The following is a 125,839-nucleotide window of genomic DNA, read 5'->3' as shown; positions in this document are numbered from 1 at the left end:
AGTGTGGTGCTGATAACACCAAGGCCACGGGTTCAGATCCCTATATAGGGATGGCCAGTTAGCTCACTTGGGAGAGGGTGATGCTGACAACACCAAGTCAAGGGTTAAGATCCCCTTACTAGTCATCTTTTTTAAAAAATAAATAAAATAAAATAAAAGACAGTTGCCTGCGCTTTCCCATATTGGGGCTCCTCAAGTGAGGTCCTGGCACGCCACCACATACCAGGCTCAACAGCTATCTAAACTCCCAGAATCACCAAAAACGGAGATAAGGGGGCATCAGGCCTTATCGGTGGGCACTGATGTGCTGTGGATATGGTTTACAGAAGGCCCAGGATAGGCAAAGTGTACATGGTCTACATAAAACCAGAACTTAATTTGGCCTAAAATAAAAATGCTGACCACTGTAAATAGGAAATAAATTTTAAACTAGCAATGATTTTGTTTGCTTTTTCATAAGTTAGAGGTATTTGGGGAAAATTATTTTAAAAGTCCAGATCTCTCCTGAAACAGGCACCCCCACAACAATGGTTGAATCAATGCCCTCCTTTTAGCTCCCATACACTTTCTATCGGAATTGGAGGCTGTGGGAGGCAGCTCACTGGTCTTAGAAATGAATGGGAAAAATGGGGGTGGGGGCAGCTGCTGAATGTGGGTCAGAGGGTGACGTGGCTGTGGCAGAAGCTCACCCTCTGCAAAGCACATCAGCGAGCAAGGGTCGCAGGAGGCAAGGCACAGACACAGCGGCCCTGGAGTCCATCAGAACTGGGCTCAATCGCCATGCCACTTAACAGCCATGGACCTTGGGAAGGTCCACCAAACGTGTCTGAACTTCTGTTTCCTCATCTCTGAAATGGGTATAGTAATCACCCTTACCTTGCAGGGCAGCTGTGAGGACTGACTAAGATAATACATGGGAAGGTAAGATATGTTCAGCGCTGAGAAGTGGGCGCTCTTGGCAGCGTGTCCGCCAGGTGTGGGAGTTGGGCTAGGGGCATTTTGCTCATGCAGTCACCACTCTTCACACTTCGCTGAGATGGATTTCTCAAAAGGACTTTCCTGACGATGCAGCTGGTGCGACTTGACTGCGCCCCACCTCCTGTGGGCCTGTTGGAGGCAGGCCACGAGGCAGAGGGCGCAGAGTGGAGCGCACGTGGGGACGAGGTGGAGCAGGGGCTGCTTTGGTTAATGATGGTCCGCAGAGGTTGTGCTGGCCAACCTGGGTTGGTTGGGCTGGGGTGTGCAGAGGGGCCAGAGCTGCTCCAGCAGTCACTGTGTGCAAGACACGCTGGCCTTGAGAAAGGAGGTCAGGGCAGCAGAAACTGTGCAGCCTTGTCCCTCCCTTGTGTAGACTTCTCCCGTCAGCATTCTGTAACTCACAGCCATCAGGAAAGAATCGAGCTTCTCCGCTCCAGCAGAGCTGGTGCTAGAGCATGTCAGGAAGTGTGTGGAAACTGATGTGGTCTGTCCCTCTGCTTTGGAGAGAAATCTAGAGAGTCCAGAAAGGCTTGATGGGAGGCTCTTCTGGGGCTCCCGGAACAAAGCACCACAAATTTGGTGGCTTAAAACAACATTAGTTTTTTGTCTCACAATTCTAGAGGCTAGGAGTCCAAAAGTATGGTGACAAGAGGATTGTGGTCCCTCTGAGGACTCTAGGGGAGGATTTTTCTTGCCTCTTCCAGCTTCTGATAGCCCCAAGTGTTCCATGGCTTGTGTGCACATCGCTGCAAGATCTGCCTCCATCTTCACACGGCCTTCTGCTCTCTTATGTGTCTCTGTGATTTCTCCCCTTCTTATAGGAACACCAGTCTTTAGATGTAGGGTTCACTCTAAATCCAGGATGATTTCATCTCAAGATCCTTAGCTAATTATATCTGCTAAGACCCTATTTCCAAATAAGGTCACATTCTGAGGTTCTGGGTGGACATGGATTTTGGGGAGGGAGGGGGGAAACACTATTCAACCCACTACACACTCCTAACAGAATTCTGTGCCAATGTGGGAATTTCAGAAATGACCTTTATTAGATATTATTTATGAGGATATTGTTGATTGAGAAAAATGTGCTAAGAAGTGGCTTCCATTGTCACCAAATTCCCCTCCAAAGGGGTAACCGCAGAAACACCCTCCTGCTCACTGCTATCCCCCAAAGGATGCCAAGTCTATAGTAGGTGCTCAATAAACAGTTGCTGGATGAATAAATATAATGAACTCCATTTAATAGCCAAATGGACTTGCCCTTAGGCTGAGAGAAACTGACCATGGACACAAAGTCCTGGGTTTTCCTAAGTTTTTACAGGAAGAGTGCAAACCATCTTTCAGGCCAATCTGATAAGTGTAAAAGCAGTCCAAACTGAGCTTCCCTGGTCTGTCTTGCCCACCCTCTGGGCAGTCCTGGGGCACTTCCTGGGGCACCATTGAACCCTGGAGCTTTAGGGAGCTGAGCCCTATTGGAGGTCAGCAATCAAAAGCAAGTGAAATTTGCAACAACTAGATACATCACCTACAGCACCAAAGCATTGACAGCCATCCCTAAAGTGAACTCTGGAAGATGAAACAACTTTTTATCCAACCTACCACGCATTTACTGAAAGTCAGCCCACACCGTGTATTCTTTTTTTTGTCTTTTTCGTGACCGGCACTCAGCCAGTGAGTGCACCGGCCATTCCTATATAGGATCCAAACCCGCGGCGGGAGCGTCGCTGCGCTCCCAGCGCCACACTCTCCCGAGTGCGCCAGGGGCTCGGCCCCAACACCGTGTATTCTAATAGAGAAGGCAATTGTTACCTTGTGAGCCCGAGCTGGGAAAGTGAAAATGGGTTAAGAGTGAGGAAGTAACCTTCCCATGAAAGGGATCCCATTGTTTTCAGGATGCATATTTTCCTTTCTTTGCTTTACAAAAGGGAAGCACAGTACTAAAAAAAGGTATTTTTTATAACTGCAAAGAGAAAAGCAAAGCCAAAAAAGCATCGTCTGTCTTTAGTTGGACCAAATTGAGGGGCTGGACTGCCAGGGTGAGCATTCTGAAACAGATCATGCCTCACTCCAGCTTACCAGCTGGTAGCAGTTCCCCATGACCTTCAGGATAGTCTAGACTCTTTCACAGCCATGACTGCCTTCTGCTTTACGGTTAAGGATTGAATTGTGCCTCCCCAAAAGATGTTGAAGTGCTAACCCCAGTACCTGTGAATGTGACCTTATTTGAAAATAGAGTCTTTTTCAGATTATCAAGTTAAGATGAGGTCATGAGGGTGGACCCTAATCCAGTAGGACTGGTGCCCTCATAAAAAAGGAGAAATTTAAACATAGAGACAGACACCCACATAGAGAGACCTCCATGTGAAGACAGGTGTGCTGCCACAAGCCAAAGAACTACCAGAAGCCAGGAGAGAGGCCCGGAACAGATCCTATGCCTTGCGACTTCGGAGGGAGCATGGCCCTGCCAACATCTTGATCTTGGACTTCCAGCCTCCAGAGCTATGAGAGGATGAAATTGTGTTGCTTAAGCCACCCAGATTGTGGTACTTTGTTACGGCAGCCCTAGCACACTAAGGCACTCGCCTTCCATTCTAATTCCTCTTCTCACTTCCAATCCTACACTCTAGCTGCTCTGTTCCCTGAACGCTTCCTGCACACTCACCATTGTGTGCTTTTGCTAGATCACACGTCTGGGTTTATTGGGCACAGCCCCAGCTATTGTCCCAGCATATCAGTGAATAGTGCCTGCTTTCCAAGGCATCCTGTTTTGCGCCATATATTCTGTGGCCACCTTAGCTTTTGTCTTTGCTAACTTCAGCTTAGACAGGTCCTCCTCTCCTTTTTTACCTGGTAAACTTCTACTCATCGGTCAAAGCCCATTCCAAACATCGCTGCTACTATGAAACATACCCTACCTCACCCGAGATTTTACCAGTTCATCCTCTGAGTTCCCATGGCAATTTATACATCTCCAGTCTACCATGTTACTATATATCATGTCAATACAAATGTACCTTTCCCAGGGATGTCCCCTGACTTCCTGACTAGCCAAGGGACCTGGTCACTACTGTCACAGCACCCTGAACTCTCCTCCCTTCATAGCCTGTAGCCCAGGCTGTAATGAGCTATTCATGTGAGTTTGTATCCAATACAGTAATCCATTACTTGCTCCTAACCAGCGGCAACAGGGACCATGTCTGTGTCCTGGTATGTAATTAAAAACTTGCCAGATTTGAATAAAGAAACATCATAGGCATTTGTTTAAGTGGCTTGTCCTCCCTGTAAAGATGTCATCTCTTGCCTATCTTGATCATGTCTTAATATTCTCTGTGTATGTCCCCTTTAGCACCTAATACTGTGTCTGTAATGTCAGAGGTACTCAATGCCTGTTTGAGATAGTGTTGTTTAATTTAATTTAGGAATGTAACTCAGTACCTGGACAATAAATACTATGAGTCAAAAAAGGAGACTGAATTTACCTCCCTTCCTGAAGGAATACCATGTGATATTGGGGTCTTTCTGGACAGTAGACACAACTGGGACAATAACAGGTCTCAGGGTGACTGTTGCAGCTGGACAGAGAAGTGATATAGTTACAGTAGTCCACTGCCCAGCAATAGCTGCAGTATAGAGGAAGGTGTGGGAAATGGTCCATTTCCACCTCTGATCCAGATGATTTCAGGCAAGAGTTGTTATAAAATGCATGACTAATAACTCATGTGTATTTAGCCCTTGACAGTTTATAAAAGGTCTGCACTTAAATGAGCTACATTGAGACTCACAACATCTCTGTGAACTAGCTAGGGTGGGGAAAGGAGCCTCAACAGCTACTTTTAAGAGTTAAATAGCATATCTTCAAAATCATACCTTTTTAAAGATTTTTGTTTTGTTAATTGTTTTGGCCAATATCTCTCCAAACATCCAGCTCCCAGCTCCTGGTAACCACCATTCTATTCTTTGCCTCTATGAGTTCAACATTTTTAGATTCTACATGTAAGTGAGATCATTCGGTATTTGTCTTTCTATGCCTAGCTTATTTCACTTAACACGATGTCCTCCAGATTCATCCACGTTGTCACAAAAGACCGTATTTCCTTCTTTTTTAAGGTTGAATAGTATTCCATTGTGTACATAGGTTCACAAAATCATACTTTTTAAATAGAGAAGTGTGCTGTCCAGGAGGAAGCTTGGATTTATAGTTGAAAACTGGGTTTCTGGTCTCAGCTCCACCACCTACCAGCACAGTTACCTGAGACTTGGTTTCCTCATCTATAAAAGAGGGATAATCCACCCTATTTATTTGTTTTCTAAGGCAGGCAGATAAGACCAGATAAGAAGGATTGAGAGTGCTTGAAGAACTTGAAAGCACTGGGTATATTAGGGGCCACTCAAAGTGGTCTTCTCAATGAACCTGGAGAGAAACAAGAAAGAAATGTGGTACTGGCATTAGGATAGACATGCAAAATTAGTGGAATAGGGTTGAGAGTCTGAAAATAAACCCGCACATTTATGATCAAATGTTGACAAAGGTGCCAAGACAATTTTTTTCAACAAGTGGTGCTGAAACGACTGGATATCCACATGCAGAAGTATGAAGTTAAATACCTACCTCATGCCACACACAAAAATTAACTCAAAGTGACTTATAGGCCTACATCTAAGAGCTAACTGAAACTATAAACTCCTAGTTTTATAGTTTATGGTATAGAGAATGCAGTGGTAAATCTTCATGACCTTAGGCTTGACAATGGTTTCTTAGATATGGCACCAAAAGCACAGAAGCCATCCAGAAAGTAAAAATACAACCCACAGAATGGGAGAAGATGTCTGCAAATTACATGTCTGATCATGGTCTTGTATCCAAAATACGAGGGTGCTTCAAAAAATTCATGGAAAAATAGAATGAAAATATAATACAAATATTTCCATGAATTTTTTGAAGTATCCTCATATATAAAGAATTCTGACAATTTAGTAATACAAAGACAAATTACTTGGTTTTATTCCTTAGGTTGCCTTTTCACTCTGTTGATTATTTCCTTTGATGCACAGAAGTTTTTAATTATGAAATAGTCCAATTTATTTATTTTTACTTTTGTTGGTACACTTTTGGTGTCATAGCCAAGAAATTATTACCAAATCATATGTCAAGCAGCTTTTCTTCTAGAAGTTTTATAGTTTTGGCTCTTACATTTAGGTCTTTGATCCATTTTGAGTTAATTTTTGTATATGGTATAAAGAAAGTGTCCAACTTCATTCTTTTGCATGTGGATATCTAGTTTTCCCAACAGCATTTGCTGAAAAGGTGCCCTTCATTGAACAATCTTGGCACTCTTGTCTAAAATTATTTCATCATATATTAGAGAGTTTATTCTGGGCTCCCTATTCTATCCCATTGGTATATATGTTCAGCCTTTACAGTATAGCTTTGCAATAAGTTTTGAAATCAGAAAGTGTGAGACCTCCAACTTTGTTCTTTTTCGAGATTGTTTTGGCTAGTCGGGGTCCCTTGATTTTCATATGAATTTCATGATAGATTTTTCTATTTCTGAAAAAAACCTGCCATTGGGATTTTGATAGCAATTGCTTTGAATCTGTAGGTCACTTTCAGTATTACTGACATCTTAGCAATATCAAGTCTTCTAATCCATGAGCATGGATGTCTTTCCATTTATTTGTATCTTCAATTTCTTTCAGCAACATTTTGTAGTAGTTTTCAGTGTGCAAGTCTTTCACCTCTTTGGTTAAATGTATTCCTGATTATTTCATTATTTTTGATTAATTAATCATAAATAACAATTTCATTCAGATTCAGCTAATGTTTGCTGACATTCAGGTTTTTCATCTTTTATTTTTCCCTTTCTCCTATATTTTAATTTGATTCTAATCTTGGGTCTCCAAATCTTTCTGTTTGTGAAGTAGCATACTACTTATCTCAGCAGGAATCAGGCCAGCCCCTTCAAATAAAAATGAGATAGGAGATGCTCAGTTCCCCTGGGTTAGGGTTTCAGGACACATCTCTGGGTTTCTGACCAATTGCCTAAGTTCTCCCCTAGGCCCTCCCCTAGAGAAGAGTTACTGTTGCTTGTTAGACCTATTTTCAGCACCATCATGGGAGGATTGAGACCACAAGGGGCGGACTTATGCAAATCCAGTAGCTGAGCATGCTCAGTAAAAGGAACTTGTAACAGCTTATATGACCCCAATGACTGAGCATGCTCAGTGGAAGGGAGTTTATCCTTTGAATGACCCTCCACTACAGGCGCTAAAGAGCAGGGGATATTGTTGAATATGTTCAGTGCATGCCATAGGATTTGACCAATAAACATGCTCCAAAAAGAAACGAGCTGAGCATGTGCAAAACTGTGTTATTTAATAGGGAACCACCCCTAATTGAATATTCATTAGACATCATGAATATGTATTAGACAGCGGAACTATAAAAGCCGAGTTCTAACAGAGGGCGGGGCTGCTGCTCACCCTCCCTGGGACCAGTCTGTCCTCTGTGCAGTTTATAGTTCTTTCTTTTTGTATCAAACTTAACTTTGAGCAAGTGGCTGCTTACTCTCTTGAGCCAGCCTGCAGTCTGCACTAAACTTTAAGTGCGTATTTCTTAGTTTTGTATTAAACTTGGTGTGGGCCCTGCTTGGTTTCTGGAACTAGGCTTCACTTTCTTTGTGAAGTCTGTATTTCTTATCTGTTACATTAAATCTGTTTTCCTCTTCTACTATGACTCTGCTCTTTTTAAAAATCTGTTTTGAGTAAAACACATTTAACTATATCATGAAACACTTTCTCATAGGGCTTACTTCTTCAAAAAACTTAGTGTTAAGAGACTGAGATTTTTTTAAAACTTATAACTGGGGGCAGAGGGAGGGGATTTTGTAAGTTGGGCTTTCTTCCAAGTGGGTGTGGTTTGATTTGTGATCTGACTGGGGCCTGGAGCAATTTTTTTCACTGTGCTGCTGTGGACTAGACCTCAAAGTCCTCTACGAACACCCTACCTTTGCCTAACAATGAGGGAAGCAAACAGGGCTGGCCTTTGGAAACATTGTGATGTCATAATAATAAGCTCTGTGTCTGGCCCCTGTGTCCAAGAAGTCCTGGGGCAAGAACCTGGGTTTTCTGTGTGTGTGTTTTGAGTAATGTCCCATTACTTGGCTCAAACTTTCATCCAGCAACAGGAAAAATAGAACCTGCTGACCAGAAGAGCCCCCCACCCAAGGAGGCCCCAACTCAACACTGTGTTCTGTGAGAACATTGGAAGCACAACAGCAAGAAGCAATAGCGCTCTCATCTGCACCTGAGCACAGAGTCCAGGTTGACCTCACAGCAGCTCTCAAAGAGAAGATGGGGGAAGCTTCCGGTTCCTTGGGGGCCCACAAGGGTAATGTTCCCTGTGACCTGACACAGCGCTCAGGCCTCGTCTATCCAGGTCAGCCACCCCTGTCCCACCCCCACGGGGTTGGGCCCTGTCTTCTCCTGGCGAGTGCTTTTCCCTACCCCGCCCGAGCTCTTGTGGTGAGTGTAGGGCAAGCTTCACCACCCTCCCCCTTCAAGGTCTCAGGCCTCTTGGAAAACAACCAACCAAACAAACAAACAAAAAGAGAACTGACAGTGCTGGGCAGCCTCAGGAGCCTTAACTGAGGCTACTCACCTCTCCCCTTTAAACCTCAGCTTTTTTGATGTATAATTTATGTACAATAACATTTACCCATCTCATGTTTATAGTTTAATGAGTTTGGGCAATGGTATACAGTTGTGTAATCACCACCACAATCAAAATATAGAACATTTTCATCACCCCTAAAACGTCCCTCTTGCTTGTTTGGAGTCAATTTCCTCCTACACCTCTGAGTTGACCTCTGGCCCCAGTAAACCACAAGTCTGCTTTGTATCCCTATAGTTTTACCTTTTTCAAAATGTAATATAAATGGAATCATACAATGTATGATATTTTGTGTATAGTTTATTTCTCTTCGCATGATATTTTTGAGATTCATCCATGTTGTAGTATATATCAACAGTTCTTTTTGATTGCTGAGTAATATTTAATTGTATGCATATATCACCATTTGTTTAGCCATTCACTAGTTGATGGGAATTTGAGTTGTTTATCTTTTTGACTATTATTTTTAAAAGGCTGCTATGAGTATTTGCATATAAGTCCTTTTGTGAACATAAGTTTCCATGTCTTGTGGATAAATACCTAGGAGTGATATTACTGGGTCGTGTGTATGTTTAACTTTATAATTCACTGCCCAACTGCTTTCCAAAGTGGCTGCACCATTCTGCTTAGGCTGCTTTTTAAACACAGGGCAGGGGTGGAGAGAAGAAGGTAGGTAGAGCTGCTTTGCAGTTCTCCTTGAAGGAGAAGTTAGGCCTAGGCATTCTTCACAACAAGCTTATGAAGTAGATACTAATACACCCATTTCACAGATGAGGAAATCGAGGTTTGGAGAGATGAACTTTCCCAAAGTCACACATCTAACAAATGGAAGAGCTAGGATTTGAACCCTGGAGCCTTCATTTCAACCCCCTGCCCTCTTCCACCTATTTCCCCAGTGACCATCCTGGCAGCTTGAGAACACTGCTGCCTTGACACTCTATACACCATGCTAACACCTATCCTTGCTATGTGAGGCTGCAACAACCCTGGGAGGTAGCATTTGAACCCTTTTTTGCAGAGGAAGCAGCTATTGATCAGAGAGGTGAAGTGACTTTGAACTCTTTTTTGCAGAGGAAACAGCTGTTGATCAGAGAGGTGAAGTGACTTTCCCAAGGCCCATAGCTAGCCTATAGAATTGCTGGGACCTGAATTGTTTTCCTCATTCCAAGTGCTTTTTCCTAGAGCATGGTGCCCAACAGCTACATTTAAATTTTTCATTTTCGATCACCTCTTTCTTCAGCCTTCTCTTTCCGTTCCTTAAGGATGCCATTCCTTTCCTCCACCCTCCCCAACCCCGGACCCAAAACAGTGAACCTGGTAGATCAAGCCCAGGCTGGAGTGGGGACTGGGAGATCAGAGCACAGGGGCTCAGGTAGTGAGTGGGTAGAAGGTGCCTTTAGCCTGTGCCTTAGCTAAAGCAGGAGGACTTTGGGGCCATAGATGTAGGATGTGCAATTCAGAAATGTCAAAGAAGCAGTCTCCTGTCACACTTTTTGCTGCCTGCTCCATATTGTCCAGCAGCCCCAAACTGGGAGGCCAGCCGTCTCCCCTCATGCCCTGTACATCTGGATTGTGTGTGTATGTGTGTGTATATAAAGGAAGCTTGAAGAGCCCCTCATCCTCGGCCTAAAATGGAGTATCTATCCTGTGTTTGTGTTGGGGTAGAAAAACGAAAAGCAAACAAACATCATGGATTTCAAAGAATGTACTGTCTTTTTAAAATCAAGCAATACTATAGCATACAACAAAGAAACAAAATAGCAGGCACAGAATGTGCTCATAGAAAATAAAGCATACCACAGAAACCAGGTAAAGGGCAAAGTCAAGCCAAAATACAAAGGCAGTTCATAGACAAGTATTTTAAACAAAGTAAGTATTCGTATACCCTAAAGAACTATTAGATTGCCCAGGGGTCAATTCCACTGCACATGCTGGAGATTTTAGACACACACACACACACACACACACACACACACACACACACACACACACACACACACACACACACACACACACACACACACACACACACACACACACACACACACACACACACACACACACACACACACACTTTGAACTATGAGATGTAGCCCCAGACTGGAGGAGTGAGGACTTGGTCAAGAATACAGCGACCTTGTCAAGGGCAAGGCGGTAACTCCTCCATGGTGCACAATCTTTACAGTTTTCAAAGTGCTTCCACAGCTGTTCCCTCATTTGTTCTCCGCATCTTCACTGTGAGGTAGGCATGGCAGGGGTCACTGTCCCTGTTTCACAGGCCAAAGGCTAGTCTTCTCTACTTACCCTTTCTGGTTAGACTATGTCTTTCTAGAGGTGAGGCTGGGCTGGGGCTGGACCCTGGAGTAATCTTCTCCAGGATCTGTCTTCTTTCGGATGAGGACTGTCTCTGCTCTCTACCACCCTCCCCCCTCCTCCGCCCCAGCTTGAGCAAAGGCCTTCAGCCTCATCCTTGGATACTTAATTCATGCCTACTGTATGCAAGGTCTCCCACCCAGCTGCTGCCCTCACTCCACTCATCCACATTTTCCTCTATCCCTCTGCCCGAAGATTCACACTTATTAGGAATCTAGGGTTATTCAGCAGCCCACCAGGGATCCTCTCTGGCATGCGAATTTATTGACCACACTTTGTAAATCCAGCACAAAAGTTAATGGTTCAAAGGAGTTCACAGTCTGGGGAAGGGAGGTGGCAAGGCAGATGTAAGCAAATGATGACATCAGGACAGATGAGAAGGGCTCTGGGGGAGGGAGCTTCTAATTCTGCCTGGCCCAAGAGCGAGTGCTATTCTGCTTCCTGTCCAGGAGTTTGGCCAATCCAGGAGAAAGGAACCAGTGGAAAGGGCTGGAGTAAAGAAAGAACCTGGAGCATCCAGAGAATAAAAAGTTCCCTATGACTAGACCAGAGCTTGGCATGAAGGAAGAGGAGAGGCACAGTAGGAGAAGTGGCTAAAGAGTGGGTTAGGTTGGATTCTGAAGGGTCTTGTTACTCATTTAAAAAGTATGGACTCCGGCCGAGCCCGTGGCGCACTTGGTAGAGTGCTGCGCTGGGAGCGCGGCGACGCTCCCGCCGCGGGTTCGGATCCTATATAGGACTGACCGGTGCACTCACTGGCTGAGTGCCGGTCACGAAAAAACGACAAAAAAATAAAATAAAATAAAAAAATAAATAAAAAGTACGGACCCTTCAATATAGTGTGTGTATATATATGTATAATGGTATATACATATGTAAGACTCTGTCTCTATATATACTGATATGAAGTAAAACATACATATAGTGAGTATACACACACATACACACCAGTATCAGGTTAAACAGCTGTTTTTCAGATGCTGGAGAACTAACAAATATGAGAAAAAACGGTCATGATAACGTAACTCTATTTACTCGAACTGCTCATGTATAATTATTATGCAGCACAAGGAATATTATGGACATTCTTCTATGTGCCAGATTAAGTTTGTTTTATTTCATTACAAAGTAAATTCTCAAAGTTTGTCTTTTTTCTTTTTTTTCCTTTCCCTTTCTTTTTACTGTCGTCTGACTCAAACCTCGAAGAGTAGAAGGAATTTCCTGAAATGCTTCCTTTCACTAAGTCTCAGTAGCGTGTTTGCAAAGGTGTTGGTACAGCATGAGGGACACCCCAGCTGTTAGTCGATTTTGTGAAGTGCAGATCCTGCACCAAAGTCGGTGAAATTTCTATTTCCCTTGTAATATCTCAACTTCCTGCAGCCAACCCTATGTTCCCAATAATAGCTCAATTTAGTGACAGCCGCTAAAGTTTTAATCTAAAGAAGTTTCCCTCTGGATTTCCCCTTTATTGGGAAAAAAACCAGTGAGACCCACACAGAAGTCCTGGGACTACGCTCCCCAGCGGCCTCCGCTTGGCGCAGACTCCAATTCCCTTAAAGGGGTGGCCCCTAGCATCTTGGCCCTGCCCATTCCCGGCAGCATTTTGCAAACTACAACTCCCAGTTGCCTTCACGCGCCGCACCCGTCAAAGAAGATTTCCCAGCAGCCTCGAGGGCTAAGAGCCCCGCCCCCTCAGAGCGGCTCTGCCGGCCCACCCGGCGCCCTCCGCCCGCCCCCGCCTAGGTCACGTGACACAGGCCCACCAACCGGGGCGCGGAGGAGGGCGGCGGGCGGTGGCCGGGGGCGGGGAGACCGCGGGAGGGGGGCCGGGCCCCTGAAGGGGCGGAGCAGGGCCCGGGAGCCGAGCAGCCTGGCAACCGCGGTGGCGCCCGGAGCCCGAGGTGGGTGCGCGCTCACGGCTGGCCTGGCTCCGAGCCGGGCGCTGCTGGGATCCGTGGTGCGGGGGCCAGGAGGAGGAAGTCGGGACTCCCTGGGCCGGCGGGTCGCGCGGGGCTTGGCCGCACCCGCGAGGGTGGGTGGGTGGGGTTCCCCGAGCACCTTCGCTTGTCCCCGAGGAGCAGGGTTGAGGCCGGGGAGCAGCAGGCAGGTGCCTCCGGCTTCTCTCTGTTCTCCCCACCCAAGGTCCCCGGCTGGCGGCGGGCGAAGGTCGGGACGGGCATCGAGGCTGGCGGGCTGGGGGGGGGGGCGGGGGGCGGCCGTCGCAGCCGCTGCCCGGACTTTGCTTCCCCGTCCCGGGGCGGCGAGAGGGCCGGGCGGCCGCCCTGCCTCCCCGACGACGCGCCGCGGCTGGTCCTCGCCTTGGCCCTCCGCGCAGGGTGGGCGCCCGCCGCATCCCCCGTGGGCCCTGCGGAGCGGCCGCAGCCCGGCACTGGCCGTGAAGCCTCTATCGTCGCTTTCGGCCAGTGTTTCTGTCACGCATGGGAGGTTTATCTGCTTTTGCAACAGTTGAGGGAAGATCTTAGAGGAACGGTTAGTTCCCTGATACGCAGTCGGAAGTGTGCACAGGCACGAGCGAGAGCCCTTGGCCCAGTTGCCTCCCTTAACTGTCTTTTGCTGCGCTCAGGAAATGAAAACTAATTTTAGTATTTGCCTAAGCAAGTCTGAAGTGAATCTGCTGCAAAAATTACATTATGGGCTTTATAGACGCATAGATGATATGAGGCGTAGTGGGTTGTGATTGGTTTTTACATGGACACACCAGGTCTTCACAAGAATGGAATCATGGCATTTTAGAATTGGCTGGGACCTTGAAGTCCACTTTTGTTCATTTGTTCCCTGGGTGGGGGAACTGAGGCCCAGAGAGGGTAACTAATATGACCCAGGCTTCGGGACAACTTAATGACAAAGCTAATATCACAAGCCAGGTCTCTGGGGGTATCTTGGTGTCTGTCTATTCTGGGTTCGTTTTACCACAGTTCAGTTCTACTCCTTGCGAAGTATCCACCTTAGAGTCTTGAGACTGAGCCAACTGTGTCTCAAACTATGGTTTGCTATAGTTCAAACCATTTTGGATTTCCTTCAAAACCAGTTTATTAGCCAAATAAGACAATCAGGTGTCTTACTTTATAAACACGTTTTGCTTTCATCCAACGTATATGTTGGGCATGATCACAGATTCACCAGATTTGACTCTGAATGACTTTTGGCTGTTTCACAAAATCAAATCTACCCTTAAGAGATTCCACACTTAATGGAGCTTTGAACTCCTACATGTGCCTGCAGCACCGCTGTATAGCAGCCTCCCAAGGTGCTTGAAGGTGGATAACATTCATGGGACTTATAGATTCTAGTATGGCTATTAAACGATTGTTTTCCTTACCTTAAAGTTCTAACTTATATTTTTCAAGTTGTCAGTGGTTTTCATTCATTCATTCAACAGGAGTGCCCAGGTGTGCCCACAGTGTACTAAGCAGTGGGAAGACAGCAGAGAGCACCACTGACAATATCCCTGCCTTAGGGAGTTTATGTGTGGGGAGGCAGATAATAATAATAATTAAAAAAAAAAAAAAAACAATGATAAGTTTTCTGGAGGAGGTGAGCACTATGAAAAAAAGCTTTGAAACTGTACAATGACAATAAAACAGGCTGGCACAATTGAAAGTGACTTGGGCATTACTTTGAATTGCTAGTTTTAGATTGTCAGCTGTTGCTCCATTAAAGCGAATAAATCCAAAAGTAAATCTGTCTGAATCAAGAAGATTCTATGGGGTTATCATTTCTTCAACGAGTGCCTCTTGGATGGTAAGTTCATCACAGCCTCATTTTGATGTGCATTGTTTTTCCCTTACATGCAAACAGTAAATTATTTCAAACATCTAGGGAGGTGTTTTTCATATCCCTTGCTGTTTCCGTAGTTAGATAGCTCACTCCAGCTACAGAAAGCTCTGCTGAGGTCAGTATTGGTTGTTGATTTCATGCCAGTGTCTGCTGGACTCTTAGGCTACCTTACACCAGGGTTTCTCTTCCTGTGCACTGGGCTGTACTGTGAACCTGTTATCTGAAATGATTGCCAGTCTTTGTATTGTGTGTTTTGTAAAGAAACTAGTTCATTTTGAAATAGCTCTAGAGTAAAGAAGCACTCAACTTCTTAGGAACAAGAGCACTCACAAATAAAATGGCGTTAATGATGGCTTATTGTAAAAGTTCATCTGTTTAATACCTTCTCAGTTCTCTCATATTCTGTATGTTCAGTGGCTTCGAAGCAAATTTTTAAATTTTTACAGATCTGAAAAATGATTAAAGTTACAAAAAATACTTTAATGTTCTTTGCTCCAAAATGAGAGGAGTGTTAACAAAATGTAGTTTCTTTAGAAACTACTGAAAACACGTGGCTCTTGTTCTTATTGAAGGCTCCAAAATAAAAAGTGGAGATTCTTCAAGGATTAGTAGGCAACATTTTTAACCAGTGGCCAGAGTTTCTAGTTATTTCTAAAGTTAGTTCGATTTTATAACGGAATAAATACATTGTTTTTATTATTCTTCAGTAATTTTCCTTGCCTGCTTCTTACCTCTTTGAAGTTCTGCTTTCTTTATCTTCTAGTTTCTCAGTTCATTATTTCTTTTTGGCAGATGGGGGGACGGGGACTGTTATTTGCCTACAGGATGTTGACTCTGGATTGAACCATCTGCCTGGATTTGAATTCTGAAGCTAATATTACCTGTGTAACCTTGGGCAAGTTACTTATCTGTGTGCCTCGGTTTCCTTAACTGTAAAAGGAAAACACTAATAGTATTTACCTCAAAGCGTTGTTGGGAAGACCATGTGAATAATCTGTTAAGTGCTCAGAATAGTGTCTTGCACATAGTAGGCACTCAAGAAAAGTTAACTGTTATTGACTTGAACTATATGAAAGTCCTTTCTTTTCAAGGAAAAAATGATCCTCTGTCCTAGTAAACTTTTGGAAATCCAGTAGGCTTGATTTTCTAGCCATTTCTTGGCATTTCAATGTTAGCAGTAACTTTTAGTTTCAGGTGACTTAGAAGTTACTCGAGGCCATATTTTGTTTGTTGCTACAAACAATAATAGAGCAAGAGAGGCCTTCTTCTAATTCCTTTGATTTGAAAGCAAGAGTGTACAAGGAGACCCAGTAGGAATTAGTTGAGTTAGGTCCAGTTGCCATCCTGTAGTGGAGGATTGTTTTTCATTCGAAGTGTTTGCAGTCTATCTTTCCAAGATGAGTACCATGGCTATCTCATTTTTTTCTTTTTTAAGAATGTGGAGGCATCTCTTTAGAAAATTGGCATCATACCCTAGTGCTTTCTTTCTGTTTCTACTACCAGAGGAACAATGAGTGGTTGAGGAGCCTTTTGTCTGTGGGAGGTGACAGAAAGCTTCCTGAACTTGGATTCCAGAAGCTGGGTTCAAGTCCCAGTTTTCCCCCTTAACTCAGTGACTCTGGACAAGTCATTTCATCTTGCCGTTGGTGCCTCTTCCATTTGTGAGCTAGAGCTAATGAAACCTGTCCTTCCAAGTTTCCAGAGTTCTTCAGGGAATCAAATGCTCAGCAGAGCCCTTTGTGAAGTGTGCAGCATTATTAGTATTGCATTAATGTGTTATATAAGCCATTGCTATTTGGAGAACTGGTGTAAGAGGGCAGCCATCCTCTCTGTTCTTGGCCCATCTCCCCCATAGCTGTAGGTGTGGCCTCTCTGCCTCAGTCTCCCCCTTCTGTCAACAAAAATATGCAGGTGTTTTATTGCCTCTCTCAAATGGGCCTGAAGCCATTTACACCTTACAAGCTTTCATTTTGTTTATTCCTAAAATGGTAGTTCTATATAACAGCAATCACAGAGCCACAGCACAGTGATCCCTGCATCAGGGAATATTGCCTGCCTCTTTCCAAGGTGTCCCAGAATGGAAGTCTTTCTCTTTTCCAATCAAGACCTGACTGCAGCTCCTCAGTCCAGCTTGAGGCCCTGCTGTGTTCCTCAGCTCATACTAGACTGGATGCTTGTGCTCCTGTGGTTAGGATGAAAAGTGATCCAGGCTCTGGAGAAGCATCCAAGGACTTTATTGCTTTCAAGTTCTACGCCATCTTTCTTGCTCCAACAGAATGGTGCCTGAGTGTCCTCTTGTTATTTGACTTTGTTTCTCCATATCTTGAGATGACTCCATAAGGAGGTTTTTACAATTTCACGTACTTATATTAGTTTAGTATTGCTGTTCCTTGACTGTGTTTTGATAGGTAACTCCTGCATATTTCAGTATTAACTTTTTTCATCTTCCAAATTTGTAATAAAGAGCACTGAGGTTGGAGACATTTTTCTGGGTGTGTGAAGCCTAACATGGCTTTATGCACACAGTAGACATTTAATAAACATTCTTAGACTTGAACTATTTGAGGGGGGACAGTTTAGGATTGTTTGGACATGTTCATTTTAACCAATTCTGTTGCATGTCTAGAGGTCATGCTCCCTATCTGCAAGGTGAAATGAAGCTCATGCTTAGCCTTACTTGCCGTGGTCAAATAGCAAATAAAAAAGAAAGTTCTCTGAATCCAGTGATTGCTTTGCCACCCTTTACTAATCAGCTTTTTGATTTTTGGACTCTTGTCATGAGCAGTTTGAGCACAGGTTAGTTTTTGCTTTGCTTGCTGTTATGTTTGGGGTGGGAAGGGGTAAGGGAAGTTGAAGGGGAATAATTGAAACTAAACATAAAAGTAACTTGTTTGTAACTCTTTCCTCGTCTTCTTGCCTGCAAACCTTGCCTACAAACAGTGATGCCCTTTCTTTAGCATGTGATAATTGTTATATTTTGCTATCATGTCCTTGAACTTTTTGTGAGAAAGAAGCACTCTTTGTTTTCCTGAGCCTCTTAAACTGGAATGGCTGCTCGATCGGAGGTCATCCTTTCCCTTTCGTGGGAACTATATTTTGAGCAGCGGTGGGTTATAAAGGAGATTCTTAGCATTGGGTGGTGGCACTTTAAATTCCTTTATATGACATTTCAATTACTTTATGGCCCGGAGATTACTTAGGTGGGGATTTAGGAGAATAGGGACTGTGCTTAATTCTAGCAGGGCTGGAATTGGCCTCAACTGTTTTACTGAAATAAGAAATGTGCCTACACGGCAGTGACCCCTGGCCATGATGTGAAATGTACCGGCTGACAGTACTGTTTGTAGGTAACAGTGACAAGGAAAGTTGGCAGTTGGTTTCAGTGAGACCCCAGGAAGGTCGCTGCTGTTGACACTAGCAGGGCATAAGAAACCCCAGCCAATATTCACTTTGAGTTTCCTAGTCTGAGGTGTTCCTGCACATGTCGGTGGCCATGGATCTGGGAGAGAATGTGCGCGTCCCTACCACCCTCACAGAGGGAGGACTGTTGGAGCTGGCCCCCACTTCTTTGGATCCCTCACTGCGAGAGAACTAATTTTTTAAAAATTGAGGCTGAGTCTAGCCCTGCTGAACATTTCCTTTATCAACCCTAGTCACTTTCCCAGAGGTTCCCATCACTTGTGTGTCATGAAACAGTTTTTTTTTGTTGTTGTTGGTAAAGATTAGTCTAGGTGCCCTAGCTCCTCAGCAGCCGCTCCTGGGAGCTTGTGAGAAAGGCAGTATCTCAATCCCCATCCCGTACCCACTGAGAGCCACCGCAGGCTACTCAATCAGTATCTGCATTTTAATGAGACCCCAGGTGATTTGTATGTAAATTAAAGTTTGAGAAAGCTGTCTAAGTTCCAATTCACATCTTGGTTTCCAGATCCTTTGAGACAGCGCTAGCCAATAGAAAGAGAATGCGAGCCACGTGTGTAACTTAAAGCGTTTTAGAAGCCACATTAAAAAAGTAAAGAAACAGGTGAAATAAATTTTAATATATTTTATTTAACCCAGCATATGCCAAATATTATCATTTCAACATGTAATCAACATAATAGATTTGTTTTCCTTTTTTTTGCATTAAATTGTAGAAATCTGGTGTGTGTTTTACTTTTAGAGCACATCTCAATTTTTTCTATTGAAACATAATTGATTGTGCATATCTGTTGGGTACAGTGTTGAATACCAATACCTGCGTGCAGTTGAGCACATCTCAGTTTGGACTAACCACAGTTTAGTTGTTCCAGAGCTACGTGTACTAGTCACTGCAGTGTTGGACAGTGCAGCTTTGAGAGAGAGATTTTGGCTTTGATTTGCTGATGATTTCATCAGATTTGCTGTCAATGCCCAAACAGCCACCTCAGTGATAACTTACATTCATGCTACGTGTGATCTATGCCAAGGCTTTGGCCTTGTTTTTATGTAATGTCTCATTTAAATCCTCACAACATCTCTTTGAGGTAGGGAACTATTGACGTCCCCACTGAGTTTCAGAGAGCTAGGTGAAAAGTGAGGGGTTTAGGAAGCAGCGGCACTGGGACCTGAACCCAGGCAAGTCTGACTTCAGGGTTTGCAGCCCTGCTGCAGCTTCCTACAGCTCTCATGACTCCAGTGTCTTTTCTCAGTTTCGGTTTTGTAAGCTGTGTTAAGAAGGCACCTTTGGTATATGTGTGAAATGCAAGCCTCTTTCTTGGGGGGAATTTCAAAGAACTTGAGGACTACCTCCTTTGGCTTTTCAGAGAGGGCTCCGAGTCCCTAAATAGCAGTTTCTGCCTCATGGGAATACTACAGACCAGTGGATTGCCACGCTGGCTGCTCACTAGAATCACCTGGGGAGTTTTACATACCTTCCGCCGGGCCCCACCCACATTCAGATTTAATTGATCTGGGAAGAGACTCTGATATCTGCATTTTTTAAGGCGTTCCCGTGCAGCTCAGGCTGAGAACGGCCGCTACTGGAGCGCTTCTGCAACCTCATCGTGGTATGAATCACCTAGACTAAGGGTTGAAACGCAGATTCTGACTCGGTGGGTCTGGGAGAGCCTGGGAGCTCTCCTCATTTCTGTCAAGCTCCCCGGTAATGCCGACGCTGCTGCTTTGTGGCTCACACTTTGGGTAGCAAGCGGCATCAGAATCACCCGAGGGGCTTTTGCAACACTACAGGTTCCCTGGCATCGCACTCGGATTTCTGATTCAGTAGGTTTGGGGTGGGGCCAGGATCCGTATTTCAGAAGGTGTGTGTTTTCAGTGTTTCACCATAAAGTATCATGTTGTCTTTAGATTTTGTGTAGACACACTTCTAGTGAACGTTTTTGGGGTCATAAATGGATGCTGAATTTTATCAAACCCCTTTTCTGTCGTTATATAAATATGTTTTTCCCTCCTTGAATTTGTTAATGTGGCAGGCTATTTTAAGGGATTTTCTAATATAACTTTATATTAACCAAATTTGCTGGATGAACCTAGCGTGGTCATGATCTTTCTTACTGCTGGATTGGACTGGTAATATTTTCTTCAGAATTTTTACATCTATATTCGTGAGATTTGGCTTAAATTTTCCTGTACTTTGTCTAGTTTAGTATTGTGATTATGCTAGCCTTGTACAGTGAGTTGGGGTATTCCCTTTTTTCTGTTCTCTGGAAATTTGTGTAAGATCGGAGTTATGTGTTTCTTGAATGTTGGTAGAACTTGCTCGTTGAACCACCTGGGCCTGGAAGATATGATACTATCACTTAACTGTTGTGTCTGTCTTTTCATTCCTGCATCCTCCCGTTGTTTATTTGTGCCTTCTCTCAACTGTGATTATGGCACCGACTTGATAATATAACTGTGTTCTTTGTTTCCATTTCTTATTTATGTATTTTTTTTGGCAGCTGGCTGGTACAGGGATCCAAACCCTTGACCTTGATGTTGCAAGGCCGCACTCTAACCAACTGAGCTAACCAGGAAGCTCTTGTTTCCATTCTTCAGAGATTTTTTTCTTTTTGACTCATTTTTGAGTGAAAACTTTATATGATTTTAAAGTCAAATTTATATCAACTTATATTCAGAAAACTCTTGCTTCCTGTCTCTGGCCAGCATGCTGTTCACCACCCCTCTCTCTCCCCCCATACTTAATGGGTTTTATTAGTTCATCCTTTTATGTTTCTTCTTTTGCAAATTTGAGCAAGCACATACTCAAATACACAATGCATGTTTGCATTTCCCCCTTTTCCTACACACAAAAAAGCGTACATCATACACTATTCAGCCTCTTACTTTTTTTCACTTAAAATATATTCCAGAAATCACTCTTTTCATTTTCTTCTTCATTCTTTGGATTTATTCTGCTGTTCAGATGTTTCAAAACATAGTATTTTCAGTATTATTTAGTTCTAGTATATCCTAATTTCCATTGTGACTATTTCATTCACCTCTGAGCTCTTTAGAAGTATATTTTTAAACTTACAAATGTGTTTTCTAGGTGTTTTCAAAACTGATTTCTAACTTAATTGCTTATGGCTGGAGAATGTGGTATGAATGCTAGTAGTTCTTTGAAACTTGTACAGAATAGGCTTATGTGCTAGTTTGTGCTTGGCTTCTTTCACTTACCATAATGCTTTTTATATTCATTTTTGTGTTATTGCATGTATCAGCAGTTCCTGACTTTCTACTGCTGAGTAGTATTTCATAGTATAGATATAATGTAATCTGTCCATTTACTAGTTCATGAGCCTGTGAGTTGATTCAGTTTTTGGCCATTATGAATAAAGCTGCCATGGACATTCACTTACAAGTCTTTGTGTGGACTCGTGTTTTCATTTGCCTTGTGCGAAGTACTTAGGCGTGGCATTATTGGGCCATATGCTTAGTGTATGTTTAACTTTACAAGAAACTGTAAAGCTGTTTTCCAAAGTGGTCATGCCATTGTACCGTTTTGCGTTCCCATCAGCAAAGTATGAAAGTTCCTGCTGAGGTGTTGTCTTCATCAACACCTGCTGTCATCTGTCTTTTTAAATGTTAGCCCTCTGAGTGGGTGTGTAGTGGTATCATTGTGGGTTTTACTTGCGTGTTCTTAATGACTAGTGATGGCGAGCAGGTCTTTAATGTGCTTAATGGTTGTTAAGCTTATCATCTTTGGTGAAGTGTCTGCTCAAATATTTTGCCTATTACTTGTCAAATTGGATTAGTCTGTCTTATTAAGTTTTGAGAGTTCTTTATATGTTCTGGATACAAGTCCTTTATCAGATAGGTGATTTGCAAACATTTTCTCTCAAACTGAGGTTTTCCCTTTCATTTTCTTAACCATGACCTTGCAAGAGGAAAGATTTTCAGTTTTGATGAAGTCCTATTGGTTTTTTTCTTATGATTTGTGCTTTTAGTGTCCTGTGAAATCTTTGCCTACCTGAAGTTCAAAAAATTGAACTGTGTTCCCCTCTAGAACTTTTTTGTTTTAGCTCTTATGTGTAGATCTATAGAGGCAGACAGACCCTAGGGTGGCTCCCCTGATTTCTGACTACTGGTGTTCACACCCTGTGTCATTCCCTTGCCTTGAGTGTGTGGGGGTCCTGCATTTGCTTCTAACCAATAGAATATGGATAAACTGAAGGGATTCTGTGGTTGTAATTAAGATCACAATCAGTTGATTTTGAGTTAATCAAAGGGGAGATTACCTTGGGTGGGCCTGAATTAATCAGAAGAAAACCCTTAAAAGAGGTTCTGGGTCCTCCCTGAGGTGGGAGATTCTCCTTGCTGATTTGTTGAAGTGAGCAGCCATGTTGATAAAGCCCGTATAGAAAGGAGCTGCAGGTAGTCTCTAGAAGCTGCCAGCAGCCTTCAGCCCACGGCTAGCAAAAAGCTAGGGCCCTCAACCATGCAGCCTCAAGGAAATGTGTTCTGCCAGCAATCTGAATGAGCTGTGAAGCAGATTTTCCCCGACTGATCCTCCAGATGAGAATGCAGCCTGGCCATCACTATGATTGCAGCCTTGTGAGACCCTGAGCAGAGGACCTGGCTAAGCTGTGCCTTGACTCCTGACCCACAGAAACTAAGAGAATAAATGTGTGTTGTTTACAGCTACTAAGTTTGTTATATAGCAATATAAAACTAATTTATGCCCATTTCAAGTTAATTTTGTTTATTGTGAGAAGGGTCAAGGTTCACTTATTCTTCAATATGGATATCAAATTGTTCCAGCATCATTTGTGGAAAAGACTATGATTTTTCCCGTTGAGTCACCTTGGTACCTTTGTTGAAAATCAATTGACCATTACTAGGACCTCCAAAAGACAGGCCTAAATACGAACTCTATTCTGTTCCATTGCTCTGTGTGTCTATCTTTATGTCAGTACTACATTGTCTTGATTACTGAGGCATTATAGTAAGTGTGGAAATCAGGTAGTGGAAATACTCCAACTTTGTTTTTTGGTTTTTTTTTCTCAGGATTGTTTTGACTATTCTTGGTCCTTTGCCTTTCCATATAGATTTTAGAATTATTTTGTCAATTCTACAACAAAGCCCTTTGGGATTTTGATAGGGATTTCATTGACTTTATAGATTAATATTAACATCATGACAATAATGAGTCTTCTGATCTTTGGGCACGATATATCTCTCCATGTATTTAGGTCCTCTTTAATTTCTCTTGAGAGTGTTTTGTAGTTTTCAGTGTATGATTCTTGTACATATTCTGTTAAATGTATCCCCTAAATATTTCATTTTTCTGTTTCTGCAAGTGACATTTTTATATTTCAATGTCCATCAGTTCATTGACAGCAACACAAATACAATTAATTTTTATATTGACCTTGTATAGCGTGTAACCTTACTAAATTATTCTAGTAGCTTTTCTGTAGTATTCTTAGGATTTTTTATATACACGATCATGTTGTCTGCAAATACAGTTTTACTTCTTCCAATATGTTATCCCCCGCTTTTTTTTCTGACTTATTGACCTTGCCGGGATCCCTAAAAGGTGTTAAATGCCAATGTTAAGAGTGACCATCCTTGCCTTGTTGCCATGCTTAGTTAGAAAGCATTTTGCCTTTCACTGGTGTGATGTCAGCTATAGGTTTTTAATAGATGCTTTTGACTATTCCCACTTTTGCTGAGAGTTTTTCAAAAGCATGATTAGATGTTGCATTATGTTTGCAGAAGCCATGTCTCAGGTACAATCTTCAGAAGGATAATACAAGAGGTCTTCGAAAAATTCGTGGAAGGATTTGTATTATCTTTTTGTTTGTTTTTTCTTTGTTGGCTGGCCTGTACAGAGGTTGGAGGGCAGAACCCTTGACCTTGGTGTTATTGATGGCTCTAACCTTCTGAGCTAACTGGCTAGCATATCGTATTAGCTTTTTTTTATTTTTTTAATAGATGACTGGTAAGGGGATCTTAACCCTTGACTGGGTGTTGTCAGCACCACGCTCACCCAGTGAGCTAACCAGCCATCCCTATATGGGATCTGAACCCGTGGCCTTGGTGTTATCAGCACCGCACTCTCCCGAGTGAGCCATGGGCTGGCCCCTCGTATTATCTTTTAATCCAATTTTTCCACAAGCTTTTTTGAGTACCCTTGTATACCTCATGAATAGCCCTATTGACTATACATTATCACCACATTCATACCTATTCTCAACCACCACTACCCAGATTTCCTCTTAGTGTTGGTAACAGAATTTCCATCTGGATCTTGGCAATTCTTTTTATTCTGTGGCGCAGCATGTACTGTTCCTTCAAAAGCATGCAAATTCTGTCAGATTCATGTGTATCATTGTTTTAGAACTGGAATTTCTCCATCCTCTCTTTATGATTCTTTTAGCACTAGTTTTGGTTCTTCTTCATCTTCTTGCCTTTTATTTCTACCTTTTCTTTAGATTATTTTTTCCACATCTGTGAAAACTCTGCCCATAGTGCCAAGTTCTAGAAATGTGTGAGTTTGGTCCTTTCACCTTCTTCTGTAACAGAGATGGGTGATCATTTGTATTTATGGCTGCAATAATAGGTAACTGCCCCCAGTAGGAAGATAACATGTTGTCCATACTAGGTCATTTCAAGTCTTTCTCTTTCTGAATCTCCCAGGATCCTAATTGAGCCAGTCTTCGGGGATTCCCTTTGGACACTACTCCTCTACTGTGGCAAACTGCCTGTTGGGCAGGCTACTGCTCCTACTGCTGGTGTCTACTAACCTTCAAGGCCAACCTGCTTTTGTAAATTAGCACTAATTAAGATGTATCAAGCCCAGCATTTTCAGCAATTAAAAGACCCTAGGCAGCATTCCAAAACCCCATGTATAAGGGTAATTCATAAAGTTTGTGGAAAAATAGAATTAAAAGCTAATACAAAACTTTCAATGAACTTTTTGAGGTACCCTTGTGGAGAAGGATCAGGAAACTCCAAATCAAAATTACTTAGCCCATTTTTGGAAATCTTTGGAATTGCCTTCAGAGATTATGGTGCCTTTAAAAAAAAAATCTGAAATGGTGTCAATCTTTGAGGATTCAACATTTGGCTCTAGACCAAAATCATTGTGAGACACATCTATTAAATATACAAAGTGGGCACTGGTGCTATGAGGAGCATTATTTTTGGTTTAAATATTGAGATATGGTTAAAATTCATGAGAATGGTGTCTTATGTAGCTTTAAACTCTGAAGTCTGTTTCAAAAGAAGACTTCAGAGAATCTTTGAGCAGTGACAGCATTGCACAATGATTGTACACCATCTAAGGGGACTACTTTGTACTATAACTCATTTAGTTACATATGCTCTGAAAGGCTTTCTAACAAATGCCTTATTACGCCATAGTTGCAGCTTATAGGGTATTTATTCTGTTTTTGTCCACTAGTAATAAAAATTTTCCTTCTTTTAATGTCATTTTAATAAAGACTTCTATGATACAAAGTAATATTGCAGTGGACAAACAAAGGGATGTAGTGTTTCAGTGTCTCACAGACATGGATTTGGGGGGAAAAGTCTTTTTGTTTACACATCTTTAGAATGAAGGCTGGACCAGAGGTGGGAAAAAGGGAAGGGGAGGGGGCTTAGCAACAAATTGGTAAAGGGCCACAAAAAATGATTACATTGTGTAATGTTGAATATACTAATTATCCTGATTTAAGCATCACATATTGCCCATAGGTATTGATATTCAACACTGTCTCACTCAGATAGGTGCAATCAGTTATGTTTCAATAAAAAAGTAAAGGAAAAGAATGAAGGCTAGGGTTCTTCTTTGTGATCATCAGATTTTATTGCATAGATGAAATTTAAGAAAACCTTCTTTATTCAACTGTATAAGCAGGACTCATAATATCTTCATTTTTATTTGACCATCTACTAGAGAATTAGAATGACAGACATCTGTTAGTGAGTAAAAGGGCAAGATTGCCTGGGTTTCAATTCCAACTTTGGCAGTTATTAGCAGTCAAGTTGTTTAAACTTCCTGTTCCTTGTGTTTGTCAGTTGTCGTATGAGGATGGTACTACTAGTTGCCTTATATGTTTGTTGGGGGAATTAAATTACTTAATCTGTGCTTAGAACAGCGCCTGGCATATAGTAGACAATCAGCAAATGGAAGCAGTGATCATTATCCATAAGCAGATGTTCTGTTTTGCTTTAATCATATTGCATCACTGCTATTATTGTCTTTATTACTATTTAACTTTTCTTATACTTATTCATTTCTTTATTGCTGTCTAACTTGTCTTATATTTGTTCATCATCTCCCAACTTGGTTATTAGTTCCTTGAAGACCTATCTCAATTTTATTTGGAATCTCCCATGTGGTTCAGAGGGGTTGCCCAGTATATGTTTATTGACTGATTTTGAACTGTTTGGAAACAGGATTAAATAATTACATATGCTGAGTAAGGAGTGTCTCAGAAATGATTGGCCTGTTGTCATTTTATTACTTCTTTTAAGCAGCCATATTAATATTTTAGTACTGGTTAATTAAATATTTGTTCATTGAATGCTTATAGATGGATTGACAAGCTAAATTGTTCTGAATGTAACCATATGTTGACATGACCATTTTGTAGATTGCTAATTTATGTAGCTAACCTCCTGCTTGTTATGGGTTGAATTGTGTCTCCCCAAAAGATATGTTGAAGTCCTAACCCTTAGAAACTCAGAATGTGACCTTATTTGAGAGTAATGCCATTGCAGATGTAGTTAGTTAAGATGAGGTCATACTGGAGTAAGGTGGGCCCTTAATCCAATATGACTGGTGTCCTTATGAGAGAGGAGAACACGACATGAAAACAGAGACACACAGGGAGAAGGCCATGTGACAACAAAGGCAGAGATTGGAGTGATGCAGCTGCAAGCCAAGGAATGCCAACTATTGCCAGCAACCACCAGAATCTGGGAAGAAACCAGGAAGCATCCTCCCTAGGGGCTCCAGAGGGCATATAGCCTAGCTGACACCTTGATTTTGGACTTCTGGCCTCCAGAACTGTGAGAGTACATTTCTGTTGTTTTAAGCTATCCAGTTTGTAATATTTTGTTACAATAGCCCTAGGAAACTAATACACTGCCTGTCTAAGTCAGTTTGTGCTGCTGTAACAGAATACCACAGACTGGGTAATTTATAATGAACAGAAATTTATTGGCTCACAGTTCTGGAGGCTGGGAAATCCAAGATTGTGGGGCCAGCATCTCATGAGGGCCTTCTTGCTGCTGCATCCCCTGGCAGAAGGGGAAGGGCAAGAGAGAGAGGGCAAGAGGGGACCAAACTTGCCTTTTGATAAGGACACCAATCCCACCCATGAGGGTAGAGCTCTCATAGGTTAATCAACTCTTAAAAGTTCTACCTCTTAATACTGTTACAATGGCAATTAAATTTCAACATGAGTTTTAGAGGAGACAGACATTCAAGCCATAGCACTACCCATCTGCTTGAATTAGAGTGTTGATAAGTCTGGATTTCATTTCATTTCAAATGGTGGATTTGCCTGTGTTTTCATCCATTATATATCTTCTCCAGATACTTTGGATATTTTTAAAACATATATTTGCTGCTAGATCAGACAAAGCTATAGGAAAATCTGGCACAAAAATACCACTACAGTTCTTACACATGTATGCCAGGAACAGGAGACATTTCCAAGAATGCGTATAACAGCACTGTTTGTAATACTGAAACCTGGAAACAGCTCAGATCACCACTGAGAGGAGGCTAGGAAAAGCAAGTGTGGAGCAGTGTACTACTCTGCAGCAGTGAAAGTGAGTGGAGCACAACCACACGCATCTGCACTTCTGACTGTCACAGCAACACTGTGTGAGAAAAGAAAGGGGCAGAAGGATGTGTAATGATTCCATTTACATAGAAGTTCAGAAACACACAAAATCAACATATTATTTAGTGCTGTAACATATGCAGAAAATTTCAAAGATATGCAAGAGAATTATAAACCTACAAATCAGCCAAAGGGAGGTAGGATAGAGTACCTTTAATGGCTGAAGACTCACTCCTCCAATGTCCTGAAAGGTTTTGAGGGTAATACTGTACTCATTTCTTCACCAGACCCTGAGTGCCCAAACTGTGCATGGTGCTGGTGCCCCAGTGGAAAATACAGCCCTTGCCCTTAGGAAGCTCTAGAAATCTAACAGAGATGAAACACAAAATGTCAATGAATAGGTACAGTACAGCATGAGAATGGAAACATTAGAAATATGTACAGTGTGCAGAAAAGTGAAGTGTGTGCATGCACGTGCTCAGGGAGGTAGGGAAGAGCTTCCTGTGTCTTGGAGGTAAGTAAAGACCCAGTGCCAGCAAAGCTCCTGCTTCTACTTTCCAGTGAAGGTACCTGGGGGGATTAGTTCAAATGGCAGGTTACCATCTCTAGTCCTCCTCTCCTTACTTTTCTAGTAATTGTGAACATCCATTCCAGAGTTCCATTCTCTTCACTCTCCCTCCACCACTCATTCCAGCTTGAGGAATCTTTATCAGTAATGCCCAGTTCCTGGGCTTTTCTTCGGAGTCCCTTAGACCAGAGCTGAAAGGTTCTTAGAAAGTAAGGAGGTATTTTGAGCTGGCACCTTCATTACTATAATAGTTCCAACTGTTTACATGTTTTTATTCTTATCTTCAACAATTACTGTTTTAACTTTTGCTTAAGAAGGTACCTTTCAATAATAAATTTAAAATGTACTTTTTGGGAATAGTTCTCACAGGGTAAAATAGTTCAACAAAATACCATTATTTTTTTTTTCGTGGAGCAGATCAGCAGGGTTCATGAGTTTTGAAATTGGCAGGTGGATGAGAACTTGATCTTGTTCCTATTTTAAAACTGTTTACTAGCAGGTATTTGTTTAAATATCCATTGGTGAATTTAACAATCTGTTTAAATGTATGTGATATTGCTAGGTAGACTTTGTACGGTTAAAAAATTAGCCTGATGGTAGTTGACGTTTCTAATAGTTTATTTACCATGCCAATTTTAATTTTATAAAGAGTTTCTAAAGTTATCCTGTTCCATGGCCACAGCTCATGCTGCTAAAGCCAATCAGCTGTCTTGAAGATGTGCCATTTGTCATGAAGGGACCAAGAAATAGGGTGAATGGATCAACTCAAATCTATCACTAACCACTGGAAAAAATGATTCAAAATTCATTCTCCACTGGATCAGAATGATACTGTTTTTAGCCAAAGATCTTTGCAACATTTAAAGAAGTAGAAGTAGGTGGATCATGATCTTTAAAATGAATTATAAATATTAGAACGATACAAAGAGTTTCTAAACGAAATACCATTTAACATTTTATAATTTTCAAAGGATCATCATCAAACCAAATATCCTTTAGCCCTGAGATTTGAAGTGGCCAAGAGGAATTGAGAAGCTGTAATGTGCATGTGTTAGATGTGTCTATTTGGATAGTAATCCACTTACTTGGGGCGGGGGGTAGGGGGGTTTCTGTTTTGGAATAGATTTACTCTAAGAAACTTCTAGCCTATTTCTAGATACCCGAACCAGAATAGAAGGTAATGAGACTATATCTCTTTGTTAGGGATTCCACAGAAAGTTTCCTTGGGCTAGGAGTCAAGTGTTTTCTTTTTTTTAGTGGAAGTAGGCATACTTTTAAAGGTAGAATGCTTTAAGGCTGTTGAGAGCCTTAGCGAGATTAGATTTATCATCTTAGTGATAGATATCATACATTTTATAGACAATCCAGGCTAGTGTATTACACCAGTTTTAGGATTGACTCAGGAGTCCATCGAAAGCATCTATGGTAGGAGGAAGGAAACTGCTGTGTGAGCACTTTTCTTTTGCCATTTGCTGTGCTTTCATTTATGTGTTCCTGGTCACGGCCCCATGAGGGTAGGTAGTATCATGCCCATTTTACACACAGGGAACTGCAGTTTGTCCAAGGTTGCATGGCTATTATTATTAATGAACTGACAATTGGGATTTGATACCCAAATCAATCTGAATACAGAATCTCTTTTCTTCAACTATATCAACTGGGCATAGTGGCATTTTTGACAAGCTGTGAATGGTGGGGTTAATAGCTTATTTTTAATTTAAAAGGACATTATTATTTGCTTTGTCTGAAGAAAGTTCATTTGGAAATAGTTTATTTTACTAGTTTGAAGCAGGGGATGACAGGCTTTTTTTGTAAATAACATTTTATTAGAGTATAGCATACATATTCATTTCTGTTTTACTGCTTCAGTGCTACAACGTGGAATTGAGGAGTTGCAACAGGGACATGTGGCCCACAAAAGCCTAAAATATTTACTATCTGGCTCTTTACAGGAAAGTTTGCCAACCCCTTGTTCAAAGGAAAGCATTTAAAAATGAAATAAACTCTTACTTTTGCAGATCATAGTTTATTTTCATGTGTGTTGATCACCCCTCCCCACCAAGTAAGCAAATGTAGATGTTAAGTTGATAGTGTACATGATCTCAAAATGGCTAGGATGTGAACATTTCTTTTTTTGTCCAAAGATGGTTTGGTTGACGATGTGTCAAAGTACGTTTTCATTTTCTTGCTCCTACGGAGCCTACGGTCAGAACAACTTTAATGCAAAAAAGTCAGAATAAGCACTTCAGGTATAGAACAGAACTCTCTGTGCAAATGGTACTCATGGGGTGGGGGTGGGGGGGGGTGACACTCCCCCTAGAGGCCAAATTGGAAATGGGAGGTGTTTTTGTTTTTAGTGTGATGTATTGAAAAATATGGAGTCAAGACATTATATTGATTTTTTTTTTTTTTAATTTGTGTTTAGGTTGCTAATATCTATGATTTTCATTTCAGGCTAGCAAAGGGGGCTTTACAAAAATTTGTTTTATAACAAAGGTAATGAGTCTGATAGTGTTGAGCACCACTGCCCTAAGTACTTAGCATTTTTTTTCAAAACAGACCTCCAAGTAAGGAGAGCTGCCTCAGAAAGACCTGGAATGCTTAACTCAGAGGCTGCTTGTTCATAGCTTCTTGTTCACTGGCAGACTTTAGAAGTGATGTTTTAAGACTGGGTAGGTTTGCACAGCCATCAGGGGAGCCTCCAGGGAAAGAGCAGGCTTGAGCTTAATTTAAATGCCAAGGCAAAGTAAGAATTCATTAAGGAAGATCAAAAGAGAAAAAAGTCTGCATACATTTTGTCACTGTTTTGTTCGTACACAAGAAAGTTCAGGAAAAACCACTCAGCAAGGGCTGTTGATCTCCAATCACATGACTGTGGAACACAGAGCCCTCCTCAGTGTTTAGATTTTCCTTGTACGAAGGCCCTGTGAGGCCAAGGTCAATATTATTTTCTAATTCTGCTGCTTTTCAATTTTCAAAATAAGGGTAAAAACGACCCATGTTTGTTTTGAAGTATTTCTAGTTATGTCTGCTCTGGGTGTTTTGTGGAATCCTGTTTTTCATATCCAACAGAAAGGAGGGGAAAAAAGGGCGCAGTGGAGGTTTTGTTACCTTAATCTGAAATATCCGCTTCATGAAAAAAGTCTGTAGTGTAGGATAGTACAGCCAGCACTCTGGTTGGCATTCGCAGATTCAACCAACCATGGATCGAAAATATTTTTTCAAAAAAAAAAAAGAAGACCCAAATTACAAAAATCAGAAATGAAAACTGAGACATTATAACTGATACCACAGAAATACAAAAAATCATTAGAGACTTATAAACAACTATATGCTAACAAATATGAAAACCTGGAGGAAATGCAAATTTCTGGACACATACAGACCACCAAGATCAAACCAAGAAGAAATAGAAAACCTGAACAGACTAATAACAAGCAATAAGATTAAAGCAGTAATCAGCAGTCTCCCAACAAAGAAAAGCCCAGGACCAGATGCCTTTACTGCTGAATTCGGCCAAACCTTTAAAGAGGAATTAATACCAATTCTCTTCAAACTACTCCAAGAAATTGAAACAGAGGCCACTGCCACAAACGCATTTTATGAGGCCAGCATCACCTTGATACCAAAACCAGACAAAGACACAACAAAAAAAGAAAACTACAGACCAATATCCCTGATGAACATAGATACAAAAATCTTGAACAAAATACTAGCAATCAGAGTATGGCAACACATCAAAAAATTATACACCATGATCAAGTGGGACTCATCCCAGGGATGCAAGGATGGTTCAACATATGCAAGTCAATAAATGTGATACACCACATCAACAAACTCAAGGACAAGGACCATATGATTATCTCAATAGGTACAGAGAAAGCATTTGACAAAACTCAACATCCCTTCATGATAGACTCAGCAAATTAGGCATAGAAGGAAAGTATCTCAACACAATAAAAGCCATCTACAACAAGCCCACCACCAGTATCATCCTGAATGGGGAAAAACTGAAGGCTCTTCCTTTAAGAACAGGAACAAGACAAGGATACCCACTCTCACCACTCCTATTTAACATAGTACTGGAGGTGCTAGCCAGACCAATCAGGCAAGAGAAAGAAATAAAGGGTGTCCAGATTGGAAAAGACAAAGTCAAACTGTCCCTATTTGCGGATGACATATATAGAAACACCTAAAGATTCTATCAAAAGACTCTTTCAGTAGTGTTGCAGGATACAAAATCAATGCCCCCAAATCAGTTGTGTTTATATTCTCCAATAATGAACTAACAGGAAGAGAAATGAAGTAAGCCCATTTACAATAGTTACCGAAAAAATAAAATACTTAGGAATCAATTTAACCAAGGAGGTGAAAGATCTCTACAGTGAGAACTGCAAACCACTACTGAAAGAAATTAAAGAAGACACAAAAAGATGGAAAGACATTCCATGCTCTTGGATTGGAAGAATTAACATTGTGAAAATGTCCATACTACCCAAAGTGATCTACAGATTCAGTGCAGTCCCCATCAAAATAACAATGACATTCTTCACAGAAATAGAAATAACCCTAACATTCATATGGAACAAGAAGAGACCCTGAATAGCCAAAGCAATCCTGAGCAAAAAAAAAAAAAAAAAAAAAAATCGAGGCATAACACTACCTAACTTCAAATTATACTACAAAGCTATAGTAGCCAAAACAGCATGATACTGGCATAAAAACAAACACTCAGACAAATGGAACATAATAGAGAACCCAGAGACCAACCCACATACTTACAGCCAACTGATCTTTTGACAAAGGCACCAAGAACATGCATTGGGAAAAAGATTGCCTCTTCAATAAATGGTGCTGGGAAAACGGACATCCATATGCAGAAGAATGAAACTAGACCAACACCTCTTGCCATATACCAACATCAACTCAAAATGGGTTAAAGTCTTAAATATAAGACCCGAAACTATAAAACTACTAATGGAAAATATAGGGGAAACACTTCAAGAAGTAGGACTGGGCCAAAACTTTATGAATAAGAGCCCAAAAGCACAAGCAACAGAAGAAAAAATAAATGGGATTATATCAAACTAAACAGCTTCTGCACCAAAGGAAACAATCAACAGAGTTAAATGACAACCTACAGAATGGTAGAAAATATTTGCAAACTATGCATCTGACAAGAAGTTAATATCAAGAATACACAGGGAATGCAAGCAACTACATAGTAAAAAACCAAACAACCCAATTAAAAAATAGGCAAAGGAGCTGCATAGACATTTTTCAAAAGAAGACCTACAAATGGCCAACAGGTACTTAAATAAGTGTTCAGCATCACTAATCATGAGGGAAATGCAAATTAAAACCACATTGAAATATCACCTCACCCCTGTTAGTCTGGCTATAATCAAAAAGACTGAATAACAGATGCTGGTGAAGATGTGGAGAAAAGGGAACACTCCTACACTGTTAGTGGGACATATATTAGTATAACCACTTTGGCAGACAGTATGGAGGTTTCTCAAACAACTACAGATAGACCTACCATACAATCCAACAATCCCACTTCTAAGTATATACCCAAAGGAATGGAAATCATCATGTCAAAGGGATACCTGCACTCCCATGTTCATCACAGCTCTATTTGCGATAGCCGAGATATGGGACCAACCTAAATGTCCATCAGTGGATGACTGGATAAGGAAAATGTTGTATATATACACCATGGAATACCACTCAGCCATAAAAAAAAAAAATTGAAATTCTGTCTTTTGCAGCAGTATGGATGAGCTTGGAGAAAATTATGTTAAGTGAAATAAGCCAGACACAAAGGGAAAAATACCACATGTTCTCACTCCTGAGTGGGAGCTATGAGAGAAAGAAGGAAGGAAAGAAAGACCACAGTGGTGTGTTGAACTTGCCAAGAGAGAAAGCATACCTAGGGTTGCGGAGTGGGGTGGGGGAGGGAGGTCAGGGATTAATTGGGTGGGGGACACAAGAAATAACTGCAATTTGTGTTAAGGAGCATGCCAAGAGTATTGATCTGCTCATCACATCTTGGGCACAGGTGGTAACGGTTAGCTTTGTACCCCGTGAATATGCATAATCAGTTAAAAAACCATAAAAAATAACAATATAGCAATAAAGGTAGTGCAAATAAGCAATACAGTATAACAACTACGTACACAGTATTACATTGTATTAGATATTATAAGTAATCTAGAGATGATGTAAAGTATGTGGGAGGATGCATTTAGGTTATATGCAAATACTTAGCCATTTTATACCAGGGACTTGAGCATCCATAGGCTTTGGTGTCCTCAGGGGTCCCAGAACCAGTCCGCCGTCAATACCGAGGGATGACAGTATTGCCGAAGTTCTTTTCGGTGCAACTTGTTTCAAAGCGTTTAAGTTAACACTGCAGTTCTGCTGTCTGGAGCCATCATGCCTTGAACATCCTGATTAGCCAAGGGTTTGTTGTACCATTTTTAAAAAATAAGCTTTCATGGATTCCTAGCTTGAGTGAAATACTGGGCAAACCACAGTTAAGTTCCTTGGCAAATCTTTATTTCCGAATTCATTTATCCACTTAACAAATACCTATTAAGTACCTGTTGGGCGCCAGGCACTGTTACAGGTGCTGTCAGTATAGCAGTAAATAAAGCAGACAGAAATCCTTGTCTGCATGGCTGGTATCCTGGTGGGGGCAGGTGAACAATAACAACAATTATTATCTGAAAGTTGGTAAGTGCTGGAGGGAGGGAGGGAGGGAAGGCTCAGTGAAGTTAGTTGTCTTGAATTTAAAGAGAGGCAATTGAGGCTATGTTGTGACTTAAAAATCTGATTTATTCAATAATGCCCCTGTATGTAGCTGTATTTGAAGGGTTGTAGAAGCCCCAGAGACTGGTTGGCTGGGTAAATTGAGTTATCTTAATTATGTTTCTTAGTCTAAAACTCCTCTACTGAGATTGAGACCAATCACATCCAACGTGGTTTCTTTCAAGAGACCACTCAGAAGCTCTTTTCCCTAGGTGGAAAAGACACTGCAGTGTTAGGAGACTTAGGCTAGAGCTGGCCCTACCACTCACTCACTCCAGGGTTTTGTCACACACCCTCTGGCCCCTCAGACTTCTCTGTAATGGGAGAGGATTGGGCTTAAATCATCACCAAGGTTTTTTAGGGACCAAAAATGATAGAATTCTACCTTTGTTTAGTCCTGTAATTAGCACATATAGAGGAAATTAAGTTTCCATTTTTTCTTTAAAGCCAAGGTAGCCAAAAATCAATGTTTTTGTAAATGAAAAGGATTAAAACTTGATTGTTAGGGATTTGGGACAAAATACCCTGTAGCAAAAAGGGTAGCAGATTTTTGTAAACTTTGCTATTGCTTGTAATTATTATCAAACTGCATTTAGTCCAACATAGTCATTTTCTAGATGAAGATGTAGATGAACTTTCCTTGCTTGGAAAGTTAAAGACGGTCTAGGTCCTATTCTCACCCGTTTAGTACATTTTCCACAGTGCCACACTACTTCCCATTATCCTATTTGAGACATTATTGGTACATACTTAAAAAAAAAAAAAAAAACCTTTATATCTAGGTCACCAGTGCCCATGCACTGTCTCTGCATTAGTTCACTTTCATCCAAGTATTTCTAAGGTCAGGACTAATTTGTAACAATTTGGTATGCTGTGGGCATTCAATAATTATCCTTTCATAATTAAAAATGCTAATAATCTGTTAACAGATATAACAGGTGGTTCTAAGCCCTTGGCATGTATTAACTCATTCATTTTACCCAACAGTGATGAAGTAAAATAAGGATAATAGTAACCGAAGCCCAGAGAAATTAAATAACCTGCCCAAGGTCAAATGATGAGTTGCAGAGTTGGGATTTGAATGGTGTCAGCTCCAATATCTGTGCTGTCCAACATCATGCTGTTCCCGTTTCTGTAAACCTCAGGGGATCAATTGAAACCATTCAACAAAGAGAAGCTCACTGATGAGATTTTATTGTGAGCCTCACCATGGAACTGACACACATTACCCGGACCCTTGGATTTCTCAGATTTGTACTTGATCCAGCTTTTAACAATAGTAGTGTCTAGTTTTTAAATGAGGGCTTTAGGCATGAAGACCACATATTGTATGACTCCATTTCTATGAGATGCCCAGAATAGACAAATCCATAGAGGTAGAATGCAAATTCGTGGTTGCTGAGGTTCTCAGAGATAAGGGAGAGGTCAGTGACTACTAATGGGTACCAGGTTTCTCTTTGGGGTGATAAAAATATTCTAAAATTGATTGTGGTGATAGTTGCAGAACTCTAGATATACTAAAAAACCTGTAAATTATGTACATGGAAAGGGTGAATTTTATGGTACCTGAGTTATATCTCAATAAAACAGTTAAAAATTAAGGAAAATGGGGGCTTTCTTCTTTTATGTTCATTTTAAGTTGAAATTTTTTCATAAGGATTGAAGTAAACAGAGAGTCATCTTTCTACGGCTTATGAATAAACAGGAAGAGGAAGGTAAAGACTGAGTTGACTGTATAACCCAGCATTTTAAATTTCTTATTTTGACTTGATAGTAATAATTTAACTTTTGTTTTAAAACATTGAATTATATTAGTAAAGCATTTTAAATATTGAAGTATCTGATTATTTAAAAAGTAATTTTATATCTGTTACTGAAGAAAATCCCTCCTGCAATGTATAATCTTGTTTAGTCAATAGAACAATTTCTGGGCAAATACATCTCACTTGCTCTGTCTTCTGCTTCTCATGCCTTCTACTATCTCTGAGAATAATGGGTTATTTCTCCTGGACATGAATTCAAGGTCAGAGAGGTTTTTCAAAGCATACTGTAATATTTTTCTGAATTTAATTCATTTCGGAGTTATTCATTAATCTTTTTAAACATTCTTTTTTAATTTTAGGATGTGCTACTTCAGGATTTTTAGGTTGAGTATCCCTTTCTGTAAAGAGGTATTTTGCCCTAATTGTTCATTTTTAAGCCTCAGTGGTAGTCCCCTAGTTCCAGTGCTGTGGGATTTGGTGAAACAGTATACAGGTACACTCCATCATAATGTCTCACAATATTGCAGGTTTTCCGTATAATCAGTCATTTATTCACCAGATAGTTCCACGTGCCAGTGTGTGCCAGGATCCAGCCGTGAACCAAATGGCCATAATCCTTGCCCTTGAAGAGCTGAACTCTTGTGAGGGGAAGCCTGACAGTCTTAATCCTGTAAGATTGCCCTCCCCTAGCCATCTCTCCACCTCTTCATCCTGGTGGCTGCCCTTAGCTGCGTCTTCATCACCTCTCTCGAAGCTGTCACACCACTAGGTTTGGTGGCATGCTGGATCTTGTTAGTGTGTGATTGCTCTTTTAATGCAGCCTGGCAAAAAGATCCTGTAAATATTCACAATCACCTTGTTGAGTAGGATGTAGTTTCCCTCCCAGTGACTTCATATGTATCTATTTGTGTCATTAATTTTGATAAATGAAACAACTGAAGCATTATTTAGCATCCTGTTGTTGCTATAACCTTCGCAAATCTAAATAAATGCTTGTGTTACAATGGTTTTATGTATGTTCTGAATATGTTGCTTTCATTTGTCTGAATTGTGATGAATATGCACTACTTAAATGAAGTATATACTTTCCCTAGAAAATACCAATTAAATCAAATTTTACTAATTTGATTTCAATCAAATCCATGCTACTGTAAACTGCTTTAATTTGGAGAAAACTGAATTCTTCAAGTGGAAGATAGTGAGTTAAACTGTTCACCCTTTTATCATTCTGCTTGGCTGCCTCTAAATTATCTTTAAAAATTAAGAAGTGTGGAAATTTGAGGCTTGTTGCACAATTACTAAGCATTAAGTTTTTTAGATGGCCATTTGAGCACTATGAATAAAAATTCCTGGAATATGTTTGTCATCTTCCACTGAGTTTCTTCTTCTGCACTTAGCTCCCCTTTCTGTTCTTCCAGAACAGCCTGCACCTTTGTTGGCCATCTGTCACCTACTGCCTGTGTCGAGGGTCATTTGTGTGTCTCATTCCCACTGCGGCCTGAAATGAACTGGGGCCTGGGAAGTAGGACTGTTTGCTCTCAGCTGCAATATTTAAATTGGAGAAAATTATGCTAAGTGAAATAAGCCAGGCACAGAAAGAGGAACACCACATGTCCTTGCTCATAAGTGGAAGCCCAAAAATTAACAAATAAAAAAGAAAGATGAAACAATCACAATAATACACTAAACTTTCAGAAGGAGAGAACAGAGCTGTGGTTATTAGTGGTGGGAAAGGAAGAGGGAGAGGAGGGTCAGTAAGAAATTGGTAAAGGGTCACAAAGAATGATTACATTTTGTAATGATGAATATACTAATCCTGATTTGATCATCACATATTGCACACAGGTATTGATATTCAATACTGTACCCCACAAATATGTATAATCAATTATGCTTCAATAATAAATAAGTAAATGTCACATATGTTTGAAATTGCAGGCAAGTTCAGTTGATATTGAATGTTGTCTTTCTTGGTAGAGTTTCCAGTATGGCATCTGCATCAACTTCTGGATATAATTCACACTCCTTGGAGAATGAGTCTATTAAGAGGGTAAGTTTTCAGTTTTTTGAGTTTTCAAATATATCTGTACCTCTTTCTCTGCATTTCTCTCTTTTCATATTTGAATATTAGACATTGGGGTTATTGGATTATAAATTTTATTGTTCACATAGTATAAATACATTAATACATGTGGCTGCATTTGTTATCCACCTTGTTTCAGAAAAGATTTTAGATAGAATACCTATGTGTTGAATGAGTTCTGCACCCTTTTACTTAACTTTGTTTTTGAGAACCCATGTCTTGTGAATTACTGCCAGATGTTATGTTTAAGGTGGTAGGCAATCTTCTGACCCCAAAAGCTTTCTGAAGGATATTGGAAGGCCAAGGCCCACTGAGCAGGCTGCTATACCTTCCTGAATGTTGTCGTTATATTATTTTCTAATTAAGATGGTAAAATAGTTGCATAACCAAAACAAATACAACTTTAATAGAAAATGGTTCAGAGTATCCAGGGGATAATTGTGTAATTAGAGGGAGATTTTGGAATACATATTAAAAGGAAGGGATGAATTTAAAATAAGTTTTATTTGTGGTCCTTTAAGGTTTTAAGATTATCCAGTGGAAAAGTTAATTTATGTTCCCACCAGTAGTGTATAAGGATTCCCAAGAAATCAAAAAGGAACAAAAGGCTGTCTTTTCATCTGTATTCCTTAATCACTAACAAGATTGACCTTTTTAAAAAAAAAAGCGTGTTTATTTGTATCTCTTTTGTGAAGTGACTGTTCATGTCCTTTGCCTATTTGCCTTTTAGGATCTTTTAGGAGGCTTATTTTGGATTGATTTATAAGTGTTCTTTATACATTATGGTAGTTAACTATAATATACATTATAGGTCTTTTTCCTAGTTTATTGTCAGCCTTTTAATTATATTTATGGTATTTTGTTTTCATTTTGAAATACAGAGGTTCAAAGTTTTTATGTAATCACATCTATCAATCTTTTCCTTATGTTTTCTGCTTTGGGTGTCTACCAAGATTATATAAAGTCTTATTTTCTTTTAGTATTTTTATGGTTTAAGAACCAATTCTAAACACAAGAGTAACTTCAACAATGTAATTATAAGACCTTGTGTAATGCTACTCTGATATAATATATATCCTATGTTAATCCCATGTTGTCCTGTCTTAATCAAACATTTGCTTTCCCACTTTGTGATTGGATTATGCTTTCTTTTCCTGACCCAGAACTGTGGTATTTAAAATGTATATTGAATATTACATTTGCTTGTTTTACCTGTTTTTAGTTAGTGAGAGGCAGAGATGATGATAATTTCTTTCTAATCTTACCATTTATGTAAGGTGTGTGGTTTTGCTTCTCATTAAGAAGGGCATTCCTGGCTGGGAACAATTTGTCTTTTCCTCCTAGTTAAAATGCTTATTTGCAAGCACTAAAAAATATTTAAAATTGGCTAGGAATTTTAATTTTGTGTCTGAATAAAAGAAGATAAACCTTTAAAAATCCAGCAAAACTGCCCTCTTTGACAGCTTATATCTCACCTAAATATGCAATTTGCCGTTCTCTTGTTTCATAATAATTCCTTCCATTTGCATAGCCCCTGATAATTCACAAAAGTGTGCAAGTGTATTTTGTTTCACTTAATACTCACAAAACCTCTTCGAAGGAAGCATTACTAATGTCACACATAAAGTGATTGCATTGTGATTTTGGAAAACAACTAGAAAAAACTGAAAAAATACTGCTGAAAAAGCCTTTGCTCAAACAGATGTTAGTGATGTGTGTCATACACCATAAAACTCACACATGCAGCTTGTCATTGGTATTGACCTACCTGGGTAGCTGAATAACCTGAATGTCTTTCCTGGGCAGCCAGGTCACAGTGCCTATCTGTGGCAAATTAAACTCTCAGAACTCACCTGTGGGTTTTAGTGGTTTATATGTTGACTGTTGAAGCGATTGAATGAGGCACATGCCTGGAAAAACCTCTAAAAAACAGGAGGCCTGGAGAAATAGTAATGTGAAGTATTTGTATAAATGGTTCTTAAGGCACTTGCCCGCTCAAAAGTTCTCTGACAGACCACTCTTTCCTATTATCTAGGATAAGGATCTTAGTAAAGGTGAGGAAGGATCTTATTACATATTGGGTTTCTCATTTTACTAACAGTTATTTTCTGGTATTATAATAGATTCTGGCTAGATATTGCAGTGTTGTTCACTTAAGTCCCCAGGCAATTGAAGTTTTCATTCCTACTCTTCACAAAAGATGACTGAATAATGTGGAAAAAAGTCTGGCACAGTACTATGTGTGTCTATAAAATACACTTAATATTTACTTTTTATCATTTTCCTGGAAGCTATTAAAGTGCTTAGAAGCATATTTTAAAAATCAATGTTATTGAAAGGCATGCTAACATTTTTTTTTCTTATTGCCATTTGTATTTTCATGCTTCTACACAATTCATTCAGAGTCAAAGCACAGTACACATTTAGAAATCTTATTTTTAAAATTTTTTATTTTTTTAAATTATTTATTTTTATTTTTTTATTGGTTATGAATATTCATGGGGTACAAAGCTGATTGTTACCACTCCTGCCCAAGATGTGATGGCCAGATCAATATCAGCAGCATGCCCATTACCACAAATTGTGATTATACCCCATGTCCCCCACCCAATTATCCCCAACCTCCCTCTCCAACCCCCCTTCCCCCACACTCCACTTTGTATTTCAAGGTATGTTCTCTCCCTCTGCAAGTCCACTGAACCACTGTGGTCTTTCTTCCCTCCCTTCTTTCTCTCTTAGCTCCCACTTATGAGTGAGCACATGCGGTATTTATCCCTCTGTGCTTTGCTTATTTCACTTAACATAAGTTTCTCCAAGCTCATCCATGTTGCATGCTAACATTTTAAAATGCAGACTAGATGTTAACACATCTAATGAATGTCGATCCAAGATCATATTTTTTTAGTTTGAATTTTCTGTGCCTATTTTTTCTAATGCTTAATTTCTCTCTAGTTTTTTTCTTTATAAAGTGTATTTCTAGTTGTGTGTATTCGAGGTTGCTTAACAACCCTGTAGAAATGTAATGTCATTACTTCTTATGCCTCTGTTTCATTTCTAGATGTCTCGAGACAGAGTCAATCGGGATATCAGTGAGGCTGTTCCTCGACTTCCAGGAGAAACTCTAATTACTGGTAAGGACCCTCTGATGTTTGGATTTGAATAACTTGATGAGAAGTCCGGCAGGTTCAGGTGGCTTCAATCCCATTGACTCTTTAGAAATCAGAGTTAGACAAATAGGCTAGCTTTGTTTAGAAGCATTAACACAGAGAGAACTTTCTGCATTTGTTTCTTGATCAAAGAGCTCTTTCAAGCGCTCTATACTCACAAGGATAGTGATATTCTTGTCTCTACCAAAGACTGAGAATGATTTAGGGGAAAAAAAAATGTGGATTATCTCTTGAAAATCTCTCATTGGAGCTATAAGCTGTCATGGTTTAAGGTTATACAAACAAGATGATATTGAGGTTTCCAATCTATGATGTATGCTTTAAAACGATAATCTTAAAGGGTTAAGTATTCTCCCCTTTAAAATATAGAATACTATAGTGGTTTAAAATATCTTTCATTTGCTAGGAATTGGAAGTTAGTAATATTGAGGTAACATTTTGACGTTGACTTACTTTTTCGTGATAAATTCATATTAAGAGGAAGATATATACTTTGGAAAGGCCAGATCATTCTGGCTTAAGAATATAGAAGCATCGGACAGATTCTGAACCAAATGTTAATGTGGGCATTCAAATTTTGTATCAGGGTCAACACCCTCACCTCAGAGTTCAGTGTATTTGGAGATTATATGTTTACCTTTGTTTCAGCAAAACTTTCCGTTTATTGACTAAAATCTGGGTTGTTTAGCTTAAATGGCTAAAACATGGTGCTAATTAGATGAAGGTCCTAGACAGTGTACCTTTGCGAATTATCCGTGAGAAACTATTCTGTGTTCATAGACTTGCACACATAATTCTAGTCTTGAAACAGAAACTAGTGGGATATGTCCTTCCCAATTTCTGGATAAGAGCAAAGAAGATATTCTGCTTTTGATGGTCTTCATATGTGAAGTTTTGGTGCTGGGTATCAGTGCCTGCATCTTAACCAAAGTAGTAACTCATTGAACTAGCATGAAGTAGCATTACTGGGTATTTTTCACCTAGCACATGAGGAGATAGGGGTTTCAGAATCATTTAAAAAATTAAAAGCCATTAACACATTTAAGGACATCCTTAAAAGATAAGAGAAATATATACTTCTATTATGATTAATTAACTCTCCTGATTTAGTTTCTCCTTATGTTTGATTCTACCAAAGATGTACTATTCTCTTGGCTATCTGTCTTATATCAGTTAAATGTCTGAAGTGCATCTGGCTGACCTCTTCTCTGGACTGTTAAAATAGAAAGAATAGACTGTATAGAGAGTTCCACTGCTGACATTCATTTATGAAAAACATCATGATGTTTGTGTGGTTAGGGGTTGGCAAACCTCAACACCCAATCTAGCGGTTAGTCTGGGAGACTGTCCTACATGAATTACCTTCCTCTGGTTGAAGTAGCTCAAATCATTACCTTTACAGCCACCTGAGGGTAGCAGCAGGAGTGCTCTGTCACTTCTGCTCTCCAGGTGTTGTCACCTTGCCCCAGGCAGTGACAGCAATGTGGGCAAGCTCTGCTGGTGCCTGGCAGTGGCGTGTCCCCATGTGTTTTCCCTGCTGCCCCCACTCCACCTAGCATGGTCATGTGGAATTTTTAACCTTTTCGGGAATTTTTTTACTGTAGTTATTCTTAGGCAAATAGTTTATATTAAATTAGTGCCATTTGTTGTGTATCTTGGTATATATTTCCATTATTTTAGGGTACTTTTTTTATCTTAATAGACAAAGAAGTTATTTACATATGTCCTTTCAATGGCCCCATTAAGGGAAGAGTTTACATCACAAATTATCGTCTTTATTTAAGAAGTTTGGAAATGGTAAGTAGAATATAAGACCATAAAGATGATCCTAACTGTTAAAGATAATGCTAAACTGTTTCTCTTCTACCTTGCAAGATTGACTGTGGATCAGATTAACATGGGGGATATATTTGCTTCTCAACTCTTAATTTTTTGCTTATGCAAACTCATTTAACACTAACACCTATATATGTAGGGAATACAGTAAATTTTAAAAAATACGAAGTTTTATCCTTTGCAATAGTGGGGAGGGGCTGATAATTGCAACCATTTGCTAGTTTGGAGAAGTTAGGTGTAGAGGAGTGGTTCTTTACCAAAAGCACAGATGAGGACCACTTGTGGAGGTCAACAAGCAATGCTGTTGCTCTAGATATACTCCATCAGAATATCCAGGCCTGTGGTTCAGGCACAGCTATATTTTCTAAAACATCACAGAGGAGGTTGCTGATGTGAATCTCTGGTTAAGGCCCATCACTCTAGAACTTTCCATGTGTTCAATTACAAAGCACTAGGTAGCAATGTAGAACTAGGTTGACTGTGATATGGCTTACTGCCACTCCACCTTTTCAGTGAGTAGCCATGAAATGTTTGCCATAACATCTCAAAGAATATTCCACTGATGGAACAATGACATGGAGAAGAGATAACCCAGAAGGGGAAGAGTGAATGGCATCTGTGGCTGTCACAGAAGGACTTATGGTAGATGTGGTGGGTTGTCATTTCCCAGGTCAACCCGAAGGGGCAGGTATATTTTGATGGGATGGGCTGAGGGCGAATATGTCCAGGGAACAGGGAAAAGTAGCCCATTAGCAGCTTATATACAGGAGGTGTTGAGACTGTTGGGGAACTCAAGCTTTTGTTTTATTGCTTTTACCCCACCATTTCTTTAGGACATTTCTAATCTAGATTAATTTGCATCTTTTGATCTCTTTCTTTTATTATGTTTATTATTATGTCTGAATTCTGAAAAATGTTTATTATCCTTATTGTCTTAGCTGTGGGAGCCTACTGTTATAGCTACCCCAACCTGTGATATCTCCCATAGCACAGTGCTCACAGGGATGGGTACATGAGTCAGGCCACAGGGCACTGAGACTGAGCATTTTATTTATATGAATCTATTCAGACTTCTAAGTAAGACTGGAGATGTTCTAGTTTTCCAGAATGGGAAAGAAAATTCTGGAAATCAGCAGTAAGCTGGATGTCAACCCTTGCCAATAGGTGAAAAAAATTCTACAATTAATTATTTTAAATATGATTTTTAAGTACCTAGAATAGAAGGAAATCATTGGGAGTGACATTGTCTTGATGGAATCAGGGGATATGACAGATCCTGGTAAAGACACACAGGCCAAATCATGGTGGTACATTTAGGTGGATTTATCAACTGTGCCTTAACTAAAGGCTTAATGCCAGCCAGGAATGGTGGTCATAAACATTGTGCTGTGCAGGGCACTTCCTCTCCAGCGTTCCTAATGCAGGGTGGATGAACATATAGAAAGCATGCCTGTTCTATACGTGAAAAACACCAAACTAGCCAATGTGCTGGATAACAGAATTGGGGTTTGAAATGATCTTAATTGGCTGGGATATTGGAGCAAAACTGATAATAGAAAATTTAGTGCAGATAACATTTACTTAGTAAAAATCAGTTGTATCAATAAAGGATGGAGGAGGTATGTCTTGATAGGGATTCAAGCTCTCTTTAAACCAGTAATTGGATGTAACTGATTAAAAAGTTACTATACCTATAGGGTGAATTAACAGAAGTATAATATAATGGCCAGACAAAATGAGACAGTAGCCCCATCTGAACTGTCATGTTCAAATCCAGGTGCCACATTTTAAGAGGGTTATTGACAAACCAGAGAGATTTCAGACACAGAGAATCAGGCTAGTGGAGGGACCACAGTATGAGTGATGATTGAAATAAATGTTGATCTTCTGTCTGAAGAAAGAAAGACTAAAGGGGGAGACATGATAGAGCTGTCTCTGAATATCTGAAGTGCCTTTCAATGGAGCAGGGATTAGATTTATTTTGTACAGCTCCCAAGGGCGAAATTGGGATAGATTGAGAGATTTTTTGCTAAAATCTGTGATAATTGTCAAAAAATAGAATTAAAGCAAATGTTAGGGTCCTTTCACCTCTGAGACTGTTGCCTTGTTGACTGACTACATGTTCCTGGTCCCATGTTATGCTGTCTCCAATAATGAAGTAGGAAAACTATTCAAGGTGTTGTAATGTGACAAGATTGCATATACAGTGTGAGCTCAGCTACATCAAACAAACAACAATTATCTGCACAAGAGGGGCTGGAAGGACATATACCAAAAGTCTGAGTACTAGGTATATCTGGAGAGTGGAGTTACGCATGCTTTTTTTTCCTTCCTTTTTCTTGCCAGTATTTTTCAAAGTACCTAGAATGAGCATGTATTGCTTTTATAATTGGGAGAACACTTGGCAAGTTTTATTTATCTTGTTTTCATATGGCAACCTAGTGGGTGGGGAATAGTGCCTAGTGGGTGAATAAAATGCCCATCTGACACTGATAACTAACTTCTTCTTCCATTAAGTTTTACATAAACACTTTAAGCAATTGGCCACAATATTTGGTTCCAGTATAAAAGCAAGCAGCTAATAGCAGAAAATATCATATAAAGAATGCCGTTTAATTAGTTTTACAGGAGCCTAAAACATAGTCTCATAGTGTTTCTTCACTTAAAAGTCCTAAACAAGAATATTAATTGCGGATTCTGCTGCAAAATGTGAAAACTTTTTTTGTGTGCTTGATAAAGAGCTGTCATCTCTGGCATTTTGAAGTGGACACCTGTTTGTTTCAGGTATGTAAACACAGCAGTGGGAGTGATGAGCCCAAATGTGCGTGGTGTGATTCCTGAGTCAGTCCTCCCATGTTGTAAGGTGTAGAGCGCAGATGCCTTGCCCCCTGTTGCGCAGGGAAGTAGAGGAATGCTGGCCATGTCCTTAGGCTGCCATGGTGGTCTTCTTCTACCTGGCCCTCCTTGTCTGGTGTGCCCCTGCAGTCTGTCCTGCACACTGTTCCTCCAGAGGCTGACCAGATAGCGTCTCACTTCTGAAACTGTCATTGGCTCCCTGTTGCCCACAGAATAAAGTCCATTCTCCTTTGTGTGGCATAAAAATCCTTCTCATTTCTCTGACCTCAACTCACATCACTTCTCCCCAAACATGCTGTTCTCAAGCTATGCCAAGCTCCTTCTCTTCTCCTATCATGCACATGGGTCCTTTCAGAAGCCTCTATTTGTCCTTCAGAACCCACGTTGAAAGTCATGTCCTCTCTGGAGCCTTCTCCAGCTTTCTTGAAGGAACCACTCCCTCTTTGCGTCCTCACAGCCCTTTTTCATGCCTCTATGTTAACACTTATTGCTGTGAAACCTTCCCTGGCCACCCTAGCTAAGCTTTTAATACCCTTCTTCTGTGTTTAATTTTTCTCCTGAGCACTTGTCACTATCTCCTGTTTTATGTATTTCTCCGATTTACTTTGTTATCTTTCTAAGGACAGGGATGCTTGTCTGTCTGTTCACTGGTGTTCTCTTAGCTCTTAGCATGGAGCCTAGCACATTTGAAGGTGCTCAGTCAATATGTGTTGAATGAATGAATTCTTCTTATTTATTTGCTGCTGTATTTGTGGCCTTAACAAATGCTGAGTCCTTTTGGTCTTCCATATTTAGCTAATACAGTGGCCAGTAGACAGTAGGTGCTTAGTAAAAGTGTATTCAGTGAGTGAACTCGGGAGGGAACAGGCTCCTGTGTTGTTAGCACTGCTCAGAGGGCAAAAGCCTAGTCACAGTGGTTTGACCACAGTGTGGACCCTACTAAATTGTGGCATCTTGAATATCAACATTGCTTCTGGAATTCAGAAACCACATAGCCACCTTTTGACTTTGAGCGTAGCGAGGAATTTAGCTTTGGGTTAATATTGTGACTACAGCAGAGGCTACTGTAGGCCTGTGATATCCTAAAATCTGGTAGACCACCAGCAGGAAGACTGCTTCCAGATTCCTTTCTAGGAGCACTTTAGGTTCAGGCACTAATAGTGGGTGAGAAAAACAGTATAACCCTTTCTTCATTCACGTCTTCTTCCAGAAACATTCACAGAGCACCATGGTGAATGTAACACTGTGCTAGGTGAATAATACTATACCTTGAAGCCCGCACAGCCTCATGGGATATAGAGATGAGTAATTACAGTGTATTATGACAAAGCCTGCAGTTGTATGCATAGTGCTGTGGGGTTACAAGCGAGAGGATGATTACCCCAGTATGATGAGTCATAGAATGCTTTATAGAGGAGGTTATATTTGTACTGAGTCTTGAAGAGTGCTAACAACTTCCTGGACAGGAGGGAGGGAGGAGCATTTCAGGTAGAGAGTTTTTCCGTATCCGTATGGTGCTTTTCCATTTCACATGTATAACGATATGGAAAAGCATCATGCTAGGGAGACAGTTGAGTGATCTGTTAGAGCTGGAATATGGAGGGTAGGGGGAGGAGTGGGGAATGGGAAGAGATGAGGCTGGAAGAAGAGCCAGCCTCAAGAGTCTCATAAGTCCCCATTGGCAGTCTGCATGTTACATGGAGAATGACATAGCAGATGTGTATTTCAGGAAGAAGTCTCTGGTTGCAACATGAATGATAGAATAGGGGAGGGAGAGACTGGAGGCAGGAAGACTAACTAGGAAGTTATTTTAGTTTTCCAGGTAAAAGATAAGGGCCTAATACAGTCATAGTGGAGAGGGAAAAGAGGGACCAGCGTGAGAGATTTGGGAAGAGTTGGGTGGCCATTTGGAGGTGGGAGTTGAAAGAAAGAGTCAAGTCAGGAACGACTCCCATGATTTTTCACGTAAATCATTGGAGCTGCTCCCATTCATTGAAATAGACTTTATGGGAGAAGGAATATGTTTTAGATAAACTCAATGTGGAAATAAGTCTGAAGGTGTTGTCTCACACCTGTACAACTAACTACTTGGTGGAAATGTCTCCGAAACATGACGCTGACGCTTCTGAGGTTATTAGCGTATCAGTGGTAGTGAAAACCACGTAAGTCCAAGAGATTACCTCCGAGTATGTAGCCTGGAAAGAGATGAGATGAGGGCTGAGGAGAGAGCCTGGGGGACACAAACATTTTTCCATGGTGGGGAGAGAAAGAAGAGCCAGTGGAGAAAACAGAGCAGCAGTCAGCAGAAGAATATCTCCTGCAAGAAGGCTGTGGCAGAAGTCGGGAGAAGAGCGAAATCTCAGGAAGACAGGAGTAGACCGTGGTGTCAAAAGTGGCTGCAAGGTGCAGTAAGATAAAGAATGAAAGGAGGCCATGCAGGGTGGCCATTAGGAGGCCGCTGGGACCCCCGGTGAGAACAGACTGCAGAGGTGACAGTCCAGTTGGTCTCTCTCTCGCTCCTCCTTCCGCCTTGTCATGACTGAAGATTCCGCAGCTTCCAGGCCTTAGTGAGCTTCTCTCCATTCATTCTTCTCCACGTGGCTTCACTTACCCCTGCCGTCAGTCACTTCTCTCCAGAGTATGTTCATAAAGCTCCTCAGAGTTTGCCAAGCCTCTTTCCATACACTCGTTCACCTCTGCATGACAACAAGTGACAGGTGGGCAAAGCAGACACTACCCCAAGCCAGTTCCCTGGTCATGTTTTGTTTTGCTTTTTCCCCTAGTGCTGATCTTTCTTTTGAGCTCCAGATTCTCATTTCATCCTGCCTGATGGGGAGATCCCTTGACCTGGCCTCCCAGACTCCTGGCCAACCTGAAATTATTCAGCTCTTTCTCCCTCCCCCGGTTCCTTTTTCTGGTGTTCTTGTTTCTCTTAATGGTGCTATTTTTCTTCCAGTCACCCTGGAGTCACCTCTGTGTCCTTGTCCTCACTTCTCCTCTGCAGTCTCCTTCACTTTTGTCCCACCCTCATTCTAGGCCTTAGCACAAGCATGTGTACCCCAGGCCCTCGCAGGCACCTGCCCATGGGCCCCCCTGCTTTCTGCCTCTCCCCAGTCCATTCTTTCTAGCTCCCTAAGACATATGTGTCATCTTCTCATTCCCTTGCCCAGAAGCTCTCAGTGGCTTCTTTCCCACCTCGTCGCAGGTACCTTAGTCAGGCGTTCACGGTGCTCTATGAGCTGCTCCCAACTCGTCTGCCCAGCGTTGTCTTTCCCACCCCTCTCTTGTGGACACGCCCCGCGCTCTGGCTCCACGCAGCCACTCACTGCCCTCTAAACCAGCTCTGTGCTTTCTCACCTCCAGACTTTTCTTCAGGCCATTTGCTCCACCTAGATCCATCCCCACCCCATCCCTACTATTTACCCCCCCCCCCCCGCCCCCTTAAACACTTTATTTTTAAGTATTTAAAATAGAAGTTTTATAAAGAATAACATAAACATCTGTGGATCCACCATCCAGCTGAAGAAATCCCAACCCCTCCTCCCCCTTCACACCAGAGGTAATTGCCATCCGAAAGATGGTATTTCTCATTCCTGGTCATTCCACACATTCCATTTTAAAATAGATTGGAATATAGGAGATGTGTAGGGAGCTAAAGGAATGGGGCTTTTAGGCCTTCCAGCGGAGCAGGTCATAACCCTTGGGTAGTGTAACTCGGCTCTAGGTTTTGGACTGCTGGCAAGATGAGAAAGATGTTGGGTATACTCATATAGTTTTCATTTTCTGACAATAAGTCAGAAACAGCACATTCTTCCTGGGTTAAATTCAAGGAGAAATTTGTTGTTTGGCTTTTCTCTAAAAGATGGTAACATAGTGATTCTGTCCTTCAGGCAGAGTATTACCCAAAGATTCTTGAATCTTGTTCAGTTTGGCGGTTCTTCGGTTGACCCTCTGTATAGACAGAACACAACATTAACTTTTCCTCAGTGAGGGTATTTCTGTGAAGGTCTAGGCTAATGTGGTCAGTCTACTTTGCTTTTCTGATTGGTTACCAGTGCTGAGATAGGACTTGGAGAATCAAGATGGATGGACAGTCTGCATGTCTGTCAGAATGTCTCTCAAATATCCAGTTCTGAAACAAGCTTTGGAAGGTGCTAGGGTACCATGTCATCTAGGAGCTGGGCTTCTAATGGGTGCAGCAGCACCTAGGTTCCCTAATCTTTATCGTTGGCTGCCATTGGAGCTGTAAGCCTCATGTGCCACCAGGAAGGGAGGTAAAGTTTACCTTCCACTGTGGGCATTTGAAAGCCAGACTAGATTCTTTCCCAACGGGAGGGTCAGCCCACTTCATTACAAGCACAAGCAGGAAGGATTTCTGTAGTGTTTTTCTTTTTAGAAAAATGCACTGGAAACTTTTCAAGGTTGTCCTTTTTTAGGTCTTTCTGTCTAGTGGATTTGGCAGCTCTTTTCATTTTACAGAAGGTGAAATAGTGTTAAATAGACTATAATAATCAATCTAGTGTGTCCATAAATGGGAAGATCAGTGGGAATGTAGGATCCGTACTATAGGCATTCTTTTAAAGTTCCATCTTAAATCATCTCTTTATATTGTTGCTGCAAAATTAATGCTGTTTTCAGGTTTTAAAAAATTCCTGCTGATACCCTGGGTTCCTTTGCTTCTTGTTCTCACGCTAATCCCCAAACTTGAGGGTCTATGGGTTACTGAGTCCTGATGTCAAAAGTCACATAAGAATTTAATTAATTAGTTCCACTACAGGTTTAGGCTTTCAGACCTCAGAAAGTGTCTCGTCATTGTCTTGGCAGTCTTTTTCATCTCAGATTGAGTCCTTGTTACACTTCCCACTGCTTCAGTGACAAATCTTCCATGCCCTTTGGCTGACCTTGTCTCTTGTTGTGTTGAAAAGTTAAATGTCATCCTCTCTGAGCTTCCATAAATTTCCCTCTCACCACCCAATAACATCTACTTCCACCCATCTCTTCCTTGTTCCCTTCCTCCTAAGAGGAAGGAGCTAGACATCTTCTTCTCTAATGGGAATCCCTCTCCTCGAACCTTTTGCCTTTCTTCTCTTCTGGAGCCTTCGTGCCTCATCATTTATTCTGTGTCTCACATTTTTGGCTTTCATCATTTTGGGTTCTCCTCCGTCCCTTCCACCCCACTACTGATCTGCTCAAGTCTCTTTATTTTAAAACACCTGCTTGTGTCCCTGCTACCTCCAACACTATCACCCTCTTTCTTCCCCTTCTTTTCTGTACTTTAAAAATGAGTCTACACGTGCTGCTCCCACTTCAAGAGTACTGACTCCTTAAGTTCTGGCGGCGTGGCTTCTTTCCCTATTGAAACTGCTCTGTCACTGCTCAGTTCCAACGGCCTCGGTTGCATTCTCGACTTTCTAACTTCTCTGCAGTGATGGATACTGTTGACTGCTCTTTCCTTCTTTGTCCTTTTCTCCATGCATTCTTTGCTCTTCTCCCACTTCTGCCTTTTGCCTTCTCTGCAGTTCATTTTCTCCGTCCTACCTCCTAAATCTATATTTTCCCCAGATTGTCTTAGGCCTCTTCTTTATCAATTGTCAGTTGCTTTCCAATTCTGTAGCTTTTATTCTTTATTCGTTGAGTACTTTGAGAGCCTGCCATGTGTCAGGTGCTGTGCCAGGCGCTAGGATATAGTGGTGAGCACAGCAGACACAGTTTCTCCCTCCTGAAGCTTATCGTGCCAGTGGGATTGACAGGCGTTACTTAAATAATCATGCCAGTGTATAAAAACAAGCTGTGGTCACTGTGGCATGGGAGTAGGACAGAAGTGCAGTCATTTGAGGAGCCTGGGAAATTGTCCGGAGAAAATGACACTTGACCTGGCCTGAAGAGTGAACCTGAGTAACCTAGATGCAAGGCAGGGGCTGGGGAGGCGAGAAGAAGCTGAGAGAACAGCATGCGAGGGGACCTGAGACGGAGCATGAAAAGATGACATTGTGGCCAGGTTGTGGGGGAGAATGGCGAGGGATGAAGTAGGAAAGGTAGGTGACATAGGCCAGATGACCTGTGCCTCGTCAACCCTGTTAAGGACTTGGATCTTTATTTTTATTTATTTTTCCTTTTTAATTGACAAAAACTGTATATGTTTATCATGTACAACATGTTTTGAAATATGTATACATTATGGAATGGCTCAGTCAAGCTACTTAACACATTCATTACCTCACACACTAATTGTTTTGTGGTGAGAACACTTAAAATCTACTCTCCTAGCAATTTTCAAGAATGCAGTACATTGTTACTAACTGCAGTCATCATGATGTGCAATAGCTTTCAGGAACTTACTCCTTTTATCTAACTGAAATGTTGTGTCCTTTGACCAGCATCTTCCCGACCCTCCCCCCCCCACCAGGACTTGGGTTTGTAGAGTTCAGCAGTGAGAAGCTTTCCAAGTGGTGAAAGCAGAGGAATGATGGCATCACATGGGCTTTTCCAAAAGATGGCGCTGGCTGCTGGTGGAGGGCATGCTGCGTGTGAGGGGAGCAACCGTGGTTGCAGAGACCGCAGCTGCAGAGACCGCAGCGGCTGGTGCAGTGGCCAGAGAAGTTAAGGGTGGACTTGGAGACAGGTTGTTGGATTCGAGATTGACTTAGGAGATAGACGTGGGAGATTGGATTAAGGATAGCAGAGAAGGGGGTGTCAAGGATGACTACCAGGTTTCTAGCTTTTGTAACCAGGGTGGATGCAGTGCCAGCCACTAAGATAGGAAACCTGGAAGGAGGATGTAGTTTGGAGAGAGAAAAATCATGTGTTTAGTTCCGGACATTTTGAATTTGAGGTGCCCTTGGGATCTCTTTTGGTTCTGTATTTCCAGCTGCCTCTTGGATATCTGTACTGGGTTACATTTGTCATAATCTCAAACCCAGACTGTCTAAAATTGACCATGTTAATCTTTCTCCAAAACCCCCTCCTGTGTTCTTCACATGTTTTGGTAGCACCACCATCATCCATCCCAGAGATCTGGACCTAAAGCTGAGTCATGTTTGGTCCTTCCCCAGTGGCTAATCTCCCTTGCTTTCTACCTCGGTCCTTCTCTGCCTTCACTTCCTCATAGCCTCTCCCTTACGCTCAAGCATCAGCTTCCATGATTCCGAGGAGCGGTGTAGCCCTTTCCTGGCTAGACCAGAGGGCTCAGTGCTGCCAGATGGGTCTTCATAAAGCACCATTTGATCATGGCATTCCCCTCCTCAGAGAGCATTTGTGGATCTCAGTCACCCTGATCCTGGCACTGGTACCTCTCTTAAAACCTGGCTCACGTGTTTTTTGTACAATCCCCATGCTTTCCTACTTGTGCAGCCGATGTGACTTTTACCTGTTTCTGGGATGCTGGTCTCCACCCACAGTTGTTCCATCCTTTAAGGATCATCTTTAATGAGGTCATCACCACTGATCCTTCGTGCAATCTAATCAGTAAGATATTGGCTTGCCCTCCTCTGACCTCCCGTTCCACTTTGTCAGGACTTTGCTTATGGCCCTGGACACTTGCAAACTGGTATCATGGCTACTACATGCATCTTATCTCCCAGATAGAGCTGGGCCCTGAGCTCCAGGAGGGCAGCTCTGCATCTGATCTCCAGGGCCGTAGCACGGTGTCTGTTACTTATGTACACAAGCGAGAAATCACCAAGGCATTGTTTCAGCTTGCTCCTCATACTTCTCATCTGTTCTAGATACTTAGGGGTACAGTGGCACAGAATTTTGAGCTAGAATGGACCTTTGAGAATTCTTCAATATTTAATGATATTTAGGTAGTGACAACTCAGGTTTCTAGAGAGTTAAGCTAATTTTCCTATTCCTGGACCTTCCAGATTGGCCTGCTGAGTTATCTGACTTTGAATATGTCATCCAGAGAGACTGTGAGTGCCTTTGCTCATGAACTGGCCGGTTCTCCTCAGTGTCCATTTTGTGTTGAGCCAGGGCAGTCCAAGCTGTAGAATTTCCTCTATACAGGGACAGAGAGCAACAAGGCCTCATCTCAGCTGTAAATTCTGCTTTTTTTTTTTTTTTTAAACATTCTTGCTTCCATGTTGATATTAGAATATCAAGCTTTTATTTAGTGTCTATTTTAGGTATAAGTTTAACATTTTAGGAACACAGTTCACAGACACTCATAAATCTCAGTATGATCCAAGCAAAACAGACTGCTTGATAGAGTATATTTTTAATAACTAGGCTGTATTGAGAAGTAAATACATCATAATATACAGCTATATATGTACGCTGTTACCGAGTAGTGTTTTTCTCTTTGGGCCTTTGGATTTTATTCATGTGGTGAGGTTTCTCACCCCATGGCAATAGCTAAAAAATGTCTCCTTATAGGTGCAAACAGAAAGAACTGTCAGGTGCTTGTTAGAGCATACTGGTCTGCTGTATTTGCACAGCACAATTACATCTTCCAAATACTAAGATATTCTTTGCCATAATGATAATAATAATAACAACTTCCATTGTTTTCTAGCTACCATTGATAGGCACTATGCCAGGTACTTTAAATCCATTACTTCCAATCATCCCTACTTTACAGGTAAATGTGGCTGAGAGATCTAGTTAATAAATGTCAAAACTCAGATTTGAACCAATTTTGTCCACCTTAAGAGCTTGTGCTGTTTTTCTACACTGTGATAACTATACTCTTACACTCTTTCGCCTTTTTATTTTGAAATAATTATGAACTCTCAAGAAGCCACAAAAATAGTACAGATAGGCCTTGTGTACCTATCACCTATCTCTCCCCAATAATTATATTGCTTTATCAAAACCAGGAAGTTGGTTGGCTTATGCCCCCAACAGATAACTAGACTCTGACTATACTTGAATTTCACCAGTTTTTTTATGTTCTCACTTTTTGTATGTTTTTGTGCACAATTCTGTGACATTTGATCCCAAGTAACTACCATCTACAATCAAGATATGGAACTGTTCCATCACTACAAAGGAACTCCCTCATGCTGCCCTTTATATTCCCACCCTCCCTCCCTCAACCCTGGCAACCACTTCTCTATGCTCCATCCCTACAATGTTACATAAATGGAATCATGCAGCACGTAGCCTTTTGAGATAGGCTTTATTCACTCAGTATGTTGCCCTTAGGTTCTTCCAGGGTACATGTGTCCATAGTTCATTCATTTTTGTTGCTGAGTAGTATTCCATGGTATTGATGCTCACAGTCTTACACTTTTTGAATTTCTGTATAACCGTGAGCTATATGTATATTTTATGAAGAAATACTTAGCTTCCATATTGCATTTTTTTTCTTTTTTTTTTAATTTTTATTGAATCATAATTGATTATATATATTTTGGGGGTTCAATGTTGACATATGTTGATCAAATCAATATTACTAGTATATATATTGTTACAAATTGTATTTATTACTTATGCCCCTTGTCCAATCTCTCCCTACCCCCTCTCCCTCCCACCTCCCACCTCTGATAACCCTAGATTTCTTCTCTCCCTCTGAAAGAGTAATGATTACTCTGTTGATTTGTTGCCTAGATGATCTGTTCAATACTGAGAGGTGTGTTCAGGTCCCTCAATATTGCTGGTGATGTGCCTGGTTGTGGGGGTCCGGTCCCCAGATCCATGCCTCAGGCCCCTGGGTGGGCCCTGAGGTACTGGTGGTGTGCCTGGTTCTGGGAGGGGGGAGTCCAGTCCCCGGCTCGATGTCTCAGGTCCCTGGTCAGGCCCCGAGACACTGCCAGTGTGCCCGGTTGTGGGAGGCAGGTCTGGTCTCCAGTTCCATGCCTCAGGTCCCCGGGTGGACCCCGAGGTGCTGGCGGTGTGCCTGGTTGTGGTGGGGTGTCCAGTTCTTAGCTCCATGCCTTAGGTCCCCTTGCAGGCCCTGAGGCACTGGTGGTGTGCCTGGATTGGAACTAATGTTTTGTCCTTTGCTTACTTCTAAGATGGGAGAACTTGCTGTGGGAATCAATACTTGAGTTGTGTGGTTGAGTTAATTCCCTAGGGAAGGCTTTTTGTGCAGCTCAGCATTTAATGGTTGACCTTATAGGTACTTCCGGCTCTCCAGAGACCTGGTGCACTGGGGTTGTGTAGAAACTCTGATCTGGGCCTGAGTCTTTTCATCAAACTGCATGCCATGCAATTCTTTATTCCTGACAAGTCTCTTCTGAGTGGTCCTGTGCTGATTGGGGGGAGCAAATCAGCTGTCCTTGCTGTGTTCCAGTGTTCCCCTGGTGGGCCCATCTCTCCCACCACTCATGCTGCAACACTTCCCATGGGACAGGCGATGACTCACCAGCCTCTGAGTGGCTCCCCTTTTTCAGCTGTTCTGGCTCCTCACTCCGGTGTGTGTCCACAGGAACCCTATTAGTGGTCTTGCTCTCCTCGGGGCCACCAAAGCCCTCTTCTCCCCTGCCACCTCCAAACAACTCCATCTGAAGGGCACAGCTGCGGCTTTTGCTGGCTCCTGCTCCATGCGCTCACCAGCTCCAGCCTTAAAGTGGCCGTGGCCTGAAATGCTCTGAGCAGTTTTTTCTGTCTCTCATCGTGGCTTCTCCAACCTTCATGAACTCTGTAGGTCTCTCCTCTTCTTCCCCTGAGCTCTAGCGGCCCCAGCTTGACTATTGTTGCTTTTTTATAGTTTTAAATTGGTTGATTTGTGGGAGAGAGTGACCCTGGGGACTGTCTATTCTGCCATCTTGACTGGAACTCTCTTCCATATTGCATTTTAAGGAAAAGGACTTAATATAAAAGAAAAACTTTATTTGTATCCCTAAAAAGACATTTTTAAAGAATAAAAATTCAGACACCTTTAAAAATTTCTTTATTGCAAAGTCATCTAACACAATATTAAAAAAAAATTTTGGTTTTAAAAATTGTGTAGCCCATCATATCTTCATTTGTGTGAATATATGAGGGGTCTTCAAAAAGTTCATGGAAGGATTCATATTATCTTAATTCAATTTTTTTCAGAAATTTTTTGAAATACGTGTGTATATTTTATGTTATTGTAGCCACAGTATATTTTGTATGCTGCTTTTTTTCCACATAAACTTATTTTTCCATATACCATAATTATTTTAGTAGCTGCCTACTCATTCAATTGAATTGACTAACTATAATTTTCTCCACCCTGCTGTCCACTTCTGGCTCCATACACATATAACTTTTTTCCTCCTATTGATTGACAGCCACAAGATAAGTTCTTAGGAGTGAAATTATTGGGTCAAAGGGTAGGACTATTTTTATGGCTCTTTTGGTGTATGTTTCGAAGGTCTTGGCTTGAATCTCAGCCCTGCCCCGTATGTACTAAGCAAGTTACTGAAGCTTTTTAAAACCTTGGTTGGCATATTAGGAAACAGGGACACTTCACCTCCATTCTGGAATGGTGTGAGGATAAAAGGAGACGATGCATGTAAAGCCCCTGTTGTAGTACCTGGCACAGAGGAGGTATTCTGTATGTGGAAGCTCCTGTTATTATCTTGTTGCAGTGATTGTGATGTTACTTCACTAACATGATTCCATCACGCCAGCAGTCTTATGGACCACTCACACCCAGCACTGTCTAGCAAACAGTGGAGAAGCATTGCTGTGCGGTCAGGCCCTCCTGCTTTGGAAAGTGCGCCCATGCCTGGGACAAGCACTGCTTCCAGATGCTTGGTTTCTAGTGGGGGGATACAGACACGTAAATTCATGGTAACAAGGCAAGCAAGCAAACAAGTGGTGTAACAGCAGTCTGAACCAAGTGCTCTGGAACCTCAGAGGAGAAAGTGGTTAATTCTGTCTGATCAGATGGGAAGCAAAGCTTTGTTAGAGGTGATGCTTGCTGAGCCAGGGCTGAAGCTAGGAGGAGAATTTTGGTAGTTGGGAAAGATAGATCCTTCTAGGCAAAGGGAATACCTTGAGCAAAGCACAAGGCCTGATGATGGATGAAGTATTTGAAGAATGGTGAAGAGTTTACCTCGTTGGAGTGCAGATCGTTGTGAGAGCGACATCATGAGAGCCCTGGAATTGTGTTCCTAGGAGTTTAGTCGTTATTCCACAAAGGCAGAAGTTTGGGGGTGCATTTTAATTATATAATTAACTAGTTTAATGCTTGCTCTTTCAAGTGCCATCTATATCATATTTTTGTTCACAAAGCGGTAAGAGGGCCAAGGTAAAAACACCCCGAAAGTATATCGTTATTTTTATACATTTTCAATGTTTTAATTATGACAGAAATTTTGACTTTTGTATTTTTGTCCGTTACAGGATTCTGCTCTAATACTTGATGTTCCTCTGGGTGTGATCTCAAGAATTGAAAAAATGGGAGGCGCGACAAGTAGAGGAGAAAATTCCTATGGTCTAGATATTACTTGTAAAGTAAGAGATTCAATACTTTCTTACACAAAGAAAAAGGCACACTAGTGTTGACTGATAGTAGAAAGTTAATGTGGGTTTAAAAAAAATCAAAATCTCCTGTTCATTTAAGGCTCTGGAAATGGTTCTTCCTTATGATTAAGCTTTCCAAAAGCACCTAGAGAAATACTTCTCGTACAAGTGTCCCACTGTGGTCACCAAGTATGGGGACTCGAGGAATTGGTCAGTTTGTAAGCTTGAGTAGGAAGAAAACTTTTTAGTTTTTGCTCCAGTGTGTTCCAGGTGCCCCTTCATGTCATGTGTTACCAGCTAGACACCTTCATACCGTGAAAGAAAGGAGGACTAGAGAAATTTTGCCCTCTCTGAACAGGATGTGTCCTTACCTCTAAAAACCCTTGTGACTTGTGCTTAGATAGTTTTCAGAAGTAGGGGCCTACCATTTTATTTTGAGATGGTGAATGTGAGACATTTAATGATAACAAAATTTAATCAGTTATAATAGTAACCATTTATTGAGTAGCTGTGTCCGTCCAAACACATGCCAAGTGCTTTGCATACAGACCTTAGCACAACCCTCTGAGATGGATGTATGGTAGGTGGGGTGCCTGAGGCTCAGAAGAATTAGGTAACTTTGCCATTTGTTGGGTAATCTTAGCAAACTTGGAATCCCAATGCAGTGAGATCATTATTTTGTAAACAAGAGAATAAAACTTCTGGCAAGGAAACCTCCTCTCCAGGTATTGAGCATCAGAAGACTACAATCCATAGCATAGTGCCCAGTTCTAGAAAGAGCTGGAAGGGGTTTGGAGGTCATCTATTCCAAACCTCGATGTGCATCAGGATCATTGGTAAATCTTTTTTAAAATGTAGATCTTTAGGTTCTACCCCAAATCCTACTGTAAAATAATGTCTGAACGTTGAGACCCAGAAGGTTGGCATGCTTTCAAGTGTCTTGGGGGACTATAAACCATCAGTCTAGTGCAGGGATCAGCAAACTTCTTCTGTAAAGGGTGACAGCAAATTTTTCAGGCTTTGTGGGCCACGTAAGATTTCTGTCACATATTCTTTTCTGTATTTTGTTTTTTCAGCCCCTCTAAAATATGTAAAAAAAAAAAAAAAAAAAAAAAAAGGCAGCTTGGGGACCATACAGACACTGACCTGGGCTTTAGTGTGCTGACTTCCAGCCATTCCAAGTCCTTCATTCTACAGATAAGGAAGTGAGGCCTTTGCTGAGTGAGATTACTTGCCTAGGGTTGCACAAGGAGCCAGGGGAAGAGCCAAAGTTAAAACCCAATGTCCTTTTCTTAGTCTCATGCACTGTGATTTCTAAAAACCAACTTCCTATACTTATGTTTGGATTATGAATACAATACAGTGTTTTCTTTCCAGTTTATAAAAGATCAAGACTAGTATGCTCTGTCAGAAACCAAAAGGTTATGTAATTATTAAACTTGAGCTGAAATTCTCCACTACTCCCCACCTCAGCTTTTTTTGTTTTTGTTTTAATCTGAGCTACCTTAATGCCTTCTCTATTATCCCAGCTACTGTCCACCCTTTGGGACATAGAAATATGGGGATTTACTTTTAAGGAAGGTTTTTGTGCTTTGCATAAAAAGATTCATGGGAGTAGAGTATTAAAGTATTCAAGGGAAAATGGGGTTACTATTGATGATTTTGAAGTGACTTTCATTCAAATAGGATTTCTAAAAACCCTATTTGCTGCCTTGTCAATAGGAAAAACTTGTTCTTAAATATTAATTCCCTCAAAATTAATAAGACAAAGCACATTCTCACCCTTTGACTATTTATTATAAGAGCAAAAGGCTTAGGAACAACTCACTAGGCATAATTCTCAAATGGTACATATGTATATTTCTTGGAATTAGTGTGAGCCCAAAGATGATGGCCTAGAACAGTGTTGTAGCACAACCTTTTAACTAAATTATCTCCCTGGAAACACCAGTGTCACAAGAGTCATATTCTGCTGTTTCAGTAACAGACCTGACACTGATACAAAGGGAATCTGCTGCAGTAGGATAAAGACTCTCTATCCTATCTCTCGTAGATCATCTTTTACCTGCCATCAGAAACCATAATGCAATTGCATTTCTCTTTCAAAACCAGTGGTTACACAACCCCTACAAATTTGGCTGTAATAGCTGTGCACATGGGGGTTTCTGCTTGCCAGTAGCAGCTTTCACATGGTGGGTGTACGTCCCAGAGGACACTGTCTGGCAACAAGGGAGAATACGTGAATTCTTACCCTGCAGGCCCTGTACCTGCCCCTGATAACCAGTTGGAGTCTGTAATAACAAATCCTTTTTTTTTCCCCTCCTCAATCCCATTTACTTGGTTTAAAGACAACGTGGTTTTTCAGAGTCAGCAGTGATGTGTGTTCTTTCTTCAGAAATAACACCTTAATAAATTAACCCTTCAGAGTTGTTGCAATGGGAGTGTGTCTACTTTGGCTCTTATTCTAGCAAGGCTGGGAGCATCAATATATGACCCAGTTGTTAAATAGATTGAGGGTCTTACCAGGAGACTCTTATGCCACAAGGATCTTTCCCAGGTACCCTTCCCTGATGAGTCAAACTCTGAGGAGACCAGGTGGAACTTGCCAGTTAGTATATATTCCTGTTTCTATTACAGATTTGGTGATCTGCTGCCTGTGAGTCATTTCCCTTTTCCATGTCAATTTTCTTGTTGGCAAGAAATGATTCTGTCTTTAGTTGCATCTGAATCAGTTGGCAAAAAGAAATTACTTGAATCACTTGTACCTTGGCACATTAAAAGAAGTTGTTTGAATCATTGATACATCAGAATAAATATGAGGGGACTTCAAAAAGTTCATGGAAACATGGAAATAAAAGATAAAAATAAAAATATAAGCTTTATTTCTCAACGTAAGCTCCATCAAGTTTAAGACACTTTTGTAAGCAATGATACCAGCTATTTAGTCCATCCCTAAAGAACCGAGAGTCCTGGGAATTTAACCATGTCAATGCAGTCTTTTTTTTTTTTTTTTTTCACCCTTGGCTTGGTGTCGCCCGCACCGTGCTCAGCCAGTGAGTGCACTGGCCATCCCCATATAGGATCCGAACCCGTGGCCTTGGGGCTCCCAGCGCCACACTCTCCTGAGTGAGCCACGCGGTTGGCCCAATGTAGTCTTTTTTACATTAGTAACTTGAAGAAAAATGGGCGCCCTTTAAAGACTGAGATAACAAAACAAACAGAAGTTAGAAGGAGCCAAATAAGGACTGTGAGGTGGATGCCTAATGATTTCTCCTTGAAACTCTTGTAAAATTGCTCCTGTTTAATGAGAGGAATGAGCAGGAGCATTGTTGAGGTGGAGAGGGACTCTCTGGTGAAGCTTTCCAGGGTGTTTTTCTGCTAAAGCTTTGGCTAACTTTCTCCAAAAACTCTGATAATAAGCAGATGTGATTGTTCTTTGGCCCTTCAGAAAGTCAACAAGCAAAATGCTTGAGCACCCCAAAAACTATCACTATGACCTTTACTCTTGACCTGTCCACTTTTGCTTTGACTGGACCACACCCAATCTCTTGGTAGCCATGGCTTTGATTGTGCTTTGTCTTCATGATTATACTGGTAAAGCCATGTTACATCTCCTGTTACAGTTCTTCCAAGAAATGCTTTAGGATCTTGATCCCAGTTGTTTAAAATTTCCACGGAAAGCTTTTGCAGCTTATCTGGGTACAACAGTTTTGGCACGCATTGAGCAGAAAGTTTGCTCAACTGTAATTTTTCTGTCTAGAATTGTGTAAGCTGAACCCATTGAGATATCTGTGGTGTTGGCTATTGTTTCTGCTGTTAATCACAGGTATTCTTTAATTAGGCCACAAACAAGATTGATTTTTTTCTCACAAATTGATGTGGATGGTCCGCCACTGTGGGCTTCATCGTCAACATTATCTCATCCCTTCTTAAAATGAGTTACCCATTTGGAAACTGCTTATTACTTTGGGCACTGTCCCCATAAACTTTTCGTAAAGCATCAGTGATTTCACCATTCTTCCACCCAAGCTTCACCATGAATTTGATGTTCATTTTTCTTTTTCTTTTTCTTTTTTTTTTTTATAGCCTTTTTATTTTATCTTTTTTTTTTTTTTTTTTTTTTTTCATCGACTACCTAATATCTCCAGAATTACAATTTGGGAAATGTTTTTCTAAATCTTGTTTTTTCAGTGTGTTCAATTAATCGATACACTATTACTACAGCCCTTCATTGTTCAGTTTTAATTCAATTACATAAATTTATCCACTTAGGAAGAAATGATAAACACAATGGAGGAAGATAATAGAAACTTACATTTTTGTATATTTTTCTCAGGAGATCTAACCTACTTCAGGGAGCATTTCAATCTATTTATCAATCCGTGCATGTATACTGACTGAGTTACTAGCTCACAGAAATAGAGAATGCTAAGTAACTTGCTTATCATGGAGTTCCAGGGAACTGATTACAATTGAGAGGTATGGCCTTTGACTAAGGGGCATGTAGTTTAGAGGTACGACCCTTATACTAAGTCCAGTGGAAAATCATCCAGTACTATACTGGAAATTATTTCTGACTGCTAAGTGTATCTTTCTGGTTGCCAAACATGGTAATTAAATTTATACCTTTTAAATCTGTTGATGGATCACACCGATGCTCAATTTGCAGAACCCTGTAGAAATAAAAATACACAAGCAAAAATACTTACACAGGCAGACACATAACATTTCCTTGCTTGTAGTAAGTTTATATTGTATTCACAAAGATGAACACATGGGAAATTGAGACATATTAAAAGACTGCCATAGGACTGTTCTTGAAGACCTAGGACAGGGCCGTGAAAGGGGAATGTTTCTTTCTTCTTTCACACTGGACCCACCTTGGCTTGGCTATTTGATAAGAGAGAAGGACTTGATAAAATTCTTGATTAGAGATGGAGAAATGGATTTGGCAGAGATTACTAGTAGAAGTAATCTATTCTGTTCTCCAAAGTCCAGGAACTCTATTCTCTTACTTGTATTGTTTGCTGTAAATGCCCTCTCACATTTTCTGCTTCCAATCTCACAGACACCTAGGAAGTGCCTCTCATTCTGTTTTCTTTTTATTTATTTATTTATTTATTTCAAATATTCATGAGATACAAAGCTGATTGTCCCCCCTCCCGCCTATGATGTGGGTGCCTGATTCATATTCGAGACATACCCATTACCAGAAATTGCTTTTGTACCCTTTGTCCCCTTCCAATTATCCCCCAACCTCCCTCCCCTTCCCGCTCTCCCTCAACTTTAATTTGTAGGCCTAGGAATGTCCCCTCCCTCTGTTAGATCATAGGACTACTGTGGTCTTTCTTTCCTGCCTTCCTTTCTCTCTTAGCTCCCACAATGAGTGAGCACATGAGGTATTTATTCCTCTGTGCTTTGCTTGTTTCACTCAACATAAGTTTCTTCAGGTTCATCCATGTTGTTGCAAATGGGAGTATTTTCATTCTTTTTTATGGCAGAGTAATATTCCATAGTGTATATATACCACAATTTCCTTATCCACTCATCTATTAATGGACATTTAGGTTGGTTCCATATCTTGGCTATTGTAAACAGAGCTGCAGTGAACATGGGAGTGCAGGTATCCCTTCGACATGATGATTTCCATTCTTCTGGATATATACCCAGAAGAGGGACTGCTGGATCATATGGAAGATCTATCTGTAATTGTTTGAGAAACCTCCAAATTGTTTTCCAAAGTGGTTGTACTAATTTACATTCCCACCAACAGTGCAGTAGTGTTCCCTTCTCTCCACAGCCTCACCAGCATTTGTTATTCACTGTCTTTTTTATCATAGCCAGTCTAACTGGGGTGAGGTGGTATCTCAATGTGGTTTTAATTTGCATTTCCCTGATGACTAGTGATGTTGAGCATTTTTTCATGTATCTGTTGGCCATTTGTATGTCTTCCTTTGAAAAATGTCTATTCAGCTCCTTTGCCCATTTTTTAATTGGGTCATTTATTTTTTCACTGTATAATTGCTTGAGTTCTATGTATATTCTGGATATTAGTCCCTTGTCAGATGCATAGCTGGCAAAAATTTTCTCCCACTCTGTAGGTTGTCTTTTCACTCTGTTGATTGTTTGTTTTGCTGTGCAGAAACTTTTTAGTTTGATAGAGTCCCATTTGTTTATTTTTTCTTTTGCTGCTGTGCCTTTGGGCTCATGTTCATAAAGCCTGTGCCCTGACCTAACTGCTGAAGTGTTTCACCTACATTTTCCCTTAGTAATTTTACGGTTTCGGGTCTCATACCTAGGTCTTTAATCCATTTTGAGTTGATTTTAGTGTATAGTGAGAGATGCATATCTAGTTTCATTCTTCTGCATATGGATATCCAGTTTTCCCAGCACCACTTGTTGAATCATTTTTCAATTTTAGCAAAATCCATGCTGCTCTGATAGGGGCTTTTTTCAAACTGGTGGCTTATCCTTCTTAGTGCCTCAAACTAGATCCTCTTCAGACATGCCATAACAAGTTACTATGCGGAGAAAAAGGAACTCTCATACATTGTTGGTGGGACTGCAAAATGGTGCAGCCTCTATGGAAAATGGTATGGAGGTTCCTCAAACAATTGCAGATAGATCTACCATACGACCCAGCTATCCCACTGTTGGGAATATACCCAGAGGAATGGAAATCATCAAGTCGAAGGTATACCTGTTCCCCAATGTTCATCGCAGCACTCTTTACAATAGCCAAGAGTTGGAACCAGCCCAAATCTCCATCATCAGATGAGTGGATATGGAAAATGTGGTACACCTACACAATGGAATACTACTCAGCTATAAAAACGAATGAAATACTGCCATTTGCAACAACATGGATGGACCTCGAGAGAATTATATTAAGTGAAACAAGTCAGGCACAGAAAGAGAAATACCACATGTTCTCACTTATTGGTGGGAGCTAAAAATTAATATATAAATTCACACACACACACACACACACACACACACACACACACACAAAACCGAGGGGGGGGGAGAAGATATAACAACCACAATTACTTGAAGTTGATACGACAAGGAAACAGGACATTGTTGGGGGGGAGGGGGGGAGGGAGAAGGGAGGGAGGTTTTGGTGATGGGGAGCAATAATCAGCCACAATGTATATCGACAAAATAAAATTAAAGAAAAAAAAAAAAAGTTACTATGAGTTTATTTTGGTGCAAAAAAATTTTGAAATCCATGCACAATTTTTTTGATAATATGCATTTTCAATGAACTTTTTGAAGACCCCTTGTATTTATTTAGAGATGGTGTAATTTCTGGCCAAGTGGATAAGAGAATGATGTTACAGAGTTACCATCTGACCCATGGCTTTTAGGAAGAAAGTTCCTCACAAGTCCTCGAGGCCTGAGGGTCCTCAGCTATCCAGTGTTGTACTGGTTGTTAACATATACCATGCCATTGAAATGATTTTTCCCTTCACTTGACTATAGTTTTGCATCGTGAGCCAACAACTCCTATCCCAATTTTCTCGGGACTTGATGTGAATCAGTTGTTCTACTTTATTCAGTTACATGTTTTCAAAGATGAAAGTCTAGAATCCTGGGGCTGGCAAGGCTCAATAGATGTCATCTGTATACAGAGTGATTGATCTCGGGTCATTCATTGAGGTCTGAGTCTAGTTCTTCATACTTCATTTGCTGCCATTTGCATTTTGGGATGTCTTATATATGGCAAGGCCCTTGCTGATCCTTCAGAACAAAGAGTGAATAATGAAGCTTTGAGAGTGGCCTTGAGGTAATAAATGCAAAGCACCTTGAAAAATATGAAGATTGTGATATCTAAGAGGACAGGGACTGAGTCTGTCTCACTCCTGAAGTAGTCCCAGGCTCCAGCACAGTGCTCGTTTTTCTGAAACAAGAATTGAAAGTACTAGGCAGTGTATAACATTTTCAGTGCTTAGTCATCACTCAGTCCCAGCACCATGATTGATTTTTTTTTAAGACACAACCTAAAAAACACTCCAGCTTTGAAAATAAGATTTGAATGTTATATATTTATATGTAATACAAATTGACATTGAAAGGATCTTATTTTGTTTGGATTTGGTTTAAAAGGTTTTCCTGCTTATTTAAGAGATATGTATTGGAAGCTAACTTTAAAATCTGGTTTTGATCATTGGTTTTTATTTCCTAAAGGTATGGTTACTACAATATGGGGTACTTTAATGTAGCTTATATAAAACTCTGTGAAAGTATAATTGTATAGTAAAAATATATTACTTACATTACTTGCATTAGAGCCTAAAATGCCAATCATTTAGGAAGAGAGCTTCTGTATTTTAATGATATGTTTGACAATGCTGAGATTATATTTGACAGTAGGTATTCTTTTGAAAAGTTGTGTGAATAAAATACTGTTTTATAATTTAAAAATACCTTGGAAACCAGTGAAAATAGATAGACACAGTAGATGGTATACAAGGCAAGGTTTGATTGATTTTTTTTTTTTTTTCTATTTATAAAATGAATTTTAGCTCTGTCTTCTCTTTAGGGCTAGTTGCTTTGTCTTGTCCTTACATTCATGGCTGTGATGGAAATATTTTCAGGTGTTCTTAAACCGGATATTTGAAAATATCATATAAAACAAAGTAATTGTCTTAGTAATCTAGATTAATTGCCTTTTTAGGTAAGTGAATCTTCTACTCCCTTAATTGAACAGAAGATTTTTTGCTAATTAATATGACTTTATTTTGAAGACTGAACTGTCAAATTTCTCCTTTACCCCCTAGGACATGAGAAACCTGAGGTTTGCATTGAAGCAGGAAGGCCACAGCAGAAGAGATATGTTTGAGATCCTCACAAGATACGCCTTTCCTCTGGCCCACAGTCTGGTAAATTTCAGGGCTCTACTGAGTGTCAGAAAGTTCTCAAGTACCTCCTCTGTGAAAATTGCCTGCAGGCTGGGATCCTTTTACTTTTACTTTCTGTGTTGCATTGACCAGTGTGGTATGTGTGTGTGGGTGTTTATTAAATATGATTTAATTATTTCCAGAGGGAATCAGTCTCTCCCCTGCTAGTTTGTGTGGGATAGATTGCCCCAGGTGACTGAAATGCAGTGCCTGGGAGGCTGGTGGGAGCTCCACATGAGCCTGGGAGCTCCCTCCAGGCAACTCTGTGCTTTTCCAGCCTTGATCATGCCCTCGATCTTGGCCACCCCTCTTTAAAATGTAGGAGACAGTGAGGTGGACTGGGGTGGCTTAGTGCAACACTGTGAGGTCGTATCCCACAGTTAATTGCTCTCAACTTTGGAGTTAACAAGTGATGGGTGTCAAGCTTTTATGGCTCCAGTTATAAATGGGAAGAATCTAAGTGCCATTTAAACAAATTTGCTTCCTCTAGGGTGAAAATAGCTAATAATATTGTTTGTATATTTGAAGAAAGCCAGAAAAGAGGATCTTGAATGTTATAACCAGAAAGAAATGATAAATGTTTAGGTGATAGATATGCTAATTATTCTTAGATTATTATGCAATATATGCATGTAATGGGATGACTGGATAAGGAAACCCTGGTGTATATCCACCATGGAATACTACTCTGACATAAAAAAGAATGAAATATTGCCATTTGCAACAACGTGGATGAGCTTGGAGAAACTTATGTTGAGTGAAATAAGCAAAGCACAGAGGGATAAATACCACATGTCCTCAGTCATATGTGGGAGATAAGAGAGAAAGAAGGAAGGAAAGAAAGACCACAATGGTGCGTTGGACTTGCAGAGGGAGAGAACAGACCTTGGGATATAAAGTGGAGTTGGGGGGAAAGAAAGATGGAGAGGGAGGTTGGGGATAATTGGGTGGAGGACACAGGGTTTAATCACAATTTGTGGTCATGGGCATGCTGCCAGTATGGATCTGGCCTTCACATCTTGGGCACAGTGGTGACAATCAGCTTCGTACCCCATGAATATTCATAACCAATAAAAAAAAAAGAAATGACAAACCATATCCCATAAACATGTACAATGAAGAAAATAAAAAAATAAAATAGACAATGGCAAAAATAAACAAATGCACTTCTAAACTGAATAGGGCAGGTTTATTTTTTAAAAGAATGACATTTCAATGTCATGTAATAGAATTTAGTATATACGAGGGCACCTCTAAAAGTTTGTGGGAAAATATAATTAAAAGATAATATGACTCTTTCCATGAACTTTTTGAAGTATGATTGTGTTTGACAGGGCTGATTATTATACATTAATCAATTGTAATCTGTGACTTAGTTCATAAGGTGATTTAGTATCATGTGCACCAAAAGCTTTTCTTTCCTCTTCACCCAACTGTTGAAGTAGTCTTTCACCGTGTGACTGAGGAAAACCTTTCCGTGAGTCTCACTCTTAATCTTTCTTTATGAGATACGACTGAGGGCCGAACCCGTGGCTCACTCGGGAGAGTGCAGCGCTGGGAGCACAGCAGCGCTCCTGCCGCGGGTTCGGATCCTATATAGGGATGGCCGGTTGGCTCACTGGCTGAGCGCGGTCACAAAAAAGGATTAAAAAAAAAAAAAAAAAAATGAGATACGACTGAAAGATAATAGGAGCCTTTCCGTGAGCTCGTTGAGGTGTGCTTGTGTCTTCTGCCTTGCTCTCACCCTTTTCTTCTGTCCTGCCTTGCTTGCTCCTTCTTCCCCCTCCCCTCCTCCTCGTCTGGCTGACTCTAACTAAACAAACTTGGAGGCACAAGCCTGCTAAGGGCAGAGCAAGGAAATAATTCTTTAAAAAATATATAAACACCTTTATTTTAAGTATAGGCTAATTACACTGCAAAATAAACTGAAGGGGATGAAAGAGATCATTAAGTGGAAGAGCTGCTTTGTATTTTAGCTTTTCTTTCTGTAGCTGCCTTTAGTATGTTTGCTTCTCTTTGTTTTGTTTTTTTGTTTTTGTGTTTTGCAATAAAGTCCAGAGATTTTTTTCCTAGTGAGACAAGGCCTCTCCTACCCCAGATTTCACCAGCAGGTGTTTCAGTCAAAGAAAGTTCATGCTTGATGGAAAGAGGATTTTACAAAGGCTGTGGAGACGCAGGAGGATATGAGGTCCTCATCATGAGTGGTGTGTTGACAGATGAAGATGTGATGTTTGGACACAGATACACTGAGAGCATATCATTGAATCTCTTTTCAGCCTTTTCTAAGTTTCTGATTTTGTGATTTTAAAAATGTTTCTATATTAAATGTTTTTAACTCTTTTAGGATAAAAAGAGTATTATGGGAACATATCTTCCAAATTACCGTGAAAGTGGGAATGTGAGTCTGATTCACAAGTGTTCGGTGAGGAAATGTGTACTGTCTTGGTTTATGCATATCTGGCCTTGGATGATCAGAAACTTAAAGAATGGCAGGTTGCAAGGAGCTGAAGGCCCAGTCCATCTCCTTGCTCCATCAGCCATTCCTTTCTTCCAGCATCTTCTGTGTCTTTTAGTACTTACTCCTCTAAAAAAGGCAGATGTTAGATCACCTTTCCCCTTAAACTCACTTCAGTGCCAAGCTTCTGGAAAGAATAGCCTATCCCAATCTCCAGTTTATTCATTCCTCCAGCCCATTCCAGTATTGAGCTTTATTGAAGGTACCTTTTTGGAGCTTACGACCTCTTACTGCCTAAATCCTAGTGGCTCATTTCCATCTCCGTTTTGTTTGATCTCTCCCCAACATTAAGTGCTGTTGACCTCCCTCTTGAAAGTCTTGATTGCTGGGTTTCTGTACCATCTTGACTGTTCCTTTGCAGTCTTCACTGCCTCTGCCTTCTCCCAAATGTAAGCATCTTCTCAGTGTTCCACTCTCGGCCCTCTTCTCTTCTCACACTACTTGCTTTGCCATGGCGATTTCGTTTAGTCCCGTGGCTTAAGGTGCCACTGCTGTGTAGGTGACTTATAAATCTAGCATTGATATTGTCCTTGACTGAGGCAGAGTCTTACCCTCAAACCTTCCTCTGGAAGTCCGTGACAATCACACGCTCATCATCGCCCTAACCTTTTTGCAGTTCACAAGACCTGTTCTTCGTCCTATAGGTCTTGAAAATTTGACGATCCCCAGTTGTTGAGCTCAGTAACTTGAAGTCGGCTTGTTTTTTATTCTTCTTCTGCCTTGTCTCCCACAGGTACATCAGCTCCAAATCCTGTAGTTTCTACTAATTAGTAACTTTCAACTATTTCTTCCCATTTCTACTTGTGCTTCCTAATTTAAGCCATGCTTCCAAACTAGCTTCCCTTCTTTCAGTTTTCTCCCCTTCCAACTCATCCTACACAATGCTGCCAGTTGTTTTTGTTTGTTTTGTTTTTAATTTAAGTACAGTCATGCATTGCTGGGGATACATTCTGAGAAATGCGTGGTTAGGCAATTTTGTCATGGTGTGAGCATCACGGAGTGTACTTACACAGATCTAGATGGTTTAGTCTGTACATCTAGGCTATAGGCTATGTAGTGGTGCAGCACTGTGCAATCTTATCACTGTGCCACTTCCCGTCCCCCCCCAAAAAAAAACCACCCTTGGTGACTCTTCATGGCTTATACCCTACACTGCAGCCATATAGGACTGTCCTGTGGTCCTCTGGTATAGACAGTACTTTCTCAGTTTGGATTTTGCTATCCCCTTTACCTGCAGTCCCTTGTCTTTTCCTGTACACACTTACCTTGCTCAATCCTAGGTCCTTTTCCATGCCATGTGTGTGCCCCCACTGAAAGTTCATCTTACCTGTCACTTGTTAGACTTTGTAGGTTTCTCTATTAGAGCACTTATCTCAGTCTGCCTTATGTGATAATTACATAGTAATTGCTCCCCCTCCCCCAAGTCGTAGGCTGATCAAGATGTAGGGATCAGCCTGTACTTATGTCTCTAGCCTCAGCATGACTACTTCTGCATGGGAGTTTTATAATGACAGCTTATTTATTGAACTTAGGTTTATTAGAAAGTAAAAGAAAAAAGTCATTATATTTAAACAAACAGGATGGATGTTTCTGAATATTGTGGATCTAGCACCAGCACCTAGAATTCCGTGTTGCTGTCATGGGAGCCATCCACAGAGTGCTTGATTTCTCAAGTCTGTGGTGCTTGGTCTTGTTTTTCATGTCTGTACTAGGAATCCCTGCTTCTTCCTTTAGGAAGTCAATAAAGTAACAGACTGAGAAAAAATGTGAACTGAATTGCTCACATAAAGTTCTGGAAAACTGCATTCTCTAAGTCTTAACCAGTAAGTCATCCTTAAGGGAAGTCGAAGTCAGTCACCAAAACAATACAAGATTCAGATAAAACAGATTAGCTATTGGCACTGCTTTTGGAGTTCCAGTCCCTGAGATTCACGTCAACATGTACAAGTGTTTCGTAAACCAAGTTCATTTCAGAGTCCTGTGTTGGGTGGTGTCAGGGAGCAATGAGGGCAGTTGAGAAGTAGTGCCGGATGAATAATGAGACCTAGTCCCATTCAGGGATGTGATGTCTAGCGAAAGTGATATGACAAATACCTGTGGCCCCAATATAGGATAGTTTACATTCAGTTGTATAAGAGAAATGCAGCAGAAGTCCTCTGGGGACTTGCAGAAAGAATAGAACACATCTAACCAAAATGGGAAGAGCCCGCGTGGAAATGGTAGTTGTTAGCATTGGGCCTTGAAGGACGAGGCATAATTTCCAGTCAGAAAGCGGGAGGGAGGAAGTGCAGTTTTAGGCAGAGGCAAGACCCTGAGCCTCGACACAGAGGAGGGGAAGGTGGAAGCAGTGAAGGTGTTCGAGAGGGTAGCCAGTGAGCTTTGCCTGGAGCTTGGGGAAGAGAAGGAAATGTGGGGTCATCTAGTGGAGGCCCTTGCTAGGTCAAGGAGCTTGTGCTTCGGGAAGTAATGGAGACCTATTGGAGGTTTTGAAATACGTGATGAGATTGCAGAAAGCATGATGAAGAATAGATGTGGGCAGAGAGTTAAGGGCGCTGAGGAGATGAGTCCGAGCACCAGGTGAGTGGTCTGCAGTGCCTGAACTAGGACGCCGGTGGTGCGAGGGGACAGGGGATGGGATGAGACATGCTACCGGCTTGGGCAGCAGCTCAGTGGGAGAGGACGGGAGAGGGATGAACTAGCCTGCCTTCTGAGGTTTGGGGCTTGAGAAGTCAGAAAGGGATTCCATCTGTAGACACAGCTGGAAGGAAGGGGAAGGAGGGAGGAGCGATGAGTTCTGTTTGGTCATGTGACATTTCATGTATACTTTAACAACTTCCATCAGGCCACTGCAGGCTTGCCCCTCACGAACGAGTCTAGAGATGTGGATTTGGAACAGTGGTTCTTAATCTATTTGGAGTCACAGACTTCTTTGATAATACGATGTAAATTGTTGTTTCTCTTCCTCTGAGAAATGCACTTATGTACAAAACTTTACATAAAATTTTAGGGAACTCCTGGTCTCTACAGCCCCTCTGAGGGTCCCTGGTGAAGTAAACCTGGTGTGTCATAGAGAAGTCCAAAACCAGAGCCTTGGGAGTGGCCGGCTTGTAGGAAGTGAAGGTGGGAAGGAGCCAGCAAAGTGGAGGAGAGTGGTGAGAGAGGGGCCTGAAGCGCTCGGTTCGCAGGGGGCCCAGGGAAGGGGGAGGTTTAAGAGGATGGTCCCATTGGCAGCCTTGGAGGGGCGAGGAGGGGGAGGTCAAGGAGAGGCCTTTCGATTTGATGCCCTCAAGCTCCCTGGGGACCTTATCCCCTAATGAGGACCTCCTTGAGGTTTGGACCTTCTTTCATTATCTTTGTATCTCCATTGCCTAGTCCAGGGCCTGGCGTAAGTCTGTCGAACTTTTATGAATCCAGGAAAATGACCTCAGAGTGGAGGGGATACAAGCCAGTTTGCAGGAGTTTAAAGGGAGAGGAGGTGGGTTTTTTTTGTTTGTTTGTTTGTTTGTTTTTAAAAGGGTAGCAGCTGTGTTGAGGGAAGAATTTTCTTTCCCTTAGACTTTGAGAAAGGTGAATGAATATATTTGTGGACAGGGGAAAATTCTTTTCAAGGCAAGAGAAAGAAGTGATCCTTTCTAGAGCAGAATCCTAGAGAAGGCAGAGGGGGATGGGATCGAGCCCAGTTTGTAGGGCAGTTTTGGAAAGGAAAAGAGATGATTATTCCTCCGAGACAGGAGGGGAAGAAAAGTTTCCAAACTGCCACAGTGGGGAATGTGAGGGTGTGCCAAAAAGGGATTTCCTGGAAGCATAATGTCAGCCTGTTTGTATTGAACAACACAAAGGGCCCCTGCTTGAAAAATATCATTTGGTTAATATTATTGAAACTGTTCAAACAGGTGCAGATTATCAGTGATTTTTATTGGCATTTGAAGTCAGAAATAAACTTGCTGTTGTATCCATGAAATGCTGTCTGGAGGCCAAGAGAGCTGGGTTCCAAATCCAGCCGCAGGATGAATAGACTGAGTGGGCTTTTTAATTTCAGACCACCCCTTTGGCTCTCTCTTGCCTTCTTCCCCATTAGTATTTTAACCACTCATTGTGTTCAAGTCGGGAGTTAAACTTCAAACTGAACTTTAGCTGTTTGGCAACAGAGTCCACCCCAAACCATTAACTTGATTGTTTATGTATTATGTCAGTCCAGTAAGACATGCACGTTTTTTAGATAACATTTTCTGTTTCAGCCAAAGTATTTTTTTCTTCTTGTTTTATTTTTTCTTTGCTTTTCAAACACTGGAAGTTGTACTGAATTCTCATAAATTGCACATGACTCAATATCAGCTCTAACCAAATGATAAATTTTTACAAGAAATGTCACAATGCTTCTGATATTATAGCAATTTTTTTAAAAGACGGGAACCAAAATTGTGTACATATGAGCAGAGCCTGATAGCACTACAGAAGAATAAAGAGTTTGACTGTTGGGGTGATATGTTCAACAGCAAAGTTCTTCTTTCATTGATTTCCTTTATTATTCACTCATTTTATATGCAAATGGAATAATCAGAGATAATATCACTTTTACATGAGAGTTTTTTAACTGTCAATCTCAACCTATTACTGAGTCATAAAATCAATTTACTAGGTTGAAACCAGCATTTTTAAATATAGAATAAAAATTTTAAATATAGAAGAGAAAATATTTTAAAATATAGAATAGAAAATATTGAAAGCTTAACACATAATTTGGAGAGGTATGGTTTCATGAGACATTTCTCTCAGGGGTATGTGTGTGTGCCGGGTCTTGGTGTTAAAGTGCATTACTCACTGTTAATCATGGTCGAGAAAGTTTGAAAAACACTGTTTTAGATAATGATAGTATGTAGAGTGAAATGCATTTTAAGTCAATGTCAGCGTTAATAAAGCCACTTAAATCTATCTTTACAGCTATAGGCATACATGGATTTTCTTGAATTCTAAGTGAAGGTTTTGAGTTGATGAATAAACTCATGGGAAGTCTCGAGCTAGAAGAAATGAAGCCTGAGACCCAGGTGCCAGGCTCACAGCAGCTGCTGATGGGGAGCCCCAGTGAGGGGACTTGTTTGCAGAGCCCTTCGGGTGTGTGGTTGTGAGCGTGTGCTGTGGAATCCGACGGCCCACATCTGAATCTGGCTCAGTCACTTACCTGCTTGGTGACCTTGGGAGTCCCATAATATTTATGTGCTTCAGTGTTCTCATATGTAATGGGGATGATGACAGCCCCTACCACATATGGTTTTTGTGAGGATTAAACATAAAGTGCTCATGACGCTGCCCAGCACGCAGTAAGTGCCCAGTAAATGTCAACTGTTGTGTGCTTAGTGCACCGTTGTCCCAGCAGGTCGAAGGAATAAAGATGATCACCTCAGCATTCTTTTTCCCAAGTAATTGCAATAATACAAGAGTACTTCAGAAAGTTCGTGGAAAGATTCATATTATCTTTTCTGTTTTTCCACGAACTGTTTTGAAGTATCCTCATATGTGGGACACTTTAAGCCTTTTAAAATACAGATGCTATATAAAGAAAGATTAGTATTATTCTTATTAACAAACCATTGGTTGTACCTTGAGAAGGGATTCATTGAAAGTTTTTAATTTCAGAGTCTTAAATCTGGAAAGCATCTGAGCTAGAAATGTGAACTATGGAAAGTGGTGATAGGCAATGAACAGAATTCTTCAGAAACTCTTTCCCATTTTTTTCTATCCATCTTTTAAACCCTCTCAAACTTACTGCTTTCAAAGGAACATGGCTCATTCGGGTTTGTGTTTCTGCACTTTCTGTTTTTCTGTGACATTCTGGATTAAGCTCTTCAGCGTCACGGTATTTCCTACTTGTTATTCTGTGAGCTGATTAGCAGTCACGTCGTTGCAAAGTTTTTGTCCTCATCTGGGCTGGGGTGAAATTAACCTTATGTTAGTTGAAATAGGTGCAGATGTGGGGACTTGCTCTTGCTACGTCTTGTTTCAGGAGCAAAGGATCTGGGTTGCAAGGCCTTTGCTGTGGAGCCTAGGAGCTTTCCAGGGACTGATGGCATAGTGCTTTATTCTGCAGCCTAAGGATGGAAACGGTGTCTTCAAAACAGTGGCGACTTTAAGAAAGAGCAGGCTTGTCAGCATTTGCAGGCGTTTGTTACTGCTGCCTTTGGTTTTCATGGTCTTTGCTACTTATTTCTTTTTGCCTAACTTTGGTGAACCACATCAAACCCTGTTGTGCGGCTTAAGCAAGTCTCATTTCTACCTTGTGTCCTGTCACTCTACTCCACTTGTGCTTACTTATGAAAATAATTACATGCAAATTAGTAAAGTGAGTTATGGGGGTGAACATCTTTTTTGATCATTTGAATGAGAGGTCTAAATGATCCTATGAATGCAGAATTCTGCATAATTCTGTTTTATTCTGTGCCTTTGTTTTTCAGCTCAGAAATGGGGAAAAATTTGTAAATTGCTTTGAAATTTTAAACTAGTCTGAAATTTGGTGGACCCTTACTTTCTAGGCTGATTACAGAATTTAGAGATAAAAGGAAATAACTCATTTTCAGATGGGGACTGAAACGAGAAGCACATGTGTGCACACGCACGTGTATATATATGCATGTGTGCCTGTGTGCGCACGCATGCTTTCAGCCTAGAAGTGGCCTTAGGACAAAAGTATATCTTAGTTTTCCATTTTCTTTTTGGCCAGGACTTTTTTTTTTTTTCTTGAATAAACAGTAAACCTACTAGTTACAGGGACAAATCATGCTTTTAAATCTCCTTCCTTCTTGCTTCCTGCAAGACTTGGCCTTCTGTTCCCTTTGATCTCTCCCTCTTCTCTGCCTTCTCCCTCTCAGCCTTTGAACGTGCTCAGTTCTCCCTACTGCCCATCTCCTGGAACTCACCCCAGCATTGCCATCCGTGTTCAGAAGCATAGAAATCCCTGCCTGCCCACACGTCCTCAGCGTACACTCTCTGCAGAACTCATTGTGATCAGACTTGTAGTCCTCCTGCTCAAGTGGAGCTATTCCTCTGAAAGTGGTGCAAGACCTTACAAGTTATAAAACGTGGTAGTCTGTGAGACCTTACCCCTTCAACTGTGCCGTCAGTTGACTCTTAACCACCCCTTCCTTTCAAAGTTGTGGTTTTTTAAATATTGAGTAGGTACAAAAGGAATACGAAATATATGTAAAACAATAAAGAATACTGATCAGTGGAACATCCATTTGTCTCTCGGGGTGCATGCTGGGCAAATTACTCACTTTTATCTTCGACTTCAGCTATGCCTGATCAGCTGAGTTTTTGTCTCCCAAGTTTCTATTTCCATTATTATGTTTTTTCTTTTTTTATTAGCATATTCATTATTACAAATTGTAATTTTTCTTTATGCCCCTTACCTGACCAATCACTTCCCAAGCCCCCTCCCTCCCCCCATCTCTAGTATCCTTAGGTTTGTTCTCTCCTTCTGAAAGTTCAACATAATGTTGTGGTTCTTTCTGTCTGTCTTTCTGTCTGTCTGTCTTCGTCTGTCTTTCTATCTGTCTTTCTGTCTGTCTTTCTGTCTGCCTTTCTGTCTGCCATTCTGCCTCCCTCTCTGCCTCCCTCTCTCCCTCCCTCCCTTCCACCCAGTTATGAGTGAGGGCATGTGGTATTTCTCTTTCTGTGCCTGGCTTATTTCACTTAACATAATTTTTTCTAGGCTCATCCATGCTGCTGTGATTGGCAGAATTTCATTCTTTTTTATAGCTGAGTAGTATTCCATTGTGTATATATACCACATTTTCCTCATCTAGTCGTCCATTGATGGACATTATCTTTTTCAATTATAGAAGTTCTGTTTGACTCTTTTTCGGATCAATTTGGCCGTTATTGATAATATCTTCCTTCCTCTCCACTCAGATTTTCCAATCCCCTCTTTAACTTCTGTAAGCAAATTAAACATAATTTATAGCATGCTTCTGATCATTTCAACACCCGAAGTCTTTATGGCCTTTTTCTGCCTTGGGTGTGGGTTTTTGCTGGCTCATGTTGCTTAGTTCCCTGGTGTGTTTTGTGATTATTGCCTGTGAACTCCTATTCCTTGGAGCTTCATTTGTGGGAATACCATGAGGCCAAGAGTGAAGGCAGTTTTTCCTCAATAGGATTCGTTTCCTTCTGCCAGGCATCTTGTGGCACTATCAGCTTGGGATGGTTATAATTAAATTCTCTGCTTGATGTTTTGGTACTGTCTAAGTTTTATGACTTTTGGCTACACATTACTTAAGGGCTAACTTGTGGCTAAAAATTCCTGCTAGGAGACGGTGGTAGAGAGAGTTTTCCTCTCTTGCTCAGCACCTATAATCTAGACAGGTGGTTATTTCCCATTCATCCTTCCCTGAGCTGTAGCACTTGGGAGGTTTCCAGTTTGACTCCCCGTCTTGGGTAGGCCCAGGGGCTTCACGTCCTATCTCCTGTACCCCAAGAGGCCATGAAAATCAGTCCTGTGGGTACCCTGAAGGTGAAAGCCAGTATGTTCCTCTTGCTCTCTGCATGCCTGTTTGCCAGTAGTTTTTGGCTTCTCAGTATGTTTTCCTCCCTTGCAGGCTCATTAATGCATTTAAAAAAAAATTCTTCTGTTGTATCTTGCGTTTTTAGTTGTTTTCAGCAGAAATCTCATTATGGCATCTAGTCTATCGGATTTCCAGATACCTGTCCCTCTTTTTTTAAAACTTAACTTTCCCTGTAGCTTCTAAGATCTAAATTTCCTTCTCCTCCTACCTCTCTCGCTTCTTTTCTGCTTCCTCCTGCCCTCTAAACGTGGTTTTCTAGAAAAGTCTGTCCTCCTCCTCCTCCTTCCTGCTCTATACTACCCCTCAGCAGTCTTTCTCACTGTCATGTCTACCAGCATTGCCTTTCTGAGCATGACTTCCAAATCTATAGTTTCATATTTCCCCATAGCTGCTATATAATTTCAAGTGACACCTAAACATTTGTTTAAAATGACTCTTTCATATTTCCCCAAATCCTACTCCTTTGTGTTCCTGGTTATTTTTAATGGTGTCATCCTCTTCCTCTTCATTCTCATGTGAAATCAAGGCCATTGGATCTGTTTCTTAATGTTGACCAAGTCCAGGGGATTTTTCATCTCGTCTCTTCAAAACTGCTCGAATGGTGCTTTAACTGGTCTTCCTATGTCCATCTTTCTCCTATCCACTCCTACATGTGTCTTCTGTCAGATGAATCACCCTGGGATACAGACCAGATTATCATTACTTTGCCTCCAAAACTTCAGCACCTTATCCACCTCTGTCACTGTAAACATAAAGCTCGCTCTTTCACAGTGGGGCCCTGCCTCTCTCCAGCTTTTGTTACTCTCCTCCTACCTGGTAGGAGACCACGGTGTTTGCCAATGGCCATATACTCTCTGAGTTTGGCTACCATTTGTCCCTTTTTGTTGCTATCGAGTCCAAAGTCGTCTTTTCCTTCCAGGATGGCTCAAATGCCATCAAATCTTTACCTCTTCACTGTTTTCCTCTTTGGCCAGCAACAGCGGGTCATGGCCTCCTCACCCCCAACACTCTGACTTTGCTTCCATGGTCACGTCTCCTCCTTTGACTCTGTTCTGCTTTCCTCTTCCACCTGTAAGGACACTTAGGACTAGATGAGGCATACCCAGGTCATCTCCCCATCATAAGGTCAGCTGATTAGCAATCTTAAATCCATCTACAGCCTGAATTCCTCTTTGCCGTGTGTGGTAGCATAACACAGGTTTCAGGGATTAGACATGGACATCTTTGGGAGGCAATTATGCTGCCTACCAGGCCAACCCAGAATGTTTTCTAATTGTTCGGTTTTTCCCAACCCAATAGGTGAAAATGTAGATTCATAGTTTTATTTTGTATTTAACTTATTTAAGTGGATTTGAATATCTTTTGGTTTGTATTTCCATTTCTGCATTCTCTGGATCTTCTGTTTGTTTTTCTTTTGAGTTTTCTTTTTCTTGTTACTTGTAGCTACTCTTGCTGTAATAGCTATAATGACTTGTATTATATTTTTCCCATATGTCTTTTGACTTTACATATGGTGGGTTTTGCTATGGAGAATTTTTTTTATATTTATTTGGTAGAATTTATTGTCTGTGTGTCTGTCTGTCTGTCTGGGGTCCCTAAGACCACCCCCAGGTGCAGGATTCACTAGGAGGACTCACAGGACTCAACCTAAGGTTGTACTCACAGGTATGATTTATTACAGTGAAAGGATACAAAGCAAAACCAGCAAAGGGAAAAGGCACATGGGGAGAAGTTTGGGGGAAACCAGGAACAAGCTTCCAGAGTTCTCTTCCAGTGGAGTCATACAGGATGCACTTAATTCTTTCAGCAATGAGTTGTGACACATGTTTGCGATGTTGCCAACCAGAAATGCTCATTAGAGACTCAGTGTCTAGGGTTTTTACTGGGAGCTAGTCACGTAGGCACCCACTGCATAACAGATACCAAATTCCACATTCCCAGGAGGAAAGCATGACTTCAGCATAAGCTGTTTTATTTATAAAAAAAAAACAGGTCAGGCACAGTAAGCCACTCTTACCAGTTAGGGAATCATGGGAACTGTCCTGAAATCCAGATTCCCAGGTGCCAGCCAAGGACCAACAATGTAAGCAGACCTTTCTAAGGAGAGCAGTCTCCAGCCTACTATGTTAACTCTTTTCTGCACACTTTTCTTTTATAGCTTCTGGGTTTTGTATCCTAGTTAGGAAGGACTTCCCCACTCAGAGTTATAAAGGAATTATCTCATGTTCCTCTACATGAGATAAAATTTAAATATTTGATCAATTTGGAATTTATTCAGAGTTAAAGTGTAAGGTATGGATCCAACTCTTTCTTCCTCTGTGGTTGCAACATCATTTGGTGACTAGTTCATTGATTTGAAATAACCACCTTTATCTCACACTAAATTCCTCTGTGTATTTAGTTTTATTTCTAAGTGTTTCTCTTCTTTTCTCGATCGTTCTAGTCATGCACCAGTAATGCTCTTAACTATTGAAGCTTTCTAAGATGTTGTAATGTCCAGTAGGACAAGCTTCTCCTTGTTCCTCTTCTTTTTCATTTCTTTCCTCCCTACTTTTGCTCAGGCATTTACAGAATGCTTGCATTGTGGCCAGGCTCAGGGATCTAGAGCTCATACCCACTTCCTGTTCCCAAGGATTGCCATTTTCCTGGGTGATGTGGACAAACAGATGCATACAATACAGTGGTGCACAGGATGTTACGGGAGCATAAAGGAAGACTTCCTAGAGGAAACAAATGCTGAAAGATGAGTAGGAGCATTTGCCAGGCAGAAGCAGACATGCCACACTGAAGGAACAGTCTGTGCAAGTGTGTAGAGGCCAGACAGACTGGATGAGCACATGGTTTGGAGTTGGGGAGCACAGTGAGCATGTGGGAGAGTGAGTGAGTGAGAGACAGTGCTGGAGGGGAAGGCTTGGGCCAAACTTGCAGAGCCTAATGTACCCTGCCAAGAAGTTGTGCTATTTATCTGAAGGTCAGAAGAGCCACTTTGAGGTTTTAAACGGGAATGTGACATGATTAGATTTCTATTTCAAAAAAATCACTTGGGCTGCCGTGTGCAGAGTGGGTGGAGGGGGCAGGAGTGGAGAAGAGAAGACCATTTCTGGGGATTTTTGTTAGTCACGTTGATCTGTGTCAGTCTGCTCGAAGTGCGACAGTGAGGGATAGGAGAAAATGGATTTGAGAGAGATCTAGACAGTACGATCAGTAGAATTTGGTGACTGACTGAATATGGTCGTGGTGGGGATGGGATGATAGAGAGGGGAGGACCCAGCCTGGGTGACCAGGCCGACGATAGGGCCAGTGGTTGAGATGGGGAATATAGGAGGGGAGTCAGGAGGAGGTGGTGAGTTCCACTTCGGATAGGCTGAGTCGCAGGTATTTGTGGGACAACCAGTTACGGGAACCTAGGAAGCAGGTGATGACATAGACCCAGAGCTCTGGCCCAGGGAAAGGTTTATTTGGTAGGCCTGGATGTGATCGTTGGCATTTTAACAGGTGTGACCAAAATTGCCAGGTTGAGAGAATTACAGTGAGAAGAGGTGCTGAGGATGAGCCCTGCGAAATGTCAGCCTTAAATGGTTATGACTGTGGACAAGTTGTAAAGAATGCTCTTTTTACAGGATGGTTTCAGATGACATTTCAAATGTACTTTTGTGGTCCTTTCCTGAACAAGGAAATATGCACATTTATGTATGAAGGTAACCATGACCCAGGAATATTAAGCCATTTTCCCCAGGGTTACAGATTCAGTCAATGGTAGAAACAGGATTAGGCAAATTATTTACGCAAAAGGAAGTATAAGTGGTAATTTATGTGCTAGCTGCTTTTGACCTATGAAACTTTTGTCGGGTTTTTGGAATAACTGCGTCAAAACTAATTGAAGTGAACTTACCGTGTCAAGTCGTGTGAAACACTTACATTGAAAGCATTATCTAGCATTAAGGTGTTAGAATTATAAACTTTGCCAAATTTCAGTTCCTCCTATGGTTCTTTAAAATTTTAAGCTTGTCGGGCCGGCCCGTGGCTCACTCGGGAGAGTGCGGTGCTGATAACACCAAGGCCCCGGGTTCGGATCCCATATAGGGATGGCCGGTTCGCTCACTGGCTGAGCGTGGTGCTGACAACACCAAGTCAAGGGTTAAGATCCCCTTACCGGTCATCTTTTTAAAAAAAAGAAAAAAGAAAAAAAAAATTTAAGCTTTCTCCTCCAACTTTAATGGAAGCAGTTTTTCATATATGAAGAGGTCTTGTTTCTAAAGCGTAACCTAAAAGGTGAGAGTGAAGTAATTTTACATTGCCACACCCTTAAATGGTAGATGGAAGCTTTTAAATAGGTAAATATCCTCCATTTCAGAAATCAAATTAGAAAAAAAAAAAAATGTTCACTTACATTCCTGTTCAAACATCGCAAAGTTCAGTCAGAAAAGAAGCGGTTGGTGAGTGACCCTGCAGTCTTAAGGTTAGGTATTGGGAGATGTAGGTTTCTTTGCTATATTCAAAGGGTCTGATCTTTCTGAAAATCGCATCCATTGATGACTGTGCCATTGTGGGTGCATCTGAAAGCACTTTTTAAATGTCCATAGCTCATCAATTTATCCTCCTGAATACTATGAAAATTATTTGCTTCTGTAACTGTCTTCCATTTGAAATGGTACTGCATTTTTACCAATGTGGCTCTCCGACACCCAGTTCTGAGACACCACACGGCAAGTCTTCAGGGAACAGGCTTTCTGTGAAGGGGCTTCACAAGATGGAGGGCTCCTGAGCCCCCGACAGTGCTCCCTCCTCATACAAAACTCAGGAATATCTCAGCATTGGTAGATTCTGCTACGTAACCACAAAAATTCAATATAGATGTACTAAGCAGATCAGTGCATCTTTATATAGGTGCCATTTAAAAATAATGACTAATTAAGTGAAAGCTAAAATCTGTCATCATTTTGGAGTTTTCCCCCACAGGACACAACAGCAATAAATGTAGCTAAATTAAAATGACAAGTTATATTCTCTGTGCAGAGCTGTTTTTATCCCTAGTGTGAAATCAAAGATTTTCATCTCAACTTTGTCCTTTAACATTTTTCAGATGTTACATTGTGCTATTTTTAATCCAGAAAAAAATGCACATGGTTGCTTTTTTAAGTCTCTATGCATGGTATCTCTTGACTAGTAGGGGTCTGAATTGATGAAATGCCCAAATACTAATACAGAGCAAAATAAAGGAAGACCCACTCACTTGAGGAAGCCAGGGGTGGGCATTTAAGAATGTATATTTTCTGATGTCAGTTTCCTGGTTTCGATATTGTACTCCAGTTATACAAGATGTTAACATAGGGAAAGTCTGGCTGAAGATTCACTTCCTGTGAATCTATAATTATTTCAAAACAACTTTTTTTTAAAAAGTAAGCCATTTCCCCAAATAGCTTGACCTCACAGAACCCTTAGGGCTAGATTCCTAAGTGTTCTGGTGTATTCCATATGGCCCTTCTAGGATCAGGGAAGTAGGGAAGTCACCCCCTAGAGATTCTGTTTCAGAAGGATGAGATGGGGCACAGGCATCAATTGGCATCTTGAAAAAGCAGCCCACCCCAGTCCATCCCACCCCTACTCGGAGGCAGAGCCCTGAATAAGGACCATGCCCCAGAAGAAAACCTTGTAGGGCTTATTGAAGCATCAACTGAAAGCTAACACTTGGCAAAACACCATCTCTGTCTAAGGCTTTGCTAAATTAGGGCTGAATCATTCTCGAGTTTTCATAGGCAAGAAAAGAAATCAGTGCTTGGACAGGCTATGGAGTGGACCCATTTAGCAAACAAGACTCCCTGCTTAATGAAGAGTATGCTGGACTGGGAAATACTCTAGAAATAGTTCTCCCCATGTGACTTTGATTTCCCAAATTTAGGGTCAAAATAGACCCAAGGTTATATTTCGGAATAATTTTTGAAAATTATGTCAACCAGGCCAAGCCCGTGGCGCACTCAGGAGGGAGAGTGCGGCGCTGGGAGCGCAGCGATGCTCCCACCGCAGGTTCGGATCCTATATGGGAATGGCCGGTGCACTCACTGGCTGAGTGCCGGTCACGAAAAAGACAAAAAAAAAAAAAGAAAATTATGTCAACCCACTAATAAATTACGAAAAACTCAAGGCCTTAAAAAAATGCATCATCTGGAAGAGAAAATAAATGACAGCTAAAAGCCTCAAAACATGTAACTCATTAACTTTAGGTTTTAACAATTTTCAGACAGGAGCTTTAATTAGGCTTGTAACAAGCTACCACTTGTAGGGAATTTTATACTTTTTCATAATAAGGTACAGATGAATAGGTTTTGTTATCCTTGCTTTAATGCTTAGTAATTTTGTTTTTTGTAGTAATCCATCTTTATGTTATTCTACTACGAGCTTGTATTTTATAATTCTTGCTTTGTTCTCTTATCTGAATCTTAAAGGAAAAATGAAAATATCTGGAAAGTCCTGGTACATTCAACTTAAGAAAATGTCAACATTGGTTTTTTTAGAACACTTGCTTTTAGTCGAGCCAAGTTGTTTATGGAAAACTTAGTTTTTAAAGAAAAACAAAACGTAAACACTAACCAGTAATGCTTTTTAAAAAATGTTTTTCTGTAATTGTAAGCTAATTTATTTGGATGGTGAAAATATTGGTTTAAGTACCTGGTCTTTTTCAACCTTATATCCAATGCAATATTACATTGTTGCTATGTATTTCATGATGAGAAATATTTGGCTGTTATTTGATTCATAAATTTTCCTAAAATATTTGGGATCCAAGCCTGGCTCTTAGCATCAAGAGTAAAGTGGGAGCTGTGCCTGTCACTGAGTTCTCCTAGGCATTTTTCTGGGAGAAAAGATGCCAGTTCATTGACTCATCCTGGACATTATTCATAATGTGCAGTGTCATTGTAGAAGTGATTACCTGAGAAAAGCCACCTGATATAGAACAACCATGAGAATATTGTTGCATTCTCATACTAATGGCAAAACAACTTAATGTTACTTATATTTGAGTTCTTATATTTGAGGAAATTATGGAGATAATTTTGGTTTGGGCTATGTAGCTTTTGTCTCCTGATAACAATTTTGTAAACTTATGTTACACTTATCACTAATTTTTACATAAAATACAAGAGAATACTTGGAGCAAAAAAAGAAGGTGCTTTAATATTTATGATTAAGAAATAGTAATTTATGTTGCAAATGCTGCTGGCAAGTTCAAGAAGTTAAAGATAGCATTACTAGACATGATGTTTTTTATGGAGAGAAAGCTTTATCTGGGCCTTTGATTTAGGATTTTTTTGTAAGGCTACCATATTCACTTGAGTTTCATGGGAAAGACGCGAATAACTGAAAACAAATGAACAAAAGCCATTTTGAGGTCAGGAACTTATTTCAAGAAAGCGGATTCTAGGTTTTTTTCTAAAGTCAGTGACATTATAGCCTTATGTCTGAAAGCATCTGCCACCTACAACTGGTCGACAGCGCAGCATTCAGCAATATTGAGTATTTACCTGTACCAGATAGTGACCAGTGTAGTATCACATGTTCAAAGCAGTGATGTATCACCAAGATAATGTTCCATAGACTGTCTATGGCTAAAGAAGTGCACAAACATTTTAGTGCTATTTTCACAAGTCCCTCTGTCTTTGCATTAAACTTCAGTTAACAGGAATCACTTATCTTCCCCAGTGGTACTGAATAATTAAGCATTGCTGTGGATTCAGTGTCAGGCTAGAGCCTCAGTGAATGGCTTAGCTGGATCAATATTATCACTAATTCACAGCTGGAGCGCTGTCCATCATGGAATGAAAACACAGCACTCAGGCCTAGTGCTGTCAGAGTTGAGATCTGCTGAGGATGCTGCATGCTCTGGAAAGTTTGAGAAGACAAACTGGAGAGCATGTTCTTGATCAGTTTTAACCTTCAACCTTTTGCCATTCAAATACAGAAAAGTGTTGCAGAATGTCTTTAATGTAGAGGAGGGAACACTGGTATTCAAAGCAATAGGCTGATCATAGAGGAAAATGGGTGAGGAGGGAGATACCTAGAGGAAAAGTGCCCAGACACAGCACCTCAAGAGATGGCAGCTGTTGCAGGGGCTGTTTGGGCTTCATGTTTTCATTGTCAACAAGTACGTCCTCTGCCTACCATAGACCAGGCGCTGTTTTAGTTACTGGGAATAGAGGATGTGAACAAAGCAAGTGTCTGCCTTCATGGAGCCCAGATTCTAGGGGAGAAGACAGTGGAGGTCCAGCAGTAAACAAGCACATATATAATATGTCAAATGGTCATGAGTGATGGGGGAAATAAAACAGGGAGGACTTACTGGTTAAATTTACATTCGATCAAAGAGACGGGAGAAGTAAGAGGAAGCCATGAGGGAAAGGGATTCCTGACAGATGGAACAGCAGGTGCAAAGGCCCTGAGACTAGCATGTGGTTGGTGCTTTTACGGAATGGCTCAGGAGGCCAGTGTGGCTGGAGTGGAGTGAGCGAGGCTGAGAGCAGAGACGTGGCCAGGGAGGTGGCCAGATGGCAAACAGCCACGAACTTTTACTCAAGCGAGATGGAAAGCCACAGGAGGATTTGGGGCAAGGGAATGACTTGATCTGACTTATGTTGTGACATTGTTACTCTGACTTTAGAGGTGTAAAGATGAAAGCAGGGCAGCAGCTAGGAGGTTCTTGTAATAAGCCAAGTAAAAGATGTTGAAGACTTGGACCAGGGTGGTAACCTGAGGTAACAGGGATGGCTCCGAGGTTTTCAGCTCAGACAACTAGAAGGACAGGGCTATCATTTACTGAAGTGGGGAGACTGGAAAGAGCAGGGTTGGTCAGGGGGAATCAAGGGTTTGGCTTTGGATGTGTTAACTTCACAGTTCTCCAGATGCCTCTTAGGCAGTCTGTGGGGTTGTAGAGCAGCACTTGGATAGCCAAGTTGAGTTCACAGGGGGTGCTGGAGAGCGACAGATATTTAGTAGTCACTGGAATGTGGATGATATTTGAAGCCATAAAATTCATCAGTAGCACCTCAAGAGTGAGCATGGGTAGAGAAGGATGAGAGGTCTGAGTCTTGTCGTTTCATGGAGACCAGGGCATTGATTCAGAATTCACAGAGAACAGCTAATTAAGAGTTTTCCTAATGCCCTTTCTTTTTTCAAGTAGATGAATGTGGCATTGTTCCCTTTTAAAACAGGTGCACGTTTAATAATCATTCCTGAATTATCTCTCTTCTTTTTCTTTAGTGCCTTTTACCCGATTGATTGCTAATATTTAAAATCGATGGGCATTTTTGGCCTGAAAATGTGTGTGTGTATGTGTGTGTATGGCATCATTTTAAAAAATTAAGAGATGTTATAGCCAAAGAAAATTGAGGTTTGAGGTTTCAAAAGTATTACTCAGTACAGAAGTTAATGTAAGTCTGAACTTTTTCACTGTTGTTTCTTCGTTATAAGTCTTGGTTTCGGCTGTCATTTCATGGCTGGCAAATCTGGTGAAATTTATTTTCTAAGAAATCAAACCATGTGCTATATTAGTAGACTACTTTTTTGCATTGAACTTTAATTTTTTTTTTTTTTTTTTTTGCCTTTTCTAGCCATTATTTGCATTTTTAAATGAAGAAAAGTTTAACTTGGATGGATGGATGGTTTATAATCCAGTTGAAGAATACAGAAGACAGGTAAGTCAGTAGATACCGCTGTCTGGTATGTGGTAAATTTCAAATATGCATAGTGACAATATGTCATTGGTCATGCCTCTAAGAATCAACAACCTTCCTAAATATCTTTTTAATGGCAGTGGTATTACCTACATCTTGTGTAATGTAGCTCATTCCATCTATCTATCTATCACTGTGTAACTTAGAAGCTCATTCCAAAGCCATATTCAAGCTGCTTTGAAGGCTGGATAGCTAAATTCTAATTCCTTCAGTTTTGTGTTGTTTATGAAATGAATCAAATACTTGGGGTCTAGAAAAGTCAAACTTCTTATACCATACTTTTTAGGAGTTGAGGTTGCTATTTATTTGTTTATTTGGGAGCTTACCTATTACTGGCAGTTAGATTTAAATTATATTCATTCTGGTTTGCAGATTCAAATGAATTAGAACTGTTTTCCCGTAACAATATCTTTTCCAAGAAAACTTTGATGAGCGTCTATTATAATTGCCTTTACTTCTATCTTATGTAAACTTCACTTACATGCATATTTATTTGCTATAATAAAGGCAAAAGGCTTGGTATAATATTGCTTGTTCAGGGACAAAGGTCTCTTGTAGCATTTTTGTGAAGAAGCTCCTATTATGTAACAAGAGCCACAATTTGATCTCTGGTATAACCAAACCTATAGGAGATCTAGGAGTTTTGTGATGGAATTTTTTATAATTGTTCCACAAAGCTCTTAATTAGGAAATTTTGTTGAATGAACTTTGACAATCAAATCAAGCCCACTTGCTTTATATGAAAAGGTAGTGAAAGTAAAGTAAAATTACAGAATCCTAAACTTGAGAAGAACCTTCTTGCCACCACCTCCACCACCAAGAACCCAGGTTGATTTCCTTTTTCAGTCTTGAACAATGGTTTGCATGTTCATAAGCAGATTTGATGCTCTGGAATTTGGGTGCAGGAGTTTAGCTCTAGAGCACATGTGTGAGGTAGTATATCTTATTGCTTCCATAAATCAGGTTTAGACTGTTGAGGTTCCAAAGGCTGTCTACACCTCTCATTTTAATAACCTGTTTCGGACTAGCTAAGGTGGGAGAAGAACCATTAAAACATTTTGCATGTTTTGGAGACCTTGTAACATTATGTATACAAATATTTTTACCTTATTTTTGGGGTATTATTGATTATATTAAGACTTTTTTTTTTAGTTCAAAGCGTCTAGCTTGAAACAAAACAGTTCCTGTTATTAAGATTGCATGCATATATGAACTGTTGAAGGTATTTTGTTCTAGACTGCCATTATATTCAATCTTTTTTTCTTATAACTTTCTGATGGGACTTATAACTCTCTAATTGGACTCAGCATCAGACTCAACATCTGTTTGGTCCGTGGTCTATAGGGCCAGACCTAAAGAAAAGGTACAATGTCTGTCCCCAAAGCAAACACCCACATAGCTCACTTTCATGTGTGTATTTGTGCATTTGTGAGTATGGGGAGAGAATATTCCACCACCTCTGGATCTTGTGCATCCTAGATCAATTTTGTGGGTAGATGATAGGATGGGAGTTGTCTTCTGTGTCTTGCTGTCACATTAGCAGTCTGCTTAAAATGCAAATGACTGTATTTCTCACACAACTTGTAGGGCAACCATTGATCCTGAACAACTTGATTTTAAAAACTCATCGGAGGTGGCGAAATGAGCCTCCCCAGAGGGGTTTTCCTTTACTTCCCCTCTGTGATTTTCTTCGTGAGCTTTGCCGCTTTCTACTTTGGAACAGACTGAAGCATTTACTCTCTTTTGAGCAGGGAGAGGAAGTTGCCTGATCTCTTTTCTACCCTCAATTAGACACAGATTAAGATTACATGAGGTACTTTTCTTTGAGGTGGGAGGGGTGCATGGGTGGGGGATGAACTTGGGTTTATCTTTATTTATGAGTAGTAAAGAATATGTTGACACCAAATAAAGATTGCAAATTCAAGATATTCTGTATTTGCAAAAGATAGTTTAGAATTGTGGAAACCACCAGTGTTTTGTCTTGTGTTCTTATGTTGTCTGAATGACTGATTTACTATTACAAATAGGTAGGCCGTCATCACCCTGTCGTCAAAGAGGCATGTGCACATATATTACTAGAAGAAAGAACAGAGGCCCAAGGCCAAATCCAGAGATGAAGTCATGTGATACTGACTTGGACTTCCTTTTTTCCTGCAGGGCTTGCCCAATCACCATTGGAGAATAAGTTTTATTAATAAGTGCTATGAACTCTGTGATACTTACCCTGCTCTTTTGGTGGTTCCATATCATGCCTCCGATGAGGACCTCAGGCGAGTTGCAACTTTTAGATCCCGAAATCGAATTCCAGTGAGTACTGAGATTAATGTTTCTCTCAAAGAGTGCCTTTCATTCTATAAGAACAATAGTCAAGCCATTTAGAGAAACACTCTTTTTGAAATTTCATTCCAACCAGTCATTATCTGGTGGCTTCTGAGTGCAAAGCACCATGCCAAATGAGAAAAGAAGAAGAGAACAACTGCCTTCTGGGAGCTTGCCATCAGGGACAGAGAACGAATGCAAATAAACAGCTCTATCCAAGAGAGGGCACAAGGAATGCTGTCATACATGGACCAAGTGCTGTGTGGAAGGAGGGAAGGAGGGAAGGAGGGAAGGAGGGAAAGAAGGAAGGAAGGAGGGAAGGAGGGAGGGAGGGAAGGAAGGAAGGAAGGAAGGAAGGAAGGACAGGCTCTTTGTAGTTTTCATCTCAGTGGCACGATACCTGATGTATGATAGGTTCTTGATAAATGTCAGGTGATTGTTGCTGGCAGCGAGAACACATTGTCTTCTGCTGTAGAACGTATAGGTGCAAGCTTTTATGTCCACTCACTCTTATCAGGAGGAGCTCATCCTCGGCACGTTTGCAGGCTGCCTCAATGCCATTATCAAACTGGAATCAAGTACAGATTATTCCAGACAGTACACTTACAGTATCATTGAACCTGGTTCACAGAGTTCTCTTTTTATCCTTAAATATTTATGGATATGTCATACTGTCTACTCTGTACATAAATTTTATCAACTAAAAATTTAGAGATTGCTTTTTTCCTCTGTTAATTTTCAGAGTCTGTCATAATAAGTACATTGGGTTTTTCCTTCAAATTAGTAGGAAAACAAAGGTTGAAGAAATTAAGATTTAATGTCAGCTTGCCTTTAACTTCCAAGTCTAGACATTCTTGTCCTTAAAAGGACATTTGTGAGAAACTTTTATATACCGTCAGCCTAATATGAATTGTAACTTCAAATTCACTTGCTTCTCTAATAGTGTCCATTCATATCTTCATGGTATTTATTGTACTTGAAAGTATGTTCTTTAACTCATTTGCTAGAACATGGTGCTAAAGAAGCTAAGGTTACAAGTTCCGTCCTCTTGTGCTCTGCTTGGACATGTTTTTCTGTACTGTAGCTGTAGACTGCACCCCTACCCTGGCCAGCTGTCTTGCTAACACATGCCTTGCCCTCAAGGAGAACTGGGCTAGGGTAGCATGGATTGGTGGTGTTCACTCATTCATCCAGTCCATATTTATTGAACAAAGATGTGTGTATGTGTATGTTTGCCAATTCCATGGGATATGGGGCAGGAGAGGGAATGAAAGAACTGATCCCAGTCCACAGTGCACAGCCTTCTGTCTTGACCCAGTAGTCCTTGTTATTCTCAATAAACAACAGTCCGCTATAGAGCAAATAGAATTTCCTAACTTTTAATTTATTTAACCATTTCTATTGAATCTTTTTACTTTGTGATGGCCACCAATTTGCATTTATGTTCATCACCTCTGTATATTTATAGATAATCTACTATTAGATATTATTGAGTGTGGGAATATGCTCTTTCCAGTACACCTTCTAACCACCTGACTCTTGACTGTATGTCTTAGAGCTTTGCTTATACCCAGAAAATGTATGTGCCTTTAATGTGAAATTATTAATATTTCGTAGTCAGTTCTTTTTTATAAAAGCCCATATAAAAACACAAATAGAATTGATGAGAAAGAGATCTTATTTTGTATATAAATAAGATACAAAGGATAATAAAATATCATTGGGTCATGAAATAATCCACATGCATTAATGTTCCCATTAATGGATACATATTCCTTTGTTCTCAAAAGGTTTGTCTTAATTTTATGGAAGTCTTTAACATATAAGAAATACATGTTCATTTTAGAAAATACTGGCAAGCAAACAGGAATCTGCCACCTAGTGAGAGCCAGTGTTAACATTTTGGTATATATTCTTCCAGACTTCCTTCTATGCATGCATATATAGTTGAAAAAAAATGAAATTATTCTATAATTTGTGTCTCAGTCTACTATTTCTACCTAACAATATCTTATAAACAACTTCCCACATTGATAAATAATGGTATGCTCATGTGCCAGTGTGGATGTACCATGATTTATTTAATCAGTTTTGTACTGTGAGACGTCTAGGTTTTTTAATCTTTTGCTATTATAAACAGTGCTGTGATAAACATCTTTTGGTGGCTAAATCTTTGTGTACATCCTTAATTATCAATGACTTCTAGATATTAATTTTAATAAGAATAACATAATAGAGTATCATGTGCTTTAAAAGCACTCATTGTTGATATTAAGTGAGCATGATTTGTACCCATTCGGTTCTATAACAAGCATCCTTTTCAAAAGGTAGTAAGAATCCCCACCAAAAAAAAGAAATTAGGAGGCAAAACAACTCCTAAGAGCCATATTTCCTAACCTGGCATCACAGAGAGAAGAGGGATGGGAGAAGGGGGGGTATTGGCAGAAGTTCTCTTGCATATAGCCCAATTGAAATTTAAAACTTGATGAGCATCTCAAATAATAAATCTTTTGTATGTGTAGCAATTTGCTCTTATAAAAGTGATCTTGTGTCTTTTCTGTCTCTCGACGGCAGGGCTCGTGTCCCTGTTGCAGATTAGAAGGCGAAGGGTTAGGGAGGCTAGTGCTGTTCCCAAGGCTTCCCAGTTCTGAGACTTTGGGCTCTGAGGCAGGGCCTACAGTGGTGTTTTCAGTTGGTATCTAGCATGGTGCAAGGACTCAGATATTCTGAGAATGAATGTGGATTCTTATATTGTATAATCTTTCCTCAATGACACATTCTCATTATTATAAACATCAATTTTTATAAACATCAGTGTTTGTCATTTGCCATCATTGGGGGGTGACTTCATAGACGTCAGGGTGTTTGGTCTTAAATGAAGTGAGTCCAGACGGTTATACTTCTTTAGTTCTTGTATCTGCATTTTGTAGTTTTGGTATCCGAGTTTACCAGCTGCTGGGCCCGCCTCTAGAAGCCAGCCTGAGCCAGCGTTTATTGCGTACGTTACAGGCATCTTTCTTCAGTCTTCCCAGCAGCCCTAGGAGATGACGTTGTTCTACCCATTTGATGAAGGGGAAAAGGGAAGCCAGAGAGGCTGTGAGTTAAGTGCCTGAGGTTAGAGCTGTGGCAGAGATGGCACCGACCCCAAAGCCCACATTGTCACCTACCACGCTGCACCTCCCCAGCTCCTCCTCCCCAGCTCCCTTTCTCTTTGTTTTATCGAGACCTACTTTGCAAACCAAACAATTGCCCATCTCAAGTGTACTATCCTGTAGTTTGTGGCATATTACATTATTAGCTACCCTTTACTTCTGTTGTTTCTCACAGGCTGTGAGCTGGAAAGCCAGGTATCAAATGTGGTAGACTTGTGGGTGCGATCAGAGCAGCCCAGTTCTGAGGAAAGGCTGATGCGCTCTCTGCACCATCAGGTGGCCACGTTTCACTGTGGGGACTGGCAGCTCTCTGGGCTGTTTCGAGATTTCTTTTGCTTCCCTTGGGTTTTTTAGGTTCTCGAGTTGAGACTGTTGGCAAAATGACCTGTAGATGTGAGCTGGTATTATGGGAAACGTACTGTACCAGGGATGACTTCCTTTACTGCTCGCTTTTTGTTAAAGCTGTTTCTATATGATAAAAAATCCAATGCAAGCTACAGAATTAAAATAATATCAGAAGCTTTCTATTTAAGCGATATAACTTTTTTAAGGCAAACATTTAATTTCTCTTAGATGTGGTGCAAATTAAGAAAAGACCAGTAAAGCAATCAGTTGTTCTAAGTAGTCATAATTGTTAAATGTGTGCTTCTGTGCACAGTGAAATCACAGGTTAAAAAGTATCCAGTTTCAGCACAATCAGATTCACTTCTTCATGATTGTTAGTGCTTTATTTTTTATAACTTTGTTTTCTTTAAACTTGGTTTCTTGATAGCTTAAACTTTCTGAACTAATCACAGGTGCTGTCATGGATTCATCCAGAAAACAAGACCGTCATCATGCGTTGCAGTCAGCCTCTTGTTGGTATGAGTGGTAAACGAAATAAAGATGATGAGAAATATCTCGATGTTATCAGGGAGACTAATAGACAAATTTCTAAACTCACGATCTATGACGCAAGACCCAGTGTAAATGCAGTGGCCAACAAGGTGAGTGCCTTTAATGACGTGATGGAAACTTAGCTTACATATGGAGTGCTGTGTTTTCTGTGAATGTTTCTGTCATGGTATATTAGCGCATGGGTTTAATAGTGAAGAAAACTAGTTCTCTTAGATAGAAAGTAGGTTCAGTCACAAAACTTATCTTAAACAAAAGTTGAATACATTAAAATGAAATGAAAATAAACTTTAGATAAGTCACATCTAGAACTGTAATGAACTTGAGTTTTGGCCAGAATCTTAGGCAAAAGTTCAAACCTCTCTGGAGCTCTTTTGGCTGTGGATGACCACTCTCATTGTATCCACTACTGAGGCATCTGTAAGGAGTTGTGGGAAACTGTAATTATTAAAATCCTAAATCTGTAGCCTTACCCAAATACTTTCTCCCCCATACCTATGTATGCTCGTAAATGTATATTCTTGTTTATAAAGATAATTTAAGAAATTAGTAGATCCATGTATGTGGATTTTTCAGTCTCACACATATACACAAAGTTTAATGTTTTCGAAGAAGTCTGTCTCAATTTCCTTTTGCCTTCTTAAGCAAAATATGAGTGATGTACTTACAGCTCATCAGGGCCATCGTTATGAACATCAGTGACTATATGGTCTGCACAAGCTGCTGCAAGGTGGGAGGCTGTTTGCCCCTACACTAAATGGCCCTGGACTGATAACGTGTTGCACGTTGTATTTCTCCTTTGTTGTTTTCTTCTGCTCCCTTCGTTACCAGTGTCACTTCCAAGTGCTCACAGTGGGCCTGCCCCGAGTTGCTCGCTCCCATTCCGCCTTTCAGATTGATTGCCTCTCATTAGCTGTGAGCTTAAATTTCATCATCTTTAATACTTTGTTTATTCTGAGGTCATTTATCTGGCATCTTCAGTTATTTAGACCACAAGACAAGAACCTGAAAGCAAAACAAGTCTTTGAGCAGTTCAAATAGATGCAGCGGCTTCCTAAATGGACTTTGTGATGTCTGCCCCGTCTAGGGTGTGTGAGACTGTGCGTGTGTGGGGCTCGGCTAGTGGGGCCCAGCTCTTCGTGTTTTGCACATGGAGCATGTGTCCTACACGTATGATCCCGGGCCACCCCCTCACCCACACATGCTCTCAGACCAGCTATTTGTTACTACAGTGGGTTGTTTAGAAATAATTTTGAGATTATATGTAAAGCAATCAGGAAGTTAAATGGATAGGCAAATTAGGAATTATAAATAAAACATTTAGGAAATCTAAACCTAAATATGCTCTTGGATTATCCTTAATTTTATATATTTCTATTCCTATCGTCCTTCATATATAATTCAGAGTGAATACATGTATGAAATGCAATATTTCCGTGTACATATTTAGTATGAAATGGATATGATGTAACGTTAAAATGAGTATGTAGAAAGAATATTTTAAAATATTCAAATATATGAAATGAATACCTTAATTATATTAACTCTAAATCTCATTATAGCAATAGAATTCTTGAATGCCTTTTTAACACTCAGGAAATAGGAAATAGTCCTCTTAGGAATCAAGGAAAGGAAAATATTAAGGAAAAAAGTCTAAGCTTTAAAGATCTCTGTGTCATTCATTTAAAACCTCTCTCGTGTTCCCCTCCTCCCTTGGCTGTCTCTCTCCGCCAGTCGTCTATATCCATAGCAACAGGCCCTTGGACCTTTACATCGTGTACTAGGTAATCTGAATTATTCTTTTTTGTTGAATAAAGGAAAACCGAGAATAAGCCTTCAAAAGTAACTAGTGATGGAGAATTTGAACTTTTGGGAACTCAGTTTGTGCTTGACTAATTGATTTTTACCCTTTCTGACTTCTGTTCTCTTTGGACCTAATTGTTCCTCCCTTGTGGATATTCAGAAATTTACAACCCCAGATGTAACAAGCAGCATCACATCATTTTAAATTAAACAAACAAAACCCAGGGGTTGGTAAGATCTAGCACGAAGCTGCTTCTATTTTTGTGGCAGTACACCATGATGAATTAAAGCATAACTGTATTAATGTCTGTTTTTGCCAGAAACTTTGGCAGTGAGTAATAAGTGTATTTTTCCTTTTATTCTTTCACATATCATTTTCATTTATTTATGAAAGGAACTTCAATGTCAAGAATCTCTTTGAAAATCACCGTAACTATTTAAAAAATACATGTGCAGAGAAGCAGGTCATTTGTCTGTGAGAAGGTGACATGTGTCATTGCATTATAGGCTTGCAGATCTAGCACAACATAAGCTGGCTATTTCCTCCCAGGCCCTGTACCTGTAGTTTGCAAAAGTGACTGCCAGGTGGACAGGAGCGCCTCTGGCGTTCTTCCGCAAGGCATGGATAATGAAGAAGAGGGGAAGGTGGCCCATTTGTCTGGCTATTTATTAGCTAATAACGTTTTTAAAACAACAAAGTGAATATTTACTATCTGCTTACTACTGATGCTATTTAGAGCAAGATTTAAAGAAATATTTCTGCCTGCCTGAATATATTTTTTTGCCCAGAGCCTTTGGAGACCAAGGCCTCTGGCTTGTCACATAGGTCTCCAGGTTTGAAGTTCAAGGGGTAGCCTTGTTTCTATTGCAGGAAACCTTGTCTGTGACTAACCCCAGAAAAAACCTGAAGTTGCTGTAGCCCTTCTATCCCTGGCTCTGAGCTTATATTCCTTCCATTGTTACAAGTGAAAAGAAAGGAGGCACATCGTAACCGAGGGCACATTTGTCTGCTGACTTCCCCTTTCCTCTTTGGTCCCAAGCAGGTGTTTCCCTGTCCTTTTCCTACAGGCATTCCAAAGCTAGTATAACGTTGCTTTCCTTGCAAGTCTCAACACTGCTGAACTTTTTCTTAAAGGGCCTGTGGCCCATGACATTTCAAAGCATTTAAGCAGAGTGTAACCAAGTTCCAAAACAAAACCATAGCATCTCTTTTTGTCAATGTGGAAAGCGGGCACTCTTCACCATGCCCTGGAGGTGAACCAAAGCCTGTGCTGGCAAGTTAATATTTGCAGGTGCTGCAGTAGGTGGCAGCCACCTCATCTCCTCTTGATGCCTTTTCTTCTTCGAGGGCCCGCTACGTAGAGTGCTCTGGCTTTGCCTTTCGCATAGCAGAGAGATAGTTGTGGTGTAGTAGAAAAGGTTTGGGCTTTGAAGACAGACTAGACTTAAGTCCCATTTATTACCTGCATGACTTTGGTGATAGTTAAATAGCATCTCTGAGTTTCAGTTTTCTCATTTGCAAAATGGGGATAGTAATACCCATCTTGTGATACTGCTGTAATAGAGAAAGTTACGTGAAGCAAGAATCACAGTACTTGGGATATCACAGTGGCTGATCAGTGGTGGCTGGTGTTAACCGTTATAATAGAGCCTGAATCCTTTAATCCTGTGAGACCTAGGTCGTATCAGCACCTATTTCACAGGAGGGGATATTGGGGCTCAGAGAGGTTAAGTGCTTTGCCCCAGATCACGTGGCCAAGAGAGGCCAGAGTTGACCTATCAGGCTGAGTCTGTCCGACTCCAAAGCCTGTAGGTTTCCTCTAATGCATCGTGCCCTGGGTGAATGCTGCCACGAAGCTAGGTGTGCCTAACCCACCTCAATGTGGCTGCCTCCCCACCGAAGAGTACTGTTATAGCTATAAAATTGATGGAGGACGAGGACCTTTCAGAACCTGCTCTTGCCTTTCCAGATCCAGAAAAAAGTAATTATAGAGCATTTTGAAAATGATTTTTTTCTCTCAAATAGATTCTCCAGGAAATTGCCACCCTTCATCTTTTTTCTAGCTTAAAGTATGACTAATGTTGTTGAGGCTTAGTGTTGACAGGAAGTCAAGTCATATCAATTATTTGTGTAAATTGGAGGGTTTGGGGTTGAGACTTGGAGGACAAATAGCTTTTGAAATATTTCTGTAAGTTACTGATGAACTAGAAAGCCCCAACTGATTGTTTGTATGTCTTGTTGTTTCTTAGGCAACAGGAGGAGGATATGAAAGTGATGATGCATATCATAACACCGAGCTTTTCTTCTTAGACATTCATAATATCCATGTTATGCGGGAATCTTTAAAAAAAGTGAAAGACATTGTTTATCCTAATGTAGAAGAATCTCATTGGTTGTCCAGTCTGGAGTCTACACATTGGTTAGAACATATCAAGGCAAGTATATATTTTTTAAAAGATTTGCGTATATACAAAAGAAATGAATTATTTAGTGGAACAGGAATTTATTTAATTTCTTAAATTTTTAAAAATTGAACACTGAGAGAGAAACTATTTGTAGGAGAGGACCCTACATTTAACCGTTTTGTGTTTATTTGTAATTTTCTTACCTAAATTAAAGATTTTACAACATCATTGCAGAATATTTTTAGAGTTTGTGAACATGTTTCTTTCCATCTTGTCAGTAGTAAGTAGTTTGGTCTTTCTTGCAGGTTTATTTAGGGTATTCAATTTATTATTTAACCATTACTGGGTATGAGCCCCATAGACCTACATAGAGGTTGGGGTTTTTTTTTTAAATAATCTGAAATTGACTTATTTTAAAGAATGGGTTTTGTGTTTTTATTATGTTCAATCCTTCTTCCTGATAAAGGCATTAAAAATCCTCCACTCTTTTAAAAGTAAAAGTCCAAGCACTTGAAGCTATCTGAGGGAACTAGCACTTTTAGAAGCCACTTAGTTCTGTAAACAAACAAGCTAAAGCCAGCTTTAAATAGGTGGGTTATTAAGATAGATTGATTGTTCTCTAGTCAAATTATATTTTCCAACTTGATAGCAATAGTATTTTGCCTGTCTGACTTTCATTTTTTTGGATTCTTTATCCTCAAAAATGAATTGTGCAACTTAATGTAACGTGGTATCTTAGATGGGATACTGGAATAGAAAAAGGATGTTAGGTAAAAACTAAGGAAATCCAAATAAAGTATGGGCTTTATTTGAGTTTATTTATTTATTATTGAGTTATTTATTATTTTTATGATGAGTTTATTAATAAGTTAATAATGTGTCAATAATGGTTGTGACAAATGTACCATATGATGTGACATGCCATAGTTATGACAAATGTATTATAATATGACAATATGAAGGTATTTCAAAAAGTTCATGGAAAGACTCATATTATCTTTTAATTCTGTTTTTCCACAAATATTTTGAAATACCCTTGTAAGAGGGGAAACTGGGTTGAGCAATGAGAATTTTCTATAGTACCTTTACAACTTTTCTGTAAACCTAAAACTATTCTAAAATAAAAAGTTTTATTTAAAAAAAAAGGATTTTGCATACTTTTTACATGCAGAAGATCTTATTAGACCCTGTGAATGGGAAAAAGGTATAAGACACATTTCCTGCCTTTAAGGAGCGTCATATATGGTTGAAGAGATGGTGTGTATGTGTACAAAGAAGCATAATACTCTGAGGTACCGTGAGTTAAGTACCAAGTGGGCCTTCATAGCAAAGTCAGTGGAAAGAACAAGATCTAGGGATTCAGTGGGACTTGATCTGGTTCTTAAAGAAAGTGGAGGGTTGGGGGAATCTATTCTAGAGAAAGAGGACAGCCTACACAAAAGCCCAGAAATAGGCATAGGTGAGACTGACTTAAGAAGAGTGAGGATTTCTGCAGTTGCAGGCTAATTTCAAGATCTAGGAGAACCCAGGTGGTCAGGGGCCTTGACTTAAATTAAGCTGTGGGGATCCTCCAGAGGTTTTGGAATAGTAGGGTATTTTAGGGAAATGTTCTGGCAGCTTATAGAATAGATAGGAGAGGGAAGAACATGAAGCCAGAGAAAACAGAACCATTTCAAGAGTGCAAAGATGGGGGTTAGTAATGGCCTAGATTAGAATGCTGCCAGTGAGAGGGTGGGGGGATATGACAGGGACAGATACAAGATGTTTTTAAAGAAGGGCCCGTGGTACTTGACGATTAGCTAGATTCAGTATCTAAAGAAATGGAGGATGATGCCAGGCGAGTGAGCCTGGCTAACTAAGAAAATGATGCCACCATTTGCAGGTGGAGGGTAGTTCTGATCAGGACCTGGGTCAAGAGAAATACCATGCATTTGGGGTAGGCCATCCACCTGCCGGGCAACACACTTAAGCTGAGCCCTTTAATGTGGTTACTGAGAGAGAGGATGGGGAGGGGGGAGATCAGAGGACTTTGAATGAAGCGTTGGCCATGTTTGTATTCAGGACAGGAGGTGAGAAGTGAAGCTCAGTGAAGAAGGCATAAGAGAGAAACTGGGAGGTCAAAGGAGGATCTTGGAATGTAAAGAAGGGGTCTAAGAAGAAGGGGTGAGTGGTATTTGAAAGAAGTTTATTAGGGAGGTCCTTGATGACCTCAGAAGGTAGACCTTCATGGGTGGTTAGTGATGGGGTGGAGTGAGAGTTGAGAAAATAGAGGCGGTGAATATAGACTATTCTTTTGAAAAGATAGTTAAAGGAAGGAGGAAGGGTTGAAAATCATATGATTGTGAGAAGGGCTTTTCAAGTCATGGGAAGCGTCAGCCTAGTTTTTAGACAAAGAAAAGATTCACTTAAGGCATTTTTTAAAGAAAATAATCAGGTCTGAAAAGATGGATATTCTAGGATGTTTATAATAGTAGGAAAAGGGGGCCGGCCTGTGGCTCACTCGGGAGAGTGTGGTGCTGATAACACCAAGGCCACGGGTTCGGATCCCATATAGGGATGGCTGGTTTGCTCACTTGGGAGAGCGTGGTGCTGACAACACCAAGTCAAGGGCTAAGATCCCCTTACCAGTCATCTTTAAAATAAATAAATAATAAATAATAGTAGGAAAACATTGGAAACAACCTAACTACAATAAAAGTTATATCTATGTAATGAAATACTATGCAATCAATCGTGTAATGCAGTATCTAATAACATGAGGAAATGCTCATTGTAGAAAAGTGAAAAGGACTTCAGAAGCACCAAGTAAAGGAAAATGATGTCTACAGAGAAGTTTAGAAAGGTATCCACTGACGTGTTAACACTTATTTCTGAGTAATAGGACTACGGTACTTTAAATTTTCTTCTTTGTCCTTTTGTTTTCTCCATGTTTTCAGTGCATATATATTGCTTTTGTAAGTAAGAGGAACTTTTTTTTTTTTTGAAAGAAATAGCATAGGAACAGGAGTTATTGGAAGTGGGTCAGCTCCTACTCTGAGCTAGACAGAAGGAAGAGAGACTGGTGGAAAATAGGTCTTGTTCAGTGGCTCTGGTGTCTGAGGAAATTGGGAGGTAAGGCCATCTCAAAAGATGAAGTATGGAAGTTAGAACTTAAGAAATGTGGAAAATGTTGTAAAATATCCCTGCAAGGTTTTGTAGTTTTGTCCATAGAGAGGAGGACACAAAAGAAAGGACAACACTGTCATTGTTCTCTGAGGAGACCAGAGGAGATCTGAGGAGACTGGGGAGCCCAGATGGACCCATGTAACAACATCTGGCTTGGGGCTTCTGAGGCAGCAGTCAACTCATGGCAGCTCAGATAGTGGAGCGGAGACGTGGGTCACCTTGAGCTGGACCTTGAAGACTGGGTGGAACATCTGGGCTGCACTCCCTCTGTAAGCTGTAGGGGAGAATCAGTTCCTTGCCTCTTCCAGCTTCTTGTGGATGCTGGCATTCCTTGGCTTGTGGTTACATCACTCCAACTTCTGCCTCTGTGGTCACATTGCCTTCTCTTCTGTCTGTGAAATCTCCCTGTCTCCCTCTTATCAGGCTTCATGTGATATAATTTAGGACCCACCAGGTTAATACAGAATAATCTCCACACCTCAAAATCATTAACTTGATCACATCTGCAAAGTCCCTGTTACCATGTAAGATAGTACTCACAGATTCCAGGGGTTAGGACCTAGACATCTTTGGTGACCGTTATTCAGCCTCCCACACTGTCTTACAGCCCTGGGGCTACTAATAGAGACAAGGCATGGCCATCACTAACCTGCACTCTGGTGAAATGTTCCCACCACTCAATGCACGAAACCAAAGAAAGCCTTTAGCAGCAAGAAGTCCACCACCTTTGATATGCTCCCAAATCTTCATTCCAGTCCACTGACACAGCCCCAACATGGTGGCAGGAGGAGTCTGTGGTGTCTGGACCTTACACTTCCTCTTCGTCCTTTTTAACACTCTTCTCTACAGTCCTTCTAGTTTTAAAGTGACACGTTATTGTGTGCTTCAGGATGGCAGCTCTCCGGTATCAAGCATTCATTGAATATATGCTCAATGTCAGCACTCTGTGGCGATTGTCTTCTAGTGTAAGACAATTTGCTGGTGGGGGTACCATTCCTCTCCTCATATCAGGGAAAGAAACCACAATTACTTGATTGGCCCAAAGTGCGAGATACCAAAAGTGGTGAAATGAGGGTTCAAATCCAGGCCTTCAGCCACAGAGCCGATGCTTTCAACCACCACGATGTGCACTGCTTATGGCTGTCATTTTTTCCCATCAGTCACAGGTCCATCAGATGACTTAAGAGTTTTCACTGGGGTGTGTGTGTGTTATTGATTATGCAGATTCATGGGGTACAAAGCTGAATGTCACCACCTGTGGCCAAGATGTGATGATCAGATCAATACTGTCACCATGTGCACTACCACAAATTGCTGTTATTCCCTGCGCCCCCCTCCCAACCTCTCCCTCCCTCTTTCCCCCTTCTCCTCCCCCCCAGCAACCCTATGTGTGTTCTCTCCCTCTGCAAGTCCAACACACCACTGTGGTGTTTCTTTCCTTCTTTCTTTCTCTCTTAGCTCCTGCTTATGAGTGAGCACATGTGGTATCTTTCCCTCTGCCTGGCTTATTTCACTTAACATAATTTTCTCCAAGCTCATCCATGTTGTGGCAAATGGCAGAAATTCATTCTTTTTATGGCTGAGTAGTATTCCATTGTGTATATGTATCACATTTTCCTTATCTAGTCATCTGTCGATGGACTAGTGTGTTTTTGAAAATCTTATTTATTGTCATTAGATAATTACAGCTGTTCCTGTCAGAAGTGATTGTGGGAAATCATACTTAATTGGAAAACACCTAATATGTTTTCAGAATAACTGACCAAGATTGAGTCCCTTTTCATCATAAGCAAGGGAAGTATCTGGAATGAGGGTTGCCTTCTATAAAAGTGCGTTAGAGCCCCAACTTCAAGTTGCGCTCAAGGGATCCAGTATATTACCATTGCTTCTCAACAGCCCTTTCTTCAGAAGTACCTCAAGTTAAAATTGTAAACAGGTTTCAAGAAAAATACTTATAATGCTTGAACAAGTAAACTGCTCTAATCATTTCGGGAGCAATGAGTTTTGTACAAGTAACTGATGTCCCAGTCATCCTTAGGTCTCCTAACCTTTCCTTCTTGGCACTAATTGGTCCATTTATCTTTAGTTACTGTTTATATAAAAATAATAAAATTACATATCCTTTAAAATTTTCTATACATCAGATCTTTCACTTGGTCTAATTTTTCCTTGATTTAGTTAAAACAAATATTGTAATTTCCTTGAATTAGTTAAAATGGCCATAATATATGTGTGTTTCATGGCTGTTAGAATTTTGGGAGCTCCGTGGAATAAGTCTTTTAAAAATAAGCTCAAAATGACATAGTGTATGCAAATGGCTGATAAGTACGTGAAAGATGGAACCCTCATACGCTGCTGGTGGGAATGTAAAATAGTACAACAACTTTTGAAAAGAGTTTGGCAGTTTCTTTAAAAATTAAACATACATTTACAATATTATCCAACCATTTCATTCCTAGAGATTTACTCAAGAGAAATGAAAACAACATGTCCCTTCAAAAATGCATATGCAAAAGTTCACAGCAGCATTGTTCATAGTAGCCAAATGCTAGAAACAACCAAATATCTATCAGCTGATGAATGGATAAATAACATGTGGCCTATCCATGCAATGGAATGTTATTCGACCGTAAAAAAGGAATGAAGTACTGATATATGCTACAACACAGATAAACCTTGAAAACATGATGCTAAATGGAAGAAGCCAGACAGAAAAGACTACCTATTGTATGATTCCATTTATATAAAATTTCTAGTAGAGGCAGAACTACAGAGACATGAAACAAATCAGTGGTGTCCTGCGACCAAGGGTGGGAGCAAGGATTGACCTCAAATGGCACAAGGAAACTTTTTGGGGGATGGAAGTGTTTTACAACTAGATTGTGGTGATGGTTTTGCACAACTATATATATTTATTAAATTGTATCCAACTGCACACTTATGACGGATGAATTCTATGGTTTGTAAAGTATACCTCCATAAATACCTGAATCATCAAAAAATGACATCATAGCAATAACTCATTGTATATATAAATTTAATGGTACTTCTAAGTCTCAAATTTTTACTACAGGACTATCACTTTATCTTTAGGACAAGTATTCTCCTATTCACGAGCCAAATAAGACTTTATATTTTGTTAATTTAAAAGCCAAAAGGTGATTTTTATTGTACCAGACTTTTAAGGTCTAAACTAGACCTGTTGAGCCAGTGATTTATCTAATATGATCACTGTTATGGATTATATTGTATCCCCCCAAAATTCACATGTCGAAGTCCTGACCACCAGTACCTCAGAATGTGACCTTATTTGGAAACAGAATTGTTGCAGATAAGTTAGGTAAGATGAAGCCATGCTGGAGTAGTGCAGGCCCCTACTCCTTCAATATGACTGGTGTCGTTATAAAAAGGGGAAATGTAGACACAGAGACACACACACAGGGACACCGCATGTGAAGATTGGAGTTATGCTGCCACAAGCCAAGGAACCACCAGAAGCTAGGAGAGAGGCCTGGAACAGATCCTTCTTTAGCTCCTTCAGAGGTTAGCATGGCCCAGCCAACACCTTGATCTCAGACTTCCAGCCTCCAGAACTGTGAGACAATCAATTTCCGTGGTTTAAGTTCCCTAGTCTGTGGCACTTTGTTATGACAGTCCTAGCACACTATTACAATTACATCCATGAAAGTAAGTTTGAAATGCAGTTTGGCTCTTGGTTTGCTTGGTTTTGTTTTATTAATATCTAGGCATGTTCAAATGCACTCTCTGTAGAAGGAAATCAGATGCTGCAGCTCCTGGTGCTCCATTTCCATAAATCTTTCTGCCCTAGACATTAATCAGTATTTTAATGCAGGACTTTTTCTACGTTTAAAAACTAAACTTTCAAATTTAAGCAGTATCTTATATCTCCCTACTGACTTGTATATTTTTCTTTGCCAGCTCGTCTTGACAGGAGCCATTCAAGTAGCAGATAAAGTTTCTTCAGGGAAGAGCTCAGTGCTCGTGCACTGCAGTGATGGATGGGACAGGACAGCTCAGCTGACATCCCTGGCCATGCTGATGTTGGACAGCTTCTACAGAAGCATTGAAGGCTTCGAAATATTGGTACAAAAAGAATGGATAAGTTTTGGACATAAATTTGCATCTGTAAGTAAACAATAAAACCAATTTTTAAAAATATCAGATCACTGCCATTTAGAGTTTAAAAACTAGTTGTGAAATCACATGTTTGCTATTAAAATGAAAATCCGAGGAGTGTAACAGAAACTGCTTTTCAGTAGGTTTACAAATGAGTGATGCGCTGGGCTAGTGAGAGTCTTTTTAGGAGACGCATTTATCCATCAGTACTATTTACAGTTTCACTGGAAAGTAATACCAAGAGTCTGCATAGAAATGTCAAAATTGAAATTTTGCAAAAGAAGAAAGATAGGATGACAATTCTTTCTCAACTAACATTATTGCTATTAGAGTCAAATATATTTTATAGAAATTATAGAAATGTTAGACTTTTGGTAGAAGCTTTTTATTATTATTCTCTGATATACATTTTAAAAATCATCAGTAGCTCCCCGCCCCCCACAAAAAAGGTAATACAAGGCTGGCCAGTTAACTCAGTTGGTTAGAGCATGGTGCTGATACAACCAAGATCCATGGTTTGATCCTCATACCGGCCAGCTGCCAAAAATAAAAAAGGTAAAATCACCAGCAGATCTATCGTATAACATGATGACTATAGTTAATAATATATTGTATTCTTGAAAAATACTGAGTGGATGTAAAGTGTTCTCACCACGAAAATAACCATGTGAAGTAATGTATATGTTAATTAGCTAGATGTAGTCATTTTACAATGTACATATACTTCAAAATATCATGTTATACACAGTAAATAGGTGCAATTTTATCTGTCTTTTTAAAGTAAATACATAAAAGTAAATTAAAAAAAATTTTTTTATAAAACCCTCCAAAAAATCAAGAGAACCTGTTAAAATTTATATTCCCAGGTCTTATTTCCAGATGCCCTTTGAATAAGGATTTTTATCCAGCTCCCCAGTAGTTGTCAGGAATGGTATCCATAGACCACACTTTCAGAAACACTGCTATGTAGGCTGTTAGCCTTTATCCACATTTCATAATGTGAATAACATTTTCAAGTAGAGTCATTATTTAGTAAATTAATACATTGTGAGGTTTTTGACTTTATCTTGTTTTTAAGAGAGAAAGAACTTTTATTTCCTTTTGTTAAAATACCTTTTTGACAAAATTTCAAGGCTTGAAACATAAGGATTGGTCCCTTTGCAACCGAAAGAACTACTTTAGGGGTACTAGTAACACACTATGCAGGATAATCCAGTCCGTTCTATCTGCAGCTATTCAGGACTTATGCAAAATTTCAATCATATGAAATAATTGTAGCAATCATATAGGATGATGATGTCTTGCCAGTTTTTATTGGTATTTTACACAAGTTTATATACTTGGTTTTCATTATTTCAAAATGTTGTGTTGTCTGTATTTCTGTGGAAAGATACACTATTCTTTGAGAAACTTGGCATTTCGAAGGCAAGAGTTTGCTGAGTTGTGTTGCCACATTTTGTGGGCTGTATGCTTTTTCAGTTGTGTACCCAGGAATTAAAACAAATTATCTTGAATTCATTTCAGAGAATAGGTCATGGTGATAAAAACCATGCTGATGCTGACCGATCTCCTATTTTTCTCCAGTTTATTGATTGTGTATGGCAAATGTCGAAACAGGTAAGGGATGAAAATACATTCAACTTAATCTTTAAGTTAAATATTGTGATGTAACATCTGAGATTTGCCCCCAGAATAATACCGGGGGGAGATAGAGAGGAAATGAGACTGGCCATGCATGAATAATTGTTGAAGCCAAGTGATGGGTACATGGGGGTTTACTTTTATATTCCTGGTACTATTTTTGTCTGGAATTGTTCATAATGAGGTTTTAAAAATTAAATATTTAACTGTTTTATCTCTACTAATGGAAGATCAATAGAATGGACAACACCGAGTTGTCTTTTACATACATTCTACACTGGCATTTGTATATAGGCGTGTCTGCTAACTCATAACACTTTAATTAAACTACCTAGTATACTCAGGAGAACTCAGAAAATCATCCTGTTTACCTCCTTTTCCTCTTTATTCCTTTACTTAACATCTATTTAAACTTTGCAGTCCTATGTAAAAGTGCAAAAAATGAGCTCTAGGGTGTGTGCAGGTCGCCCCCGTCCTTCCAAGAGCCCTGCAGTGTGGCAGCATGTATTCACTTCTGCCATGCATCTTTTCAGTTCTATAAAAGATCTGTTCCAGTTTTTCATGTTTGCTTGCTTGTTTTTGTCTAGTTCCCTACAGCTTTTGAATTCAATGAACGATTTTTGATTACAATTTTGGATCATCTGTATAGCTGCCGATTTGGTACTTTCTTATTCAACTGTGAATCTGCTCGAGAAAGGCAGGTGAGTAAAAATGCTAATCTTTTTTGTAAAGGCTTGCCAAAATGTATTGTCTGCCATGGAATAAAAAGAATATGATGGCTTGTAAGACTCTGACTTTGCCCTCAAGGAGGAAGAATGGCTTTAAAGGTAGGCAAGAACTCCCTCCCAAAGCTCCATAAAAAAGGTCAGTAAAGGGAATTTTTTAAAGGGCATAAACCCATAAGAACAGGGAAAATGAGCAAGGAGACAAAGCAACAAACATTCAGAAGCTGGAAGGGCAGGACAAAAGTGGCAAATCACTTAGCTGGAGAAAACCAAATCTCAAACCAGCAATGGAGAACCCAAGAACCAGACCACTTTGCATTGCAGGAACCGTAGAGGACTCAGGGATGAACTCTACCAGGTGTCTGGGGTAATGAGGGAAGATAAATTGAAGGTCTGTTTAGAATAAGCTACCCAGATCCCCTCCATTCGTCTCTGGAGCTAAGGACTCTGACAGATGTTTCTTCTCGGGAGAGGGTGAACAGAAAAGTGCTGCCCTGTGACAGCCCCAGCTCTCTTCCCCCACTGACCTCCAGGTCCTTATCATCCAGGTGGGAAAAGAACCATCACTGTTGGTAAGGATGGGGGAGAAAATGGAACACTCGTAAATTGCTAGTGGGATGTCAAATGGTGCAGCCACTGTGGAAAAGGGTTTGGTGGTTCCTCAGAAAGCTAAATATAGAATTATAATATGACCCAGAAATTTCACTTCTAGGCATATACCCAAGAGAATATAGGGATTGAAACAAAAACTTGCACATGGATATTCATAGCGCTATTCACAACAGACGAAAGATGGAAAAAAACCCAAATATGTATCAGCAGATGGATGAATAAACAAAATGTGGTGTATCCACATCATGGAATATTATTCAGCCATGAACAAGAGCAAAGTACTGGTGCATGTTACAATGTAGATGAACCTGGAAAACATCATTCTAAGTGAAAAGAAGCTAGACATAAAAGGTCATACGTTGTATGTCTTCATTTATATGAAATGTCCAGAATAGACAAGTGCATAGAGAGAAAGCAGATGAGTGGGTGCCAGAGGCCGGGGCAGGGGAGAATAGAGAGTGACTGCTTAATGTATATGTGGTTTCATTTGGGGCGATGAAAATGTTTTGGAACTTGATAGAGGTGATGGTTACACAACATTGTGAATGTACTGAGTTGTACACTTTAAAATGGTGAATTTTATGGTATGTGAATTTTATCTCAATTAAAAAAAAATCATCTGGGAGAACTGAGTTTCCCAAGAAGAAAGACCTAAAAATACCAACATCTAGGGTTCCCTAAAATGAAGCTCATAGTTGATGAGCTTATGATTTCAGAGCTTCCAATGAGTTCTTCAATCCTCCACTCTTAAATAATAGCAGACAACCAAGAAGGAGAAAAAGCAGCTTGAAGAAAAATAGTTACCATGTGTACAGGGGGAAACAGATAAGAAGCCATCATTTAATATTCCGAGAAAGATAAGAAAAATTTTGGTACCACAAAATAACAAGATATTATTTGGAAAGAACATTTAGAGGTCAGAAAAGAACTTTGAAACTGAAAACGTGAAATCAACAGAAATGAAAAACTGAGAAGGGTTGGAAGATAAAGTTGAAAAAAATCTTCCAGAAAGTAGAGCATAGAAGCAGAGATAGAACATGGAGAAGAGATAAGAAAACTAGATTACTCCTGGAGACGCAATATCCAAATAATAGAAGTCCCAGAAAGAGAAAATAAGGAAGCCAGAGAGCAGAAAATCACTGATATAATTTGAGAATATTTCCCAGAATTGAAGTACAGTCATGCATCACTTAAGGACAGGAATATAATCTGAGAAATGCATCCTTAGGTAGTTTTGTTGCCATGTGAACACCACAGAGTGCACTTACACAATCCTGGTTGGTATCGTCTACTACACACGTAGGCTATGCTTTTGTACCATTGGCACAAAGTAGGTTTGTTTACACCAGCGTCACCACGGATATGTGAATAATATGCTGTGCTATGACATTATGACGGCTGCGATATCACTAGGCAATAGGAATTTTTCAGCTCCATTATAATCTTATGGGATCACATCATATATGCAGCCCGTCATTGACTGAAATGTCAGTATGCGGCTCATGACTGTACATGAGTTGCTATATTGAAAGGCCTACCTAGTGCCAAGCAGGGTGCACAAAAATAGACCCATACTAAAGCACATCTTTTTGAAGTTTCAGAGCACCAGAGACAATGAGAAGATCTCACAGCTTCCAAAGAGGAAAAGAATGAGTTATTGGCAAAGGAACACAAATCAGAAAGTCTTTGTATTCCTTAACAGCAATAATGGAAGTTAGAAGTCAGTAGAACATTGCATTCAGAATTTTAAAGGAAAACAGTTTCAACCCAGAATTCTATAGCTACCAAACTGTCAACAAAATGTGAAGATAGAACAAAGATATTCTTGGACATGCATAGCATCAAGAATGGTTTACCTCCTATGCCACGCCCTTTCTCTGGAAACTACTGGAGTATCCACTCCATGAAAACAACAAGAATGCATGGAATTCAGGAAGCAGGAGCTCCAGCACAGAGAAGGGCGGAGGGGATCCCCATTGTGACATAGAAAAGAGATTCTAGGGGCATGAGGCATAGAGACAACTGGTGCAGGATGCAGCCCCTCCGAAGATGAACCTGGGGGCACCCAATGTGCCTGAGCATCTTGAGAGGAGTTTCAGAGGTTGGAGGGAGAGTTGGGGTTAATAAGTGCCAAGAAAAGTAAGCAAACAAAACAAACAGTTGTGAAATCAAGGGAAAACAAAAAAGTATACAGGAAAAGAAATCACAGAATAGTAACTGCATGGCTCAGCTGTAAATAGCATTTTCTGAGTCATAGGAGTCTAAATGCTAAATATTGATCTAATCGAAGCTGCGCTATATATCGGGAATGTGTGGCAAGCACGTGAGGGTGGCAGGAATGGGGGGGGATAAATTCTCAGTGTCAGTAGTTAATGCCTACAACTGGATAGCTGAGAGGTGCAATAAAAGCATGTTATTTAGAGATATGGAGGTATCTAATACATACCAAATAGACCCAACAAAATTTAGTACAGCCATTATGGAAAACAGTAGGGAGGTTCCTCAGAAAATTAAAAATAGGACTACAGGTTGAGTATCCCTTATCCAAAATGCTCCAGACCAGAAATGTTTCAGATTTCACATTTTTTGCATTTTGGAATATTTGCAGAATACATACTGGTTGAGCATCCCTAATCTACTATCTGATATCTGAAGTGCTCCAATGAGCATTTCCTTTGAACATTTTCCATTTTCCTTTGAACATGCCATTGCTCAAAAAGGATTTTGAAGCATTTCAGATTTTAGATTTTTGCATTAGGGATGCTCAACCTGTACCATATGATCCAGCTATCCCACTTCCAGGTATATATCCAAAGGAAATAATATCAGCATCTCAAAGAGATGTGTGCACTGCCATGTTCATTATTTCCAATAGCCAAGATATGGAAGCAACCTAAGTGTCTATCAGCAGGTGAATGGATAAAGAGAATATGGTGTACACATGTACAGTGGAATAGTGTTCAGCCTTAAGAAAGAAATCCTGCCATTTGCAACAACATAGATTGACCTAGAAGACATTATGCTCAGTGACATAAGCCAGACACAGAAAGACAAATACAGCATGATCTCACGTATGTGTGGAATCTAAAAAAAGTCAAACCTATAGTAACAGAATAGAAGGGTAGTTACCAGGAACTGGAGTTGGAGTGGGTGAAAAGGAGAGATATTGGTGAAAAGGTACAAACCTTCATTTATAATATGAGTAAGTTCTGGAGATCTCATGTATAGCATGGTGACTGTAGTTAACAATAATATATTGTATACTCGAAATTTGCTAAGAGAATAGACCTCAGATGTTCCCACCGCATACACATACACACACACTAGTAACTCTGTGAGGTACGGAAATGTTAATTAGTTTGATTGTGGTGATTTCACAGTGTATACATATATGAAAACATCACATTGTGTACCTTAAATGTATACAATTTTTATTTGTCAATCATGTCTTAATAAAGCTGGGGGAAGAAACAGAGTTACCCTGGGAAGAGAGATGAGAGATTGCTTTTTTTCCATAGCAAACCGTGTCAAACTATTTGACTTTTTAAAATATGTGCATGTATAAAAAAAATAACATGCAAATATACACAATGCAATATAGATTTTGGCATCAGAAAGGTACAAATTAAGTTTTAGATGGATTGAAAAGAAGGCAAAATTATGCTACTATTATCATTCATGTTAATGAAATATATATGTTCAATTTCTTTAGTCACTTATTTTGGTATATTCTTTTTAGCTTCCAGTTTTAGCTTATTGCTCTTTTCTTATTAAAGTCATTACTGGGAAGAGTTTCAAATTCCTCCTTTGGTAATTTTAATTCTTGTATTGTTATTTTCCCAGCTTTTATTTTCCTCTAGTTTATGGTCAAAACTTGATGAAAAGCAGTTAAAAAAAAAGAGGGGGGGGAATATCTTTATGAGATAACGGACACCAGGCTAAAAAGTGAAGACTCAGTGCAGTCAGTTATCCAGATGTTTTCAAATATCTGCATGTTGGCATGATGTAGATTAAACATCTGGATGGTTGATTAAAAAACTTTATGTCTAGATACCTACTGTCAAATAGGCACAGGTTAAGATTTTGTAGTTCTAACAAGCAGAAAAATGTAAAAAGTTGGTCAGATCTTATAATAATTTTTTTTTTCCACTGAATTAAGAAGAACATACCGCCCATCCATTCATAAATGTTTTACCTAGCCAGGAATAGTCTTCTTAGGTCAGTGAATTGCATTTAATGTTGTAGCATCTTGCACCCCTGTCTTCCGGCAGAAATAGTAGCTCTCCAGCTAGGCCATGATCTATGCAAAAACTGGTAAGTGGCTGCCGAGCACTCACTGGCCCGGGACACTTTTTGAGCTATTATGGGGATGATGTAAATGTGTGATTCAAATTGATGCTGAACTATGTTGCCACAGGCTGCAGAATGGCTTGTGTATTTGTGTGTGTTTTTACTTAGGCTTTCCACTTTCTCTTTCTCTTTAGAAAGTTCCAGAAAGAACAGCTTCTTTATGGTCACTGATAAACAGTAACAAAGAAAAATTCAAAAACCCCTTCTATACTAAAGAAATCAATCGAGTTTTATATCCAGTCGCCAGTATGCGCCACTTGGAACTCTGGGTGAATTACTACATTAGATGGAACCCCAGAATCAAGCAACAAGTAAGTGAAAAGAGTGATGTCGACTGAATGATTACATCTGGGTTTAGATAATGTTATTTGGTATGTTTTGTTAATATAAGGAAAAATAATCAGTCTAAAAAGGACACTTGTTTTTTTAAACCAACTTCAAAATTGTTTTTAATTACTAAACCATGTATTTTGATGTTAAACTTAAATTCCTCTGCCAATGTAAATGATATGATTTCTTACTAAATGTGAGCTAGAAAATTTCTGAGTTTTCACGGCAAGGGATTTCCTTTAATCACTTGAAGTGGTTACACGTCATTTGTACATCATTAGAAAATTCTTTATGTTGACTAGACTTAGATAATCCTGTCGAGGTAAGAAAACATGTCCTACTCTCTGTTCCAGGTGTATGTGCTAAGTCGGCTAATATCAGAGCACTTTCTACTGAGGGGCTTTTCTCCTAAAATAAAAATAATTGACCTGTCAATGGGTAGGAAATTCAGTTGGCCATTTATCAAAAATGGGAACAATGATTTTTGAAGTAAAAGAATCCACGTTTTATTAAGACACCCTTAGGCACTCCATTCTCTCACCCCCACTCCATCCACAATCACAAGGAAAAACAGCCTGATGGCAAAGGCTCAGAAGCACCTCCAGTTTTGATTTCTTCTAAGCACTATAAATTTCGGTATTTGTGATGGCTCTTTGTGAAGGTCTGCATATGGTCTGCAGTCTGGATGGTCAACTGCCTGTTCTCGAGTCCGGTGTTGTAGAAGCACCAGTTTGACTCCCACCGGGAAGGGGTGACCCACGGCGGGGCCGCAGTCTCCCGCAGACTGTCCTGGCTCAGGCAGCTGGCTGCGCTGTCCCCTCTGTCGTTGGGAAGTGCCTACTGCAAGCTGGCACCCTCAGTTCAAGGTCTCTGCTGCTCACATGAGAGGCTTTTGCAAAACTATTGAAATATTTATTCTTTTGGAAAGTGACACATTCCAGGGCTTGAGAACATTCACTTGTTTAGTTTGGGATTTGTTTAGTAAGGGATTTATTTAGCAGTACTTCCAGCCTTTGGAGTATCAAGTAAATAGTAAATGGGAATTTTTCCAGGGTTCTAACCGCTGTTGCAAATGACATGTTTCTTTTCTAATTAAAAATATTGTATTTATTTTCATCTCTTTTTTAATTGAAACATAATTCATTATACATATTTGTGGGGTACAGTGAGCTATATGTGACAATCAAGTCAAGATAATTAGCATATGCATCATTATAAAACGTAATTATTCTGTGTCCATTAACCAATTTCCCTCTAACCTCCCTCCTCCTTTCCCATCTCTAATACCTACAGATGAGCACTGTGTCCTATAAAATAAGCCTTTTCTGTATTTGTCGTGGCCTTTTTTACTTAATCATTGGCAATTAGAAAGTATCAACAGTTTCTATACAGATCATGTAGTCTCCTCTCACCCATTTGTACTTGGAGAAATAATTGAAATTCAAGGAATTTAGAGCAATTTATCTTTGAATATATAAAGGTGATAATGATAATTGTGTTTGTTCAAATGACAAGTTTGAAGATACATCATTAGAAGAATTTACTATAATATATTTATCCCCCTTATTCTGATAGAGCTTAGCAAAATGGAACTGGGTCAGGTAGGAATGCTCTGAGATAGTAATTGGCCTATATTATATAGTACATTGGTATTTACTCAAAAAAGAAAATAATTTATCCTTTTGATGTAGATTCCTGAATGTGAAGTGTCCTACACACCCCTCTATGCTCCTGAGCACTTTGTATTTTCCTCTACCAAGTATTGAGCATTCCCACGCATCACGTACTGGGAGGACATAGAGATTAAGAAAAGGTGGTATCTGCCCACAAGCAGCTCCCAGGCTGGCAGGGGCAGCCAGGAACATAAGCCGATGATTATACTGCACAGGGATAAATGTGATAAAAAAAGATTTGAATTAAGCATATTACATTTTCTTAAAGATCTGCTTATGTAGAACATTATTTCATACAGAAAAAAGTAGATTAAAATCAAATCACACAGGACTTTTAAAATTGTATAACTAAACCTAAAAGAATGTACTTATTAACCACTTAAAAGTTAAGTTGTTATTCAGTTGTGCGACTCAGAGGTGTACAATTACTGTGAACCTACAGTATTCACAACACTAGGGTATACTGTCAACGTTGAAAGATACAAAAGAATGTACAGCTCCTCCCCATAATGAGCTGTTAACCTCAAAGAAGGCAGGGTTAGTGTGCTTTTAAAAGCAAAAGCCACCAGCCTTTGCTGGGACATAAAAACTCAGCAGAGTTTATGGAAAGACCAATGCTTACATTTGATGAGCCATCAATAAGCAGATTTGGTACTTTTATTTAACATAAGGAAGTTACTCATGCCAAAAGTGAAAGCATAAATCAGTCACATTGTAAACCTGAGCGGGAACTGTGGCTGCCAGTGAGCTTCAGACATTGGAGAGCCATCTGTACATACTCCACGTAGTGGTTAGTCAGGGTTACGTTGGACACGTTCAGATTTTGCATAGTGGTAAGTAAAGGATGAGAAGAACAAGGACAGTCAGATAGTAAGAGGCCGGCCTGCACAGCACTGTTCACTTCTGATAGAAAGTTTAAGAGGAATGTGGATATGAAAGTCTTTTGAAGCTTAAAACAGTTCCACAACTAGCTGATTTCCTATCTTCTATGCTGAGCTGACACGTGCTTTACTTCAAAATTCATTTTCCAAATGAGAAGTCGAGGTGTAATATTTAAAGTCACTTGACTTTAAATTTCATTTCTTGTTATTTTGCCTTTGTATTCTATCACAAATGGACTCTTTTCTCCTATTATATCCTCTTAAGTGGTTTTTGTTTGTCTATAGGCTAATGACTTCTATATATTTTGTACTCATTATTTGACTGAATTTTCATTTCTGATAGTTTTTCTGTTTACTCTCTCGAGTTTTCTAATTATACAATCATGCCATCTGCAAAAATGATTGTTACTTCTGATTTCTTTTTCTTGTCCAATTGCACGTGCTGATTTTAATATTCAAACTTTTTCTATATTCTGATTCTAAATTCTAATATTCATATGAAAAAGGGAGGTTTTCAAAATAGCCAAGAAAATTTTGAAAGAGAATGTTGAGAAAGAACTTGCCCTACTATATATCGAGACTTATTTGGAACAGAATAGAGTTCAGAAACAGACCATATAGATGTGGAGACTTGGCATAGGAAGAAGGCAGCATCACAACACGTAGGGAAAAGAATGGACAGTTCAGGGAAGTGATGCTGGGACTGCAAATCAAACTTAACATGTCCAAACAGAACTCCTAATGTTCCCCTAAAAACGCCTTCTGCTATCTTCCCCATTTCACTTCACACCAACTCCATCCTAGTCGCTCTGGCCAGAAATTTTAGACTCATACTTGACTCCTTTCTCTCTCATACCCACATCTAGTCTGTCAGGAGGGCCAGTTGGGCTCTGCCTTCAAAACAGATACAGAGTCTAAACACTTCCCAGTGAGCCCCTGTCACCACCATGGTGCAGACTGCCTGCCGTCTTCCATGGACGGTGGCAGGAGCCTTATGGCTGAACTCCTGATGCTACCCTTGCTTCCTTCCTGTCTGTTCTCAACATGGCAGCCAAAGAGATCCTTGTAAAGCAGACATCAGATCACACTACTCCTCTACACAAAACTGGCCAGGTGGCTACTCACCTCACCCAGAGTGAAGGCCCAGTCTTTCCAATGCCTGTGAGGCTTTATGTGACCCCTGCCCCACCACTCACCTCTTGGACCTCCTGGCTTCCTCACCAACACCTTTTCCTCCTACACTCTGCTTCAGCCACGCTGGCTTCTCTGTTCTTCCTCAGACGCTCAAGTCTCCACTTGCTTCCCCCCTTCATCTCCCTCAGACTTTTCTCTAAAAGTCACCTCTTTGGTGCAGCTCACTCCAACCACCCAGTTTAGAGTGTAACTGGCACTCCACTGGTCCCCATCCCTCCTACCCTGCTCTACTTTCCCATAGTACTGATCACCTTCAAACGTTCTGTGTAACTCACAGCCTTGTTATGTTCGTGGTTTGTCTGCCTCCCCCTGCTGGAAGATAAGCACCATGAAAATGGGTATTTGAGCCTCTTTTTGGTCACTGATGGATCCTGAGCACCTAGAACAGTGTCTGGCCCTCAGTCAAACACATAAAGAGAAAAATGGGTAAAGGATATTAGCAAACAGCACACAGCACTCACTGGTGTTAGGTGGTCTACCAAGCATTCCTGCTCTAACACTATATGTGTTTCTGCAAAACCTCCCACTACAAAGTTACCCACTAAAAAGTAATTACAGGAAGAATAGGATTAGGAGCAGACCTCTGCAGACCTAGGGACCTTTGTAACCAGAGCACGAATGAAAGACCTTATTTGGAAAAAGGGTCTTTGCAGTTGTAGTTCAAGTTTGTGCTAATTTGTTAGGGCAGCCACAGGAAAGAAATACATAGTATTAAACCCCAGGGTTTATGCTCCATCTTCTGGGATGCAGGTCCTAGGGGGTATCTGTTTAGAACAGAGATCTTTTTCTCAGCATTACAGATCAGATCTGCTTCCTTGTTGCTGCTCACAGCTTCAGCAAATAGCTTAATGCAGCAGAAAGCAGGATGGTTCTGGAAGCCACTATATGAGCTAGAGGAAGGCACTTCTGTAGACTTTCAACTTTTCTCTTAAGGTCTTCATACATTGCTAGAACTTTCTAGAAAGCTTGCCCCTGATCACTTCAAAACATTGACTTTCTGGGGGGGCTGTTCTGGAGTATGTCTTCACCTGGGTGGTGAAGTGTATACACATGTAAATATTCATTGAGATGAACATTTTAAGGTTTGTGTACTGTAAAAGTTTAAAAACTTAACATGCTGGGGAGAATCACGCATACAGCATGACTTTTGCCTTTATACTGACATCAATCCCCTATTTGCCTATCAAAGAAATCAACATTGTAGCAAAACAGGAGTGTTAACTCATTTCACTCTGACAACAGTGCCGTGAGGTATATGCCATTTTTATTCCCATTTTACAGATAGGGAAACAGAGGCATACAGAAGGTTGTCACACAGCTGGTGAGGGGCTAACCCAGGATTTGCACTCAGGCTGGAGGGAATCAGAGCCTCTGCTCTCAGCCCTGTATTAACATGGGCAACAAGCATGTGTAAAGGTGTTCGAGCAGAGCAATGCAAACTAGAGCTATCATGACAAACCATGTAATAGCCCTCAAATTGACAAGAAACATCCTCCTCATCATCATTATCTTACGTTCCCAAATTCTGGTGAGGATGCAGAGCAGCAGGAACTACCAGGCATCACTAGCAGCAGCATGAGGTGATATCGCCAGCTCTGAGAGCAACTGGGCAGCATCTAGTGAAGTCAAAGAGACCGTACTCTACTTCTCAGCGGTTCCGCCCCTAGGAAAAGTCCTTAGAGAAACACCAGTGGGTGTGCACGAGGAGACGTGTACAAAGATATCAGTAGAGCATTGTGTGGACTTCTGAGGAGACCTGGCAATCACTGATTACTCGTCAGCATGGGAATGGGTGGGGAGACTGGTTTGTCCCTTCAGTGGGCCTCCGCAAGGGTCGAATCCAAAAAACATAAAGTTGAGTCCAAATGTCAGTTGAGAAATAGAGAATGGTACCGGTGATGTAAACTTGAACAAAACATAAAGCAATCCTGTACAGGAAAGAAGGCCCCGTGCCAACTTGAGAAGAGTTATTGTCCCTCTGATCAACAGAGGGCAGTGGGCTGGGTGACAAAGGACACGGGAGCTGTGCCTAGGTTGATACACTTTTAAGAGATGGGGACGCACGTGTGAGGAAGTGTGTGTCATTACTCGGCAGTGAACAGCTGCTCAGTGCTCTGTGTGCTTGTCTGCACATGGAGGGGATGCAGTATATGAGGGAAGTGACTGTGAATGTGAAACCTTCATAAGGGGTTTACTCAGAAAGCAGCAGCTGCAGCACAGCATGTGGAGCAGGTGGGTCCTTGCAGTGTGGCCAGCATGAAGCGTAGTGACCCGTGTCTGTGGTTCTCTCCAGCAGCCGAACCCTGTGGAACAGCGTTACATGGAGCTCCTGGCCTTGCGCGACGAGTACATAAAGCGCCTTGAGGAACTGCAGCTCGCCAACTCGGCCAAGCTCTCTGAGCCCCCGACCTCTCCTTCCAGTCCCTCCCAGATGATGCCCCATGTGCACACTCACTTCTGAGAGGGCACCCTGGCACTGCACTAGAGCTCTGAATAAAGGAAATAGGTGACTTGCGTTTTGGGCATCTGTGCAAAGTAGATTAAAATATTTTCCTCCAGGTAGAACTTGAACTAACATAATCTTAAGCTCTTGAATATGTGCCTTCTAGAATGCATATTACAAGAAAACCACAGTGTCCACACCGCAATCAGAAGAAAGGAGCCAAGGTGAGGTTTTGGAAAATCCTGACACCTTTAAAAAGCAGTTTTGGGAAGATAAAATTTTATTTTAATTTACCTTTATATAAATACTATGTATACAGTATAGATTTTGTGGGCTTAATTGAAATGACGTTATTTTAAATTAGAGGGTAAAAATGTGTGTGTGAATTGGATTTTCCTCAAGCTGCTTATAATAGTTGCTTTTGGATTATCTAAAATGAATCCAAATGTGAAAGACATATGTTACTGCCAAAACCAAATCGAGCTCAGCTTCCTAGGCATTATCCACAAGCAAGGTGTTTAAATAATTGCCAACTTTTATACCATCATGAGTGGTGACTTAAGGAAAAATAGCTGTATGGATGAGCTTTCCATTATTTTGAAATTTTGGAATATAAAATGTTCTCCCCTGATTTTCAACAGAAGCATATTTTTTATTAAAAAATTGATGGGGCCCAGTTAAATATGGTTTGTATTTTTTTTTTTTTAACTTTGCCCATTTGTTTTTCTAAATTCTTTCATGAGCTTGCCTGAAATCCTGAATCGCTTTCAGGTTGTGGGAAACCCCATATATAGCCTTGTTTAAGGATGTCAGGTGCATTATGCTGCTTAGGTGAATGTTTTCGCAAACGTTGCTCTAGTTGACCCAGCTTATCTGCCAAAATGTAGGGTTAACCATCTTGGATGTATGAGCTATTGCTAGAGCATCTTCCTCTGACATAAATGCCCCAGATGTACATTTGTTGAGCGTATTCTTGAAAGTATTGTGTTTATGAAATTCAATTTAAATGGTGTTGGCTTCCCCTCCTCCAGAAGCGTGCATAAAAACTGGTTCTACAAATTTTTACTTGAAGTACTGGGCAGTTTGCTTTTTCAGGTTATTTTGTTTTGTTTTGTAGTGTTAAGTGACATTTTAAATGCACAATTCTATTTGATATTTGAACTAATTCATTTAGTAAGTATATTTGTAAAAAGCTAAGGCTAGAGTTAAAACAATTAATGTGTTTTACAATGACTTGTAAAGAACTATTTATAGCTAATATGGTTTTGTTTTCAATGAATTAAGAGAGATTAAATATATCTTTGTAAATTATTTTATGTCATAGCTTAATTGGTCTACCAAATAAGACATCTCAAAAACAGTAGTATAATGTATGAATTTTGTAAGTATAAGAAATTTTATTAGACATTCTTTTGCTTTTTGTAAACGCTGTAAATATTTCATAAATTAACAAAGTGTCACTCCATTAAAAAAAAATCTAATACTAATAGCTTAAAAGATTTTGTGAAATTTCATGAAAACTTTGTCATGGTAATAATGACTAAAGACCTGCTGTAATAAATGTATTAACTAAAACCTAACACTGTTTTTCAGAGATATAACTGTACGTGTTTGAAATGCGCATGAAGCCTATGTTCTATTCTTACCCTGGAGCTACTTTACATGCCCTTTATTTTTCTAGCAACCTTGTAGGGCTGTCCCAGTATTGAGCCTTTAAGTGCATTAACAGTGCAGATTGTAAGAGTCACACTGTTTATATGGACATCTTTTACAAAAGTGCCAGCGTGAGTAAACTGGAAACTTCAGGCTCCAAATGGTGAGCACAACAAGTTGATAGCAAAGGAGGGTATGATATTGATTCAAGTTAAGCCGTACTTCATGTCTCATTAGGTAAGAATTTTTAAATTATTCCAATAATATTGCCAGTTGGAAATTACATTGTTTATATATGTGCATCCTAAGAATGCTAAATAGGTACAGCAGTAAACTAAAATTAACCATTTTTTAAAAAGCAGAATAGGACTCTTATAAGATTAAGTGTATTTTTTTAAAGCTATGAGTATTTGAAACGCTTTGCAAAATTCTTCCTCAAACATTGCTGCATTTAATCCTCACCACGAGGATTAGGGGTGAGGAGGTATTCCGTTATCCCTGTTTTTCAGCTGAGGAGAATGTCTTTGCTCCAGGGGTTCACTGACATGCTCCAAGTCCCACAGCATCAAAACAGATTCATGCAGGTATTAAACTGAAGTCTACCTTTCTTGAGTCCTCGCTGAATGGCCTTAGCTCTGCCTTCTGGAAGGAAATAGAATAACCGTTCTTGGGACAGCCCTTCAAATAATTTGGAATCATATGTTTTTGATAATGTAACAGGTGTTTTTTTGTTTTGTTTTGTTTTGTTTTTTCCCTAAATATAATCATACTGGTAGAGTATCCCTTATCCGAGATGCTTGGTAACAGAAGTGTTTCAAATTTCAGATTTTTTTGGATTTTAGAAAATTTGCAGAATACATACTGGTTGAGTATTCCTAATCCAAATATCTGAAATCTGCAATGCTCTAATGAGTATTTCTTTTGAGCATCATGTTGATGCTCAGAAAGTTTCAGATTTTGGAGCATTTCTGATTTCGCTTTTTTGGATCAGGGCTGCTCAACCTGTAGCACTTTCTGATCTGTTTCTGATGATGTAGCAAAGCTTATCCTTCTGCTTTTTTGAAAGGAATAATATTCAAAAGTTTCAAAACAAGCTAACTAGAATCTCATCACTTGCAGCCCTTTCTACATAATGCAGATTTGTGGTGTCAGTCATTTGGACAACTCTTGTGGCATTTCGGGGCATTAGGCAAAAACAGGACTATGTAAAGGGAAAAGTCTTAAAATGTGGGAATTTATTAGAGTATATACACCTGTGACTGGAGGACGTAGCCATCGGTGGCCATTAAAGTGAAAGCAGGGGATACCTGAGAGAAATAGGAAATGTGCGCAGTGTGCAGCCCACAAACAAGAATGAGTATTAGCACGTTTGCAGAAAAGTGTTTTATGGTTGAAATAGATTTCAGTAGAATTCTTTTAGGTTCACTGAACCACTTAAAGCATGAAATTGAAATACCAGTATTTGAAATAGTCTAATACTCCAACATTTACTGGCAGATTTATAACTTAGTTAAGGAATTGTTAGCAAGGTCCTCTGTATGAAACATTTGAAAGAGGAAAGATCAGCAAAACCAAGTAGTCTCGCTTACAAGTATTAGATTCAGATATGTATCATTCCTTATTGTCTATTTAATTTGTCCTTTAAAACACTTACAGTAGCTAAATGTTTAGGTGCAACCATTAAACCTGAGCAGTTTGTTTTCCTAGTAGCTTTGAGAATGTGGCTTATCCATTTACAGTAATACGTGCTTCTGAAACTGACCAAGTTTCACAGGGCCTTCCACATAAAAGAAAGTTGTTCCCCCCATTTCATGAGCTTTATATCACAAACCTGTATTAGAAAGAACTCTGATGGGATGTGTGGAATCCTGGGTTCCGGTCTGAGCTCTGGCATTGGCTAATAGCCCTACTTCTTGGTCAGAACGTGTCAGTGAGGTCCTTCCCATCCCAGATGCTGTAGACCAGAGGAGGCCTCAGCATCCATCTGCTCAGAGAGGGGTGGGCTGCACGATGTTTCCTTTCAGACGCATTTTAATCACCTGTGCACATACAGTATTTATGGCAGAAAATGGCATTTGCCTCATGTATTTCTTTCCTGTTTCTGCTAGAAGAAACCACCACAGGCTTAGTAGTGTTAGTAGTGATTTATCATCTTACAACCCAAATTGGTTGTCTTACAGTTCTGGAGGTCAAAAGTATGAAATGGGTCTTGGCTAAAATAAAGTGTTGGCAAGTGTTTTAGTCCATTTTGTGCTGCTATAACAGAAATACCTGAGACTGGGTAATTTATAAAGGAAAGAGGTTTATTTGGCTTACGATTCTGGGACAGCTGCATCTGGCGTGGGCCTCAGGCTGCTTCTACTCATGGCGGAAAGTGGCAGGCAGCCGGCGGGTACAAGCAGATCACATGGCAAGAGGAAGCAAGAGAGAGAGAGAAGGTGCCAGGGTCTTTTTTTTTTTTTTGTCTTTTTCGTGACCAGCACTCAGCCAGTGAGCGCACTGGTCATTCCTATATGGGATCTGAACCCGCGGCGGGAGAGTCGCCGCGCTCCCAGCGCAGCACTCTACCAAGTGCGCCACGGGCTCGGCCCGCCAGGGTCTTTTTAAGCAACGAGCTCTCGCGGGAACTAATAGAGCGAAAACTCACTCATTAATCCCCCCTCCCTCAGGGAGAGCATTAATCCATTCATGAGGGATCAGCCCCCATGGCTCAATCAGTTTCCAACACTGCCACGTTGGGGATCAAATTTTCACATGGGTTTTGGAGGGGACAACACATCCAAACTCCATCATTCTGCCCTTGGCCCCCCAAAACTCATGTCACTCTCACATACAAAATACAATCATTCTATCCCAACAGTCCCAAAAGTCTTAGCTTGCTCCAGCACCAACTTAAAAGTCCAAAGTCCAAAGTCTCCTCTGAGACCAAAAGCAAAAGTCCTTCCAGCTGTGAACCTGAAAAACAAAACCAAATTTATCTAGTGCCAAGATACAATGGCGGAACAGACATTGGGTACACATTCCCATTCCAAAAGGGAGGAATAGGCCAGAAGAAAGGAAAAACAGGTCCCAAACAAGTCCGAAACCCAGCAGGGCAGATATTAAATATCAAGGCTGGTTAATCAGGTACCTTGATTCCATGTTCGACTGCCTCTGCACACTGGTGTGGGGGTTGGGTCCCCAAGTCCTTGGGCAGCTCTGCTCCTATGGCTTTCC

General features: G+C 40.4%; 1 protein-coding gene across 2 annotated transcripts; it reads left to right on the top strand.

The window, feature by feature from the left end:
• Nucleotides 1-12,857: 12,857 nt before the first annotated feature.
• MTM1 (myotubularin 1) lies at nt 12,858-122,167 on the top strand. Of its 2 annotated transcripts, none has more exons than XM_063083102.1 (15): nt 12,858-12,921; nt 39,202-39,274; nt 42,366-42,438; nt 44,177-44,271; nt 59,428-59,538; nt 68,331-68,432; nt 89,123-89,206; nt 91,403-91,552; nt 95,514-95,702; nt 99,664-99,849; nt 106,924-107,130; nt 108,646-108,738; nt 109,350-109,463; nt 114,584-114,760; nt 120,824-122,167. In XM_063083102.1, the coding sequence occupies exons 2-15, from the start codon at nt 39,212-39,214 to the stop codon at nt 120,986-120,988; spliced, it is 1,809 nt and encodes a 602-aa protein (XP_062939172.1). In that variant the 5' UTR covers nt 12,858-12,921; nt 39,202-39,211; the 3' UTR covers nt 120,989-122,167. The 2 variants fall into 2 exon arrangements, with proteins under 2 accessions (XP_062939172.1, XP_062939171.1); XM_063083101.1 differs by having other exon boundaries at nt 120,821-122,167.
• The last annotated feature ends 3,672 nt before the right edge of the window (nt 122,168-125,839 follow it).

Source organism: Cynocephalus volans, chromosome X (assembly GCF_027409185.1).
Source record: "Cynocephalus volans isolate mCynVol1 chromosome X, mCynVol1.pri, whole genome shotgun sequence".
Taxonomy (NCBI): Eukaryota; Metazoa; Chordata; class Mammalia; order Dermoptera; family Cynocephalidae; genus Cynocephalus; species Cynocephalus volans.
This window is presented reverse-complemented; position numbering and strand designations above follow the sequence as displayed.

Excerpts from the sequence above, each read along its gene's own strand:
- MTM1 (XM_063083101.1), top strand. The coding sequence starts at position 39,212 with ATGGCATCTGCATCAACTTCTGGATATAATTCACACTCCTTGGAGAAT. Across the intron at positions 91,553-95,513 it reads GATCCCGAAATCGAATTCCA|GTGCTGTCATGGATTCATCC; the intron begins GTGAGTACTGAG and ends AACTAATCACAG. Across the intron at positions 99,850-106,923 it reads ATTGGTTAGAACATATCAAG|CTCGTCTTGACAGGAGCCAT; the intron begins GCAAGTATATAT and ends TTTCTTTGCCAG.